Raw genomic sequence first — 144,179 nt, 5'->3', positions numbered from 1 at the left:
CAGTGTCTTTGTAGCTCCAGCGCTGCTGTGATCAGCCACATGCTGTCTTGAAGCATAGCTGTATCATATATCAGTGTGCTGCAGTGGTGGCGTTATGAGTCCTAAAGCCCCAGAGGCCAGGCCCGCCCTCCTCGCTCCTCCTGCTCAGTGACAGGGGCCAACAGGGCGGGGAGCAGATGGTGATGACCCAGGAGCCAGGGCGTCTGCTCGGTCAATAACACATTATGTCACACAGTCCCTGTCTGCGTTGTGTGTGTTTGCAAGCATCATCTGGACTGTCCTGCAGACAGGAGAGCAGCATTAGAGCCGGGCTTTTCCACAGCTCTGCGTGAAGAAACTGTGACGTTTATAGCTGCTGCACAATTAATTACCCGGTCTCTCTCACACACACAGACACACATAAAGCGCAGGTGCACCAACTTCCTTTTTTCTCTCTGTTTCTCTCTCAGCTCACAGTTTTCTACAGCTTTTTAATCTGGCGCTCGCCAACTGCTGCAGGCCTGCCACTCTCTCTCTCTGTTTTTAACACACACACACACACACACTAACAGTTCACCGTCTGCTATGCACATTTAAATAAGCTTGAATAACTCTCTGTCTCTCTGCAGGACTCTTGAGATCTAGTTACTCTCCCTGCGATCAATACTGCTATGAGCAGGACGTCTCACATGCTGTTTTTCTCTGATTCTCTCTCTCTCCCACACACACACACACACACACACACACACACATGCAGGGCATCATCTTGTCACCTAGCTGCACCATAACAATAACCATAACGATAATTTGTTTCCTTCCCTGTAATTTCCCTCTGGATATGATACAGTAGTGTTTGTTTTTAGCAATCCACATCACCCAGTGTGGCGTTCAGCTGCTGAAAAACAAGAAGAATTGAACATTCCACGTGACTCCACAGACGCCCCTCTGCTTATCAGAGCTGTAGCTGCCGCACAATCAATTACAGAGTCACACACACAGCTGTGCTTTGTAGGTGGGGTCAGCTGTTTCAGTGGAGACGCTGGCTGACGTGAGAGCCCGTCCATCGGGGTCGAAGTGGAGCGCATTCCCAGGAAAGTCGGAGCTGAAGAGCCGTTTGTAACAGCGTGTTTACATTTTCAAGCCCCCCCCCCCTCCTGGGCTGTTTCGCACCATTTCACATGAATCGCTCTCTCTCTTGACTCTTGCATTTCTTATCTTGAATCTTCACTGAATCATCAGCAGTGATGACATTAAGATAGTTTTTGATGAGATTTTAAGGGACTAATCAACGGATGACGCAGTATAATGAAGTAAGAGTACTCAAGGGATTTCAGTTTTCAGCTGAGATTAAATTTCATTGTCTTTTTCCCCAGGAAGTTAGGATAACGATGATCACTGTATCATTGTATCAAATGCTGCAATAACCAACCAACCAACAAAGCCTCACGGCTACATGTAAAATAACTTTTTGTGTTTGTTTTGCATCTGCTCCTTTTTTTGCCATGTCATTCTGCACATTTGATTTGGTTTAGCTGACAACATTGCCTAATACATAACTTAACACATTGGCCTTTAGACTCTAATTAAACTATAAACTATAAAAATGAGCCAAATAGAGCAGCTCCAATGGGCTTTGCTAGTCATCAGTATTTATCTAACAATTCCTGTAAAGGCTTTGAGGTGGCCGACAGTATGTGCTCATGAGGAAGCTGATTTTAATCAGCGTGGAACTCGTACATCTGATGTATCAGATTTACATGGTGATAATTCACCGTGCTTTTGTGCTGACCATAAACACACTCGCTTCCATTTCCATTGAGGTGTGCCTAAACCGTCAGCCCACGCTGTAAACTGATCCCGGCTCGAAACTGCACCTGTGGTTTGTGCATTTTGACCTAAAATACAGACAATGTAAGGCAGTTATTGTCTTTATTGTCTAAGAAGATTGTATCTAATTCACAGAGATGGGAATTGTGTAGTAGTCTGATCTCAAGAATTCTGTACAAAAGCCTCAAGCCACCCCTCATCTGATTACATTTTGCTTTTTAGGAGCCAGACTTTTTAAAAAAAATGTTTTAATGTGATCTTGAGTAGCAGTTCTCGGCTGCTTTTTTACTCACTTTCAGTCTGGTCCGTGTTTCATTTTCAGAGGTATGTTTTTAACACTGAGCATCAAAAACAGAACCTAACTCAAAGGACAAACCAGTGTCACGCCTACACAGGACACTTAGCAAAGAACCAATTTTAAATGGCATCTTTAGGCAGTTTGTTGCTAGCAGCCTGGAGGAGGTCAGGAGAGCGGCACAACAGTGAGCGTCTGCGGCCATCTGTGAAACACGGTGGAGGCTCCGTCATGATGTGGTGTTTGGGATCTTGTCGAAACTGATGGAATTGTGAAAACAAAAAAGCACAGTGAGATTTTGATTTAACATAAAATACCAACTAAACTGTATCTAAAACATATCTGAAGCATGGCACTGATCCCAAACACACTGACCATGCGGTAAAACACAAAATCGGTCACGATCTAAAGTCTGAACCTCAACATTACTGAAGCAGTGTGAGGAACTAAAAATCCCCCCAAAAAGCAAAAGAAACACTGAGGATTAAAACAACAGACCGTGTATCAACACAAAGATCATGACAACATGTCTTTCTCAGATTTAGTTGCATTGCTCTGTTTTTTTTCCTGTGCTGAATCTCCTGTGACTCAGTTTTGCTCACTTATCCATTAATTAAGTTGTGTACAGCCCACATGAGGCTACACCAGTGGAGGAAGTGTGACACTGTTACATCATGTGCTCTATTGTGTTTAAAGTGCATGGACAGAAATTGAAAGATTTTCATGATCTGTGTGTGCAGCATGTGTGGAGTGAGAGCGAGGACTGCCTTCCCTTCCTCCAGCTGGCCCAGGACTACATCTCCTCCTGTGGGAAGAAGACTCTGTTGGAGGTGCTGGAGAAAGTCTTCACATCCTTCAGGCCTGTAAGGAACAGAAGCAGGGATGTTCCCGGGGTCGCGTTTCACTTTTTGTTTTTGTACCCAACACACTGCATCAGTCACGGCTCTGTTTGCTGCGTCTTTTGCAGTCCTGAAAAATTCTGTTCTCTCTCAAAAACATCACAACACGTACTCTTAGAAATCAGACATTTCACTGTTGGCTTGTTTATCACTTGAGGATTTTGTGCATTTGTGCAATTTTCTTGTCTCTCAGGAATAAGAGAAATGATCTTTATTTCCCAAAATGTAAATCTGACGCAGTTTTTTGGTAAATAATACCTTTAAAAGGTGTAACAAGCAGTAATCAGTTTTTAAAAATCATTCAGTAAAAGGACTAGATGTTGTAGTCTCTAATAATGCATTGCTTTAAATGGTGAGAATCTTGAGGGATGGCTGTTATGAGGAAAGGCAGCCCAGAAACTTTACCAGCAGCAAACATTGTTGTGTGCCTCAACTTTGGGTCTTTTACCCAAGCTAACCTGGCATTTTTTTTGGGGGGGGGGGATTAGAGATCTGATCTAGGTTATCATATTAAGATTTGGGACACGTCGTCAGTAGTGGACCTTGGATTCATCAGGTGTTTCGGCCATTATCACTAGACACCCTCATCCAAGGAGGCCCTGCCAGGGTTGATCAGGCCCCGGAGTGTGTCACTGGTTTATGTTAAATTGTTATTTGTCTTATTCTTTCTTCTTTTTAGTTTCCTACAGTTTATTTTTTCCTATCTATTCACTGCACCTGAGAAATAATACTTAACTCTTTAGCATTTATGGAGCCTAACTTCTTCAAAGGGATAGAAAAGGTGATAGAGAGAAGTAAGACAAGAGGGACAAGATAGGGGAGCCGGAAGGGGGGCGCCCGATCTGGCTTCCCACACGTCCCCGCCGGATTGGGCTGTTACTGCTTGGAGGTTATCATCACAAAAACAAAAATCCATTTATCTATTTACTTAAGTATTGCAAGTTGCACTACTCTTAACGACAGCGCTTCTTTGCCATCACAAATGTGAAGCAATAATTTTGTGTAAAATGAATCTGAAATATATCAAATCAAAGATTTATTCAAATAATTAATCATGAAAGAAAATACATTTGGATTAAACTGAGTGTATATCAATCAGGTGAATTTCATTTGAACAGCTGTCGCTAAATTTAACGCTTTACACCGTACTTACACAGTAAAAAAATCTGTAAAGGTACAGTACAATGTACCGTTTTAATTTTTTACGGACATTTTCACGTATTTTATTCCACACATTGAATTTAACATTTACCATTTATGGAAGCCTGCGTAAAAAAAATGGATAATGTACTAGCAGAAAATTACCAGGACACTTTTTGCCTTTTTTTTTTACAGTGTATGTAAAAAAAACTGCATGAAAATGTTTAATTTTATATTATTTTAATCAATGTTAATAAATAAATATGCAAACCTGAAACTGGTGAGGCTTGGAGACACATTTAGATGATAGTAAGTTACACAAGAGAAAAAGGCGTTTTGTACCAAGTCAAAACTGGAGAAAAAGTCAAAGAAACGAAAAATGTTTAGTTTCCAAAAAAAAAGCTTTACATAATGTGTTACTTGTTTCGAGGTAGAGTTGGCTGTTCCTGCTGTTTCCAGTCTTTATGCTAAACTGAGCTCACTGCCTTCTGGCTGTAACTGCACAGACGTGATAGGGGTATCATATTATATAACGCTCCCACTGCAAGGTGTGTTTTTCAGCAGTGAATCAAGGAATAACTGAGCAGAATTGGAAGGATTGTTTATTTAGTGGAAGAGAGAGAAACTAGACCGCTGACATAAAGGCTCCTTCTGAAAGACACTGAGTTTGTTTGCTTTGTGAAACTGTCTTCATGTTAGTTAGCAAAAAAGAGAGCGAGACAACGTAAACACACTTCATGGTCTAACACTGCATTCTCTCTCTCTTCCTCCCTGTCTCTGTTAGCTGCTGGGTCTCCCAGACTTAGAGGACGACAGTTTTGAGCATTACCACGCTGACGTGGAGGGGGAACCCGGGCCCGACCACCAGCAGATGGGGGTCAGCCAGCAGTGATAATGCCCAAGGAGAAGCCCGGGCCTCAACACATTAAGCCCAATCACTTAATGACACACATTCGTACATATTTAAAGTGAACTTGCTTTAAAAAAAAACAAAACAAAACAAAACAAAAAAAAATTGCACCGCCATGTTCTTGAATGTCTCAGTGGCTTTGCTTCCCAAAGAGTGCACGCTGCGGCACTTTTTTTCAGCCCCCTCCCCTTTGCCTCTCAAAATAAAATGAACACACTTACACAAAAATTTGGAGGCTACGTGAGCAGTAGCCATGTACAAAGCAAGTATCTTAATCATTCACCATCTGGTTAGTTAAAGTTCCACAGCACAGCAATATTACATCAGCCTCAGCTGTTTCTTATGCAGGAATACAGTCAGATGTTACCGCAATACCCACTCCCCCCCACCACCAACCCCCTCTCAAACGGGGAGATGAATGTTGCAGATAGCCTGCTTTCTTTACCTGACATACGAAGGGGTGAAAACTAACGGTTTGTGGCAACGTGAGGCAATCGGCGCTCTAGCAAAGTTCATTTTCCACCTCGTGGAGGGAAAGAGGGAGGGAACTGAAAAACGGCTCTCAGACCCTTCCCTGTTTTAAACACACGCTTAGAGAAGTCATATAGGAAACCGTTTTAAAGACGTTTTACAGTCGCTCCTCGCGTGGAAATCAAAGTGTGCAGCTTTACAGTAGCATGGAACCTTTTTTTCCCCCCACCCCCATCCCCAAGGTGTGTTTGTGTTAATGTTTCCAAATGCAGCACACCTCAAAAGACTTTCAAGTCACTTTATGAGGATGTTTTAATCATGTAATTATGGTATGACCGTCACAGCTATGACCCATGATGCAGCTTGATAAGCCCTTACCCAGACTGGGTGTCCTAGACTGCCCCCTTCCAAGTTCTTGTATCCAGTAGTCTTCCTGGTTGTTGGTGGTTCACACTTTGCCCTCTTTTCTCGGCAGCATCTGAGGAGATACCTTCTTTAAAGCTTGTACATCATCATAAATGTAATAAGGGCACACACCCAGACCCCTGAGTGGTATCACAGGGAAGGGGGAACATATTTGTTGTTAGCCACCCTCAGCTTAGCCTTGTTACTTTCTAACCTCAGTATTGTAGTGTCACACCTGATGCACTGCAACGCTTCAGGCCACCCACGCCCACCCACAGCTGCCTTCAACCACTAGATCTACATGCAAGACTCTTTCAGACCTTTTACCCATTTACTTTTTTTGGCTTGTACAGTTTTGTCTTCTTTGTTGCCTGGGCGTTCCTCATTCAGTGTATCTTTTGTTTGTCCTCATGTGTGTGAAACTGGTCAATAAACAGTGTGAACAGAGTGTCCCGACAGCTGTTTTTTTCTTTAATCTCAAACACCACGAGTTAATGAAAGACAAAGCTCCAAATATGGAGGGCATTTAATATCAGAGTGGACTGGTGACCTGCTGCTGTGCCAAAGGCCTGCTGGTGTTACTGGGGTTGACGTCACGCAGACACTCAGGGCCGAGTTAAGCTTCGGACTGAAAAAGGAATCGTTGACAGGAAGTAGTGGTTTAGTATTCAAATTAAAAGCACAAAAGTCATTGCAAAGGTGCCTTTTTCTCTGTCTTGTCACCACGTGAACATTTATAGGATACATTTAAGTATTTGTAACAGTTATAGAGGCAGGTTTGTGTATTTTCCTGGTTAAGATTTCACATAGGAGGAAAATATGATGAGCTTACCCACAAAAACTGCTCAACAGTGAATGAAATTGTTTAAAATCTAACACCAGCTGGACAAACTATGGCAGTAAAGTTGTGTGCTCAGTTGTGTGCCACGCTTTGCAGCAGCAAAGTCACTGAACTTCATGTAATAAATTAAGCTGCTGCAAAGCGTGGCACACAACTTGTGTACAACTTTCATAGAGTAAATAATAAAAGGAATTACTATCAGTCAAATTGAACAATTGGATGCTTTTACTTTGAAAGAAAACGTACTGTATTCGGTGGAGTTGATTATGGCTGACAGCGCTGACTTACCGGAAGAGGAGGGCAATCCCTGCTTATATTTTTCTTTCCAGACGCCACAGTTCAACACAAAAACAAACTTGAAACCAGACGGGCTTTGGGGTCAACACTTGTGCGTGTGTTCTCGGCTAAAGCGGAGAAACACAAATCTTGTTACTAAAGAGATTTTCTCTTTTTTTTAATACATCTGTTGTTGGAACAAAGAGGAAGGACTGTGAAACGAAGAAGAAAAAGAAAAAAAGAACCTTTGGAAAGGAAGTTTTGCGTCAGTGAGTGCGCACTTTACGCACAGTGCGCACTGTGAAACTTTGACATGTTGAATAACCTCGGCTGTATCGCTGCACACTTGTTTGGCTACATTTCCTTTGTTGTTTTCGACTCTCCGGGGCTCGCTGTGATCATGTGTCGTGGCTAAAAAAACTTCTTTAAGAAAGAAAAACGCACTGACAAACAAAACCCCTAAAACCTGCGGCAGTATGGGGGCCAAGCAGAGCAGCCCTGTGTTTGACAGCAGAACTCGAGCTTATTCCAGCTCCGATCTTCCATCTGGAAATTCCAGCAGAGGAGAAAGGTTTGCGGGGTTCAGGTACACAAATGGACCCGATGGCCCAAGAATCCGGTTCACGAGTGGAGGGCCAACAAATTCTGGGCTCAACATACCGGCCGGCGGCAACCAGAGCCTCGACGGCACAGATGGTGACGATGAGGGCCAGCTGCCCCCAGAGGGACACAGGCTGCTTATAGGGTCCCTGCCGGCCGAACTGTCCTCACGCCTGCTCGGGGGTAAGGCGCAAATTTATAAAAGTACACCTGGAGAGCCCAGGCCCATTATTGCTCAGTGCACACTTAGATTTTTAATGCACTGATTTCTTCTTTGTACTCGAGGTGCACTTCCGCAGTGTCAGTACAGCTTTAATACCGTTTTATGCAGTGCATTTCGCCTTCTCTGATATTACCACAGATGTGATGCCACGATTCTAATTAACATTTAAAATCCTGCAGCACACAACTGCCCACACTGCATATCCGAGCTACTTTATTATGACTTAAATTTCTATTTAATGTAAGGTACCCTATCATTATTTCTCAGTTTCATCTCCAAAGTTGTATGTGTAATTTTGGTGTCAGAGTTACTTAGTAATTTTCCATTTGACATGCGATACCTGGCATATGGTTAAGGCCGTCTGATGACTGAGCCCTTTGTTTTGCACTTCTGCACTTTTATTCTAGCCACAGGTGGCTCTGCTGCATCACGCTTTCTTTTTTTCCCCTTTTTTTTGGTGGGGGGGCGCTTTCTTCTTCTACTGCTTCTTTGTTTTGCAACACCAGCCTGTTTTGTCACTCTGGCTATGAGAGGGAAGAGTAGTGCACTATGTAGGTCAGCAGATAAGAGCTTCCTGCTGGTTACATATTGCCTGACAGAAACACACACTTGCACACATGCACAACAAACTTCCTGAATCCGCAGGTCTTGCTGTTTCTCAACTGAAGGGGTGTCTCACTGGGCCCAACCTGCAACAAAAGCGGGAGTCAAACTAACATAACATAACATTCAGAGAGCCTTTAAACACCAGTGTTGCTGAGAGCTCAAAAGCTGTTTAAGCACAGGTTGAATTGAGTTTTCTAGGTTTTTTGTTAGAGGCCTAAAAAGTTGTGACATGATCTCCATATCCAGCTGTGTTCCTGCCCTCTTCTCTTCCTTTTTCCTTAGCGGCATATAATTCCCCCGATGAGGAAATGTAATCATTAATCGCACCATCAATAATCTTCACTCAAGAGAACCACATGACTGGAACTCTGCAGGTCTGAGACTTTATCTCAGGCCTGGAGGTGAGCTTATCTAACGTCGAGCGGTTCTTGGCCTATTAATCTTTGTACAGCTGTGCAGATACAGGGGGTCAGAAGGAAGCAAGCGATCGGCCAATCACATGTTTTATAGATGCTTTTGCAGTAAACATCACATCTGTGTTTAAGTGTGCACTTGCAGTAAGTTTGCAGCGCTGCAGTGACATCTGCAAACTGTGTGAGGTAAGCAGATTGTTAGTTTATGGGAGATTTGAGTTCGTGCAGGCAAAAGGTCCCGTAGGTCATAAGATTAAGCACAAGCCAACAGTCCCACGTCCTGCCATGTGTACATATCAATATGAGGTTATGAGCGGTGCACTGCCACATCAGGGTCCCTTAATGTTTTCTCTTTGCGTTTTTCCCCTCCAGGCTTCCACTGTCCCGTTTGCTCCAAGTTCATGGCGTCGGATGAAATCGAGAAGCACCTGCTCATGTGTTTCAGCAAGACGCGCCTCACCTACAACAGTAAGGCTGAGGGGGAGGGGCAATTCTACATTGTAATAAAATGCTGTAGTCGTTTAAGGTCTCAACCTGCTGCACTGATGTACAGCCGTTCTAAAGGTTACTGTAACGACCCTGGCTTCTGCGGTTACAGCTAACTGATATTTACGGTGGAAACCATACAGCGTATGGTCGCCTAATCGCCCACTGAGCTAAACCAGTGCCCCTGTTTTTACCTTTTTAAAATAAATCTTTTTATACTTAAAAAATATAAGTGCTAGAGCCTGACTGATAAGACTGTCAGACCAATGCCGATATTTGGTGATTTAAAATCCCGATAAATAGGCACACAAAAGGATTTCCATAATATTTGTTGTTTCTTTTGTTTTGAGTTCTTACGAAGACAAAATGACAATGCAATTTAAAAATAATCTTGCTTTATTTTTACAAGTCGCCAATTACTTGTTTTCCCTTGCCGAATGCCTCTTGGATGATTGTCCCGTTTCAAGTATTAGAGTGCCCCCTGGTGGACAACCTATGCCATGCCAACATTTGTAACATGGTTGAATGGTGTTTCTCCCACGTTGTCTTTAGTTTTTTTTCAGTTTCATTTCACGACAATTATAAATGCTGAGATAATCCTAATGATAGATCGACAAATAGCTAGAATCAAAATATCAATTTTCCTCGAATAAATGTCAAAATATTTTTCAATTTTAGAAATTTAATCATCATGTGATGTCTAAGCTTTATCTTGTTCATCGTATTTTTCGTCATTTTTAATTCTGACGTTAGAAACCACTAAAATATAATTATTATAATGGTCATTACTGTGTAAGTAGCAATTTATTGGTGCAAAAAGCTGTAATGTACTGGTGTTTAGTTTGAATTAGTGTATTTATTTTATCCTCACAGCTTTTCTGAGTAGAATATTAATGTCTAAATTATGATAAATAATTATGTAGAATATCCAGTGTACACACACTGTAGTAAAATCTTAATCTCTAAATTATAATATAAAAATATATATTTTGTAAAATAATTCAAAGCTTACTCATAAAAATAGAATCCTCAGAAAATCTGTATTATATAATTATACATGTGTTATATGTAACTTTATGTTACGAGTTCATACATCGACACCAGTGCACCTGCAATAAAATGCTTAACCTGAAACATCAAAGCAAAAGCGGCCGTACAGCTACACGTCTACTCGTCTGCATGGAGATTTTGTTTGTGTGTGCACCTGCATAGTGCAAATATGCACAGCAACACCTGTGTAATGTACACACAGGAATGGCAAACACATATTTTCTGTCAAAAACAATCATAAACAAAGAGTTTGGCAGAGCACACCCTTCGTGCTAGAGACTCCCCAGGCCTGTTCCATTTAAATAAACAAATGTACCTAACACTAGGTTCTTCTTCACCGTTAACTCTTGCCAGACACACACACACACACACATTTGCCATGGTGGAGTTTATCAATGGAAAAGCTGTAAAAGTTCCGAATCTGTGCGCTGTCAAAAGGGCTGGACTGAAGACTTTGCTGGGCCAATTATGGCCCCTGGGCCTCATGTTTAATCCCCCTGCTGTACACTGTTTATTAACTCATCACAGACACTCAGATTTCTATTTTTTTTTTGTGTTTGACTGCAAACTTTACATACAGACAATACTCTCTCCTTAGCCTCAGGCATGGGCACAAGAGGGTGTTACAGCTAATTATGCAGGCTGTTACGCAACGCAAAATAATCATCATCCATCTCAGCTTAATCTGAGGCTCGGTTTTTCTCCTCCATTATTAAACTACACCTTCACATTTTCATACAGAGGAACTGGAGAATAAAAAGTGAAATTACATTCAGCCCAGTCAGCAGCACATTTCCGCACAGATGAGAGCAGGTATTCTGGTATCAAAGGTTAAACAGATGGTTGTGCGGGATTCGGTGAAGTGAAGATTCGATACAAGGTTTGGTGTGCGAGGCAGCTTTTTGCTCATTTGGTCTGTGTTTGTATTGTCTTTCTCAGAGGACATCCTGTCCAGAGACTCTGGGGAATGTGCCATCTGTTTAGACGAGCTGGAGCAAGGAGACACCATTGCCAGACTGCCTTGCCTCTGCATCTACCATAAAGGGTAGCTAATGTGCACAAACACACACAGATAAACAGAATCAGCTGGAAATACTTTGACTAATGCATACAGTTAATTTAAAACCTGTAGTACGTATATGCACAACATAAATAAACATTCCAATTAATGCTCAAAAGGCCATTTGTTGTTGTTGTTGTTGTTAGATGGGAAGATAATAAAGCACTCATGTTTAAACCTATAGACTACATTAATGTAAAGCCAGCTTAGAAAAAAAAATACAGAAAGCAGTTTAAAAACAGGCTGTGAAACTTTACTGCATCCTGTAAAATACTGCACCTCTTATTGTCTATGCATTTTCAAAAAGCTAAGACATAAGTAGTTACGTAATAGTGGCTAGCAGCCAGTCTAGCAATTTCACACTACTTCGAATCTTTAAGCTAAGATAGTGTAATCTTAATTTTTCTTTCTTTCTAGCTTTTACCATTATCTGGTCTATTTGATTATATAGCACCGACAAGTTTGAACCTGTCAGATTAAAAGAAAAAGATCCTGTAAATGGAAAGCATTCTTAGCTTTCTCGCAGAAATCATAAAATTATGAAACTATTACTTGCAGCTAGTCTGGTGATATGTAAGGTGCGTTCCTGCACCTATAGTTCGTTCGATCTGATCCAAATCAGTTGATAAGTTTGGAAACTTGTAGCTTTTTCCTGTGGTTTGGTTTGTTTTCACACAGAAAAACTCAAAGCAAACTCTGAACTAAAATACTCACAACAAAAAGGTCTGGAGCAAGAATAGTAAATACTGGAAGAAGGCGCTGTGTTGTGGTCTTGTGGATAACATGAAGAATTTAATTAATTTCACAGCTAGTTGCTAACCCAAACCCCGCGTTTGTGTATTTTGGACATTTATGGTACCTTGCAGCATCCCAGAATGCAAAACCTACCTGGCTACAAGAAAGCATTTAGCTCAAACTTGCAGCATACACCTTGTAGTTTGCTGGGATTACGTTCACACCATAAACTAACCGCTGTGGAGTTTGTTTGGAGGTGGACCTCCACGGGTCTCAGTGCGGTTGTTTTGGTGTGCGTTGTGTGTGTTCTTTTGTTAGGTTGAACTAAAACCAGGGTAGCTGTTTTTCACTTTTCGAACAAAATGATGCTAACTTGCCACCAACTGTAGCAGAATATCCCTCACCAATCAGTCTGCTTTGGTGGTTTTATAAGCATTTAATGCATTAAAGCATTCAAAAAGCAGATGCTACAAGGAAACACTATACAAAAAGTGTTTTCACTATTTCATATTGACATTTCCTAACAACAGGCTCTTTTCTTTTTAATCTGCATTTTAGCACTTTTTTTTAGATGGACACCTATCATCAGCTGTAGAGCTATGTATGTCCCACAGTTAGCATGTAAAGGCTGTAATATGTACAGAGAGATCCTGCTGTTCCCTTTGTTGGTGCAGGTGCTCAGATCAGATCTGGGCTCAAACGTGTACAGAAGGTCGTGAGAAAGCCCCATTCCCAATCAGGAATGGGAATTTAGTTAGTAGTGCTACAGTTTTGTTTAGGAACCTTTAAGTCAGCGAGAGGAATAAACAGTGCCAACAGCGACTGGGTGCTGTCCCCTCTGCAGGCTTTCAGAAGGTGACCAATCGGGAAAACGTTTAGTGAAGTGGGGCCTGAAGGAAGCCTGGGGATAGCATGAGCTGTTCCATGCAGAGGCTGGACTAAGGGGCCGCATAACAATCTGAGATAAAGTCAAGTGTTTTGACTGGGAGCAATGCCAAGATACACTAGAGGAGTCCCAGAATAAAAATGTGGAGTTGAAACAAGCATAATATTTACATTAACCTCATTGGTTCTAAGAGCAAGAATTACAGCTTTTCCATATAGATCCTAAAAAAAAAAATAATAATCAGTGAGAGGAACAAAACGATACACAAGCACATTGGCATAAGTGAATAAGTTCTTCATAATTGTTGTGATAATATTTTATTTTCCATTTTTAACTTAAAAAATATACAAATTAAAATATAAATAAAAATATTTTGTTTTTTTTTTACTTCGAGCTGGTTCCATTTGTTGTGTTCACAAACACTAAATATGTTTCCAGCTCCGTTTGAATCAAGCCTCCTTGTTACTGTTGCAGGTGTATAGACGCGTGGTTTGAGGTGAATCGCTCCTGCCCGGAACATCCCAGCGACTAGGAGCTGCAAATGTCCACTACCACAGTACATCACTGGGATCGACTGTGTGCCCTGACCTCATCCCAACACTGTCTTTTCCAGTCACGCATCAGCGCTCCTCAGGGATTATAAGACATTATTGTGTGCAGAGTTTTCACATTGCCTCATGGACTTTGGATATGCCTCCTTAGGTGAAGTGAAATGTTCAAGGAGCTGCAACGGTGGAGTCATTTCAAAATATGTGACATCCCTCGTGTCACCTACTGGCCTAAAGAAGATTCATGCAACCTAGAAAATGAGCTGGGCTGGTTTTTTTTTTGTGTGTTTTTTTTTGTGTTTTTTTTTGTTGAGCTGGGTGTGGTTTTTATAGGAGAGGACTTCTAAGACCGACATCTCTCTTCAGGAGGGACTGAGGCCAACAGACTGTGGAGAGAGACGATGAGAGGGCTGATGTTGTGCAATATGAAAAGCAGCCACAGGGACTGGGAAGGAAAAAAAAATGTCTTTATCAGCTTTAAGGGATGATTGCAGTGTTGACGTAAGGAAGCAGATCTCAATGTTATTGCAAAATAGGCTGTCGATATTGTTTGGTAAACAATCATGTGTCATAGACCAAGCAGTCTAACGTGAAATAGTTGGACGATTACCACTTGGCCATTTAGAACCACATTACTGTGATTGCGTAGTTTAGTTGTGGGTTTTTTGTTTTTTTTAAAAAGTTGGGTTGTAACATATCTACTGGTGATTCATTCTCTCTCTCTCTCTCTCTCTCTCTCTCTCTCTCTCTCTCTCTCTCTCTCTCTCTCTCTCTCTCTCTCTAAAGAGTGCCATAATATGCTGCTATGTGATAGACTGGAAAGTTTTTCTATAACCTTTGAACCTTTTCGGTCAATGTTCTTTCTGTTTGTACTGTGATGAGTTGCACAACAATAAATATTTTGTCTTTGTGTCTTTTTCCTGCATGAGAACTGTTAATGTACATTTATGTGTCTTTACACTCGTCCTCCAATTAAAAAGTCAGTTAAAGTGTGAAGTTTGCATTCTTTCCAACCGACAGCTGTGCTTACTTACAATCACGCAAAGGTATTACATAACATCTGCAGTTTATTCTGCAAACATTATTTTGTTGTTTTAATTGTCGAGAAAAATTAAAATCTTAATGGCACCATTACTTTTGACAGTAAGTACTAAAACTACCAGCTACAAAAATGCAGGGATGATGTGTGATACCTGTTTAGAAGTCAGTGAGCAGAGGCATGAAGAGCCAGGAGTTATTTGTTTGTCTGAGGACTTGCAATCTTTTCATTGGTTACAGAGTGTTTGGTAATGTATGCGTGCCAGAGAAGGTATTTTCATATGAGGGAAACTGTCCTCTGGCAAAGGACAACAAATTAAAATATGACAATACTTCCTGATGATAGTAGTTTACCTCCACCAAGATTAGACAGCTTTAAAACAAACTTCTAGGAATCCTGGAAGTCTCCTTACATGAGTTCAAAAAACAAATCCACATACTACTGTATGCATGTATACCTCTATCTATCGATCGATCTAAGTTCACTCAAACACATTCGGTGAGTTAATGGTTTATACTTGTGTGACAATCAACTTTTGGATACATTTTCAAGGAGGAGCATTTGATATGATGTTATAAAGTAGATAAAATGCAGCTGTGCCTTAGTCACATTAAACAGTAACCAAATGTAAAGTTACTATAATAAAAAAAATTAAATCTAATAAAATGTTATCAACTATGAAACATAAACACCTTTTCACAGCCCATGTGTAAAATGAAAGGACCGAAATAGATCCCAAAGGTTGATTCTGTTCATCTGGACGTAGAGTTTTCAGTGGGAGAAACATTTCGTCACTCATCCAAGTGACTTCTTCAGTCTCAGCTCAGCTCTCTATCAACTCTCTACTCATGGCCAGTGATCAGTGGTCTTTGATCAGTAGTTGTTGATCAATGGTCATGAGAATTTGCATATTAATGATCAAAGAACTGACCTCCCACCCATTGTCCCTTCAGTGGTGCTAGTTTCAGTCATTATACAATGAACTGTTTATAAGACTGGGGAATCCTGCAGTCAGCTGAGATTGAAGAAGTCATTGGATGAGTGATGAAATCTTTCTCCCACTGAAAACGCTACGTCCAGATACACAGAATCAGCCTTTGGGATTTACTTACCCGGATGATTGAGCATGCATCAAGATATCAAGATAAGACCAAAATAGATGGGACCAAGTTTCAGTAATTAGCCCACAGTACTTTGTCTATGTCATTCTCAAACCTTTAGAGAAATGTTTCACTGGGTAAATCACCTTAAATGAAGCTCTTCTGAACCTTATTTGTCTGAAAGTACTTTTGTGCAGGGACCTGTAACTGTGTAATGTTTTTCAGTGTAACCACAGTATAAACCTGTCTTCTACAATCACTGGTAAAGACCAAAAGTTCTTCCACATGGGGCGGGGCTAAAGGGGTTGTTCTGACTTATCTGAAATTTGTTTGCTCCTCTTCTTCACACACATTCATCACTTAAGTAGAAATACAGATAGTTGTATTTAGAAATGCTCTAGTAAATATTAACATACTCATTCAATGTCCTTACTCAAAAGTTTAAAAAAAAGTACAGGCTCTGAAATGTACTCTATCCAAAAATAAAAAGTAGCTCTTTGTATTTTTTGACAACTAATTAAAACTCATGTTATATTATTATTATTTTAAAAAACATCTTAACAAAGGCAGTAAAAAATGTGGCTGTATTTGCTGTTGTCTAAATTGTAGATGGGTGACTTTGCCTCCACACCTAAATAGAAAAACGACTATAGGGCTACATCGAGATTTGGCAGGTGTGGGAACCCTAAAATTACCTGAAAAGAAAGACGCAGAAACAAGTGACAAGTTGTTTCGGATTGGATTTTCTGAATTCCTATGACTCCCAACCCCCTGTGCCACCCCATTAAAAAAAGAATCCCGGAAATGCCCCTGCTTCCAGTTAATATTAAGAAAATTCTTCCATGTTGCAGCTGGAAAGAATGCCGTGTTTTCATGAAATCTGATTTTGGAAGGCATTTTTCTCGTAAATGAAAATCAGAGGTTACCTAAAGTAGATTGCATAGGGTCAGGACGTCTTACAGTATAATTCACTAAGGAAAAACTTAAAATCTGGCTGCATCTGACTAAAACGTACACACGGACGTGACGTAAACACGTCTGGCGCTGGATTGATGACGTCACGCGTCTAGAAACGAACCTTTTGCGACAAAGTACACAGCGGCAGGAGCTGTAGCAGAGGTATTATTCAACAAAGTTTCTCTTTCTTGGAGTTGCGAATTGCGTTTTTACCACATACGTGGCCTAATAACACGGATTTATTTACATTTTTAGGTAAGTGTTTCCGAATTTTGTTCACTCTTTTTTATGCAGGGCTCACTATTTCTCCTTCCAGATTTTTCCTTGCTAACCTCAACCCAGAGTGCCCCGTTAGCAGCAGGCTTACTGCCTATTATGACTAACACAAACGAACGCAGAGGTTTTATTGGATGTAATTTATAATGTAATTTACACATTGGCTACTGTTATAATGAAACGTATTTATTTGCAGCTTAGGAATCAACAACTTTGGATCAACATGTCGTACATGCTACCACATCTCCACAACGGCTGGCAGGTCGACCAAGCCATCTTGTCTGAGGAGGACCGAGTCCTGGTTATCCGCTTCGGACACGATTGGGACCCGACATGTATGAAGATGGACGAAGTTCTTTACAGCATCGCGGAAAAGGTCTGAGTAGTTTATAAACGGCGACTGTTTGCTAGCTTATATTTCTTATCTGAACTCCTGTAGAGGGCGCTGTTTGTGGGGGATTAACCGGATGCATGTAATATTTTACCTGAGTGTTAAGCTGATAAAATTCAATATAGAGGTAATTTTAGTACTTTAAGGTCAATACGTGGACTATTTTACCATTTATTGTAACATTTAAATAAGACTTAAAAGCTTACAAATTGAAAATATATGCTCAGCATCACTGGTGGGGTCTTATTCTGGGATGTAATGATTTTTCTATCCTGCAAATAATCTTTCTAAACGCAAGTCTTTCTCTTACTGTTAATTTCAACTTAAGAGGTGAAAGTTTGTAGAGCCTATAACTTGTACAAATGTAATGCTGGCACTTTTCCCTCTCCTGAGTCGTCTTTGTTTTGGTCATTTTGTTTGTTTTCATGGTTCAGGTTTTTCCCAAGTCTTTGAGTTTCAGCAAGCTACCTCCAGTAATTTGCTGACATATGTTAGTCCTTATATTGTGTAGTCCTTAACAGTTTTTATTCTTTCACTGGTAAACTGAAACCTGGTGGGAAAAGTAGCCATAAAAGACAGTATCGCTTTATTAATTACTCAGTTCAGAGAGCCAACTTCACCCATGTTTCTGGGTCACTCCTTGAGAGCAGTGTTATCGATTCAGCAAATCAAGAAGAGGGGAAAAAAAGTGCACTTGCCTACATTTTCACTATGATAATGTAATGTCAGTGCAGTTTGATTCAATATTACTGAATTCTTGAATAGATCCAATTTAGTTTAGTTTAGTTTTTTTTGGCCTTTTAGCCTTTAATGGATAGAGACAGCATTTATTTATTTATTTAAACCCAGATTTTTTTTCTTTGAGACTTTTTAATGCCTCTTAAAGGGGCCTGGAGGCTTGGTACTACATTGACTGGTCATGGAAGATTATTGCTGATTTTACAGCCAAGGCTTTTGCTAGAGGATTTGGCTCTGAGGTAGCAATTTGTTGATGATTTCCCAGATGTAACCTTGCTACCCAGAGCTGTTAAAGTTAAAAAGAAACCTGGCGTTGTGTAATTTTTAAAAGATAAAATTGACTTGATCTCCAGGAAAACGTTTTGCTAAGAGCAGCACTTTTCTTCATTTTTTTGTGTGTGTCTGTATTTACTTTGTTTTTCCTGAACTCACAGTTTTTATATCTGTGCCTTGACAGGTTAAGAATTTTGCAGTCATTTACCTGGTGGACATCACAGAAGTACCAGATTTCAACAAGATGTACGAGTTGTACGACCCCTGCACTGTCATGTTCTTCTTCAGGTGAGGCTGTCAGTGTCAGCCCTGCATTCTGTCACTGTTGTTGTTATTTAGTAGACTGGCATTGCTGGAATGCACTCAGGTTATTAATTATTAAAGCTAATCAGATTAACAAAACTGCAAAATCTTTTTTTCTTGACAAGTGAGTGCAATTATCCTTACATAAATGAAGTGTACAATCCAGTTCTTTCAACACTAAAAGTGCTCAGCTGTGCTCTTCTGGACTCTGCTTCACATCAAACTCACAACACATTAAATAAACAGAGCAGAAGACTGTACTAGAAAGGTATGAGGGTGCGGGAAAACACCAGATACTGATATTTTAATAAAGGAGTTAACATAGTCTGGGAATACTTTGAACAAGAGGACACATGTCATGCATGACCATCCCGAGAAAACTTAATCGAAACACTGGGCACGCTTATCTTAACGCAGCTGCCCCCCCAGAGCAAGCAATCACTTTTTGATTGTAAGGCGATTACACAAGGTACCTGATGGGAGGCAACCTTTATGCAAACAGTTGCTGTTCGACTTGAATGAGCAGTCATGCTCTGAGAGATTGCTGAAGGTTTGTAAATACGTGCTGTCTAATTTGTAAATGCAGACAGGTTGCCAGCATGTTGCCATTAGTTTGAATGAGTCTTTGTCAAAAGCTGAAGGCAAGTCGACTCACCTGGCTGCCAGCTGGTTGTACTGTGGTTATATTCCAATAGAGCAGGAAGGTTGATCAGTTTATGCTCTGATCATCATCAGGAGCATCATCTATCAGCAGTCTTCCTCATGATTATGATTGGCTGTATCAAACTAGACAGATACATAATTATAAAAATTAAAAGAAGAACACTTGAAATAATTCACATTATGTCACTGAAATTTCCAAAAAAAAAAACCCAAAAAAAACACAACTTCAATTTTTAGTTTTAATCTATTTTCCACATTAGAACACAGATAGAAACCCAGTTTTTGGTATTTAAATGTGATTTAAAGGAACTTGACATCAAACTTCATTTCATCCCATTTTCAGGAACAAACACATCATGATTGATTTGGGCACCGGTAACAACAACAAGATCAACTGGACAATGGAGGACAAGCAGGAGATGATAGACATTATTGAAACTGTGTATCGAGGAGCAAGAAAAGGCCGAGGTCTGGTAGTGTCTCCCAAGGATTACTCTACAAAATACAGATATTGATTCTTCGTTTACTTCTCTTCTTCTTTTTGTTGGAGTTCTTTTTTTCCATCCCTGCTGTTTTGGACAGAGACTACAAATTTCAGAAGTCGAGGATTTTCTTTTCCAGTATTTTCATTTTGCCAGTGAAAGAGGACGATATTGTTATTATTGGTTGTGTATTTGTTACTTTGTGGCATTTGGGGTTTTTGTGTGTAGGTATCAGTTTAACTCAGTTCCTTAATGAGCTGTTAATTTTGCTTTTTTTTTTTTTTTTTTTTTCTTGTGTGAAATGAGCTGAACAGATCACACACAGTGTACACGGCCCTTATATTTAAAAGTTGTAATAAACCTGGATTTTTACTGAGATTTTTTTCCTGAGTAAAGTTTCTGTGGTTGGTAAAATTTGTTTATTTATTTATTTATTGCTTTTTTTCTTCCTGTAAGGAAGACCACAGCAACACAGTGGCTGCAAGATGGGTAGAGACAAATGAGACTTCTTAGTAATGCGTCGATAGCTTGTTGGATAGCTTTGAGTTAGATTTTGTCTAATTAAGAGTTTTAGCTCTGATGAACACGCTAGACGGAGAACAGGAATTTAAAAAATGCCTAGGGAGCTTGGAGCTTTTCTTTCCAAGCTCCTTACACTACGATGACCTGGATGACTGAGAACCTTCACAGACAAAAAAACTAAATTTTTCTGTGTCCTCATGTTGAAATCTAATCTCAGTATTTCCTGACCTATTTGGGTCCACAGGCAATAAACACATAAATAAATAGTTGAATATCTGTACACCACCACAGACTATTTTAATTCAAACAATTAAAATATAAAGTGCAGATTTTCAATTTTAACCCAGTGGTTGACAGATAATGTGGTGTTTTGGGCCTGAAATGAAGATCCAACCTATAGACCCAAAATACAATTCCCTGACATCTCCACTAGATGGAGCCAGAGCTATTTGGAAGAAGACAGCGTCATTATAACATTACAGGTTCCAGCCTTACTGCTGAACATTGGTCAAGTGTGCTGTCACAATGACCTAATTGCAATTGTCCCCTGCACACTCTCATTCAGTAACTAGTGTAACTCCGTGTGGATGCCCACTTGGAGCTGCAGAAGTGCCTCGTTTAAGGGATAAGGGTTTAAATGCAAGCTCTGGGACACCTTTGTCCTCACACAGGAACAGGTGCTTCCACTCAGCATCTGCAGCTAATTCTACTGCTGTCAGATGGATGTGTTAACATAGTCCTTCATCTGCTGCACTTCACTTTCATTCATCATTTACAAAAAGCTGACTTGTCTTTAATCTTTCCTCTTTCTTGTTATTAGTATTTATAACAACAATAAAACAAATAAGAGATGAAATTTTAAGCACCATACCAAGTATTCCTCTTATTACTGAAATGGATCATTTGAAATAATCATAACTCAAACTGTAGTGTGCCGAGTTTACAGAGCATGCATTTTACTGTTACATTTTTCATGCAAACAGTAAGAATGTGTAAGAATGGAATGGGGCCAACATCCAGGCATACAAACTTAAATAAAAGATAAGACTTTTTCCTCACTTTCACAGTTTAAATGATTAAAATTTAACTACGCAACTAAAATATTACCAGACAGCAGCACGACAAACAAGTGCTCCGTGTGTACACGAGGATAAAAACACTAAATTGTGCATATTTTACAAACACTAAACAGGATAAATCAAATTATCAAGCCACATGTAAAAATACATAAAAAATAAACACTATTGCTTACACGAGTTAAAAAGATTACAATATACAGGAAATCTCTGTAGTTTCTGTCAGTTTGATCACATTTTTTCCATTTTGCTTCACATCTCTAGAAAAGTTGGTTTGATGTAATAAAATGTGAATAAAAACAATATAATTTCAAATCCCATAAACTTGTTTTATTCACATTAGAACACAGGAAACATGCAACATGTTTAAACTGAGAAAACTTGCCACTCTAAGTAAACGATTAAAGTCATTTTTCATTTGATGGCAGAAACAAGTCTTTGTAAAGTTTGTACTGGGCCACGTTTACCACGAGGTGTAGCGTCCTCTGTCCCTGCGCACAGAGATTTCTCCACAATCTTTTGATGATGTTATTTACTGCAGTTAACGAGGTATTCAAAGTCTCTAAGGTTGAAGCACATTATTTTTTTTACGATCTTTGACACAAATTTTATTTTTTTATTTATTTTTTGCAGATTTGTGAACTTTGCCCATCTTTACTCATGTTACTCACCTGTTGCCAGTTAACCTGATTAGTTGCAAATTGTTTCTCCAGCTGTTTCCTTTTAGTACTGCTTACTTTTCCACAAATTACTATGATGATTAGAACAACTAAAAGTAAAACTAATACAAACTGAAGTGAAACTAAACTGAGCAAAAATTCAAAATGAAGTAAAATCTAATATAAAACAAAGAGACGAAACTATAATAACCCTGGGACATGTTCACACACTGAACTGTTTATGAGTGTGATGTCCTGTGGGAAGAAGCATTTCTTGTGTCAGCCTGTTTCGGAGCTCTTTAGCGCCTGCCAGACGGGAGAAATTCACATAAGTTCTGGACAGAGTGTGAAGTGTCTGGGATGGAAAAATAACCCTCAGAGGAGTCCTGGTTACTGCTATATCTCCGCATTTACATTTTAAACCAAAGTATATACATTTTAGCACGCTTAAAGCGTAGATGGATAATACTTCTGTTAGAAAAAACAACACTTATGGGTCTTCATAGTTGCAAACTCCCGAAACATCAAGGGTAAGAAAGTGAAACCAGGGTTTGAATCTTCCACAGTCTTTGGTTTTAATCTCTATGCAGCATTTAAAGAAAAGGGGGAAAAGAGAGCGGTGAGGAGTTTGAGAATAAGAGAATCTCAGTATCCTTCAGCTGTCAGCTCCATGTTTTACAGCTCCTTCCGGTTGGACACCGCACACCAAACGGGAGTCCAATTTGCCGAGTGACAGACGAGGTGAAAGGAGACAAACTCCGTCTCTCTCAGTCTGTTTCGTTTTATGCGAGCGTGTTTGGACCGGAGACACAAAGAAGAATCCAGAGAAAATAGCCTGACCTCTTCACCTCTAATCTCACAATCAGGGTGTGTGTTCGCTTCCAGTTCACTGCACTGTATATTTCTGCCCAGTGTGCTGGGCACAGAGCTGGCCACTGAAAGGAGACGAGCGAGGACCGAAAAGGGCCAATAACTGCTTTGTTTGCTGCCAAAACCAAACACTCTGACCACACTGACATAACATGTGAAATATCTGTTTTTCAGGAAACAGAAAAATGCAGTGTTTTTAAAGCTGCTGTTGATTTTTTAGGTTAACATTATGAAAGCTAAAGCCAAGAAATAACCTCACTGCCCTAATTTGTGTACAGTGGCAGGCCTGAGCATATTTGCAGTTCAAAATAAACTAATATCCTCATACTAGTCTGTGTTTATAGACCATGTTGGGAATCTATACACACACCCTTAAGGCCTTGCATGTTCTTTCCACTTAGATTAGCCTGGCATGGCTTTGTCTTTGTCTGGCCTGTCCCTGCAGGGCGCGCGCACACTGTTACTGTGCCACTGTCCTCATATGGAGCACGGGGCCAAAGGCCAACTCCATCGGTCCATTATAATTCACATTATCATGCGTTGTGTTGTTCCCCGTAACTGTTAATCAGCTCAGCCTCGGGGGAAAGTGGAGGGAAACTCCAGTCTAGACGCACACAGTGAAGAGCATGTAGTGGAGTCGTTGCTCTTATGCACTATAGAGGGAATGTGCACGCACTAAAGCTGCATTAATCCAGGATCTGTTTTCAGCTGATAGTGTTTAAAGTGGATCTGCACAAAGAGGGGTGCAGCATGCAGACCACGAGGATCATCTGGGTGCCAAGGGGGAAGACACGCTGGCATCTCTCCATCCCTTTCTCTGCTCCCTTTCTCGTCTGACACTAACCATGTGGATGGCGAGGAGGGGGGCAATTGCCAATTTCTGGGACACCCCATCCCCCCAGCCCTACAGCTTCCCCTGTTGGCACTGATTCAGATGCACACTCATACACAAATATTGTATTTACCCATTTCTCTTACCCGGTGACAGTTTGGTCACAGCCTAACCCAAATGTGTGCCACATGACGATCTGAGCCACTGCTCTCAAAGTTAGCATCAGCTGTCATCCTGGGTAAAGCACTGCTGACCCCTAAAGCTAAACAAAGATCTCTTAACAATTTGGTCCACAGAATGAGTCAACATGGCCTTTTCAACCAGATTCAGACTCAGAAGATTTTACAAGCCTAAATTAGATTCTTTCTCCATAAATTTAAAGTGAATAAGAGGGTCAGACTTTTGCTTTACTTTTGAATTATCTGTTGTATTATTTCACGTTAGCTATGTTTGCTGTGCACACTCACAGTTATGGCAGTTTTGTTTTCACCATACAATAACTCAAAAAATTGTACATAACCTTAAAATCACTGAATTTCCCGGAGGAACCCACCAGAGGGATTAATAAAGTTTTATCTAATCTATCTAATCTAATCTAATCTAAAATCAAAATCAACACCTCTACTATGCTGCTAGGTAAAGAGCCAAGCTAGCTAATGAGACAGGCTAGCGGCAAACAGTTCAGAAGAATTTTAAACAGATGAGATTGGCAAATTACAAAAATTAGTTTTTGTTTTGTCCCCCACCCCCACCCACAACAAACAAAAACAAATTAAAAAAAAAGCTAAAATATGTTATCAACAAGCTAACGTTTTAGCTAACATCTTAGCTTAACTAGAGCTTAGCTTAGCTTAGCTTAAATAGAGTGTTATAAAATGCACACACTTATAAACCAGAAAAAGGTAGAAAATGGTAGAAGTATTATTTGATTTTCTACTTTCCACAAGGTTGTGAACCCCTTAATTTTTTTTATTAGCTTTAACTGGAATGATTTAATCAGGAAGGAAGAAGGAAATACAATAAATCCAGATTGCATTTGAAAAGATGTGAATTTAATCCTATAGCTGCAACATTAAAACCATTGAATCTTAAAGTGGACATTGTAGACCCAGTATACTGGTTCCTGTTATTCATGTATGTGTTTTGACATACGCCACCGACCCAAATGTGGTTGCAGACCAAATCAATCCATGTATGGAAAGTTAATTAGCCATACACTTTTTGTTTATGGCTATTAAGACACATGGAAGATATCCATCCATGGTATATCAAATAAAGTTATTTAAAACTATTATATATATATATATGTATATATATATATATATATATATATATATATATATATATATATATATATATATATATATATATATATGAACCATATTAAATAAATAAATAGTATTTGTGGAACTCCACTTCTTTTTGGTCCATATTTTCAATTTTTTTCTTGCTTTTTGTTTGTCAGTTCTCCTCTGAACTATGTTCTTAATTACAAATATTTTGCGACTGTGCTGCTGCTGCCACTCGCAGTCTGTGTTTATATATCTGTACATAATCATCCTGTCATCAAGCCTCCATCACTGCAAACTCGCGACCTCGTTCTTGCTTGTCCTTCAGTTCATTCTCTCCCCGATCTCCACCTCACCTCTTGGGTTAGATCACGGGCTCTTTTTACATAACTGACACAGCAGGGAGAGTTATCAAGTCTCATCTCCTCCTCGATAGCTTTAGTTCTCTGATTTCTTCAAGGGAAATGTCAATTCAGAGACCCGATGGAGAGATAGGACTGTTAGATTTTCTGAGAGAAGAGATGATGAGCACTGGCTTATCTCCAAACTCTGAATCAAGATACTGTTTATTCATCTGATATTTTCTCCTCTTCTAAGATCGACTTATTTGTGTGGGCTTTAGGGTGGGTTTGATTTTTGGCCCCATTGGGGAATTACTCAGAGTGAATGAACCATTGCCCACAGGTTGCAATAGATTAGCAAGCGGCGATCAGTCATACTGATTATACCCCTAAAGAAACACAAACCTTACGCCATCAGCCAGCTCCCCGCCCGCCTCAGTTCATAAACGCTGACACACTTAGCAGCCGACTGTTGTGTTGGTTTAATTCCTTCCCCCTCCTCACGTCTGCCTTTTCCTCCACTTAGGGACCTGTGACTAAATGGATTTGCATCTCTTTTTCTGCATCATTCCCAAAGGGGTGCCATCCCTCCATGCAGGAGGGTTTATTTAACTCAAGTGAAACAGATACCAGTGTGTATGGGAGAGGAGGTGTGTTTATGCAGTCTGTCGCAATGCTGACACACCTGATGTACTGTACACATGCTGACCCCCCATCACCCCGGACTTAATGCACTCACTCCATTCATGGCAGCCACTTCCATTCAGAAGCTTCAGAGCCAATTAGCACCTGCACAGTCCTCGCAGGAAGACCAGGCCTCCTGCTACATGGGAAGTGCGATGTTGCGAAATGCCCCAGCTGAACCAACAAAACCAATGCACGTGCTGGTACTCATGCACAAACGCCCCAACGCACTTGCACAAGAGTGGAAAAACTCAATTTTCCCCCATTTTAAGAAGTGGCTCGTGGGTAATGTGTGCAGCAGGATTTGACAAGCAAGAAGCAATCCAGTGATTTTACACATTAAGCTGTGCTCAGGTGTCACTGCTCAGCCTGTAAAATGTTTGTGGCAGCAAGGGAGGAGCTTTGAGAGGTGTCAGGAATTAGTGATGTTGTAGGGGTTAATGTAGCTTTCTAATTTTTATTTATTTTTGTGAACATCTCATCGTGGATTATGTGAAAAAAAATTTTTTTTGCACTGTCCCATAAAAAGGATTACATAATTGTGGAGGAAATAAACTAAACTAAAATACATGTCTGAATATAATGTTTTACATACAAAATTACACTGTTCATAAGTGCTCAGCGTGTCCCGCTTTGGACACACGGTATATGTCTCCATACTTTTATGAGCATGTCAGGAGTGACTGCAGTCACGGCTGCTGTTATGCTACCTACCAGCAAACACGTGAAACTCATGAATTCACTCTTTCTAACAGTACACGTTTGAGGGTCCTAGAGTCGTAGAGGGAGCTACAGTCATGCATCCTTTCAGGCTTCAGACAATCCATCCATCCATCTTCTGCTTATCCAATTTAGGCTCGAAGGGCAAAATGTGCGGTACACCCTGGAGTATTTACCAGCCTTATATTCTAAGGTAGAAACAGTTTGACTGAACAAAGTACGACATGGTGTTACATGTGACCTGAATATGACGTGCAATCAAGCTGTTAACATGACTGGGCCAAGGAGATAATTAGCACAGAACAAAATAGTGGAGGAATTGTAGCCTGTGGTAGTAACATCATACTATCATACTTCACCACACAGTCTGTAAATCCTTTCTTCCTATCTTCAAATTCCAGTGATTTTTATTCTAATGGTGAGATAAGTAAGATCTGAGTGGGTTACATATATGAGGACACATACACATGCACTCATAGCTGACGTTCAAGTGTTTTTATCAGCAACTCAGACACACAAGTATAACTTTTCCTCATTTACAAGAAATGAATAAAGTGATCAGACATAGTAAGAACGTGGGAGGAAAGGGATGTTGATTATTAAATGCTGATGACTTGTTAAAGTTCCTAAACAGTGGGTCTGATTACAAGCTCATAAAAGTTTCTGTTGTAGCCCTGTGGGGATAATAAATTACTTCCACTGAAAGGATGTTATCTTGTAGGGTACACATATTTCATGAGCTATGGTAAAATATGAAAGTTTGGAATTAAAGACTCGTATTCACACAATATGGCTGTTTTGTCACGCACTCAGATTAAGTGTCCCTACAGGTACATGCTACACCTAGGGATAAATACAGAACTGGAAGGCAATTATGTGTACTCTTTCAAGTATAAAAACTTAAATTCTAGGAGCGAAAAACTATTTCTAGTTTAAAATTTCTTTTTGTATTTGGGTATCTCCTGGTAGGGTGGCTTGGTGGAACAGTGGTTTTCACTGTCGCCTCAATTCTTCCTGTGCCTGTGTGGGTTCTCTCTCAGTTCTCCACAGACATGCACGTTAGCTATTAGCTTTACAAATTTGCAAATGCAATTTACATCACTAGTGACAGTTAGGATTAACCAAGAATTTGGCTTAATACTCAGACAACAGCACTGGCCAGCTCACGATGATTACATCATCATCTTTAAATCTAATGGAAAAATACAATTATATACATTTCACTCTTGCTGGGAAACATGTACCTTTTTTTAATAATTATTTGTCACTACAATACACAAAACTGCAGTAACAGGGTACAATAAGATGAATAAAGAGTGGACAGTAATGTGTAGGGCCGCCTCCAGTAATTCACACATGTAAAGCAAATATTAGCATACTGTAAATGTTCCACTGTTTTAGTACATTAATGGTTTATTTAACTGATACTGTGATGTTGGAAACACAATGATGAGTAGAGGTATTAAAGGAGTCTTTGGGTAAATGTTTGCATTGGCAGTTTTTCAGAAGCTGCTTTTAGAAATCTAAAGGCAGGCTAATATAGAAATATTTAATTCTGAGGAACTATTAGCTATTAGCCATCTTCAGTGAGTCAGTTGTAATAGATCGTGTCTAAACTGTGATGTTTTTTCCTGTTGCGCAGTGGGACAAAGGCAGAAAAACCTGCACGAGCCTGAAAATTGATTGACAGCTATACCCTCCTTTTAAAAATGCTGCTGTTTGCTTTCAAAAGCTCTGAAAGCTTTGGGTTAAGCCCTGTTCTTATCACACAATCACCCGTCACCCTTGTTCTCTGGCCATCTTCATCACTCCTTCTCCTTGTTCACTGTTTCCTAATCTCTGCTTCTCTGCCTTTACATCATCTCTCTCTCTCTCTCTGCCTCTTTTTTTTCTCTCTTTTCCTCCGTTTGAGCCGCTGTCCCCCTATCTGCCAGCCTGCGCTGGTACATCCCCTTCTCTCTGCCTTTGTCAATGTATTTTGCCCTTATAAGGAGAGAGCACAGGCAGACTGTACTAACCGCGTGAGCTTAGCGGGGGTGTTGCAGGGGCAGGAGGACCATGGCAACTGTAACGGCAGGGTGAGATGGGAGGAGGATGGAGGAGAATGGATGGATGGCTGGGGACGGGGGGGTGAAGCCACCACACTTCTGTCAATGACCACCCCTTCACCCCCACCCACCCCCCAAGTAAGATGACAGAAATAGGCACAAGAGAGGAGGAGGAAGGATGAGAAAGAAGAGGATAGAGGCTGTAGAGAGATGATGGTGAGGAAAGGCAGGTGAACGAATGTGGGAGTGGGGAGGCTTGCACGTCAGGTCGAGGCTTTAAGAGGCAAAGAGCTTCCCAACATCGTTTACCTCTCATTTTAAAAGCCAAAAGTTGGTCCACGCTGATTATATACGTTCACAAAGCTTCCATTTTCTGCTCTAAGCAGTATCTGCATGATGCCAGCTCACCAGCTGCCCACATACTCATCGATACAGAAGTCTAAAATTCAGCTGGTGAGAGTCATGGAGGGAGAGTGTGGGCTTCAGTGTGGTGTATGTCGGTATGGTGCAACGTGACTGGTCCAGGACTCAGATGTTCCCGGTTTTGATGAGAGGAATAAGGCGCCCTTTGACTGGGTGAACCTGATCACACAACACAATTGAGTATGATTACATAACCTCGTTATTCAATCTCACCCCAAATGAAGGCAATATATTACAGGCCGTCATATGTAAAATGTAAATGAACAGCATTTTAAACAGCTTTCCTGTTACTGCTGTATTTAATTTTAGTTGGGTTTTTTTGTAAGCACTGATATTTCTTCTTCCTCTTGCAAGTGATTAGAAATAAAGTAAACCCTTCCTTAATTCAGTGCTTACAGTCTTTGTTGGTAAACCTGTCCTATTCTCGTATGACCAGAAGTTTGTGGTGGCTTAAATTAGTGTTGTTATTGCTGTGTCATTGATCTTGCTGAGGGACTTCTTTGGGGTTAACAGCTCATTTTTTTTCTACTTAAAGTGGACATGAAACACTACATGTACAAAAGCTAATTTACAGTACGGAGCCCTGCTCTCAAAAAACATTTTTCCTGGTGTTGCCTCTCTACCATAGGGATGAGGAGGGATATGAATAATATGGTCATCTCAGCCATCTCAGGTCTGGCTACAAGCATAACAGCCTCCCCCACCTTGGTAAAAGGTAAAAACAGTACATTTCCCAACACTGCACAGCTATCACTTCTCATTGCAGATGTAGCAAAGAGGCTACTCTTTGGAAGCACCAACCACTGCTTTTACCACCAAAGGGTTGTGCAGAATTCATCCGTCCATCAGTCTGTCTGTCCTCTTAACTACTTTTCTAGTTTATTTTAATTTAAAATGAACCTAAATAAAATAATAGTGTAGGGCAGCATGGTGGTGCAGTGATTAGCCTTCCGTGACCACAAGAAGGTCCGGACTTCAACTCCACCATCTGGCCGGGGCTTTTCTGTGTGGAGTTTGCATGTTCTCCCCATGTTTGCATGGGTTATTTCCGGGTACTCTGGCTTCCTCCCTTTTTTGAGTTGGATAAGGCATTCAGCTATGTCCCTTGAATTGGGGTTTGAATTGGGAGTATGGGGTGTCCGGTTCCTGTAAAACCGTTCCAGGGGCTTTGTCCGCAATGCCAGCAAAAAGTTGGACTTTTTTCCTGGTGGGTATCGGACTCTGCCAGGGCTGCCCTTTTTCATCTATTCTGTTCATAGGGTCTATGGACAAAATTTCTGGGTGTAGCCAGGTGATGAAAGGCTTCCACTTTGGTGGTCTCAGAATCTCATCTCTGCTTTTTGCAGATGATATGATGCTGTTGGCTTCATCAGGTGGTGGCCTCCAGCTGCCCCTGGGGCGGTTTGAAGCTGAGAATCAGGACCTCCAAATCTGGGGCCAAATCATGGTTCTTAGTGAAGTGGAGTGCCCACTCAGAGTCAGGTATGAGTTAATGCTCAAGTGGGGGTGTTTAAGTATCTCGTGGTATCGTTCATGACTGAAGGGAGAGAGGAGCTGGAAATGGACAGATGGATTGGGGTCACAGTTGCAGTGATGTGGATGTTGGATTGGTCTGAGAGCTGAGAATAAAAATTAAGCTCTTGATCCACATCCCTACCTTCACCTGAGGTCACGAGCTCTATGTAGTGACCAAAACAATGAGTCACAAATACAACTTGGAGAAATTAGCTTTTTCCGAAGGATGGCTGGTTTCTCCCTTTGAGATAAGATTAGGAGTTCAGACCTCTGAGAGAGGCTCAGAGAAGAGTTGCTGCTCCTCCACATCAAAAGGAGCCAGTTGAGGTAGTTCAGGCATCTGACTAGGATACCTCCTGGGTGTCTCCACGGTGAGGTGTTCCAGATGTAGAACAAATTAGAGCTAGATCCCTCCTCATAGGCTCCTTCATTTCAATTCAATTCAGTTTTATTTATTTAGTGCCAAGTCACAACAACAGTTGCCTCAAGGTGCTTAAAAAGAATTTAAACAACTCAACCTTTCTGGTGAAATGTGTGCATGTTGTGACATTTTTGTATTAAAGTCTCCTCAGCTCATATTTCCTCACCACAAGCATCACCCCACGTTTTACACCTAATGTGAGTTGTGCACTTTACATCTCCTTATAATTCATGAAGCAAGCCTTTATGGACACTTAGCTCAGACACCACAGGCAGTCTGTGTCATTCATGCAGTGGCAAGCAAGACAGGTCGACTGACCTAAAAAAAAAAAAATCAGACACTGTATAAATAATCCAAGCTGTTCCACCTTGTGTCGGTTGGCAATTATGCTAAGGTATAAATATTTCACCTCCATATCTTTCTCTGTGCATCGTGGACTGGTCTTAAAAGGACAGCTTGCCCTTTTTTTGCCTTCCAATCAATGGAGGAAAACAGACTGTGAAGGCTTTCGATTCCACGGATGAACTGAAAGGAGTTAAACATGGTGATTACCAGATGCAGAGCTTCAAATACCTCTGGGCAGCTTAGCAAACTAAGAGACTGTATACAGTAGGTATCTTTGGAAGCAAACTTTCCCCAGAAGCTTATGCAAATTGACTTACTCATCATCCTCCCTCAGTATCCTTGGATACGAGTTATTTATTCATTTCGGTCTCCTTCACTGCAGAGCCGCTGCCTCTTGGAGCAACGCACGCAGATCAGGTGAAGATCATGTGTCTCAGCCGGGGTCTACACTCTCTGCTGTTCAATCTGACACACACACACACACACACACACACACACACACACAAAGACACTGATCTGAGTGGGCCCTTTTTCACAGTGTGCTGAGATTTGATTTTATCTTTTAGCCGGAGAGTTCAGCTGGTCGTGAGGGATCAGTAGGAGGCCTCCCATCAAAGACAATGTTTATTAACAGACAACAGGCAAAACTGACTCTCCAATTCTCTCTGGTTTCAAAGAGAACATCTGCTCCTGTGCATATTTGAGTCATTAGGCCAGAGGGTGATGGTGGTCGGGCTTGTTACAACTGTGAAACTGGAGTGTTTCACTGTTTGAAAGCCTTCCAGATCCTGTTAATGAATGATCAGAGTCTTTTCTGAGAGGAGAAATTAAAAGCGGTGGTGCTGGTTGTAATAAGGGAAGAAGAAAATTCAGAAAAACCAGTGTCATCTCACTGACACTGCTACACACCGCCATCAACAGATGCTATTTTTGAAGCTTCATTTTCGAGTGTAATTCCCGAGGATACTTAGGTTTTTGCATTTGGGTCTTTTATTGCGATGCTGGGTTGAATTTACTGCACAGCTCATTAACATTGGAGTAAATTTCATTTACCTGAGTAAGGAGGGGAAGCCTAATTCCCGTTCAGAGAACCAGACACTGTCACTAAATAAATCATAACTGACCAAGGTGCGTCATCATAATAAGTCTCACACCAGGTTTATAATAACCTCCCACTCAATGAGCTCGAGTGACTCATGAAATCTCTCTGACGTTGATTCTTTTTTCTTAAGCCTCACAGGAGACAAACTCTCCTACCAGCATTGTGCTGTCAAGCTGAAGAACTTGCTCACTACTGATGAAAAAAATGGTGATGGAGATGGTTCTTCAGCTAACAGGAAGCACTGCAGCCCGTCGTCCATGATGTGCTTTTTACTCTGTGGTGGACAACACGTGGCACAGGTGTATCCTGATATATGCACTTCTGCCATGACTTTCTTTGGGTGTCTGCCTGGAGACTTTAATGCTCATAGTCAATACGCTTTAGATTTTCACATAAACCGATGAGCAAAAACATGTTGAAAAGTCAACTAAATAAGTTTCACGATGATGTAAAAGATGTTTCACGTCTTTTCAGATCATTTAAGGGGACAATACATCTAAACTGTCTAAAGTTTGTGCAAATAAATGATCTTGCAACGCACACTGAGACATATATAGATGATATAAATGTCTTTTTTACAGTATTGTCCAAAAATCCTGCAACACACCTCATTGCTTTATATTTTGCTTGGAAAAAAAGGAGAAATGGGTGCAAACATACATGGAAATACAGTATACAAGACAAAAATGACAGCCACTCTTCCACTGAGACCTTTCTGGTGAGGCCTTGGTGAGCAGTAGATGACAAACTGAAGGACCAGATGCATCTTTCAAATCCTTTGTCAGGTCTTTGCTTTTTTCCCCTTCTTGTTTCTTACAGACACGACTTTCTGACACTGTTCATTGTTCTGCTGTAGTTTCAGGCCTGTCACATTTGGCTTCCCCTTGTCCAGTTTAATCAAATCTTTGAGGACACACTGCACACCATGTTGAAATATTCCACATTTTAAGCTAAGAGCTCTTTGAGAATCACTTTGTTGATACACTTTCAGATTGGTTCAACAATGATACAACAATGACTCATCCATTGAGTTATGACCCCTTTTTTTGCTTGAATGAAATGGGTCAGTGTTAAATGACCTATTTCCTCACCCCCCAAAAACCCCAAAAAACCAAAAACATTTTTCTAAAATTGGTCAGATAGAAAGATGAAGCTAATGGCTAAAAACTGCTGCTCAAGCCCTGTTTGAAAAATATACTAGAAAGTCTGGCTAGTGTACTTCTGTTACTGGTCCCAAGCCCCGATCAATGGAACAGCTGCACCAGGAAAGGCAACTGGGAATTGTAAAACCAGTATCAAACAGCAGATCTATTTAATGTGGCTTTCTCATGGGAAATAACGAAGGAGCTGAAAGTACCTCGTGTATACTGTTAAGATGTATTTTAGCTCTACAATAAAGAGAAAATTCACCAGAAATTATTTTATTTTTGAAATTAGGTTGAGCTCAAGCCAGCGTTAATGTGATTATGGCGTTAATGTCATTGTAACGAGATTAACGCTGACAGCACTAATATACACACACACACACACACACATATATATCTATCTATCTATCTATCTATCTACACTGTTAAAAAAACACATCTTAAAAAAACGGTAATATTCCAGCAGCTGGGGCGCCAAAATACTACCGTAAAATAACAGAAAATAACTTCCTCATAAAAATACGGTTATTTTCAGTAATGACAATACAGTTTGTTGCGCTAATTTTACATGGGATTTTGCCTTTTCCAAGTGCTTTTAGACATTAAATTAGAAACATTTTAACGTGATCAAACAATGAAATTACCTATAAACAAGGTCAATGAATGTGGCAATATGAATCATAATACGTAAATTTACAGAAATATACAGTCAACAGTTGGTTTAAATAATAATGGATTGCATGCCCTGGGACAGACTGACAGAGGCGAGGCTGCCATATCGCACCATCGGCCCCTCTGGCCATCACCAGTAGGCGAAGCGTCTTGACCACGGACACAACGACCGAGAGTGTCCGAGCCGGGGCTCGAACCGGCAACCTTCTGATCACAAGGCAAACTGCCAACTCTTGAGCCACGATCGCCCTAACTAGCAATGATAATAATACTTATGTGATGTAACACAAGCTTATAGGAATCATGTTATATATTTTTCCATAGCATTACATTTGAATTCAACAGTTCAATCTTTCAAATAACGGACAGATATTTGTGAAATCATGATACATTTGTGAATGTATTTTAACAATCTAAATATGCATATGTACAGACAGATACATTTAATAATCATGAAAATTATGTTTTATTACATTACAGTGATTTAACGTTAATTGACATTTGAAATGTGAAGTCAGTCTATTTACGTAACTTTAATGATATTCTAGAAGAACAGAACAAAACTGTAAAATGCACAGTAAAATACTTTTATATTAGGATTTTTTCCTACAGTGCAGCCATACTCGCGACCTTGTGGTTGTTAGTTCACATTCATTGGCCGATACTTAGCGTCATGTTATTATGTGTCCCAACATCCAATGGCATGTCACATTGTTTTCATGGCCACACCCTCACCCCAGGTGCAGAGGCCTATTTCTGTTCAGGAATGTTGTGAATACTTTGAGATTTATATTAATTGCAATTCCTACCTCTACATTTATTTTTTAAAATATATAATTAGCACAGCGTGGCCGTGCAATGTTTTATATGTTTTTTTTAGTTTTTATTCCTATTAATTATATTTTCACTTGTTACCTCTGAATTATTGAATCAGACCTAGATGACATGAAATTTTCAGCAAAATTATAATTCAAATACTCCTTTAATTATTGATTATTCTCATAAATTTTTGATCATTTTATATATTTTTCCATAGTATTACACTTGAATTTAACAGATCATTCTCTCACATAACAGACAAATATTTGTGAAATTATGATACATTTCTGAATGTATTTTTACAATCTAAATATGCATATGTACAAAAAAATATATTTAAAAAACAAGTAAATTGTGTTTTACTATATTTACAGTGATGTTATGTTATTTTACCTTTGACATGTAAAATCACAGTCTACTTATGTAAATTTAATGATATTCTAGAACAAAACTGTAAGAGAAGGTGTGCAAGCTGCAAGCTGCCAGCTCTGAAGTGTGTTTAAGTAATGATGGAGAATATTTGCAAATGTGAAAGTAGAAGAAAGAAGAAGGCCTTCTCAGGCAGAACCACACAACCGGAAGACCCCCTGTGTACTTGTTAGAGGTTCAACTCTGGTTTACATTTAGGCATGCAGAGGTGTGAGGAGTACAGCTTTGGTGTATCTTTACTGGACTGACTCACAAAGATCCTTTCCTATCAATAATGTACAAAACATTAAAGGTTTGAAAATGTGCAGAAAGACAGTGCTCATTTACTATGTTATTTGCTGCTCTCTTTGCTATGCTAGAAGATGGTATTATTAGCTACTACAATGCTAGCATGCTACTTAAGATGAAAGAAATGATCACACAGATAGTGGTGCTGCGTAGACCTCCATCAGAAATGAGTGAGGCAAGTTTTTTTTTTTATAGTTACCTCAAATGTCAAATGCTATTTTGACACCTTCCGTCTGATTGGCCAAGTCAAAGTTTGGCTCACATTTATAGGGTTTCGCGTCAACGTTTGCTTTAACCTCTTCCACACTTGGGGCACCTGCAACAGATACAATGCATGCAGTCCCATTTTTTTAAGGTTGCCAATTCTGTACTATTGGTCACCTACAATACCGGTAAGGTCTATTTTTAATACCGACACAACAACACAGTGTAAAACTGTCATCAAGGTTCAAGTGGTCTACATAAGTTACACATCACAAAAACAAGTTAACAGCATCAATATTATTAGCCCCCTGAAAAATTGATCTTTTTATTGAGCCATAGCACAAACCACTGCTGTGTAGTGATGTGCTTTAATTTTGTAATGCTCAAAACTTTTAAAAGTTAAAAGCAAGGGTTATCTTCCAATTTACACACAGTACAAAACTTCAGCACGGGTTTGAGCTGTCACTTGAGAAAGCATCATGTCAGAAACAAAATAAATCAGTTTAGACTTGAGAAAAAGAATAATTGATGCTTACAAAGCAGGAGATGGATATAAGAAAGTTATCTAAGTATTTCCAAGTGTCAACAACTGGAGTGAAAATATCATCAAGAAATCAAACAGAGCCACGCTGTGGAGAACACGCCTGGCAGAGGAAGGAACTGGAAGGTTTAATAGACCCAGTAAAGAAAACTAGTTAGAGATGTGCCTAAAAACCTCAGAACAACTGCCAAGACAGTATAAAAACAACCTGACCAAGTCAGTAGTCTCAAAGAAGTGAATCACTGGAACCCTACACAAGAATGGACTGTGAGGTTGCAGAACAAGGAAAACCCCACTTTTACAGAAGAGACACCTTCAAGTCAGACTGAAGTATGCTAAAGACAACCTGGAGAATGATTATGCAATACTGGAATACACTTGAAGTGCGTCGTTTGATCAGATGACTTCAGAGCCACAGAGTGCTGCTTATGTTTGGAGAAAGAAGGCGGGCAACCCAAAGAACACCATCCCCACAGTGAAACATGGTGGTGGGAGTATTATGTTGTGGGGACGCTTCAGAGTTTCTGAAAAGGGAATCTCGTGGAAAGAAGGATATGTGAAGATTTCCAAAGGAAACATCAAGCAGTCTGCAGCAAAACTGGTTCAGGGTCGTTACTTTGTCTTCCAACGTGATGACCCAAAACATACATCGCTTTTCCAACACCAAAGAGAACATTATTGACTGGCCTGCACAAAGTCCATGACTTGAATCATTAAAAATCTGCAGGATGAACTGAAGACTAAGGTCAATTCCAGAAGACCATCTTATCTGGAGGAGCTTGAGATATTCGCCAAAGAAGAATGGGCTGGGATTTTGAGACTTGTTAAAAACTACAACAAACAACTTCAGGACGTTATCCAGCTAAAAGGATGCACAACTGACTGTTAGCATCAGGGCGGCTAATAATTCTGACCCTGGTAGTTTCAGTTTATTTGAGACATTATTTTGCTTCTGTGTGAAAAAATCCCCAGGATGTTTGGAAAAGGTGTGTTAAAAATTACTTGTTCTGTTTAAAGGGTCTTGGAAAATCCATGGGGAGGCTAATAATTATGTCCTCATCTGTACATACTAGGGCCTAAAATTGTTTCATGATTTTCAAAAGGGCTGCCAAATGTTCATGACCAGTCCAGCGTGTACTTCGCCACTCGCTGGCATAGACTTCAGTTCCCCTGTGACCCTGAATTGGATAAGCAGAAGAAAATGGATGGATGGATGGATGGATGGGTGGGCTTTCAAAAGGAGTGAATAAACTCATTATGAAGCACTTTTGTAGTCCGATAGTATGCGAGTGTAAGCTTCTCATTCTCAGAGAACAAGTGTCCTTATATGACCCATGAGGCTTTTAACTGCAGCCATGGTCAGAACATCAATAATGGCCACTGGTCAAGTCGGATTCCCTCACATAACCTGACTGTAAGAGGGCAGCAGGTCATTGTAGCCTCACTCTGCATCGCAGCATTATGCCTTTAAATTTTTGTACAGAAAAAACTGAATAAAACAAACAAAAAAAAGGGGGATGCCACAAGCACTGATCTGGGTACAAGACCACCAGATAATAGGCATTCTCTTCCCTCTCACACACACACCCACACTGACAAACACACTGAGTGACAATTTAGCCACGGCTCATTTAACCTCGCCCTTTCATACAGGCTGTGACCCCGAAGTAAGGGTCCCTACTGGGAGTTTTCACCAGGCCAAATTCTTGCTGAAGGACGAGAGCACAGAGGAAAGTGACGACGCACACAGTCAACCACATAGTTCGTAGGCGTTCTAGCGAAAGAGGTGCCCATGATGCTCAAAGTTTCATAAATAGGAGCTCATTCTGTTCACACTTAAACTGTACACTTCGGCCTAGCTGTAAATAAATACACCCTCGTGCTCCCGCTACCCATAACCACAAATAATGCGAATTTCCTTCCCTTTCTGCAACACTGCAGCGAGTGATGCTCAGCAGTCACCCACACAGTTTGCAAAAAATACCCCCGATGCACATCCCTGCTCATCGCGGTGCATTTTCTCACTGTGCGGACAGAAAAAGTCACTCTGCCACTAGAACAATGTCAAACACAATGCAACTCTGCACTCTCTGTGTCTCACACACACACACACACACACACACACACACACACACACACAGCAGTGCCCCCTCGTCTTGTTGCCAGCAGGCTAGTGGGAGATGTTAGTCAAAGGGGGAGGGGGTGTTGTGAGGATATGCTGAGTGTGAGTGTGGTGGGGGTCTTTGTGAGCGACAGAGGTAGGAGGAGAAGGGCAGAGGGAGGGGGACATAGCGTTCTATTTCTCATAGACCAGCAGCTGCTGTCTATAGTGGAGAGAGGGAGAGAGAGAGAGAGAGAGAGAGAGGAAGAGGGAGGGCTGTGTGGCGTGAGGCAGTGCGTGTGCTCAGTGTTTAGGTGAATCCACAACCCTCTGGCTCACGAGGATAAAGGATCCACACACAGAAAACGAGAGAGAGAGAGAGAGAGAGAGAGAGAGAGGGAGAGAAAAGCAGCGCGGGGACTTTGTCTTCTTCTTCCTCTTCTGGCATCCTCTGCGCTCTTTCTCCTAGCTTCATTTTCCCGCAAGCCGACAGCGGCTGTTTTTGCTTCTTTTCTCCCTCCCTCCTCATCCTTCCCTTTTGTTCTCTGCATCCATCTCCGTTTCACCTCGGTCCAGCAGAGGAGGCAGGAAGAGCATAGTCAGAGGCATCATCCTCCCTCCTGCACGCCGAGCCGGTAAGCTGAGCTCTTTTTTCCCCCCCTCTCCCTTCGTTTCACCTCTCACCAACGTTCTGTCCACTCAGCACTGACAGCAGGAAGGGGATCGGATAGTCCCACCCTTCACCTTAAAGAGAGGCTGGAGAAGGAGGATGGAGGAGGCATGTGGGTCAGGTTTTGGAGTGAGGCTGGTGGGTGACTTGGGTGGTTAGTTTTAGCAGGGTAGATGGACCGGATGGGAAAGACTAGCCTGGGTCAGAACCCCCCTGTGGAGTAAGGCGGGAGGAAGGGAGCATGTGGGGCTGGTCAACTGGGACTTGTCCTCTTTCACTGCAGTGCTTAGCCAGAGCGCCACAGTCACTGCCACAGTCATATACACATCTCTACACACACACACACACCATCAAGGATCTGCTCTGCATGTTGGAAACCATCAGGAGAGCTCATGTGTGCAAATTTCCAGTGAAGGTTGGTGGCTCGGTCATAGGACATATGTGACCTAGAACCATTGCAGCACATGCATCGTATATTACACTGATACTGTGGGAACAATGTGGATAAATTGCATGCCAGGCATGGCCTCTCGCACATTGAGATCCATTCACCGCACACGCGTTATATCATCTAATTGTCAATGCGTACAAAAGGCGCCTGGCTTTATGCAGCGAGATGAGGTGTTTGAGGTTCAAGCTCAGGCCGGTCATTTCTGCAAAAAGACCTGCTAAAAACAATAGCCCCAGAATTGCAACGCTGATCAGAAGGGGTGGGTGCATGCGACTGGAGTGGATAACAGGGAGGAGGGAAGGAAAGGATGGATGGAGGGAAAAAAAACTGAATGGAAAGATGAATGAATGAGGGCTAAGGATGTTTGGACTTTCCAAATGTAGGAAAACAACTGGTGGATGAGAAAGGCGTGCATTTGGAGCAGAAAGAGTGAAGCTACCATGTGACTCTGCAGGTCTTCTTTTTGTGTGTGTGTGTGTGTGTGTGTGTGTGTGTGTGTGTGTGTGTGGGAGGGGTGATGTGTGGATGGACAGATGCATTTGAAGCAAGGTAGAAAGAGAAAGCATGTGTGTAAGAGTGGACTGAGATGAAAGGTGTGTAATTCCAAGTATGAGGCTGAATCCATGCCTGCTGCAGTCGCTAGGAATGTGGTTATGATTATGATAATGAATGACTCACTGTAATTTAAGTTTGCGTGCATAAATTGGTTTGCATACCAATGTATGTATACCAATCATACAAATGACACACATGAATGCGTATGTGTGCATGGCCAGTGTTCTATAATATATCTATATGTAGACCTTTATTATACTGTACAGGTGCATGCATACATATTTGAAAGTATGACATGTACAATATGTGATATATTTATTAACAATTATTATATTTATCACTGTAGCACATGTAGTGACTGAGGTAAAACTGCATAAACAAATATATTTAACTAAAACATGTCTTTAACATTAGACAAAAACTGCTCAATGCGAATCAGTTTATTTATATCTATATATAAAGCATACCAATGTGTTAATCAAATTGTGTGTGTGTGTGTGTGTGTGTCTGCGTGCATGCAGGATTTTTCAGTCTGAGGTGGAATGGTGGCTGCTATGGTATTTACTCCGCTGTTGCTAGGACACTCCCTTTGAACATTTTAACAGAGCCTTTTCATTGGCTCGCCGCGATGATGCAAGAATCCCTCACCCCAAATCTTTCCTGAGCGCCCATAGAAACATGCCCGTCTGCATTTCCCCCCTGTTCTCCTCTCGCTCCTTCTCTGTCACTCTTTTGTCTCACCCCCCCCACTTTCCCCCATCTCTCTCCCCCCTTCTCTCCCATATCTTTTTCTCTTTGTCTTCTTCTCTCTTCTTCATTATTGCTTCATTTATTAATTCCTTGCTCTCAGTAAGTCACTCCTCCCATCAGTCTTCATCAGCTCGCCACTTTCTGTCACTTCCTTCTCTCTCATCCAGTCAAAATGCTCGCTGCAAAATGGTGTTGACAGTGTGCGGTGGTGGCTTCCAGCGCTGCACGATCACTCTCTCCTGCTGTCTTGCGGAGGATTAGCACCGTGTGTGTGTGTGTGTGTGTGTGTGTGTCTCACACTGTCCTGTTTCGTCTCTCCATGCGAGGTGAGGCATCATCAGGCTGTTTTCCATGTGTCAGGATTATCAGCCTCGACAAGGCAGAAGACAGGAATAGGGGCTTGGGTGTCACGGCGGAGGAGGTTCTCGTAATAGACATCACCTTATCTATTTTTGTCCTTTCTCCTCCACAATATGTGCAGTTATTGGTGTTCACCTTATTTTATTACTGTAATAGCCCCAAGTTCACAGCCATACATTATTTCCTGTCATGTATTTCACTCTGTGGAGTCGTGCAACCTTAACAGCTCCAGTCTGTTGGTTAGCACATGTTAAGGGAGTGGGGGTAGAAGATTAGGGTATTTAAGGTTAGGAGGAAGGAAAAAGGGGAAAGTACGAGTAATTGTAGTCTTGTTTTCTGATCTTCTCACTTTTGTAAAGTGTGAACAGAGTTTCCTCCTGAAAGAGTGTTTTGTCAAAACATTTCAGCACAGAATAGTGGCTAGTTAGCGAGAAGTAGCCTAGCCTAAAACAAGTGAAAGTCAGGGAAGTTAGTGATTACATCTCAAACATGCACTCTCTTATTTTGTTGTAAGGTGTCTTCTCACAAACATTCGTTTTATTTGTAGCTGTAAACTTTGATAACTCAATGCTAGTATAGCTAGTTAGCTAGCAAGCTTACCAGAGACCAAGCAGCTCTCATAATAAATCATCTAAGGGAGCAGTATTAAAAAAGTTTTGTCCAGTGTTGATAGTTTTCTACTTCATAACAACTGTACTGGCTGAAACTGGAGGCTCACCACTCTGATTGACAGGTTTATGACATAGGCTACTATAGCATATAATTAAAATAGCTTAACTGGACCTTGCTGCTGTCTATGTGTGTTGGAGCCTTTTTAATGAAATTATCAGACAAATGATAAGGCCTGCAATGAAGTACACATTCGTACCCAAATGTTGCACTAAAATCCCTATTTTAGTCACCGTGTTTGTCCAAATATACTTCTGCTTTGGAAAAGCTAACATGGTGGCAGTCAAAATGCTAATGTTGGGGCTTAAAAATGCCATTGACATATGGCTACGTCTAACTTCTGGCTGACATCTTCTGTATGTTTGTGGCATTGTTGGAGTTTGTGCATATTAGTGTTGTCTTCAGTGTAGTATTAGTTGTGGCTGCAAAATGCAGCAGCTAGCATTTCAGTGACAGTCAAACTCTGAAACTGTCACTTCCAATAAGTGGACCAGTTTGACTACAGGACTCTGTTGAACTTCATGCAGTATGAAAGGAAGTACATGATATACATATTGTACTACATGTAAGTTTATTAAGAGAGCTATCCAAATCAAGTCACTGTGAATTTTCTGCTCATCCTCTCATGATGCTTTGAAATGGTGGAAATGGTTCTTGTCGAAGCCCAAATTGAAGCCCAGAATTAAACACTTGCCCCACCAGTGCCTTTGGAAAGTACAGCAGTGTTCAAGTATATTTTGGCTTTCTTTTTGTTTTAAAGCATAGCCTTCTACAACCTCACAAACACGCGAAAGTACAATCATTCTCAGTCAATCCTTTTACTAAAGTACACCATCATCCATATGTTTGCCCATGTGGCCACAGAAGCTTTCTCAAAATGTGTGACAGCCCACACTTTATCTCACCACTTCTAATCTATTTGACTTCCCCGCCCATCTGTCCAACAGCAACATCTGTCACTTCAGCATCTGTCACTTCAACATCTGTCACTTGAGCTCTCACGCTTGCGTTTGAGGTCTTCTTTTGTTATCATTTGAGTTCAGAGGTCAGGCCAGACTGGTGTCATAGACAGAGCTGAAATAATTGAGGAATTTGAGATTTGAGCTGTCCTCTAGCCGCTAATCTTGTAGTATTTAATCCAGTATTGTCAGGAATTATGGATTACTTCCTGCGAGCAGAGATGATCCTGTTAAATGGGCATTGGGTGGAGGAACAGAGGGTGTGGGACGAGAGGGTAGGCGCAGGCGTAGGATGCTGGAGGGCAGTATGAAAGAAGAGCGTTTACTAAATCCAGCATTAGTCAGAAAACTCTTGTGAGATAAAAGACAAAATGTAAATACCACCATTATTAATTCAGTCTTAAAGTCTTAGGACTCTTAAAAAGTAGCTTGACAAAATGGAACATATGCATAGTTTCCTTTCTTGCTGAGAGTAATTTGTAAAGATAGACAACACTTTTATGTTCGTAGAGTAAAGTCAGATTCAGGGTCTTGGTCTGGATTCACGCCTAAGACAGGGATTATGTGAATTTAAACAATAGACAGGCTACACTTTGACACCGTCCTACAAAAAGTCAGCATAGATTATGCTTAGGTTGAATTCGTCCAAAAGTGAGCACGAACAGGAAAGAGAGCCACAGCAAACATCACCACAAAGAGAAACAAGTGAAAAAAACAAACCAACCCCAAAGCCCATCAAAGATTTAAAAAAGCACGAGAAATACAAACAGTGGCTGCTGTGGGCAGTTATAAATGTTTTCAACACTCCACTGCAAAGATGTTTTTGTCTATCATGATTTCTAGCTTCTCTGTGGCTAAGCTAGTAGACCACCAACAGCACAAACATCAACACAAGCAGCCGTTGGGCCTGCAAAGCTCCATGTAGCACCTACAGACTATCAAGACACAAGAGACATATAGCTTTGTATTAGCAATGAAAACTGGTGGAAACACTAACATGTGTTTCCACCACATATAACAAAAACTCCTTACCACTCTCTCTTAAGGTTTCGAATGAATAGGCCTACTAATTAGTTGATTTCATTCGTATTGGTAGTTCTCAGTCATATTCTGCAAAGTCGTTTCCAGAACAGGAAAAAAGATACAGTTTGGGTTTTTGAAATCAAAGTCAACTCCAAAGCATCAGCAAACTAATGCTTATTTTTCCGATAACGTTCATATTCAGTAAACTTAGTTTCGCTCCATATATTGCTCATGGTCGTCCATGAAAACCACCAAGCCTAAAAAAACGTGTCCTCAAAGGACTTGCTAAAGATATCTAACAAGATAAGAAATTTTGTTAGTTAAACGAAACCAACACGTTCAACTTGTTTTAGAGTAATTCAGGTGTTCTTCAGGAATTTTCTCACGACATTTTGAAATGAACAGGAAAAATTATAAGAACTATAAGGCTTATTAGAGGGTAAAAAATCTCGACTAACAAGTTATCAAAAGGACTAATGTAACACGTCCTGAATTCATCCGCTGAATCAGTAAAAAACTAGATTCAGGAGCCAGTGAGATTTAATTCTTTGTGACTAGGGAGCCGGGATCTGATAAGTCATCAATATTGCTTTATTCTCAATGCTGGATTGCACTTGTGAAAACTGCTGAGAAGTCTTATTAAACTCTGTTATCATCCTTGTTATGGGTGTTCTGCTGAAACTCTTTGAAATGTGTGCTGTTAAATCCGGGAAGACACAGAGACGAGCCACAGTGAATCCTCTCCAGCTTCTAACTTCGACATGACTTGGCTTGTCAAACTCGTTTTCTTCTGTGGTAGTGAAAGATGATGTAATCAGATTACTTTAGTTACGCTCACCTTGGGTTTACAATAACACCGTGGCCTGTTGTCTGTCGATGAGAACAATAAGCCTCCACTAACACCAACGAAAAGTCCAATTGCTCACCCTCTGGTCATATTTAAGGTCAATAAATGAAAGGTGAAATCAATTTATGCTGGTGGGAGGCTAAAGAGAGCAGAGCGAGGGGAGAGGAAGCAATACCGTGTTGCAATTAGTGTGTAATTGCAATGGCTCTAACTTCCTTTATAAGGTCTGCTATAAGGCTATATCCTAATGTTTGGTTAGAGGCTAAAGGTAAATATACTTACTGTCGAGTGGAACACTTTCCCTGTGAGAGAAGAATGACTCAGTGATTGTGTATTTACTTTAGCAGCCATTATGTGCAGCGTAATCAAGCATGTCTTTGATCGTTGCTTAAACCTCATCCCTTCGTTTACGCTTTCTTAATTGTTAGCATGTAGCCTACAGCTAGAAAGCAAATGGTGCTACTTCCAAAACCAAAAGACCTTTTCAGTAACAAACTACATTGTTCTGTAAGGGTACACGTTATGGTAAAAAGTATTTACCTACAGTTTGGGAATCCTTAGTGAAACTACATTGGAATTTAGGCTAACTTTAGGAGCTCTTTCCTGGGAAGGTTTACACTTCAGCAATGAGACAAGACACCATTACATTGCCACATCCGGCAATTACTTATTGTCAAAGACTTACAATTTATAACATTAAAAATAATATAATTTTAAAAATACAACAACATTAAAACTTGCCCAATATTGCACCGGTTTACCTTGTACTGCCAAAACAACTTTAGATCCATCTAGGCATGGATGTGGGGCCTCTGGGATGTACTAGGATGTAGGCAGCTGGACCTGAAGGTGGTACTGGAATTTGGGGGCCCGGTGAGTGTCCTGGACTCTCTGTTGTGTTCCTCAGGCCATAGGATAGTGTTTGCATTGTGGTGTAGAGCATTCGAAAGGCTGTGCCATGACAGGGTCAATGGGTGGAGTTTGACCTAGTCCCAACAAAGCTTTTAATCCAGCTGCACTCAAGGTTCAAACCCCCATGGGAGAGTTTGGACTTCATTAGTTTTTTCCAGAAAAAAGAAAGCACTTCCAAACCACGATTAACATTCTGAAAACTTTAACCCAACACATGACCGATCCCTAAACTGAGTACTACTATTTCATAAAACCACTGAAAACTGAAGATGAAGAAGAAAAAAAATCCAGCTAAGTCTTGAAATACACAGGACTTGAATTCCAGTCCCCTGGGTGAGTGTCCATAACTTTTGCTGCTACCTCACCTGAGATTCAGAATCTGGCATTATGTCATGAAAGTAGACTTGTCCCCTGGGTGAAACATGCCACTCATGATGAAAAACAATGTTGAATGTTAAGTAAATATTAGCCATGCCAAAAATTCACGCAAAGGTTTTGCATATCAACAACATTATTTTCTATTAATAAGTGAGTGTTTACACCTCAGTGCTGGGCGGTGGACCTGCTAGAAGATTGGGGTGGTATGCTTGGTGGCCCAACACACAAGGCAAGATACAGCTTTGATTAGCAGGCGGCATGAGCTAAGCTGGCTGTGACTACTTTTGGTTATGTACAGCATATTTCTGTTTCTTTTAATGCAGTTTTCACTCAGTTGATGATACTGTGTAGCCTCTGTTATCACTGTAAAGCTGGACAGGTGGGCAACAGTAACTATGGCAGATCTTAGTAAATGTCACAGCTCCTTGTGTGTGTGTGTGCATGCTCTTCCATGGGCAAACTAAGATGCTGGCAGCCATACTTTTATACTGTGTTTGATCAGGCTTGTGAGATTGTACACAGAAACTCCCCCCCCCCCCCCCCCCCCCCCCGCCAGTATGCACATAGACACTGAGATATCCTCACTAATTAGTTTAGCAAGGATTTGTACGACTGTATATATCACTCTTTTTTTAAATACATCAAACAGCACTGAAAGAAGCTTTTAAGTCCAAAATAAATCACCGGACAGAAATAAACCAGGAAAACAGCCAAGAGCTCAAACTTTCACACCAGGGATCCACCGACATGTCCCAAATGTGCTTTCTTTTTTGTCTGTTCTTATCCTCTTCCATCAGTTTCTCTTTTTTTCATTCTTTGTGTCAGCTTGAGCCCATACCTCAGACTGCAGCCAGTCTCCTACATTTGAGAGCCTCTGCCCCTCCCAGTGGGACGGGGAACGGTGAAACACCGCATCCTCTGCCATGTGAGACACACCGCAGCACGGTGTGCACAGCAGAGGTGTCAAGGTCTGCTGGCAGACTTTGGTGCTAAATATAGATTGGCTCTGTGTATATAAAGGTCAAATTGGGGTTAGAGGTCACCTTGTTCATTTATTCTCTGTGGTCATGTTCCAATGGAGTGAGACACATAATATCTCCCAATTCCAAGCATCACTATTACTGTCAGTTTACCATCAGCACGAGCTCTGGCCTCTTCTCACTCTCCTTCTTGGTCTCTGCATTATGCAGTCTGATATCAAGGTGCATTCATGTTAGCTGTTTTTTAGCAATAAGTGATGCATTTGCTACACTAATGTCATTTTCCGTTAACTTATATTTATAGAGAATTTATATCCAGATTTAAAGCCTGCTTAAGGGCTCTGAGTAGTTTAGATTGGAGTTTAAGGAGCTTTTATTTGTAAAGTTTCACTTTCAGGTATGTGCACTGCTCCTTTCACCCGCTTCATGTTTGCTGCCATTTGTAGCAATTTTTCTTTCACTATTTTTATGCACTTGCACAGGAGGATGACGTTTCCATTTTTAGGCACCTCTAATGGGCTCAGTCGCTTTTGCAAACGCAGCACAACTGCCAGTAGACACCAGATCTGCTGGAATCTGCTTTGCTGTTTTGTGCAAAGGAAAAATTGGGCAAGATGTGCATCCGTGGAAATCACTTGCCCGGAACTAAGCATCAAAGATGACGCTGAACTCTTCTCTAATTTCCTCTACTTAAGCAAACTGTGCAAAATTGTGCAATCAGAAGCATTTTATCAGGCATGCAGACTTCATGAAATTTACTGTACTGTCAATTTCTCAGAATTTATTTGTTAATAGGGCATCCTGCTGTCCATGCCATAGCTTTTGTTTGATGACGGTGAATAAGACAATAGATACTGCTTATATACTGGAGCTGGATCACAACTAGAGAGTTTGGAGTTTGAGACTCAAGATAAGGAAGAGTTTTGGTGCTCGAATGCTACGCGAAAACAATTATTGTTAAAGAACAGAACAGTGGCTAGTGGGTGCAGGCAAAGAGGGAAGTGGACTAAAATATACAGCCAGACGTGGAATGAGTGGAATGAAAGAGTGAAGGAGAGTTGAAGGGGAGGGGAGTATCACAAGACAGCGAGACTCCAGGGACTTGACTTCAAACTGCCTTTACGTACCGTTTTATAGTAGTCCTCGTCCTTGTGACATTCACTCTCTGTGTTTTACACACACTGTGTCTCTCGCTGCCTCTCTCACTTAAATCCCCTCACTTGACTACACAAGTCAACAATGATAAAGAAATTATACAAAAACAAAAGAAATATTTAAAAAGAGAAAAAGTTATTTAAGGTATTAAGTGGAGAAGATAGTGACACGAATTTTTTGTGTTAAAAAAGGAAGCTCTGTTAAAAGCTTTGACCAAATCACATTTATGCCCATAAGCAAAGACAGTTTTTGTTTGGCAGGATTTTTGTCTATAGCCAGTCTTATGCATCAGTATTATGGGATATATCATTTTAATATTATACACAAAATCTCTGTGTGTTTGTTTCTTTGTCTACAAACTCCTGCTTGACCACCAGGAGTCCAGTAAGCAAACTTTGCACACAGATACAGCTTAGGCCCCAAAAGGTTCTCATCTACATCACGCATTAGGATGTTATTATGCTGCCTAGCAACCACCTAGTAACAGGTTAAAATAACCCATTTTTAGCATATAAAGAACATCTACTGCTTGTATTTTTTAATTTTTGTCAGTGAGGCTTAGTATTCTCAGTTTGCCAACAGCACAAACAGGCCTAACAATGTGTTAGCATGGGCATGCAACACCAACATACGACAATTCACTGAAAAAAGTGCATTTTGGATACATTTTTAAGAGTCATATTAGAATATTGTATTGATGACTTACAAAAACAGGTTGAAGCATGTGATGATCTCCTTTTTAACTACATTTTAAAACCATGCTCATCTTCTACCCGTGCTTCCTTACTGGTCAAAACTATTTTCAAATAGAGTCATATTTTAGCACTCGTGAAGGTATTGTAAACAGCTGAAATATCTAATCTAGTTATAACAATGCAATGAATGATAAAGCACGCCTCATTTGGTCCAGATAAGTGGACAGAGGTTAGCTGAACAGGTAAAACAAAGCATTTGACTGGTTCTTACAACCAAAATTTTAGGTCCATAAGATACATTATTACTCAGTGTAATTAAAGTCCATCCTGACTGATGTAGATGATGTTGATTCAGCCAAATGCACGCTCACTGCATGTGAAGGCATCTGCTTTAATGCTCACGCTGTTCACGTCTATCCTTGCAGTTATCGTCACATGTAAAAACACAAACATACACACTCTCCTCTGACCTATATAAAACACAGTGCAAGCAGTCCATCAAGAACAAAGAGCGCCAGCATGCATGCACGCATATTCTGTCTGTCTTTGTTTACAGGTAGTGGGTGGTGGGGAGTTCTAGAAAAGGGGGTGCAATGGGGGAGGGGGACCACAATAACTAAGTACCACACACACACACACACACACACACACACACACACACACACACACACACACACGAGCCCCCCTGCGAGTGCATGTAGAACCCTAAAAGCCTATCCTGTTCTCTTTGATGGCAGCTAATTGGCATCCCGCAACACAAATACAGATAACAAGAGCTCGCAGATACATTCCTTTATGTCCTCTGACAGCAGAAGCACAGAGACAAAACCGCTATTAAAACTGATATATAAAGCTGTAATTTTTCCAGATCTGCTTTGCCAAGTTTGAAAATGCCCCGGAGCCAAGGCACGGTATTCAAATTTTAATGACCGCATTAAATATAAGGCATATATTAATCTGTGCTGAGAAAGAAAAGAGAAAGAAACTACAGAGGAGAACTCAATTATAATTCCCAAGAATTTCCCGTGTTCAACGCTTCAGCAAAACGAGCTGCCGCAGCAAAGGCAAATAGACATCAGGTGTTTTTTTTATCCACCTCTGAACAAATAAGCTATGAAATCCCCCAGTCGCTGCCCCACTTCTTTATTTCACTTGAGAAAAGATCACACTGAAGGATGTTCCACTGTAGAAACGGATTCAAGTGCAACTTAAACGAGCCGCACATCTGCCTGCCTGCCATTTTTTTCTGCCTCTCATTATATCCTCTTTTCTTTGTCAGCAGCACAGACTCACAATGCTCATTTGCAATCGGCCTTTCACGAGGCACCGTGCTCTCCTCCGGACTGGTGTGTGTGTGTGAAAGAGAGCGAGAGAAGGGGGAGGGGTAGCGGTGGAGAATCGTAACCTCCTCCTTTGATTTCCATCCCTCCTTTGCACTCCATCTTTTGCTCTCACACTCAGCCTCTCTCTTCTTTTCATTCTCCATCCCACCTCACTTCAAGGAGGGACAGCGGTATCTATTATTGTATATGAATGTGGATGGGGAGGGCCTGAGGCAAATTGGCTGTAACATTCCTTCAGTGGTCAATCTTTGGTGATGGTCTGGCCTTGTCTGATGCTGCCACCTCCCATTCTGCTCTTGGAAAAGCCTCTTTGTCTCCTCTCGTGTCCTCACACACTGCTTGGGCTCTCAGCAGGGTTCAGCGGCCATAGCCAGAGCTGTACCTGTTTCTCTCCAAACCTTAACTTTGAAGTGTTAATAGATCTTTAAAGCTTCATCCAAACACACTGCCTGACTGTTAAACACACACCTCACTTGTGCACTTGAATGCAAAGTGTTTCCTAACTGAGGTGTGTAAGTTATTTTGAAAGAATTCAAGCACACAGCATCAACTATTCGGCCATTTTTGCCCTTCCTTCCTGCTTCTAGGTGCATGGTGATTTTCTGTGGGCTGTATGAGAAGTTGACATGCCACGCAGTGGTCAAAGTTCAACCAATCTGACAGTGTGAGAGAGCTCCCAGAGCACTTCAACATACAAGAGCTCCACGAGGATGATGCAAGCCCAGCATCACTCTGGTCCTCTCAGTAAAATAGCCAGCGGTATTTTTTTGACAGGCTTTTTGGATTCTTGGAGAAAACAGGCGTTTTACTGAGAAAGATAATCTACATGAAGTGACGCCACTTTTGATCTTCAAAGCTTGAATGCAATCAGCACTGAGACTAACGAACTACTTGAGCGTCATCGCCGCTAAGCTGCTGTGCTCACTGTCACAGCGTTTAATATCGCTTGCGGTCATGTTTAGCCACTTGTTAGCAAACTCCTTTCTGGGACACATAACGCCTTTGAAATTTACAGGTCAATTATTTACCTACATATTTAATGTTGTAGCGCAAAGCTTAAAAAAGTCAAAGGTTTGAGTTCTTCTCTTTTCTAGATGAAGAGAACTGGAAGTACAAAATGCCAAATTTCTTGGTTTTAGAATTTTGAGCCGCATGCTGCGTTACTTTTTGCTCAAGATAGAAATCAGCAACCATGATCATTGTAGAGACTACTTACAATTAATGTTAGTATAAAAAAACAGCTGTATCCTGTGATACCACACTTATCTGCATCTGGCAAGAAAGGACAAACGAGAAAGTGAACAAGTCAAAATTGCAGGTGGTGAGAAGTGAATGATCGGCTGCATAAAAAAGAAGGTTGGAGAAAAAGTGGAAGAGAAAAAGGATGAGAAAAGTCACGGGTGGGACCTGCTGAAAGAGCAGAATCAAAATGGACTGATGTGTCTCTGCAATGACTTCTGATCTGTGTCGTCTTCTGCCCCACCTATAATCCTGTAGTCTGAGTCTCTAAATACATATCAGCTGTCAGGTTGCTGAAAAAAGCAGCTAGAGTGCATTTAAACACTGTCCCCTCCAGCTGGCTCGTCTAACAGTGTCTGCCATCTGGAGACTGCAGAGTAGTCTGATATTTGATTAACATGACACTGATTCACGATGAGGCTCATGAGGGCGAAAAGAAGAGTATTCATCGATTTGTTTTGACTGTTTCCCCATTTCCAAATGAGGACGGAATGATTAGCACTTCATGAAAATTTGTTCCCAAATTGTGTTAAACAGAAACACAATTTTTTAAAATACCTTTTCCTAACCTCGTTTTTGGGGGATGCTTACATTATTTTACTTTGAACACAGAAACTAAATTATTTCACAAAAACCAAAATCTACCAGGGTCAAAATTATTAGCTTATTGCTAACATACAGTTGTGTATCCTTTTTGCTGGATAACATCCTGCAGTTGTTTGTTGTAGTTTTTAAACAAGTCTCACAAATGTTTCTGAGCAATCCCAGCCCAATCTTCTTTGGTGAATCTCTCAGGCTCCTCCAGATGTGCTGGTCTTCTGGCGTGACCTTGGTCTTCAGTTCACCCCACAGATTTTTAATGATTCAAGTCCGGGACTTTTTGCAGGCCAGTCCAGAACATTTACTTTAACCTGCTGCAGGTAGTTTTTCACCAATAGCATGTTTTGGGTCATTATCGTGCTGGAAGGCAAAGTGATGACCCAGAGCCAGTTTTGCTGCTGACTGCTTGAGGATTTCTTTTAAAATCTTCACGTCCTTTGACGAGATGTCTAGTTACAGAAATCCTAAAGCGTCCCCACAGCATGATACTGCCACCACCGTGTTTCATTGCAGGGATGCTGCTCTTTAGCTTGTACACCTCCCCCTTCTTTCTCTAAACATAAGCAGCACCTCAGTGGCAAAAAAAGCTTGATGAGCATCAACAGTTCTTTTTCAAGCTTTCTCAAGCTTCAGCCCAAACCCTTGCTGAAGTTTTTATACTGTGTGTAAATAGTAGACAACGCTCAATTTGACCTTGATTTCACGAGCTTTGAGCATTACAAAGTTAAAGCACATCATTGCACATGCTATTGCTCAATAAAAAGATCCGTTTTTCAGGTGGCTAATTATAATGACCCTGGTAGTTTTTGTTTCTGTGTCCAAATATAAACAAGTTATGCTTTCTAAAGAAAACTAGTACGATTAGAAAACAAATGCGGCCAATAATTTTGTCCTCTGTATATATATTAACACTGTAATAACACAGATCAGATTTGTGTAAGTAAATTCATCCATAAAGTTAATCATATGAATTATTTGCTCAAATCTTGAGCCAGTTTTACGAAATTTTGGGGGTGACACGCTAGATAGCATCCTCATCTTACTGAGTCCCTTCATGACCATTTTTCCTTTTTTTTTACTCATCTGTATAAAAAAAGAAACTAAATGTATTTACTTAAATGTTAATCAAGCACATTAGTCATGAAGACCATTTTTACGCCTCCTGCAACACTGCAGTATTACTCACTTAGTGGTGATTGGATTTTGCTGTTGAAATGAAAAGCTGTGCACTATAAAAGTGGATGCATCTTAAACCCTCGAGCTGTAAATATAAACATGTATGCTGGAAGTAGAGATGAAAACTGAAGTTTATGCATGGTGAGAAAGCAAACAAGTGGCATGTAGCTTTAATGGAAAAGTGGACCATTTGATTAGCAATTAGCAGATTTTAAAAAATAGTTCTCCATCAAAGTGTGTAGTCGAGGCCCTGAAGCAGGGGTAAAATTAGATATCTATTCTCGTCTGGTAAAGGCTCAAATAGTTACAGCTGCAACAAAAAGGGCTTGTGTGAGAGCTCCAAAGTTAGGAGCAAGAATAAAGTTCACCATAAGTCTGCAAACTTAACCTGCGCTTGTTAAGTGGGTAAGTGGGTAAAGGCTACTCACTGAGTTTTCTGTCTGCACCGAGCTGCAAACTCACCAGATGTGACTTTGCATATTAAATTCTTCTACAGTAAAGACGACAGTTTAACACAGATGAACGCTAAACACTGTCACAACACATTTAATCTGTGGTTTTTACATATAGCGCCTGCTGCTACCTAGCTAGCTAGCATGTCGATTAGCAACCACCTTACAGCTGCAAATGCAAGAAGTGACAAATCAATCTTTTATGTGAATTGGACTTTAGTCTCTTCGGTTTAGTCTCCTTTGAAAGGCTTGACCTTTGCCCTTCCACTGACAGAATAAACATTAGACTCCTGAATCAGTCCACGACTCCCCGATAAGGCAGAGGACGTGATTCCACGATTGCACAGCACTTTACCACTGCTCCAGGAAAGTAAATGCTTTGGCGTCCCCTTGCGCTCCAGATATTGAGCGAAGTCCATCTATCCATCCCACCTCATTGATAACACCAAACTGTGCGTTGCCATGAGAATAAGAGGCTGTGTTTCCCTGGCAACTATTCTGCAAATATCCTGCCTTCCTCCTGTCTGCACTCTCCCCTGATTCAATTCAATTCAATTCAGTTTTATTTATATAGCGCCAAATCACAACAACAGTCACCTCAAGGCGCTTTATATTGTACAGTAGATCGTACAATAATAGATACAGAGGAAAACCCAACAATCATATGACCCCCTATGAATAAAGCACTTTGGCGACAGTGGGAAGGAAAAACTCCCTTTTAACAGGAAGAAACCTCCGGCAGAGCCAGGCTCAGGGAGGGGCGGCCATCTGCTGTGACCAGTTGGGGTGAGAGAAAGAAAACAGGATAAAGACATGCTGTGGAAGAGAGACAGAGATTAATAACAGATATGATTCAATGCAGAGAGGTCTATTAACATATAGTGAGTGAGAAAGGTGACTGGAAAGGAAAAACTCAATAATAATAATAATAATAATCAATAATAATGAATTGCAGTTGTCCAGCCTGGAAGTAATAAATGCATGAACTAGTTTTTCAGCATCACTCTGAGACAGGATATTTCTAACTTTAGAGATGTTGCACAAATGGAAGAAAGCGGTCTTACATATTTGTTTAATATGTGCATTGAAGGACATGTCCTGGTCAAAAATGACTCCAAGGTTCCTCACAGTGTTACTGGAGGCCAAGGTAATGCCATCCAGAGTAAAAATCTGGTTAGATACCATATTTCTAAGATTTTCAGGGCCGAGTAAAATAACCTCAGTTTTATCTGAATTAAGAAGCAGAAAGTTAGCGGCCATCCAGGTCTTTATGTCTTTAAGACATTCCTGCAGTTTAACTAATTGGTGTGTGTTATCTGGCTTCATGGATAGATAGAGCTGGGTGTCATCTGCATAGCACTGCAAATGTATGCTATGTCTTCTAATGATACTGCCTATGGGAAGCATGTATAATGTAAACAGAATTGGTCCTAGCACTGAACCCTGTGGAACACCATAATTGACCTTAGTGTGTGAAGAGGACTCTCCATTTACATGTACAAATTGGAGTCTATTAGATAGATATGATACAAACCACTGCAGCACAGTACCTGTAATACCAAGCACACCATTGTTTTTCTTGTGACATTACCAATAAGTTTGATGTGTCACATGGCCCTCTTCCTATTGAAAAAACAAAAGTTGTATCCAAGATGGCCGACTTCTAAATGGCCACCATGGTCACCACCCATCTTGAGGAGTTTGCCCCCTCACATATACTAATGTGCCACAAACAGGACTTTAATATCACCAATCATTCCCATTTTATTACGGTGTATCCATATAAATGACCCACCCTGTAGAATATTATGGTCAACAGCAAGGGCGTAGATTTGGTTTTGGCATTGGTGGGGACGGATGATTCAACCACCGAACCCTGCCCTGTTTCTTTTTTTTTTCCTTTTTGTCTTTGCTTCTTGATTAAAAAAAAGGAGAAATATACTTGCCTACATATGCTATTCTACATGCTTTTAAACCATTTAAAATTACAATTCATAGTTTTATATGTGAATTATATAATGTTAAATTACTATTAAACAAATGTATTTTAGACTTTAGTTTACTTCAGCCATATTCCATATAAATCAGGTATCATAGTAAAATAAAAATAGCTTCAAATACAGTCATGACAATAAAAGAATATGACTTTAAGGACTTAACAACATTACTTCAGTTATAGTACACCAACGTCTCTGATACATTAGCACTAAGGGAACACTGAATGACCTGGTGGTTTTTGTCCATAAAACTACTCATCTAAGATGACCACAAAGTAAAAGATCTCTCAGCAGAATTATGCAACATTTCAGGCACACTATACAAACATTACTGTTGAGTCACTCATTAGTAATGTTTGTAGGGTGAGTGCATTTTAAATTACAATTTTTAAAACAATTTGTGCAAACTGCACTACAAGGTGGAATATTTGCAAAATCATGACTACCTCATGATATTTTGTCTCAAAAATTAATCCTATGAATATGTCAGTACCATAAGGATGAAATTTTAACGTTAGACATATAATTCTAACAGCCTCTGTAAACTAATATCCTGGCTTGCTCGAGGCTGCCGTTTTCTCTGACAGTTTCAATCAACATTAGAAATGCTGCTCTGAGACTGAGATAACTAATAGTGCTGCCTGTTGTGCAGTTAGTTCCAAAACACCTTATTCATGGTTACATAAAATTTTAGACTGATGTGGGCCAAAGCCTAGCATAGCCTGTAACGTTATTATGACGGACACATTTTATGAGTGAACTTGGCTTTAAGTGACTTACAGGTTTCTTTGAAAAATACTTTCTTATATCCAGGTTCTTCCTTTGTGCTGCCATCCTCCTCTCCTCCTTGCAGGTCCTTGCAGCGCAGGCTTGCCGCTGCTAAAACTAAACAGCCATATTTGTCACATGAGGTAGGACTCCAGTAGAGAACGTGATTTAACTCTTTCTGCACCGCTGGGTGAATGAGAGGTTGACAGATCGTTTTTTTCTTTCTCTCGGGTTTGTTTTTCTTTACTCGCAGAGATCAAATTATTGGTGGGGACAATTCAATAATCGCTGGATATTGGTGGGGACATGTCCCTTCCGTCCATGCCAAATCTACGTCCTTGGTCAACAGTATCGAACGCTGGATTAAGGTCTAGCACTACAAGCACAGAGATGAGTCCACTGTCAGAGGCCATAAGAAGATCATTAGTAACCTTCACTAAAGCTGTTTCTGTGCTCTGATGAGCTCTGAAACCTGACTGAAACTTTTCAAATAAGCCATTCCTCTGCAGATGATCTGTTAGCTGTTTGACAACTACTCTTTCAAGAATTTTTGAAATGAAAGGAAGGTTGGAGATTGGCCTATAATTAGCTAAGACTGCTGGGTCTAGAGATGGCTTTTTAAGTAAAGGTTTAACTGCTGCCATCTTGAAAGCCTGTGGTACAAATCTCTGATGAGATTCGATGATGCAATGGCAGCAGCAGCAGTGTTAATAGTTACACCAGTCAGCGGGTAAGAGTGCTGGAGGTGTGCGAGACACTCAGTCAGTAAGATGAGCTTAACAAGCTTAAATGAAGACATAAAAATGGAAAGAAGAAAGCAAGAAGCACCATTCACGGGCTCCCAGACTGAACAGATTGTTAAGCTTCTGTATCTTAAATGGTATTACTCCATCAAAACCACCCTGGGACATAGAAAACGTCTATTATCCACAACTGTGTGTGGATTACAGCTACTTTTAGTGTATGGTCTAAATATGTGAATTAAATAGATATAATGCAGTGCAGTTACTTAGGGTAAAAAGAATTGTTACGCGACTCTGCAGATGCTTATTAAGGCAGCTGGATTGGATTGTCTACCAGTCAGAAGGTTGGTGGTTTGACTCCTCCATGTCTGAATATCCTGAACCCCAAGTTGCCCCTGATGCATCTGTTGGAGTGTGAATGTTAGATTAGATGCTTAGAAAAAAAAGCACCTGTATGAATATGTGTTTGGGTAAAAACCTAGTAAAAAGTGCTGTGAGTGCTCAGTTAGTGTAGAAAAGAAATATACAAGGCCATCTATTTAGTCTGCCTTAGCCTGCCAACAGCGCTACGCTCTGCAAGCCATTTTGCAACCCACCCCTAACCGAGCTCCATGTTAATGCTTTATCTGACTCACTTAGGCAGTTTAAATAAATGCAGATTAAATTAACAATCCTCTTTGACTGTCGTGATCTTGACTGACCTGTTTTCAGTTTCTGGTCAAACCAAGGTAGCCTTTATCAGTTAAAAATATCTAGCAGATACAAAGTTACTGGCTATCTAAAGAAACAAGCATGGTTAAGAGAAAGAACAGAGCTGAAGGAGAGTGAGTGTGGGGCCAAAAATCTGTTATTTGTAGGTTTAAACAAAGGCTTAAACGTTTTTTGGATGACGTCACATGTTCAGTCTGGCCAATTATAATCATATCACAGTCATATTTGTTCCTAATTTGTTGCCGTTACCAACTCTTAACATCTTGATATCCAAATAAACAACACACTACATTCCTGTTTTTCCCCACATTGTCTCCACATGTAACTGAAATTTACGTCGACTCCCCTCCCTTGGCTTTTGTTTCCCTTCTTCTTACCCTTCTTAATCTGTTTCTCTGTCTTTGTCAGGTTGTGGGTGCTGATGCTGTAACCACTGTTTGGAGCTGACAAGCCCTGGTTGATGCAGTGAAGTGTTCCAGTGGGATAAACACAAGCGAAGGTAGGAATGCAAGCAGATAACTCGGAGAAAGAAAAACAGAAGTATACAAAACACCATTTGGGGGAAGAGGAGAAGCAGATTTTCTGAATAAAGATTGGTGAAGATGAGAGCTGAACGAGTGCAGTCGCTGCATCCGTTGCATACAGTACAGCTGCTAAAGGGTTTGATTCACAGGCCACTGAATACTCAGTTAGTGACAGAAAGATTGTGGTTAGAGGCAGAGAGGATGAAAGACAGAATAGAAAGGGAAGGCGGATGGTATTATTGGTGAGTTAATAGAGGTTAGGCTTGGCAGTGCCATTCCTGTGCTCACTACATCCACACTGATGAAGCTCCTGGGCTGTAACAGGAGGAATCTTTCAGTGAGAGCTGAAAGGAGGCTGGGAGGCTTAGCGCTGACGCTTGGCTTCCAGTCTGGACCAGATTTGCTTTTCAGGCCCATGTGGGAGCCGGGCTGTGTCTTTATTAAGGCTCGAGGAGCCCCTCGCTTTGGTGTCTCTTGCCGGACTACAGATGAGAGCTGTGTGTGCTGTGCGGTTGCATAAGAGAGGCACTTTCATCCACTCAAACGCCGGCAGACTGCAAACACTGTGCGTGTGAGAGGAGCTGCAACCGGTGGCCACCAAAGACACACTTCCTAATTCCACAGAGTGCCGCGTCTCAGCGCCCAGAGAGTCCATCTGCGATGCATCCAGTGGCTTCGTGGAAAGTTTTAATAGCAAACGTGTGTTTGCGCTACCCTATCGCCATTTCCATTCTGCCACTTGGATTTGTTTGCGCCCGAGGGCCACCAGTGAGGACGAACGGCACCTTGACAGAGATGTACTGCGACAAGACAAGGCCAAAGAAGCTGGGAGAGTGCTGCTGAGTGGTGAAATAGGGAAGTGAAGCAGAAAGGAGAGCTGAAGGGGATATTTTTGAGGAACCCATTCTGACGTCAGAAATAAAAAAAGAGAGAAGAGACTTTTCTCTATTTGAGTAGAAATGATATAAACGCACACACAAAAAAAGAGAGAGAGAGACATCTTATGTTCTTTAGACTCACAAGCTTACAACAGCAAAAACAAAACAAAAAAAAGCCCATAGAGCGAATAGAAAAGGGAAAAAAACCCACAGGCCTTTAAATAGACATCTAAAAAATAGAGAAGTGTGAAGTGGACAGACTGAGGGAGAAAGAGCGAGAGCAGAAGTTTACATCAGTCTCTAAGAAAAGCCGAGAGTGGGAACCGGTGGAAACCATTGTGGGACTCGAGTTGTCACTCTGGGATTTACTGACAGGAGGCGAGGACGTGCAAGAAGAAGCTGAGGACCAAAGACAAACGAAAAGGCCACACACTCATAGGAAAGCAGGGTAAGAGGAGAGAGGCTGGCTTTAAAGCTTAATGAATCGCGTTTACCATCCGTGCCACGAAATGAAGACCAATCTCATGAGTAGTAACAAGTGAAGCATTGGATCGATGTTGTGAGCGACTGACCCGGTGTGCGAGTGAGCTGGATGCTGGTTTTTTTTTTTCCTTTTTTCTCCTTCATCTTCAGCTGAGAAGATATTACCAGGCCAACAGTATCCTGGCAACCACCAGCCCAGCTCTGCTCTTGGCACGGACCACATGCTGCTCCAGACTCAGTGTGCGTTAATGTGTGCGTGTGTGGCTGTTGTGAGGCTGACATGCACCAACACTTCAGAGAAATCTTTCTTTGCTTTATGCGAGGTCGTGACGTGGATCTCAGCTTGACTTCGCCTTTGTAGTCACCTTGTCAGGCCGAAGATGAGGATCGGTTATTCATATATTCACGATGTCGGCTCGGTTTGCATCTCTCGGAGCAGGTGGTGGAAAAGTTAGGTCGGAGACGAGGTGCGTTTTGGGCCGACGCTCACAGGTTACAGCCGTGACTCAGCACACAGCCGCGTTTAAGCGATTTACCTGCAGATGGAGCAGACACAGAGTACGTCAGGTAGCTGCAGTCCTCGTGTGAAACTGTCTCAGCGACCGGACAGTGTAATCCCATCCCTTCCTCTGTGCTGCATTGCAACACCCGTTCTTGCTGAGTAACAGGGAAAAGACTGTTGATACATTTAATTTATTTTCTGCAAGATGGCATCTCGAGAACATGCAAATGCCGCCTGTAACTTATTCTTGAAGCCGGAAACTGATAGACCTCAGCTGTGAGCTAACACAGCACATGCACAAACACAAAGGGCACGGCAGAGGAAGTGAAACTTGGCAGCCGCTTACCTTCTGCTACCAAAGTGAGCGAGAAGCAGGGAGACGATTAAAGGCGACCTGTTATGCTCATTTCCAGCTCCGTGCTTTTGCTGTAAGAGCAGATGCATGAGTTAAAAATAATCGTTATTTATCTTATATTGGTTATGAGGACAGATGTCTTCTGATTGGATGCCTCCAAGTTAAGGTTTGAACTGGGAGGGGCATCCAATGCTGACATATAAAGGATATCTACTCTCACTCTCAAAGTACTCTCTCATGCATTTGGCTAAGTTATGTTTCTTATCAACATTTATAATTTTTAAACCACTCAAAAAAATTAAAGGAACACTTTAAAAAAGTGTTGGAATTAAGCTTGTGGGATATTGATCTGCTCAGTTTAGTAGCAGAGGGGTTTTAATCAGTTTCAGCTGCTTTGGTGTTGATGAATTTAACAACAAATGCACTCAAGGGGCAACAATGAGACAAACCCCAAAACCATTCCTGCTTTGGGGGTTGTTGGTAGCTACTTGTAGCATGAGGCATGATTGGCATCAACATAATACTCCAACTCCTCCAGGATGGCACATCAATACGTGCCATTGCCAAAAGGTTTGTGGTTCCTCCCAGCACAGTCTCAATCAGACCTGATCTGACTAAACAATCATGAGGATGGCCCCTGAAGCCAGGTTTGCATTTGCCATAGAATACCAGGATTAGCAGGTCCATCACTGGCGCTCTGTGATTTTCACAGAGAAGAGCAGGTTCACCCTGAGCACATGTAATAGACATGAAAGGATGTGGAGAAGCTGTGGAGAACATAATGCTGCCTTTAACATCATTCAGCATGACCGATTAAGTGGTGGGTCAGTGATGGCCTGGGAAAGCATAGCCATGGAAGAACACACAGACCTCTACAGGTTAAGTACTCCCATTAGGTATCAGGATGAAACCCTTAGTTCCATTCCCAGACTTTATACTGGTGCAATGGGTCCTGGGCTCCTCCTGGTGAATGACAATGTCCAACTTCATGTGGCAAGAGTATGGAGGCAGTTCTTGGAGAATGAAGCAACTGACACCACTGACTGCCCCCCTTTCCGTTTTAGGCAAAATGGACTAATCTGCTCTATAATTTACTTTGATTATTTACTTTAATTTTCAGTGTGTCTTTGAATTCAGCTCTCTGCAGGATGATCATTTTCATTTCCATCAAACAATGTGGGATCCTTTCATGCCTAACACACTACAGAGTCAACATCAGCATAGATATCCAAAGATCTGACGTGTTTTTTAAGTGTTCACTTAATTTTCTTGAGCGGTGTATATACAAAAATAAGGAGCTTCCTTAACGGCATAACAGGTCCCCTTTAAGGAGGATGACTTTTTTGGTGTGTTTTGCTCTAAACTTCCCGTTTAAGCAGTTTTAACATTTTTAAAATCATCTTGTTCCACAGTATGACATGCTTTATGCATGAGCGTGTTACTGAAGCTGTGTGTGATTCAGTCAAAGGTAAATCAGCAGCATCATTTCAGACACAGAAATATGCTTAATGCACCTGTACTTACTGATAGTTTGGGCCAGAACAGTAAAGCCATTAAACACCTTGATAATATTTGTTTTTAATTCTATGTAATCATTCTGAAAACCTCTGTATTTCATGGAGAAATAAGCTGAAAAGCCCGAGACTTTATAACGTACCTTTCTGACCACAGATTTTATCTCTTGAGCTTGGATCCTTGGGTTCACGCTCTGGCATCTGGCCCTGTGGTCTGAAGAAGTATCTATAGACTGCTGTACATAAAGAGCATTAGAGGGGAGCAGTCTGCACATGGCAGGCTTTTATTGGGTTACTATAGTAATGTAAATGGATTAAAACCACCGCTCAGCTCGAGCGACTCCCAATGAGTGAGCTAAATGATTCACGGCTGGATTTGGGCCGTGCTGTAATTGAATACAGCATATGCGTATCGGACACAAACTGCGATCGGTGTCATCTGTGACTGGACGTCCGGCTTCGCTCTGGACATATTGCTTAGACAGAAGGATGCAGAGGAGAAAATTAGACAAGTGCAGATGGGTAAGAAACTAAAGCGCGTCTGCTGAGTCCTCCATGTGCCTGTTGTGTATTTTGATGCAGGTTGCCAGATCCTGGGTACTGTATGCATTTTATTGTTTCCTCCCGTCCAGGTCGCCAGCCATGGGGAACCTCATTAAGGTCCTTGGCAAGGATTTAGAGAACTGTCCACATTTTTTCCTGGACTTTGAAAGTAAGTGGGCGCCTGGGTTGTGTGCGTGTGTCCGTGTGGTTGAATTGTGAGCGTGTGGAGTGGAAGTGTGCGGCAGGGAGGGGGTGGGGCCAGGAGAGGAATGACTGGATGTGAGCTGCTGAGCTGGTGGTGATTTGATGGAGTGTTGTTGAGGGTGTGGTTTGTCATTAACAGACACTCTTTAGTCCCACTCTCCACACGAGGAAACCTGTTTGTTTTATGAACTTGTCAGCCGTCCACAGAAATCAGATATTATAAGAAGCCAATAAACAGAAACGAACCAAACCAACAACCTCAGAGGCTTGACCGTAAAATAGAGAACAGTGACCACAGGTAATTGAAAGCAGCACGTGGGGTTTTTGTCTCATAGAAACTCACCTTTTAAAAATAAATCTGTTTCACTGCTCCAGTTTTGAGTCACATATCTGACACGCAGCTTTCATAAAGCGGATGCAAACACTCCGAGCTGCACCAGTGCTACGCAACAAGCTGTACTTTGCATCAAATTATACCAAACTAGAAACAATCTGTTTTTATTACACAGTAAACAAACGCAGTCATATCCTAATTACACCGCAGTTATGGGCTAATTAGAACCTGTGCATAATGTTTCTGGATCCAGAAGTATTAAACCTAATTAGATCAGGTTTGGCCTTTATTACAGTGGGATGAAACACAGAGCTAGACTTTATTCTTTCACTTCATTTTACCGCACGGTTCTCTTGTAATGTGTTTCATTCACACTCTGGATGGATCCAGCGTTCAGACAACAGAGTTATGATAGTTTGGCATTTAAAAAAATGTTGTTTCATTTTGAATTTTCCTTTTTGTATCAGTTTAGTTTTAGTTAGTTTCCAGAGTGGGCAGGGGGAACATTTGTTTTAACACTTTACAAAGGCCCTCGCAGTACTGCAGATATCACAGGCTCAACAAAGCCTCATCAGGCAAACTGTTAGTGGTTTATCAATGAGTGTATCCCTGTTTTACAGTTTATTTGTATTTTAAAATAACTGTTTTTTTTAATCACCTAGTTTTAGCTTTTAGTTTAGTTTTAGTTAACTATAATAACATTGCCTGACTAGTTTTAGGCCAGTGTTAGGCTGTTGGAGGTAATCCTGTAACACCAAGGGCAGCATATTTTATACACGAATGTTTGAGATCAATAAATTGCACATAAAGGCAGAATCCAGGAAAAATTATACGAGCTCACAAACTCAACAGGACTTGAACGCATCAAGATGCATGTGAAGTAGTTATAATGAGCAACAAAAGGCCTTGTAATAAAGTAAAAACATTGTCAATAAAGGCCCAGTAAATGGCCTCTGAGTGCAGTGTTTTCAGTGTGAACAGTACACAGAGTAGAACTGGATACTCTGGATCTGACAGTATATGGAGTTTCTAACTAGATCATAATTAAGGTATTGTGTCTAATCAGAACATATTATTCCTAGTGTTTGTCTAATTTGATAAAAAGGAAGCACAACTGATTAAGTGTTATTAATGCAACAAAAAATAAAGTGCAGCCCTGCAGTATTTTAAGTCGTTATCTTTATATTTCATGACTTTATTGCAACTTTTAATTTAAATTTTCTGCACCAGATTCAGGTAGTTTCTTGTATTTGAGTCTTAATGAGTTTCCTGTCTTCCAAAATAAATAAATTCAAACTGTTCTTGCGACAAACTGTCTTGAGATTGAGGCTAGTAGCGCATTCCTGCGACCTTTGACCTTTAAGTTTGATTGCTTTTGGAGTTGGCGCCTCCAAATGAAGGACTATTTTATCTCAGAGGAAACAGTGAGAGTGGGATTAAAGACGTTCTGCGTCCACGTTGTCACGCTCCACCCAGGACATACTCCCATCATGCCATTCCAACAACGTCCTCTCATCCACCTCGACACCCTCACCTCTCGCACAACGCACACCCACCTACACCTCACACGCACGCACACGCGCGCACAACCCCTCCCGACACCCATCCCCTCATCACCCACAGACTTCTCCCCTCTCTCTGTTCCAGGGGGCTCATGGGAAACCTCCTGAAAGTGCTGGCTTGCGCCGAACTTGAGCATGGCCCAATAGTTTTCCTTGACTTTGAACGTGAGACCATCCGCTTCTTATTTTTTTCAGTTATCCCTTTCTCTCTGTTGCTTCCCCCCCTCCTCCCTTTTATTTTTTGGTCATATCATCCATCTTAGCTGACCATTGTGTCATCTTTAGGTTACACTTTATTTCCTCCTCAGCTCTCCCCCTCCTCACCCCTCCTCCTTTTCTTTATCTTTTTGATTTCTGCTCCGGGGACCGGCATTTTAAAGGCATCTGGCTTCTTTCTGAAGGGTCTTACTCACGCACGCTGCATCCTATTAGACGCAGACAGATGCACAATAGCAGGGTGGCACTGCAGCAAAAAGAAAATAAATTCATTAATGTTAAAAACTGACAACAATAACACTTTGCTCTCCAAAGCTACAAAGAGCTGAGGAGAAACAAACAGAGAATGCCAGTCCTGTGTGGGTTTCTGTTGCTCGGGGATGACGATGGCTAACAAAAAGTCTATCGTCATCCCTCCACCTCCTCATCTCCTCATCCCCTATTGTGCGTCTAATCTATTTGTGAGTGTGTGTGTGTGTTAGGAGAGCGGGACTGATAAAGAGAAGCTGAAGTATGACTGCGAAGAAAGGCTAATGATTTCACCTCTGTCCCCTCTTTTCTAATTTACCCAGTCAGTGAAGTCTGAACTTTGCAAAGCATCCATCCTAACAAATCTTTTTTTTACTTCATTACTCAGTGTTAAAATCTTTTTGTAGTTCATGTCAATTTATAATTTACTTTGTTAGCAGGCTCGGCATTTAACACAAAGTTCAGTAAGCGAGCTGACATGTTTAGAGGTTTTCTTGAATTGTTGGGTTTCTTTGAGATTCAGATTATTTTGTTCCTGTTTTGATGAGTTTAAAAAACCGTGAAAAAACATCTCCAGCGAAGATCTTAACACTGATTATGAATTTTTAAGATGTAGATGTTTTGCACTGTATCCCCAACATGTTCTGCACCTCCTCAAACATCCCCTTCTCCCTTTTAACAGCTGCCTTCCTCCCCCCTCTTTCTTTACCCGCTGTTACAGTGGGAGTGGGAGAGCTCACTGCTGGCGAGAGACGTCAGCCGTCAAATAGGTTGAATTTCCCCTTCGTGTGTCGGGCCTGTGATTCACTTTACTTCAAAAGCGAATTGGGATGAGTCAGACTCGGGAATGGCAGCTTTGGGAGCGTCCCTCCCCCTCCTCACCCACCCCCCTGTGCCATCTGTGAGCTCTCCTTCTCCACCTGGAGACACACACTCACCTCTGTCACACAGCTTCAAGTTTGGTTTCTCGTTAAACTATTTATAGCTCAGCACTGATCGCACCTCCCTAACACCCTTTGAAGGATAAGATGCAATTCTGACCACTGACAAAAAGATTATCAGGATGGATGTCTGGACTGAGCTGCTGTCTGTGAAAATCATCAGTCAGCTTGAAGTCATCCTCAGACTGAATTATAGCAACCTCTGTGTCTTAAAACATCTGAGGGAAATGGTTTGAGAATCAGGGAAGATACTGCTCTCACGCTGAAGCTGTAATCAGCCAACTTGCACACATTGTAAAAATCCCCCTGGGAGCACGACTAAATACAAAAATCAACAAGTGAAGCTTGAGGTTTATCAAAGTTGTGTAATACTGTGATAATTATGGCCAGATTTCCCATATCCATAATGAGACTTCTGTCACAAACAGTGTGTGCGAATCACTCACTGCACTGTGTATTATAGTTAGGGTCGTCCATTTTATTCAATTATCTAAATTTTGAGAGTGTCATTAAATTTATATCCACGACTGCCCGCAGTAATTCCATCCACTGCATGAACTTTATACATGCAAAATAATAAAATTAAGTAATTCAGCTCAATTCATTTTAATTTTTATGTTGCTAAATTACCACAACGAACGAACCATAAAAGTGAAGTCGAAACCTTGGACCCTATCCCTGGCTTTCTTCGTTACACTAGCGCATGCTAATGCATTCTCTGCTCCGGGTTCATATCATTAACTGTATATTAAAAATGGACATCACAGCTGTATTGCAACCAATTGGTTTCTGGACAATGATTTTTTTAACGCCTCTAATTTGGTATTTTGGCCGTCACCATCTCTGCCGATTAGCTAATACTGACTGCTAGCTAGCTAGCTTAGCTAATGACGTGCATCTGTTATTTACTTAGCCATACTTGAGATGCTAATTTGGCTAATTTGGCTAGCAAAAGACAGGGTTAAAACAAAATGTAGAAAACTACACAGCAATGCCTTTTAGTACAACCAAAAGTGCGGGCTGGATATGAATGAGGAAACTGTATGATCACAATGTAGCCTTGCCTGAAGTATACTGTGCTGTATTGTTTGAACTACAGCTTCTATTTCTTTATTAAGGAAGACTTTAAATTTGCAACTCAGATCATAAATAGTTCTTTAGCTAATACATCAAATTAGCAGCAGGATAATTGTCTGTAAAGATCTATAATTGATTAATTTTTTCCAACCAGGAGGGAGTCCCCCCCCCCTGCTGGCCAGTATAAAGAATGCAGGTTTAAGGCAGTTCCAGACTGATACCTGAATATGTCCATCTTTTATATACAGCTAATTTAGCTTACAAATATGAGGGCGTTATCAATCACCAGATCTTGGCATGATAAGTGGATTTAATACAAAGCAATTATGCTATACTTAATTAATACCTAGTAAACATAATGTGTTGTTTACCAGAATAATGAAGGAGGGCATTAGAGAGAAGTCACTAACGTTGCACTGCTTGCTGTGCTTATAATGGCAGCTGGTGTGCACGTAGGACAGCAAATATACCTTGATTACTATTTCTCCGCAGGGAAGCAGCGCCTCGGGGTGCAAAAATAATCAGCAGAGCTACCGCATGTAGAGAGCTGCCTGGGCACACTCCCACTCTTTATACCTGAGTCAGAGGCAAGAAAAACCAAACACAGCGCTGACTCAAGAGGACCCCTCCTAAATTGTGTCCCTGTAAGCACTTCATCTGTCCTGCGTGCATACATGAACGAAGCAAAAACTGTGACTGTAAAAAAAAACTGAGATAAAAACTGAGCATGCCCAGAGGTCTCCCTCTCTGCTGCTTATTTTTCTCACAATTAAACTTAACAGTCATTAGAAAAAATAATTCCACAGACGTGTAAAGGGAAAAGGAGAGCGAGAAAAATCTATAAGACTATTACATCAGTCTGATTCTGCTGTTACACCTACCCAGGCTTTGATACATTTATGCTGAATGGGCAGTGGACATGAATGGTTGCTTTTACAGCGACTGCAGCCCATCAAAATGCAAAACTCTGTTCCCTGACACAAAGCCGACTTGTTATATGAGTAACCACAAACCTCACTGTGTGACAGAGCGTGCTCTACGAGTCTCCTGTTATTGTTCTACCTGTAGGTTGTTTATTGGCCAGATTTTAACCTTAGATATTTACACATGCAATGATTACTCTTTGTCTTTCTAATTCTTTGCTAATCTCAGGTTTCTATCTGGCCTTCTAGGACATCATCATCTAAGCTCCTCACTAATACCCGCTCTCCCTTTCCTCTCTCCTCTCTGTATCCCATCACCTCTGCTCTTGATATTTTCATCCCGTCATGACACTTTCACTTCCCACTCCCCGTCCTTCTTCCCTCCCTGCCCTCACAGATGCCCAGCCCACGGAGGCAGAGACGGCCGTGTGGAACCAGGTCAGCGCCGTGCTGGAGGAGGCTCACGGGATCTTGGCCGAGCTGCAGTCCTACAACGGAGCGGGCCAGGAGATACGAGAAGTGAGCATGAAGCAATAGAGCCCCCACTGCAGCATGGGGAAACTAGCGCTCATGTGTGATGCCGGGGTTGGAATTCTGACATGCAGCGTGCCGTGCAGCAGGCACCGAATCTAAATCCAAGCAGAAACACCAGAAACATTTCATGCAATATGTCGTTTCCATAAATATAATCAGCTACAAAGCTGGTACACTGGTCCTGATGATCACATGGCACACAATAAACTGTCTTCAGACACGTTAATGAGAACCACTGCTGATAGCTTAGCTGTCAGGATAACTACATTTATAAGTGCTGAATCATTTCCTCTCTTTGCATCCTAACTCTGAGGACACAGATACTGTATGCCGGTGGCTATAGAGAAGATTTATGTATTATTAATTCCACAGAGGAGAGAAACTGAGGAGAGTATTATTACCAAACCTGAGTAAAGATAACTAGAAATATATCTTTAGTGATAACATGCAACCAACAGATATCCCCATCAGCATTTTTTTTACACTGAGCCATTTGTGAAATATTAATCCTGAGTAAATATGTGTCAGTTTGCACACTTTTCCAGGACAGAAATGGGAACATTTAGATGATCCGGGTTCAAAAAGTCTTCTTTCATATTGTTGGCAAATTGGAGTAAAAGGTTTTTTTTGCAGGAGGGATTTTGGAAATCTGTGTTTATTACTCCATAACAGCCATTAAAAAGTCAATTTTCACTGTGTTTTAGCAATAAAAGGGTCTATAAATCAGGCTTTGAAGGGCTATATGAACAGCTGATGGTGTAAAAACTATCAGGATATAGACAGAACAGTAAAAGTGAGAAGTTTGGTGGATTTAAGAGCTGTTCGAGTGGAGCTTTTTGGCTCAGAGAATTAGAAAAACTCATAGTTCTTTCTTTTTTAAAAAAAATTGGGGATATCTGCTGGCAAAAGAACATGCTGTCACAATAGGATTATATGTCTTATATATTCAATAGCATAATTTACAGGAAAACAAATAATGACAGCCATAAGGGCTTATTATGGAGCTGATATGTATTGATTTGCTGCTGAAAATAGCTCTGAGCAAATGCACCAATTTCCTCTTGTTTAAACAGCTTTAAGCACTGAGTTAGCCTCTGCAAAATGTTTCTGTGCCCTATTTACACCAAAAGTAGGCTCAAAACGAATACATATATCCACACAATGCTGACTTTGAAAAATTTGATTGTAAATTTTACCTCTAAATTTTTTATAGGAGTACAACATAGAAGGCACATTGTCTTTAATGAAACTCGAGGAAAGACTAATTAAAAGTGAATAATAATTTGAAGAAATAAATGCTTGATTTTATACATTTCAGTTACATTTTACCCAAAATAACTATTTAATGTTTATGAGGGCAAATAATCGTTGTTGTTTTCTTTCAGTGTAAAGAAATTGAGAGTGGGGATTAACATGTTTTGATTTGATTTATTTATTGATTGTTATTTGTTGATGCAAAGAAATATAAAACCTTTTCACTTTTTCTCATCATATTGATAAGGTGAGATTCTTTGAGGCCTATTTGAGTGTGTGATACTGTGTGTGAGATCACTGGTCAGAGGAAAGGACAGGGAACAAAAAAGATGGCAAGGTTTTTAAAAGTAACATCTGTCTGTGTTACCGGGCTGCAGGCCATCCAGAACCCGGGCGACCTTGCTCTTCAGGAGAAGGCCTGGAACGCAGTGTGCCCCCTGGTGGCCAAGCTGAAGCGGTTCTACGAGTTCTCCCTCCGACTGGGTGAGTGTGGCCGTTGCAGTCTATGAAGGCATTTCAGAGAGTGATGTAACCCCATCTCTGGTGGCCATGTTGGAGCTGAAAGCATCTGTAACATGAACCTAAAATCTAAAGAGACGGCATTTGCTGTCAGCTGCTCATTTATGAGAGACGCAGGGTTGTCAGCTGAGTGGATGTGCTGCAGTTTAGTAGGTGTAAAAATGCTGCATGGAGCCAGAAGAAGGCAGGAAAATGAGTGGAGATGAGGTGATGGGTGCACACCTGAGATTCACGTCTGTTTAGTGAGACAAATCACGAAGAGCTTCTCTCGCTAATGTCGTTCTCTGTCCTCTGTTTATCTCAGTTTGAAACAGCTGTTTTGTTATTTAGCATCTGCGCTTCATTTGAGTGCACAGGCTAGAGCTGATCGTGTCAGCATTTGCTATTATACTGCTTTTTCTTTTGTTGTTTTTTTAAATTGGCATCTTTTCAGCAGCTTCAGGATGTGATAAATCCTGTTAAGACTGACTGATGAATGCAGTCAAAAGTGTCCACACTGCATATGTTTCCTTAAACAGGAAGGAGGTCCGTTTAAAGTGATAAAAACGGGCCTCGGCATTGCTGAGAGCTCCATCAGCATTGTGCCACTCCAGGTTTGACAGCATTCCTCAACAAACACACACACACTCACATTCATACTCCATGATGTCCTCTCAGCCATCTCTGCAGCATCCTGACCCAGCAGCAGCCAGGCAGCCGTTGCTACGGAAACAGTGGTCCACAGTGGTCCAGCGCGGAGAGAAAGAGAGAGAGTAGAGAGAGGAGTATGAGCAGAGAAATAGAGTTCAGCTGCCGCCTCTGCGCTGCCTTCCAATAATACTTTCAGTCTCAGGGACATTGTGTTCTCAGATTACCATACAATGGAAGCTGGCCAATAATTGATGATAATGTCTGGCGGCTAATGTAGCTATGAGATTCAGTACAATAGAGATCGCATACTTCCATCGTGCTGAAGAGAAAGGGTGGCAGTATGTCCCAGCACCACCTTTTGCTTTATAGTTATTTGATCAAAGGGGGCAGTAAGGGGTGGAGAGGTCCAGTTTAACATTAACAGCTGCTGCATCTCTATAAGCTGTCAGTGGATGGAGACCGTGCACTATGTGCTCTCGGCAGGAGCGAGACTGGGATATCTGCCCAGGGCCTCAGATGAAACAATTCCATGTTGTATTTATAGAAGGCACTCGTGCATTTTTAATGCAGAGGAAGGGATGGAGCCCCAGGAGCTTTTGCTTCTGAGGCATCAACACCACTGTACATACAGCCTCTGGAGTCCAGCTGTGGAGTGTGATTTGTTGCAGACTTAGTTTAACATCATGGATGACACGGGTGGGATAACCATGGCCACTGCCACTGCAGTCACAGGCACAGGCTGTATGAGCAGCTGCAGTTTGATCTGTGAACATGCAAAATGCAGTCTGTGTTTTAGCAAGGAGCGCTCTGTTAAGCCTGTGGTCACTGAGGGCAAATAAAATCCTGCTGAGCTGCGGAGCCTTAATGAAAGTGAAACTAACAAGACAATAGCAAGGAGAGCGTGCAAGTGGGTATTTTGGATTTCATGCTAAGCAGAAAAACATTAATCATGTTCACCATCACGCCTGATGTCTGTTTACAAGTTCAGGGAGGTACCACTGCATTTGCTTCCAAAAAAATAAATACATAAAATGTTGGACTGATCTGCCTCTACTCATCTCACTCACGACCTACAAACTGAAACTGCTCCCCGAGAGCTCTGCCTCGAAGTGTAGCTAAATATGCAACATTAAAAATGCAACAGACATGCTGTTTCAAATCCCGTGGCTCCACTGACTGTATATAAAAGATGGAAATTGCCACTGTGACGAAACCTGTTGGTTTGTTGAATTCATTTTTGGAACTTTATGCAAAGAGTAAAAATATGGAACATAAAACTTATTGGATGTCCTCTTAGGTCACGAGACTGCAAATAGTATAGATCTGTCAAATAGTGTATAGCATATAGTGTTTGTGGGAGCTGCCAGCCACAAGTGGCCTGTCTGCCGAACCGCAGTCTTCAAACGTTCTTTCTGCTGTGATGAAGCCATTTTGATGTTTATACCGTGATAAACTTGACCCCTCGTCCCAGGTGCCCACGCTGAGCTGTTGCATAAAGAAATAAATAAAGAAATCCTTTCCTTTGCTGTCAAAAACGATTTCAGTGTAGAGGCAGCAGTCATTTACTAAATTTACACCTTTGTGCATCCTAACGGGACACACATCAGAGAAAGACTTTTAAGGCTCATGTAAAATGTAGAAGACACGCTGGTAATGATTTCCTTTTAGGAAAGCAGCTTTTCACTTTCACTTCCTCTGAAGCTTTATTTCTCAGACCAACTGTTTGGCTCCAATTCTAAATTTCGGGACACCTGAAAATGTTCAAATTCAGCCAAAAGAGGCCGGCTGGGGGACCCAAGGAGGTCTGCAGGCCCTATGCACAAATCTGTTTTCAAGGTCATCAGTTATCCTGCAAAATAAGAAAAAAACTTGAGCAAAATTGATTTAATTTGTTTACACCAACTGCTGCTGCTTCCTTTAGTGTTTAATTAAGTTCAACCCAGTTTTCCTTATATAGCACCAAATCCCAACAACAGCTGCCTCAAGGCACTTTATATTGTAAGGTAAAGACCCTACAATGATACAGAGAAAACATCCAACAATCAAACAAACCCCCCTTTGAGCAGGCACTTGGCAAAAGTGGGACGGAAAAACTCCCTTTTAACAGGAAGAAACCTCTGGCAAAACCAGGCTCAGGGAGGGGCGGCCATGTGGTGTGACTGGTTGGGGTTGAGGGGAGGTAGATAAGACAAAAGACACGCTGTGGAAGAGAGCCAGAGATTGATAACAACCATGATTAAATGTATGTATTTTAGAGAAAGAAAAAAAGAAACACTCAGATCCTGGCTAGATTAGAGAGGATTACACAAGTCTGACCAAACTAAGATAAAACAGGCAGGTCCTAGCTGGACTGGATGAATTTCTGACTTGGATCCATTTGCAGAGAACGCCTTGCGCAGCCTGCTGGAGGCGCTGACGAGCCCGCCGTATGCTCCCATGCAGCACCTGGAGAGAGAGCAGGCCTTGGCCAAGCAGTTTGCAGAGATCCTCCATTTCACCCTCAGCTTCGATGAACTAAAGGTGAAGGAAATCTTTGTTGTTGTTGTTGTTGTTCTAATTACAGCCCTCAGACGCTGACCTTTACTGTACTGAAAAATCAATACGGTCGTTGAGCAGCCTTTGTGAAACTAAATGCCACCTTCTCTCTCACCGTGCAGATGACAAATCCAGCCATTCAGAATGACTTCAGCTACTACAGGAGGACCATAAGTAGGAACAGGCTGAACAACCAGCAGGTGAGGCAGGCCTGGCTGCGGCTGTTTGCGCTGCATACATGATCAAATGGTTCAGCGCGGCTTCAGTTCCCCTCTTTAATCATTAATGAATGAAGTGGGGGTGTCCGTTTCCTCCCAACGACGCAAAGACGTGTACAATCAATATTTCATCTAACTTTCGAGTTATACAAATTAACACCAGGGTGGCCTCCATCATTACACTCTCCTTTTACCAGCTGCGTGACATGATTATCGGATCGGTGCGTCTGAAGACAAACGTTTGTTTTAAGTGTGACATCTGTTTTGTTTCGGCGCGCAGCTGGAAGCGGAGAACGAGGTTAACAACGAGATGGCAAACAGGATGTCGCTGTTCTACGCCGAAGCAACACCAATGCTGAAGACTCTGAGTAACGCCACCACCAAGTTTGTCTCAGAGGTACACGTCATCCACTCACTGCTTACATGTGTTTATGGCTTAGTCCACATTCCCCAAAACAACATTCCGATCAATAATAATGAATAAAGTAGTGGTGACACAATACATCCTCAACAATGAGTAAAAGACCAAAAGTATTCAATGCAGACAAGGTTTCTGGTAGTATTACCCCATTTTTTGGATAAAAGTAAAATGTAGCTCTTTGGAGGATAATTCTACCAGCTGTCTTTGAGCAAAGGAAACTGAACCTCGTGTCATGTTACTAATAATAATAAAATGAGTACGAGTGCAAACATAAGTGTAATTCAGTGAGTGAATCTGATCAGCTTCATCCCTTTAAATTTAACTCGATGTCTTTAATGTAACCTAACACTGACCAGGAACACCACAGCTGCTCTGCACCAGTCAACCATGTCAGCACAGCACTGTAGACCAGGGGTGGGCAACTCCAGGCCTCAAGTGCCGGTGTCCTGCAGATTTTAGATGACTCCTTGATCGAACACAGCTGATTTAAATGGCTAAATTACCTCCTCAACATGTCTTGAAGTTCTCCAGAGGCCTGGTAATGAACTAATCATTTGATTCAGGTGTGTTGACCCAGGGTGACATCTAAAACCTGCAGGACACTGGCACTCGAGGCCTGGAGTTGCCCACCCCTGCCGTAGACTAACCACTTTAGCAAGTTTCTTGAATTCTACTGTATTAATTTGCAGTGAAACGTCCATATATGACAGTAAGCAGGCCCCAGCTGATGGGGGATAGAGCTGCTCCAAGTGTGGGACGACCAAGCAAAAAAACACAAAATAAAATAATGATTTTTATTTAGAGAAATTAAAGAAACAAGAGTACTAGATGTCTCCTGCTAACCTGAGAGCAAATGAAAGGACTGGGTTGTTAACTGCTTTTGGGTTCTGAAGAGGGGCTAACCCAAGCTACAACGACCAGTATAAAAGGGAGTCCCGTTTCCCTCACTGTAGGGGTCTTAGTCGTAGACGTGGTCATTGTCAAGACATCTGGGTGTAACTAAGTAAAGTAGAGTCTGTCAGCACAGAAGTGAAGCTCAATAAAGCGAATAGAAGAACAGAGCCCTCTATAGAGATTAGATCCGGATTACTGTGTGTCTCTATGTACACACTGTTTTTTCTGTGCTTGTAAGAAAAAAAAACAAAACCATATCCTTCCATGGTACACTCGAGTCTTCACCTCAGGCGGCCATGTTGAACTGCTGTGTGAAACATCCGCCTTCTCCTGTCAAAACACAGTTTTACGGGCAAGGCAGCAGCCTTTTGCTTACATTACACCTCGATGCATCCTGATGGGCCGCACGCCACACGGAGAAAGACTTCAGAGGTTCGTGCGAAATGTAGAGGGCACGCTGGTGATGAACGCCTTCCAGCATAGCAGCTGCACAGTCCTCATGCTTTTTACCCTGCTTTGTCGCCACCTTGTGGCAGAACATTTTGGCGCAGGCAGTGCATTAAAGTGTAGAGGACTTTTTCACATTGTCTGCTCATCCAAATGGAAGCCATTTTTACATCTTCTTGCGTTTCCCTTTTGTCTTTATCAGAATAAGACCTTGCCCATAGAGGACACCACAGACTGCCTGAGCACCATGGCCTGCGTGTGTCGCGTCATGCTGGAGACTCCGTAAGTGCTTCTCGTCTCCCCATCATCCTTTGCTCAGTCCATCTCCTTGAATGTCAGAATCCTAAATTCGAATTAACAGGCTCTTTCACTGTGCCGTCTAATATGTCAGTAATTCAATAGGTCGAAGCTCAGAGTCCTTCATGCTAAATATAAAATGTTTAATCTTTATTCTGTGTGTCTTTGTGTGAAGAAACTCTCATCTATAATTGTTCACTGGTATTTGGTGGACACCCCCAACCCCCGCCGTGCCCTCTGTTAAACAGAGCAAATATTAACTCCTGTTTTTGTCCCAGGGAGTACCGCTGTCGGTTCACCAACACAGACACCATGCTGTTCTGCATGAGGGTGATGGTGGGCGTCATCATCCTGTATGACCACGTTCACCCCGTCGGGGCTTTCGCCAAGACCTCCAAAATTGATGTGAGTACAGCAAATACTTGCATACTTTGAAAATAATGGCCCTCTGTTGCTTGTGTAAAGCAAAGGTTAATCTAGTGTACCTGAGGGGTCCTGCTAAGCCAACAGTTTGGTTAGGCTGGTCATCAATCACAAAGCTTTAGTTGACCAGTTGCGTTCATTTGAATCTCCATATTTTTATTATTGAGAAGATCTGCACGACTCAAAGCTCAGAATAATCTTTTCATCTTATAACAGCTCAGCGTATCTGCTCTCTGGAGCACGTTTGTAAAGAAGTGTGATGAGTGAAATGAAAATATTTAAATTTTGCATAAGATGGATGGAGATGTTAATAGCTGGGTATTGTGAGCATGAATGTAATCTGGGCTTTGTTGTGACTGATGCAAATCCATTAGCTTCAAATCCCCAAGTTTCATACCAAGATGAATGCCTCTCTTAAATGTTTTGTCTTTTTCTTTTTTCTGTGAAATACTGAATATGTGAGTATTCGGAGGTTGTAGATTGAAAAAAACAAAACAATCTGAAGAGCAAAGAAATCAAATTAGATAAAAATCAGAATTAGAGAGAAGACTGGGCAAAGCTGGGCAGAAAGAAGAAGTCGACTCCGGGAGGACAAGCTATCCATTTATTACCAGGACAAACTGATAATAAGGAATTACAAATAGACAAGCACAGAACTGATACACGCTGTCCTTTATCAGTGACCCACATCTTCAGCTTCAGTTTATTGATGTTGGTGGGCATCTGTTCTTGCACAGCTCTCTTTAACTCCTGTTGCACTTTGATTGCAGCACATTTTCTTTTTCAGCCCTTTTGTTGTAGAGTTGCTGCTGTGCTTGGGATCCAGCTGTTTGACAGATGGCCTCACATTTGACTGTAGAGTACTTCAATATACAGAGGAGCTCATGGTTGACTTAATGACAGCAAGGTGTCATTAAAGGCTGCAAAACAAGCCCAAGTCATCACCCCTCCACCACTGTTCTTGACAGTTGGTTATGGGGTGTTTGTAGTGATATGCAACGTTTGGTTTCCTCCTTTTTGCGCATTACGTAGTGCTCTCCACCAAAGTAGAGATATCAAACATCTCCACTTTGGCCCTGTCTGTCCAAAGGGCATTGTTCCAGAAGTCTTGTGGTTTATTTGGATGCAACTTTGCAAACACAAGACATGCTGAGAGAAGAAGCTTTCTCATGGCAAACCTACCAGTCAAGTCGTACATGTTTAATCTTTTTCTAACTGTACTGAATTTTAATGAATGTTAAAATTTAACATTCTAGCCGAGACCTGTAGAGTCTGAGGTGTCAGTTTCAGTTTCATTTATTTGCTGAATTTCATTATAGTTCATCTGAGTGTGTTTACAGTAGATAAAAAAAAAACACGAAATCCTGTGTAGGTTTAAGATAAAAATAAAAGCTAACACACACACAGAGTTATTATCTGCAAGCCTGCGAGAACTTAGTCTGTTTTTAAATGCATGCACGGATTTGACTGACCTCAGATCAGCAGGACAAGATGTTCTGGGGAGCTAAAAGGTTCATGAAATGAGAAGGAATTCAAAGGTAATTCTGTATTCAACTGGGAACCCAGGAAGTGACTTTAATACTGGGATAACATGTTCACATTTCTATGTACATGTTAGGAGTCCAGACAAGTTAAAGTTGTCCTACTGATGATTCGGATAATCCTGGTAGTCGAACCTGCTCGATATGAAAGCATGGATCAGTTTCCCAGAGTTGGTTTGAGAATTTTTAACTTCCGATATATTAAGTTCCTGAATATGATACAAAAAGCTGTGATCACTGTCCAAAAACGATGCCATGGTTCATGGTTCCTGACCTGCTCACCGAGTTTCAGAGAAAGGGATGATGCATTAAGACGTAGCTCTTGGGTTTCTGTGCAGTTTCTCTGGGCACAGGGTGGTCTGAGCTGGGGTGAATTTTGCTTTTATAGAGGTGCTCACACTTCCTGTTGATCAGTTAGTCAAGTGCATTTGATTGGCGGCGCCTGGCTGCTACTTGCCCTCGTAACTCCTATGAAAGCAGTGAGGGTGTACTGAGACAGGGGGCTCTTGACAACATTTCATAAATATGTGCACGTGAGTTTTTTTTTTTTTTTACTGCAGCAGCAGGACATGATGTGATGTGAGCCTGCTGACCTTTCTCTAATGCCCTGTGTTGTCTTTGTGGTGGGCAGATGAAGGGCTGCATCAAGGTGCTGAAAGAGCAACCGTCTAACAGTGTGGAGGGACTCCTGAATGCACTTAGGTGAGTACGAATGTAGAAGAGTAAAAAGGCACAAATCTCCTTCTCCTTCCTCGCTCTGAATGAATGTGAATGTGACATGAATGTGCTTCTGCTTCTTCAGATACACGACACGGCATCTACACGATGACAGCACCTCCAAACAAATCAGGGCCCTCCTGCAATGAAACAAAGAAGAAAAAGAAGCGACCAGGAGAGGAGGAGGAGGGGAAACGAAGGAGCGCACTTGAAGGAGGAGGAAACAAACGCTGATAAACCTGTTTGTTTACAACGAACAAAGAGAAAAATCATCTCCGGGGTTAAGTGCGACCTGATGACAATAAGAAGAGGAAAATAATTATATATATTGTCAGCTGTCCATCATTCTGTCTCTCATTTTGTAAAGTAAGAAAAGAAGAAAAAAAAAAAGAAGCCAGAAAAGAAGATATAGATATATATTAAGAAAAGTGAAACACTGAGCAGCAGGTGAAGAATAGGTAGGATTTAAAAGGAAGCTATATTGGAAGATTTAAGGTCAGAACCAACTGAAAGTGTACGAAACAAAAAAAGGAAGAAAAAAAAAAGAGGGTTAATGTTCCAGAAGTAGTCTGACGAGTATTTTTGCACACACTTTGAAAACATCTCCTTCCCCAATGAAATCTGATCCCAAACTGGTTCCCATTGCTTGAACTGGAGGGGCTCTCCTTCAGCTGCACTGGTCTCCACCGACGGGTGAATCGTAAAGCAATGTGATGGATACACTCCGGAGATTTGCTTTTACCCGTTTCACTTTCTTTCTGGTGCAGCTGGAGGAAAGCAGTCAGGCGGAGACGGGACGCCTCTGTTTTCGCCCCGATTTCTTCCTCATCATCCATCTATCAAGTATATGCTTTTTTTCCCTTTAAATTTCTCCTCATCACCAACAAAAATGTAAAAAAATAAATAAATAAATAAAGATCCGCCCGTGTCGTGTGCCCCGATGCCGTTTATGTTCCTGCACACAAAAACCATCTTGCCAGTTGTCTGGCTTTACTTGAACTACGTCCTTCACTCTCTCCATGGTGCTAATGTGGTTTATCGCAGCTTCTTATCTGATATCGTTTGGCTGTGATGTGGGACATACAGTGATTTTGTCATCCTCTTCTTTTGTGCACAAGTTAGCCACGATGGCGAGTCAGCCTTCAGCATCTCGGTGCGTAAAAAAAGGGGGTCAAACCTGAGAGGGCATTTTTGGGGAAACCGCAGCACACTTTTACTTCTTCACCCAGTGCCAAAGCTTATTCTGTTATTACATCGCACGTGAGTCAGGCTCGAGGGTTTGATGGCATTATTATATCACTCATCTTTCTTTTCTTTTTGTAAAAGAGGATTAAAAAGCCGAGACACACGTGAAAAACAAGTGGGAAGGTGGTCCGATTTACATACATTTTAAGGGAGATCCGAGTGTTCCGGTGTAAATACGTGAAGCTTTTCACAGTGGGCATCCACACGTTCCCCGTCGGGGAATATGAAAAAACCACCATCACAAACTCACACATGAAAACTCGAGTGCTTTCTTTTAGCACGAGGTTTAAAAAGTCCATCAATAAGTGGGAAATAAAAATGAAACTAAAAATGATCCAAAAGGAGATTCAAAAGAAGTGCTGTACTTTGGATGTCTAGAGCCCTTAGTCTTATTTAATTTGATCTTATAATATATTTTCTATACAGGGGTATGTGCGCAAGCATATTCTGTATAAATACATAGATGGCATGTTGCAAAAGTTCTGACAGAAATGTGTAAATAAGGTGTTTTTATTCATTTTTAATCGTTCAGTGACGCTGAAATTGGGTATGTGTTGTCTCTCAGAATTACCATGCGTTTGGCTTGGACCATCGGACTTGCCGTAGTCATAGGTTTCAGAAATTCAGCTTCATTAATGGCGAATGAACCGGAGGGAGGGGAGGGACGCTAAGTGGGGAGGGGGCCGGGGCTATCCATTTGCTTGTTATTTTGTATATTTTGTGCAACAATAAACTTGTCATTTATTACATTCAACAACGGCCGTCCTGTGTCTGTTCAGTCATGTGTAGGAGTAATGGTGCTGGGGGTGTGATGTCAAAAACTGCAGGTGAAAATCACATTTTCCTAAAACAGGGCTGTCAAACATAAGGCTCGCGGGCCAGAATCGGTCCGGCAAAAACGCCAATCTGACCCATTAAACAGAAGATTGGAAAATGTAAAGAAGGACGTAAATTTGAGAATTTTTACTGTATTTTTAAGTTTTATGTATTTTCCACTTCCCCCTTGGCTATTCATACTGCATCACACCAAAGTAAATAAGTAAAAGATAAACAATGAAATGGCAGAAAGTTCCTGTTTTTTCACCACTATAGAAATGTAGGATTTTTATCATGAGCTTGCTGTAAAAACAAACAAAAGAATAAGAGGACATCATGTCAATTAACAAAAAATGTCCAATTTATAATTTAGGTACATTCTGTATGATGAATTAACAGAACTTTCTTGTCATTTTAAACCTTTATTTCTTACAATTTAATCCCAAAGCAGCATTTCTTTCACATGTAGAAAAACTGAGATATGTTGCTGAAATTGCACTTCTTTTTTTTTTATATTAAAATTGTGTAGTTAGACTTCTTCACACTGACAGGAAGAGAAGCTTCACTGCTCCAGTCCACTTAAGATCAAAGCGGCCTGTACTCCGCCCACAATGTAAAATAAATGCGACGTCTCTGCTCTAAGGTAAACTCTCAGAGTAACAGTGGTGTAGTCTGAAAATATGCAGCTTCAAATTACAGGAAATATTTGACTGGAAAGCAATTAAATGATTATATTCAAAGTCATTACAAATTTGGAATAAATCATAAAGTGTTAGTTACTTTTCAGTGTTTCCTTTGGTTTAAATCAATCCAATGAAGACACGTAGTTACACGTGTGAGTGTGTAATGTAAAGAAACAGTAGTTTCACAGTGTGTAATGTTGCGTAGGTCACAGTGGTTTTGCAATAGTACCCACAGTGGGAGGACAGGTGACTTTAATGGTGCAGGAATTGGTCTGTAACTGCAGGATGTAAACTCCAAATTTTGCAAAAGAATGTAAAACATAAAAAAAAATGAATTAGAATTATTTGCCATCAATCCCCATAAATCTGTTAAAAAAAACTCTCAGAGTCAAGCTACTGCTCCTCCCAGTTGAAAGGAGTTGGGTGAGGTGGTTCAGGCATGTCCTACGCCCAGGAGGCACTGGGCCAGACCCAGGACACCCTGGAGGATACATCTCTTGGTTGGCTTGGAAAAGCCTCGGTGTATCCCTGGAAGAGCTGGAGGACCAGAAACTGGATGGACTGATAAAGAACACAATCCACTGCATAAATAATATAACAATGTTAAAACTGGATTTAAAAATTTTAAATAAACCAATAAAATGTTTATTTTCATGACTAAAACAATCCACTGTTGCAGACTGCAAGAATACATATGGAAAAATCTAAAGTTTTAAACTTTAATGAAGAACTTCAAATAAAAATAAAATATAATTTACTCGATATGCTGACCAAACCACGGTGCATCCTGAATTTGAAAAAAACAAAAAAACAAACAAGGCAAAGTAATGGAGGCTAAAATGTAACATTTAGACTCAATTCATACACTTAGTCCAACACAACACAATGCCAACGAGGCAAGAAGGTAACTGATGTAATGTTGGATTATGCAAAATCTTCAATCGGCACAGCTTGTCAGAAGGAGACACACCTGTCCTGAATTAATGATTTGTATTAAGTGTTCATTAATGAACATGACTGTGTTGTAGCATATCAGTCTCCCCACCGAGAGCTACTGCAGGATGTATTCCAGTCACTCACCACAAGGGGGCAGCAAACGATCATTTTATGAAAGACTACAAACTAACTCAAACTTGTGCGCCTGCTCTGCTTTTTCACATCAAAACGGCAGAAATGTAATTCACCTCAGCATAAGAGCCCTACCACTTTGGCAGCGTGATGAACATAAAACAGTTCACGAGGTAATTCATGCGCTGCTCCAAATAAGCAGTGCTGTCGAGCAATTAAACTTCAGGTGTGGTGCGGCACCTGTTATCGGGCTCTGAGGTCAAAATGATGAATAAGCTGCAGGAGCATTCAGCTGAGAGGTCAGTCTGACTGAGCTGTGCTGTAAGGTGTGATTGTTGGAGGGTGTAAAGTAGGGCAAGAGATAGGAGAGCTTGTCAGAAGTTATATGGAAATGAGAGCAGCGGGCTGCAGACACTGAACCATGTTATGGGATCAAATTCAACAACAGCTTGAACAGAAAAGAAAGTAGCTGTAAGAAAATATTATAGGCTGTAAATATCAAAGTGGGCTTATCAGCTCATCCTACTGTTTTCTAGATCGCACTTTTTGAAGCCTCGGCGTGAGTCGACTGAGTTATAAGAAAAACTCCACAAAGACCAAAACCCACTTTGTGTACTGAACTGTAAACGTGATTATTTCATGGCTGAAGTTGAGCACTTTATCACAGGAGTCTGCAGGGATTTACTCAGTCGTGGAGCATACTTGCCAACCTTGAGACCTCAGAATTAGGGAGACATTCAAAAGGGCTGTGGGGGAGGGGTGGTATACATATACATATATATACAAAAAACTTGAATTTTACAATGTTGTTTTTATCGGCTAAAATAAGTTAAATGTCGCCGTTATTATTGTCTGGCCGGAAACAGCGGGGGTGTCCAAATTCAGAGGCTGCGTCCACCTGAGGACCTTGCCTTTAAGTGACTTATATATTTAACCTGAGTAGTGAAAGACCGCGGGGGTTTGAAAACGATGTGCCGGGAGTTTGCTGTTCTCGTCGGCTCAGATATTTGAAGTTTACACAGCTACATTCTCGCTTGAAAATATGATAAGTTTATTTTGCAACCCAGAAAGAGTAATAAGAATACTATTAAAACTAAGTAGCTGCAGTAGTAGTAGTAGCCATTGTTGGAAACTGGAATTGGCTGGGCCAATCTGGGATATGGTTTTTCAATTTTGTTATCCGGGTAGAAAATCGGGAGAAATCCGGGAGAATGGTGGCTCCGGGAGATTTTCGGGAGGGGCACGGAAAAATCGGGAGGGTTGGCATGTATGCTCGTGGAGTCAGCCTCAAGTGGACATTTCAGGAACTGCAGAATTACAGTTTGTTTAATTTTTCAGCTCTGGCAGCTGCTGCTTAAGAAATACAGACAAAACGATGGAAATGTGTCTCATGCATAGCCATGCATTTCCCTGAGTAAATTCAACAAATTCTAGGCAGAAATTATTAAACGTCAGATACAAAGTTTTCTTTATTTCTGGTAAATGTTGTACTTTTCTGCTCTAATATACGATGGAAATATCAAAACACAAAAATCAGGAACCAAATATACTGGTGGTTCCCAAAAAGTTAAACCCTTTGCTTCTTTCATAGTAGGGGAAATACATTTCTGATCCCCTGCTGAACTCACAAGTTTGCTCACTTACTAAGAAATTGAACAGTCTCTCATTTTTATGGATGTTTCATTGTCAATGGAGAGTGACAGAATATCAACCAAAAATCTAGAAAAAAAGAACAAAAAACACAGTACTGGGGAAAATGTTGCTCTTCTTCTACCCTGAAATCTACACCTGTGACCTCACAGTTTGAAGAGAAATTCTGTGTGTGTGTGCGTGTGTGTGTGTGTGCGTGTGCGTGTGTACTTGTATCCATGGGTCTGGCTTTGGCTTCGTGCCCTAACTGCCATGTAATAAATAAAGAACCAGTGTCTCAGTTTACTTCCCTAATGTGAAATGTATTCAAATTTAGAGGTTAATGAATCCTTCGCAGCTACTTACCGTCTTTCAACAGACCATGCAAATAACAACAATTTAAGAGAAAGTCACATCAGATACTTGAGTGAGCACCAAACTGTAGTTGTATGTTAATTAATTGCTGTTAGTAGTCTGGGATACACTGGATTCATCCATAAACACATCTTTGATAACACAATTTATAATAAAACAAATTATTAAAACGTGTAAATAAATACTTTTCTGGGTTTTTTGCTTATTTATTTAAACAATGTCTCCGTTTGACATAAACCAGCAGAGCTTACAGGGTCATCTCAGATATGGAAATGTCCTTTTCAGTTAGATTCTTTAAACAAAGTTATCTCAGATAACTCAAAAAGTTCCCCTGAAATGTTTTGCAAATTCCCCTATTAATTTGTTGTTCTTGCTCTCTTCCCTTCCGCACGACGGCCCGGCCCCCGCCAGATCAAGTACTAACCGTTAACTGTCCTCAAGGCGAGAGCACCTTATCAGCATAAATGAGCGCGATACACGTTCAACAGTGGTTTCCCTCCTCTGGGTTCACACGCGGCCTTTCACTGAACTTGGACTCGCACACACGCACGCACACACGCACGCACACACACACACACACCAGTAAGCATTTTTCCCGCCCACTCTGTCGTTCCCTCTCTAACCAGTCCTGGCATGGCTTACTTCATATCAGCAGACAGTCATTGTCCTCGCGGGCCACAATGTAAATCAGCCTGAGCGGCGTCGGAGTGGTTAGCAACTGCTCTGTTGTACAAATGTGCTGACCAACTGTGCTGAGCAACAGTTCTCTCTGCTCTTTAACAAGCCCGTACATGCCTGAATGTGCGAGCGCGACATGAGGACAACCGTTCTGTGGCAACTTAACATAAAAGATTCAGCGATAATTTAATGCATTCATACTTCAAATTTGCAGCTTTTAGTAAAGCAGGACAAATACATTTAACACAATGTTTGCCCTGCACATGGCAGCCTATAATCACACAATATCCTTTTGAAGAGGAAGTTAAAACTCCTTTCAAACTTCACTGTACATGTTTAAGCTTGTGATCTTAGTGCAATCTGTAAGAGTAGCTTTGCATTATTCAAAATTACTACTACTACTTATACTACTAATGAATCTTATACGTGGCCTTCTGTCTGAAACAACCCATTTAAGCGCTCTTCCATCTCTCCTCAAGCCAGCTTTGTAAAAAACGCTCAGTAAAAGTAGAAAAGCATTACTTGACACCAGTTTACTTTGTTCTGATTGGCTGTCCCTTGTAAATACAAAGTGGGAGGGGCTATGTACCTAAAATGACTATATTTGGGATATCCACTCTCACTGATGTCATACAGAACCAACACTTGAAAAAAACTAAATGAAGTGATTAAAGCGGTCTGCTTTTTTCTAGATTACTTTTACATTCACTGACATCATTATTTGCACTGAACAATTGCACCAGTGTACCAAATATAAGATCTAAATAAGGAAAAGTTTAATAGCCTTTTTAAAGAAAACAGAGCTGTGACAGAGCTCACTGCTGTGCATGTGTGGAGCTGAGCTGAGCTGCAGTATCCCCATCATCTGGTCTGTATCGACACAAATGCGTGTCTATAGCTAACAGTGCTCACATGATTAAAAGACATTTGAGCACCGAGTATGAAACCACATGAAAATCTTATACTGCAGAAGAAACAACCCAACAGTGTTCCAAAGTGACCGAGATGTCATTTCGACCCAGCGACAGGGTAACGGGCTGCCGAGGATCACTGATGCACAAGGGGAGCAAAGGCTGGCAGCGGTGGTCCCATCCAACATTTTCAACTGTAGCTGAAATTTTAAAAAAGACATTTATGCTGGTCCTGATAGAAAGATGTCAGAATACACAGAGCGTCACAGTTTGTTGCAAATGGGGCTGCATAGCTGCAGAGCAGTCAGGGTACCCATTCTGATCCCTGCTGAAACGGTTAAAAGCTCCAACAATGGGCACGTGAGCATCAGAACTGGACCTTGGAGCAAAGGAAGAAGGTGGTCTGCTTTGATGAATCAGTGTTTTCTTTTACATTATGTGGATGGCCATCAGAGGCAGCGTGATGGTTTGGACAATATTCTGCTAGGATCTTGGGTTCTGCCATCCATGTGGACGTTACTTTGACATGTACCACCTACCTAAACAGTATTGCAGACCAAGTACACCTTTTCATGGAAACAGTATTGCCTGAATGCTTGGGCCTCTTTCAGCAGGATAGCACGTCCTCCTACAAAGTAAACATGATTTAGGGAAGGTTTGAGGAGCACCACAACGTGTTTGAAGTGTTGACTTGGCCTCAACACCTCAAACTCAGCTGATTGGTGTAAAACAGAAATATGCATTCTAAATTTATACACATGGCACATAGAAAACGTTGTAACTGAATCCATGAGGTACAAAAACTAATGCACAACTGTACTTGTGTATAATCAGCAGGGCACACTGCACAACTTCTCTTCCTTGGATCAAATATCACACATTACTGTGTCTACTGTCCTCCGAGTACACAAATATTTCTCAAGCAACAGGCTGACAAATTGCACAACACCAATATCAAAGTCTAATGGGAAGAACAAATAAACATCTAAATATTTGTGCCTGGGTATGCAGGGGGTTCTGTTAGGCTGTCCACTGGAGGAAAAGGTCACTAGAAACCAATACAGAGGTGCTTCAAGTCATCACCTTTATCCTTTAATGAAGGACTCATCTCCTGAGGGGACTGATGTCTGTCAGGATAACACTGTCCCCATCTAAATGTAGAGTCTGCAAACTTTGACCCAGATAGGAGATTTTGGACCAATGTGTAAGTCGGTGCTCTCCACCACTGTCATCAAAAACCTAGAATCAGAGAAAATCTTTAGGAGACTGACCTCTGGAAAACATGCACGTCTTTGCAGAGTGCCGAATCGTACCAAGAGCAGCTCAGAAGCAGTATGCTGAATCTGCACAGGGTCTTTTATTTTGAAAATGCTGCCCTCGTGTCTGATTTCCCACCCTTCCCGTCTGCTCTGTGCAAAGCACACCTTCCAGGGATGCTTTTAAAAATGCGCCGTGGTGCATTTGGTGGAACCGAAAGCAGCTGTAGTGACTGCATCAGGACCAGAATGCAATGCAGCTACGTTCATTGTATTCCTAGACTGATGTTTCATCCTGCCAAGAGACATCCAAAAACTCGGACAATCAATGCCAGGAGACATTTTTAAGCTGCGCTGGCCATGCACAGTCGCCCCGGACCTTACTAGGACTACAGGCTGTATATACGAGTTACACATAGTGGGATGTAAAAGAGAAGTCAATGTTGAGTTGCATTAATGCTCAACTCTGTCTAACAGGCAGTAGGGGGAATCTAGAGAACTCTATGGGTAAAACACCCCTCTGCTTCGTGCCCCCTGTAAACACTGACCCGATGACTTTATGATGTAAAAAAAAAAAAAAAGCTAGATTCAAGTCCCAGTGATTTGTATCGCGCTAAGAAGATCATTTTGCAAATTATGGCTCTCATTAGAGTTAGTAGAGGTATTAGAATATCTGCTTATTGATACAGGTTGTAATGCAGAAACTGATGTTTCAATATACTGAAACAAAATATTTTGGAGTTGTGAAGTATGTGTGTGTTGTGCTTAATATGTTTAACGTCTTCATATAATAAGGCGCTTTGATAGGAACTGCATGAAGAGGCGTGTGAAGGAGCGCACGTGTGTGCGTGTGTGTGTATGTGTACAACAGCTGCTATTGGCATACACGCCATGTAATGTTACACTGGGTTTTATAACACACTTACATAAAAGAGCCATGTGCTGTTACACACACGCACACACAGACATACAATAGCACAGTTTTACAACACTTGTAAATTAATACTAGAGTTCCAACTCTTTAACTTACAATTAGCGCAGGTTTAAAAGTTTATATATTATTATTTGTATTTTAAATTTGCACCAATTTCAGATCAACAGCTACATGTTTATCTTTGTGGCCATGAGTGAATATGATCTCACCACTCTGACCACTTCACTGGTAAATCCGAAAGCGTGCCGATGTCAATAAAATCAAAAATAAATCCCTTCACAAAAGGATTCACACGGGAGTAAGTTGAGTAAATTAAGTCATATTTACAAATGAACACAGAACACAAATCTTTAAATAAAGTTGCAAAATCAGAGATTAGACTTTCCAAACTCTAAGATCAACAAGCTTTAGCTGATGCTCCTTTTTGGAAGAGAGAACAATTGGCCTTGAATCCCCAAAAGCTTGGACTACACTGCGTGTCTGCTCATTGATGGTCAAGCTGTGCACGGTTGCAGTTATGCACAACACAGATGTACAATTAATGCTGTGTTTATGTCCTCCTAATGAACAACCAGGAAAGTCCACAAAGTCCAATAAAGGGGAAAGTTGAGTATATATAAAGCCAGACAATATTCCAGCACAGAGACCTTTGATCACAATGGGTTAAATAACTTGTTGTATAGTATTCAGACTAAAAGTAAAGACTGTTCATTTAAGATAGTAGGTGCAGCCCTATGCTGTCACAGAGTCCTGGTGAGCAGAGTAAGGACGATTTAATACAATGCACCGACTGACCTTCACCCTGGCAGTGAAAGCGTTAAGCTCTGCATTAGGGGAGGCTCCCAGCTCCGCCCACCTCACATCTATTTGCATATCAGGCGGGAAGCGGAGGCTCTTTGTTGCTGCTGAGCGCAGCCAAAACCCCTCCCACAAAACACCGCACTGGCGGGAAAAAGCCGGCTACAGCGCTTAACTCACTGACAATGGCAATGTGCACACACACACACCCTTTGTCTCACACTCTGTACACTGCAGAGAGTACATTGCTCCCAGTGCACACATACGTCCAATGAAAATAAGCACACAAACACGCATGCTTACACATAACTGAGAGTTAGGCTGCTTTGATAGTCCTTTATGAGCCAGCACACCCATTTCCTGCCTAAGAGCAAAGGTGAAAAGCAAGTGGACAGACACACAAAAGAGAGGAAAGATGGACAGCAGTGTGGAGAAGAGTGAGAGACACACACACACAGACCCAAGAAGTGTGAGGACGGAGACATTTATGCGTCCAGCCAGACACAATACATCAAGTGCAAACAGCTTTATCTAAAATAAGAGCACCATGCAGACAATACGTAACAATAGAAAATGGGCAAGCACTGCCCTGGGAAAAAAAGAAAAGAGTTCACTGGGTTGCTGGAAAAACAGGAAGGCATGTCATGCTCTGCACTGGGGAGGGTAGAAGAAAAAGGAGAAGGAAAAAAGTACAGAGCAGCCCCCGCGTTACATAACCAAGGCAGGAAATATGCAGCAGAGAGCGAGAGAGGACAGACAGAGAGACTATAGGGAGCCATGCATAAGCTGCACCTATGACACTTTCCTTAAAGGCTTTTCACATCTTATAACATCTCCTCCTCTCCCTTTCCTTCTGTCACTCTTTCGTGTATGGCGACCACTACAGGAACCAGACAGTGTGACACAGAGACGGAGAGAGAGGAGAGAGAGAGAGCTGCATGAACTCAGTGAACCTAGTTCCTCCCTATAGACACACACACACACACACACACACACATAAATAAATGATGGTCTGCACTTGGCTCTGGATGCATACATCACATTGAAATGTTATAAAACAGCATCTCAGGATTAGGCTGCAACAACACTCATCCCTCACTGAGTAGCTCTGGCCATGTGTGTGCAATTCATAATGCATACAGGTGCAAACACGCAATTATTACACCTATACTGCAGGAGCTACAAACACATGCAGTCGCCACAGAGGTAAGAAGTGACTGCCTTGCATTTTGTTGTGGTACTTGTAATAGAAAACAAGACTAACACATTCGTGCACGCGCACACGCACAGAACAACACAATACGCTTTTATCTTATCGAGTCACACCTTGCAGTGTTGTGTTTCTCACAGGTTTGTGAAACTCCCTTTGTCCTCATCCTTATATGCATGGAAACAGTGTGGCCCCAGCTCGCAAGCAGGGATTCACAAACAAGCACACACTGATCTTTATAGAGAAAAAAGATGTCAAAGGCTACAAATGTGAGCTCCTAGCATCTTCTCTGCTCGCACACTGAGCGGCTCACCGCCTGATAGTTGACCTTTTGCTGGTTTTAACCGTCTGCGTCTATAGTGTCAACAAAAGAGATACACATTCTCAGACGAGTCCTTCACACGCCACAAAACGAGATTAAAAAGCCTGTGTGGTATCTATTATTTTGCCCCCCGGCAAAGACTCGGCCTTCTCTGGTATCTCCAAGAATTCTCCGCACAAGCAGAACTGATATTTCTCTTCATTTCAACAGTGACTTTGGCTACCACCTATCTGATTAGATGCTTGCATGTCTGCCTGTGTAGATACGTGCAAGCATTTTTTTTTCGTCTCGCCAGAGCCAGATGGCAGAGAATGTTTAGTCAAACGGGATTAGAGATTAGGATTAGGTGGACTTCAAATTACCTAGATGCACAGTCACTGGGTGACACACTACTACAAGCAGAGCTCTGAGAAGCCCACAAAGCTCAAATACAGACGTCCATTGAGCTCAATTAGAGGACAAACTAGGAAAATTAATGAGGAGAATGATCAAAAATAAAGGTCTGACTGGTTAAAAAGACAGTATCACAGTTACTTTACAAGAAATCATCAAAGGAAAGTTTACTCAATTTCTTTTATTAGGAAGTTCCTTGAGAATAGTCACATAGCTGTCTTTATGCTATGCTAATAAAACAGCTACTGCCTGGAGCTAATCTTAGCATAAAGACTGAAAACAGGCAGCTTCTGTTCATAGGTGAAAATCTGAAAAGCACCAACAGAAAGTGCTGCAGGAATGAGCTGGGAAACCAGTCTAACTCCAGTTGACCCACTGTTGGTCCTAAGCACTGGGCATTAGGCTAATTAGGTACCTTAGCTAAACACTTTTAGCTCTAAAAGCTTTTAGCTACGGTACCTAATTAGCCTAATGCCCAATTTCGCCTAGCAACAACCAGCGACCACTCTCAACAGTTAGAGAATACTCATTTTTACCTTGTGACTGGAGGTTGCCAGGGGGTCGTGACTAGTCTCTAGGCTTGTGCAAGTGAAGCCTTGATGTTAGCAGTTCATCTACCACCATGTTGGTTTTGTAGAGCTATATTTTGACGTGAGGACCAGTGCTAAGTTATCGGCTAATGCTAGCAAACTTGATTAACATCTGCATCCAGAAAGTACTGCAAAACACAGACACCTGCTCATTACTGCTAACAGCCTAATGAAGTACAACATTTTCAGTCATCAAATCTGAAGCAGAATCCTTCTGCCTGTGGCGCTGATAAAGCCGGGTTATTTGTCAGATAATTCCAGTAATAATGCTCTAAAAGGCACTAGCAGCAAAAACACGGTTGAGAAGTCCAGTTCAATGACTTCAATTAGTGGAGAGAGGCCTTGAAGAAAGCCAAACATTGTATTTAAAGTTTCCTAGCCTTGTCTTTCCCTCACTTCTTTAAATTGTCAGCAGCCTCCTTTCAGTGTCTTAACAGTACAGATGGAGTGCACCTTAATCGAAGAGTTTGGTTGGTCTAGAAACTGAAATTAACAGTACCTCAGCGGTAAAAATGCACTTACTGCTTGAAAGAAAAATAGAGCAATCAAAATGTTTTCATGGGTATTATTCGAGGTGGCCAATTGCGGGTGCTTATGAACAACTAGCACGGAAACATACTTAGCCTCCACCTTTGGTAAACTGTTTAGAATCTCTTTCTGTTGAGCTGTCAGGCAGGCTAATATCAGCTCTGCTCTGGAGAGTCAAGGTACCAATGCGTGAGGTTGTGTGAAGTCTGGTTTATACCGTTGATTTACAGCCCACGCAGGAGGCAGTATATGGAGTACTAAAGGCCAAGGCCCCAAGGTGAACAGGCCAGACCAATGGACATCTTTAGGCTACCGCATGTACAGTTCCCCTATACTGGGCCTCATGTATGGGGCGGTATGTGCTCAGAGCATTTAAAATTACTGACTGGCTATGGTGAGGACTGGACAGAGAGAGGGAGAAGCAGAAAAGTGCTGAAACTGGGAGAATCATTGTATGGCTCACTAACTGATGCAGCTATGCATGCAAACACAAACACATGCACACGCACATACATAGGGCAGATTTAGAGGAGGGGTGGCAGCTATAGCTGCAGTACAACCCCCCCAGCCTGTTTCAAAGCTTTATTCATTCAGTGCGTGCATCGATGACACGTTGCTTCACAGTGTGCACATCGCTAATTAGCCTTGTGACTGTGGATACTGGCATTCCAGTCAAGGTGCTTTATGTCACCGAATTGCGCAAGCTTAGCTCTTAAATGTGAGGTGATTCAGCGGTGCTTGGAGGTGCCAAGCCAGACTCGCTGAGCCACTCAAGATAACCACACACCATGTGTAAAATTACTAAAGAAAATGCGAGGCATTTAACAGCACGTTGGATGCCTGACAGTAATGCTTTTTCCTCATTCAAAGATCCCTCTCGTTGGTTTTTTTTGTCATTACAGAGATCACCAAGATGAAAAAAGTGCTGCAGTGGAAAAAATAGAGCCGTAGCTGATTCGAAATGGACAACAGAAGGAAAGAAAAACAAACCATCCAAACAGAGGAGTGGTTATAAAAACCAGACACGAGCCGTACAGTGACCTTTGCTATCACTGTGACTCCCGTACTGTATGGTAATACCCCAGTAAGCTGGAGGCCTGACCCAGTTTGGAAAGAGAGAGAATGTGGGACACAACTCACGCAGACAGACGCACACTTCCAGCTATTATGCTGCTGGAAATATTTTTAGCCATGTGGATGAGGTCAACTTCTGGGAGCCTGTGAACTAAACTCTGTAATTCCTCAGACTGTAAGACCGCAACTGAAAACTTAAAGACAGAGAGCGTTAACGCAGGAGCAAGGTGAGGAGACGGAAAAGCACCGCCAAAGAAAGCCTCTGGAGCGATGCCAGGTATTGTGGCTTTACAGCGGGGGGAAGACACGCCTCGGGTTGAAAGCGGTACGGCACGCTGCCGGATAAACAAAGACCTGCAATCACCGCTGTGAAAACACACTCCTCTCACAGCCTGACCTGCTGGTGGTTTACATCACCGTCAGGGCTGAAATGAGCTCGGCTGGGCTCCACTCAGGAGATAAACCACGCCAATCAGGTGACTAGTGAACAAAAGACCAGAAACAACATATTTCATGAGTAGAAAATGAGGTGGCAGCCGGCAAACAAAGGACCAAGCTCAGTGCTGTGTCAGCAGGTCAATGAGAGCTCAATGAGACCAAGGTTAAACTGCTGCTGTCGCATCGAGAGACCCCTGAAATCCAATTTTGTGCTTTCTACTTCTCGCTTGAGTGGCATAAAAGCACCGTCACTTGGATAAATACAATTTAGACTTCCTAGGATTATGAAAACGACATAATTGGGATCCAAATGCTTCTTTCCTAAAAGTCCAAACTCGAGCCAAGATGAGAGAAGGAGAGCATCCGATCACCTAAAGAAGTTATCGTCAGGTAAACCTGGGGAAGGACTCGTTATGTCATCGAGGGTCTCTCACCTGACCACATGGGGTGACGTGTGACTGAGGGGTTGGTTGGCAGTCCATCAGGGTCTCTGCATGGCTGCAGTCTCCTAAAAGACCCGAGTCTGCTGCAACTTGGCTCTGTCTTCCACAGTGGGTGGAGGCTGGAGGTCCACAGCTGTCTTTACTGTCAATGCTATAGCGTTAAGTCCGTGTCCTCCCGATTTCTCCCCCTAAACGTGTATGTAATCGGTTCTGTTTGTCTGTAACGGTCTAGCATCCACAGTTTTCAAGATATCATCTTCAAGTTTTGCGTGATGGTAGACCCCAAAACCAGCTCGAGCCGTTCAGCAAATCAGCAAAAACTTCATATTACCCACAATTTTTTTTATGGATCATTTACCAACTTCACAACAATATACTAGGCCTCAGCAGACAACAGTATCTATGTTAGCTAAGTGTTTGACCTTGACCTTCATTGTTAGTGCGCGCTCTGAGTGCTCATTTCATTTGAATTCTCTATAAAGTTTTGGGAAATTCCAGAAAGAGACATTTTTTTTTCTGTTTAATAAAAATATGTTTAATAATAAAATATTTTATGTCACAAGATTACAGGTTCGGAGCATGAGCTGAGAAAACTTTGGGAGTTTATTTGAAATAAAGGTGACCGGGCCTAATACTAACAATCTGTCCTGAAGCCTGAAATGCTGACAAACTAGAGAGTCCATAGCAGTGGTATATACAGCACAGTCTTAAAAAATAGAAAAATAAACCTCTCTCTTAAAATTTACATTAGATTTTCAGGCAGTGGTAAAAAATAAATTATGATTTGTTTTTTTTATTCTTTGCCTGCACACGCCATAAATCATGTACTTTATTCGCTTCGGTCTGTGTTGCTACTGGAAAGAAAAAGAAAAAAAAAGGCTGCAAGAACCTGAAGCTCGAGGGCTTCAGCATCTATGAAGGAGGGTTTTTTGTTGGAATTCAGGAATTAATAAATAAATTCGATCCGATGGAAACCAGGAATTAATCATATAAGGACTGGATGGAGACCTGAGTCAGTGCAGGCTTTTTAAAGAGTCACTGGTACTTCCTTGTGTGTCGTCCCAGAAGAGTCCTGAGAGGTCTGATCACCGCTGCCCGGAGCAACAGTATCACAAGAGTCTTTTGAAAGAGTCTCTGCTGCAGAGTCGGAAGGTGCGCTGGTCCTCTGCGACTGGTCACAGGATGGATCGCACTTCCTCTTCTTCCTCACATGATAGTGATGCTTCTTAGATTTCAGGTGAGCTGCGGGTACAGAGGATAAAAGACACGCCTTGGATATATTTAGCAAGAGAGACAGAGAAAAAGACCAAGTCACCAAGAGGCCAAGTCACAAGACTTGGTGCAACAGGGCCCAGAGGTGATCAGGTGAGCATGTAGAGAAAAGAAATCTGTTTTTGGCACTGGGCATGAATCTCCACAGGAATCTTAAGGCACCGCTAAACAGTCAAATACATAACATGGTACGACTACTTCTCAGTTTGCTTGTCCTCGGTGCTTTGATGAACATGTTAGTATCGTTAGCAAACGTCTATATTCACATTCAGCTTCCCCCCCCCCCCCCCCTCACGATTATGCCTCACCTGTCCACTCCAGGTCACCGATGATCACTTTGTCACACAGGTCACACGTGTGGTGGCTCCGCTTGTTTCTCTGCTCCGCCCCCTGCGCTCTGACTGGTGCAATAGCTGGCTCCTCATGCTGAGAAGTGGAGCGAAAAAAGTCTGGGTTTTTTTAGGTTTTAAATCTGAAAAAAATATTTATGATGTGCTAAAACAAACTTTTAGGGAACAAAAAAAGGGAACGAAGCAGAACATGGGATAGGCAGCAGAGTAAAGGCAAGGCAAGGCAAGTTTATTTATATAGCACAATTCAACAACAAGGTGATTCAAAGTGCTTTACAGAGACATTAAAAACAAAAACAAATAAAAAGCATGATTTGAAATTGATTAAGACAAGCAAACAAACACAAACAAACAAACAAAACAGTATATAAAATCAAAAATCAAAACAGTAGATAAAATCTGTAGTTAAAATGTAAGTTTTGAAATTTAAGCTTAAAAGTGTGGATTTGGTGCTTTATTCAAAAGCAGCTGAGAACAGGTGAGTCTTCAACCTGGATTTAAATAAACTGAGTGTTTCAGCTGATCTGAGGCTTTCTGGGAGTTTGTTCCAGATATAAGGAGCATAAAAGCTGAATGCAGCTTCTCCGTGTCTGGTTCTGACTCTGGGAACTGATAAAAAACCGGATCCAGATGACCTGAGGGATCTGGAAGGTTCATACTGGGTCAGGAGGTCATGATTTATTATGATAAAGCATGATTTATGGTCCCATAAATGTGCCTGACTGTGTGATCCTCCGAGATCTTGTAATGGAGAGACGTATGAGTCTACGGAATGCTGAATGGTTGACAAGTGGAGTTCACCAGGAATGGGTGAACCGTGGAAAAACAAGCAGTTTGGTAATGCTAAATATCACAAGCAAACCAATACAAGTAACCTAAATTCGGCTACCGGCAAACATGTGTTGCAGAAGACAATTTATACAAACAAAGGCCTTTTTTCCTTTTTCAACCAAAGCCCAAACTCGACTTTGACATCGAGGTCACTGAGATTCAAACATTTTTAATAGTTTCATCCGTGATGTCAGTTTTAAAATTCTATGTTGCCTCGTTCTCAAATTATATTATTCCCAAACTCGGGTGTCCACGCCATCGCCCTTTGACAACTGAAGGACAAAAAAGAATTAGGAAATCGCAGAAAGGAAAAATAAAAAGAAGAAAAATTAATAAAAATGGGACAAAAAAAGCCCAAATAAGGCAAATCCAAGGAAGAAGGGCATATCCTCAAAAGGAGGAATAAATAAGAACAAACAAGGAGAGGAACACACTAATGGCAAAAGGATGAAAGGAAGTAAATGTAAAACCACAAAGTACGCAATGAAAAGATACAGAATGATAAAGAGCAGCGAAAGGAACTGAAGTAAAAGAGAAAGATCCCACAGCACCAGATGAAAGCAGCCAACAGGAAGCTGCCACTTTGGACTGCCGAGGCCCCACCTTACTGAGGCTGTCCAGTATCTGCAGTGCAGGGTCCAGCACCGTCTCCTCCCACCGTGACACGTCCGTCACATCCAGGCCATACACTGCAGGTATGTTGTCCCCTGGTCCTGTACACACATACACACAGAAAGGTCAAAAACACACACTTATACATTTGACAAGGACAACGAGGACTTGATTTGATATTGGATTCAGTGTTTCCAACGATTTATTTTTAATAAACAGGTGGAGGGGAAAAAAAGCCTTGAACAAAAACTTTCAGACCTCTGACAGTGACAGTGCTCATTGTACACAAATAAATAAATAAATATATAAATAAAACAATGAAGCTCCGGAGGGTCTGTCTGCAAACTGCAACGGCTGAGACAGGCCAGTTCAAACTGGGTAACGCACAGGAGCGGCGATGTGCTGGAGCCGCACCCTGAAGCTCCATCAACCTGCTGACTCACACTGGCTCGATAATGTCTCCCCCCTCCTTCCTCCCACCCTCGTGTCTTGTGCGCCGTCTCTCTTTCTCTCCCGCCATCAGTCTCGCTTCAGCTTTCACTCACTGTCTCTCCCTCGAACTCTTCCACCCCCGTGTTTCTATTTTGCATCAGTCAGCAGTCTCCGGGCCAGGCCTCGGGAACGCAACGGCAGCACCAGACCTTGCCCCGCTCGTCTCTCTGTCTATCCCAGCACTCGCCTGCATCCAGAGCTGCTGCCCTTCAAGGCGTACCGTGGAAATTTAGATCGGTGCAACTTGCAGAGAGTGACTTCTAACAGATGCAACTTTTTAATGATTAAATAAATTAGCAGGAAAACAGAAAAAAAAGAGTCTGAGCCCCACTTTTTGACTCTTTTGTGTCAGTGCACACTACGACACATTGTCACACAAGTTGTCTTCACTTTCTCCTTTTATTGTACTAAAGAGTTTTTCCTCCAGATGGTTAGAAAATACAAACAGACAGGGTTTAAATGACATTCAAAGCTAGCTAGATGGTTATCTTTTCAAGGAATCAAGGTTATGACTGCAGTCTGAATGCACGCGAGAGGCGCAAACTCTGAGACTGTACTCAGACACGACGCACCTAAAAGAAACCAACCCGACTCCAGACGAGACAGCAGCAACCATGACTGAACAAACGTGCACGTGCAGGTGAGGCAGAACCTTATTTCAAACCTTCTTCATGCTAAAAACTGGAGCCTACATTACCCAGAATACAACTCGACAGCTTACAGCTCGGGGATTTGGTTGTGCTTTTGCGCCTTCATGTTCGATTCGGTTGGCTAAATGGGAAAATTTGCGAAAACGCCCGGAACGACAAGTCGGAAAACTGGAGAACATTTTTATTTATAAGTTGCCAAGCTTACAGAAAAACATGGTGGATGACGGTAAATGTTAATGAATGGGTCAAATGTACATTACCGTGCAAAATCCTTCCATTTAAAAAAAAAAATTAAATAAAAATAAAAATCCGCTTCCAAGGAGCCAGACATTCGTGTAATTGTTTAAAGTGGTTTCGAGGAAATGGTCCTCCAGGCTTTCTGGAGCTCTCTCAACACTTCTTTGGACAATGTCTGCTTTTCACCTCAACCACTGGCAACCTCTGATTTTGCCTCATATACTGCATTACCCTGCATGTTTGCAGGTCACAGTCACTGCAGCCGTTTCCCTTTTATCCATCAAAATACAACAAAACCACATTGCATACTTCTGCATGGAATGCATATAATTTTTACATTGAATGCAGTTTTTAAAAAATAAACGCTAGACTATCAACACCTTAAACACAAAGGAATAATATATAACACATCATCTCTGTAGCCACTCCATTATGTTCCCAGTTAGTTAGAGGTTAGAAAAACTCATTCTAAACTAGGCAAACTGGATAATCTACAGAACGTGTGAATCTGGGGTTGTTCTGGTTTTCCAACTTTGGTAACTCAAAGGAGATTTAAATTGGCACCGTCTGATTAGAATATATGTGTGTTAAGCTCACACTCTCAGGTAAACGAATCCCATTAACCTATAAAGCGCTGTTTGCCAACTCAATTATGTCTTAATCCTTTCTACACAAAGTCAACTGTGGATTTGAGGGCAGCAGACATCCTATAGACTGAACTCCACTGGGAGCCGTCTGGGCCTCCATTATCACAGAGAGACACAGAGTCCTGACTGTATGACTGTATAACTAACAGTGTTGACTTTGTCAGAGGACTGACTGCGGCTGTGTGTGTGTGTGTGTGGCTGTGTGTGTGTGTGTGTGTGTGTGTGGGAACAATGAGTCCCCACACAGCCACACCCGGCAGCTCTACACTTACATTTCACTCTTGGTACAAACTGCAGTTCAACTGCCACTGGGTGAAATTTGCATATTGTAGGCTTAATCTGCAGTCAGCCATTTAAACACGTGACATATTTTATTCTTTCATGCTGAGACCAGCTGTGCTTAAATTAATCTGACACAAGGTTCAAATGCAAAAACAAACAAAAGGCTCCTTAATAGCAGAATCTCACCTTGCACCTGCATCATTTGGCTTCACAGCATGTGTTTTTCCCCCTCCTCTTATCTGTGTGCACCACTTATCCTCAAAACTTTGTCCTCAACTCAGTCGGGCTTGTCTGTGTGTTGTCAAACAGCAGTTACTGTTAATCAAAGCCTCTGATTCCATTTGCATGGTTCCTGCGTGTGAGTGTGGAGGTAAGTCTTTTGTGTTGGCGGCACAATACCAGGCAGGTGGCGGCGGCAGCAAGTGTCACCTGGCGTACCCGCACCAGATGCAGAGTTGGCGATCTCGCCTTCAGGTTCTCTAATATTTACTTCACCTCAGCAGTGGGCATTCTGTGCCCTCCTGTTGACACTATCTGTTTCCTTACTTTGTGTTTTTATCTCTCTCAGCACCCTCCTACAATTCCCTTCTGCAGTCACTAACCTCCCCCCTGGGCAGAGTGGAGCGGTGGTAAATAAAAGGGGAGATACTGTACGGTGGGTTGCCAGATGCTCCACAACAATTCTCGTTTGGGATCTGGTGAAATTTAACCCCTCTAATCCGCAACATCTCGAATGAGAGTTGATAAGAAATGCCGAAGGGACAAAGGACGGGGTGGTCGGCGTGGGCGCGCGCACGCACACTCGGAGAAAACACAAAGCGTGAGCGCTGCCTTTCGAGTGCACAGGGGAGATGGCCTTGCCAACAATAAGGAGCAGAATCTGTCGCTGGGCAGCTGCCTGCCAGCGCCGGGTGTGTGCGCGCGTGTTGAAACAGTCGTCCACCTGTTGCAACAAGCGGGCGAGAAGTCATTTGCTGTGTTGTCCTTGTGTTTGCTGAGTGAGGATGTGCGGCTGTGTGTGCTTTGCTATAAAAGCTCCGCTACCAGCCTCAGCGCGATGTCCCCTGGCCCAGCTGTGCTTCTTTGGCTGCCATCCACACTGGAACACCGCAGCTGCCGCTATTGACTCAACAGCCTCCTTCCCCTTTCCTAAAGTTCCTCTTCCACTTCTCGTCTCACTCACCTCCGTCGTTTAACTGTTGTTTGTGATCGAATTTCTGAAGCAGGTTGAGTACGGCTGGTTCAAGTTTCCTTTGGGAGGTAAGGATCTGTAAAAAGTGGACTTTGTTTCTGGGGATTTTTTGTGGAATGAGGGAATCTAAAATCTAAGCTCTCTATACATTAAGCTGCACCCTCACACAGGGAGGATTCACAGTGACATGATAACCTCAGATCACAGAAAGTAGGAGCAGAACATAATCTATTAATGATGAAAAGCTTGCAGATTGTGAGAAAAACTTTTTCTCAGCCTCAAGGTGAGCAGTTGAAACAGCTACCAATGAGAGCGCAGTATACTGGTGATTAATACAGCTTATTTGATCCCTTGCACACTCTTAAAGAGATAAACATTCTCTAAAGAAGTATTAGATCCCCACATTTCCGGCTACCACAGACTGACTACAATCATATCGATCAATCAGTTACAGATGATCATGAGAAACATGGTGGATCAGCCCAACACTACACGGGAGAAGCTTGTTAATGATCTGCAGGCAGTTGGGACCACAGTCACCAAAAACACCAAATACTGAGTCGTGTTTTGCTTGGGGATTTTTTCCACTCAGTGACACACAAATCAATTTATAACTTTTACGTAATGTGTTTTTTTTTTTGGATTTTTGGTTGATATTCTGGCTGTAACTACCATAAGAATTAAAGCCTGCAGCAGGATGAACACGTCATGTAGATTCACAAAGCTGAAACTGATCATCAAACTACACCGACTCATTCAGGCCGTTCACCAACACTGGACACACCTCCGAGTCAAAGTGTAAAGTACAGTAGTGCGTTTCAAAGAGAAGAGAGGAGAAGCGTGACAAGCCAATCTGTAAATGCAGTTAGATCTTCCTAGAAGATCTTTGACACATCGCTCAACAGCAAACAGCAGCCTCACACTCCACAGAAATTAAAGTGTGCAAGAGAAGCTGCCGCATTAAACGAAAAGTGCAGCGGAAGTCGCTTTGCTTTAATTAGCTGTGAAGTGTGAAGATAAGCTAAGAGTGCAGGCTAGCAGTTCCTGGACTTTGCATAAACAAGAGATCAACTTCTCGTAAGTGGAAAAAAACAACAAGTGGCACCAATTGTTTATATGGAGGACTTTAGCATCCTTCACCTACTTATTTTTTTTTAATGGGCAAACTATTTTGGGTCAGCATTACTGCTCTCACAGTTCATAGACCAGGAGTGGGGAAGTCCAAGCCTCAAGAGCTGGTTACCTGCAGGTTTTAGATATCACCCTGGGTCAGCACACCTGAATCAAATGATCAGTTCATTACCAGGCCTCTGGAGAACTTCAGGACATGTTGAGGAGGTCATTTAGCCATTTAAACCAGCTGTGTTGGATCAAGGACACATGTAAAACCTGCAGGACACCGACCCTTGAGGCCTGGAGCTGGACAGCCCAGACATAGACAGTGAACTGCCCACATAGTTTTGAGGCTCAGAAAATGGGACTGTGAATAAAAATGGACGGAATTCATAAACCATTAAATCCCATAAAGGAGGCAAAATTACAAAAAACCCCCCCAAAAACCTGTCAATGTCCAAATACTTACAGACACAACTGTAAGTCACTCTGTGTTTTTCACAATGGCAGATGTGTTTTGTAATGAATGACTGTCTCTCCTGATTCACATGTACCCTGTGGCATTTTTATGAGCCACTGCGGCGATAAAGATGACGCGTAGCGGTTGAATACTCTATGACAAGCCAGCTATATTTGTTCTGAGGAGTAGAGAGTCTTTTTCTTAATACACCATCTCTTCCCCACCTCACCTCAGCAAAATAAGATTTTAGATTTCTCATCAGCGTTTGACGTTTCCGCCTAAACATATCCTGCCCGTCTGCTGAGCGGAGGTCACAGAGAGGTCTCTTTGGCAACAACAACACCGTCTTGTTTTTATCCATGGTATGAGATTGCATTTATTTATGTGTGTGTGTGTGTGTGTGTGTGTGTGTGTGTGCGTGTGCGTGTGTGAGAGAGAGAGAAAGAGTTCATGAGGGTTTCACACTTGCTAGTGGACAAGGGTGTAAACTCACCCCACACCTGTTGCCTCAGCTGGATCAAATTACTCTCCCTTCTTTAACCAACCCAGCCGTCCATGTGCCATTCCTCTCAGTCGCCCTCCATCCATCCTTCACTCACTCATTTACTCCTGGGACTGAAAGACACCTATCCCCCTGTTACTTAACGCTCACGAGGCCTCGGTCAAACTACACCTGCGTAACCTGGTTACAGGTGCTGTTTGCACTTGTATGCCTGCCTTATGGGAGTTTTACTAAACAGAGGGAGCTGCCTCATCTGCATTAGATTCAGCACCAGATAAAATGAATATAACCTCAGATTACTATGTAGTTTAAGGGTAATTAAATCGACTAATTAAGTCCACCCCCCTCGCCACGCACACACTATAGGTGTACACCCACACACAGCCCCAAATAAAGGCAAGTCAAATTAAGCTTGATTTCTTCTAAGCTGGCTGACCTGGTGCTTAAATCCTCACAGCAACCAGAGCTGAGTCCATCAACAACCACGTATCCTGCTGAGAAGTATTTAAAGCACTGAACGCCCACCAACTCTCGCTCTGACATTTGCTACTAAACGTGAACCGTAAAACTGGGTTAAACTTGTGCCTTCGAGGCTTGTGATTCAGCCTCTCTGTCTGTATATCTACATATAAAGTCAGCATTCAGATTATGTTCTAGCTTCTTTAATCTACTTCATTGTTAGCCTGACTGAGGCTCTGTCGTTTTCAATTTGTCTTTCCCTTTGACCCACTAGTTTCTGCATGCCTGGGTTGGTCTGCGTGGACCCCGGCGACCCTGTTGCCCGCGTTTGTGTGGTCGGGGCACATTCCCAGCAGCTCTGTAACGCTTCAAGAGATTAGCCTGCTCAGCTGAGGCCTGCCGGCATCTGTGCGGGCATGTGTGGGACTCGGGTGAAAGAGAAAAGGAGGTCAGCAGTCAGAGCAAGACAGAGAGGTCAACGGAGATGATGCAGAACAGAAAGGTGGATGAGAGCAAAACCTTGGTTAAGGGCATCCCTCAACCAGGGGTAGGCATTACAGGGCTGTCCTTGGGCAAATCTTTAATGAATCTAACATGTGTGTTTTTACTATCTGAGCAGATGTGACTAACTCAGACCTTCCCCAACTCTCCTGGTTGGCTCCAACAGCCTGTAGATTGATTTATTTTCAAAGTAAACTGGGTCAGATTTTGCAATAAACGCCCCGCTGCCCTACAGCCAACAGTATTCTGCTAGTTACTGACACTGAGAATTGACTGGATCCCAATGATACAAAAACTCCAGCTATAAACAAAAGCTGATGCACTTTAACTTTGTAATGCTCTAAGTGTGTAAAATCAAGTTAAAACTAAGAGTTATTTTACAATTTAAACAGTCTAAAAACTTCAGCATGTCTTTGAACTGTCACTTGAGAAAGCATCGTGCCAAAAATAGACTTTTTGGCATTTTTGGACTTTAGAAAAAGAAGAAGTGATGCACATCCTTTGGTCAGATGAGACGAAACTAGAACTCTCTGGCCACAGAGACGCTGCTTATGTTTAGAGAAAGAAGGCATTCAACCTGAAGAACACCGTCCCCCTTAGTGAAACACGGTGGTGGGAGTATTATGCAGTGGGGACGCTTCAGTGCATCTGGAACTGTAAATCTCGCCAAAGTGGAAGGAATCATGAAGGAAGAAGGATATATGAAGATTCTGAAAGAAAACCTCAAGCAGTCAGGAACAAAATTGGATCTGGGTCGTCACTTTGTCTTCCGACACTTCACGCTCCTGGTGAAGAACTACTTCTAGAAGACCACAGCAAACAGATTGACCCGCACAAAGCCCTTACGTGAATCCCATTAAGAATCTGGGATGAACTGATGACCAAGGTCCATGCCAGAAGACCATAAAATCTGGTCTTCATGAAAGATTGGGCTGGGATTGGATATTGGAAAAGTTTTTCTAAAAATGTCTTGCTCTGTTTAAATAGGTCTGGGTTTAACAAGACACGTTATTAAAGCTAATAATTCTGTCCTGATCTGTAACCATGAAACACTTTACCCACCATCTCTGCACAGACACTGACAAAAACAACGTCAATGGAGTCAACAGCAAGAACAACATGTTTCCAGAACCACACAAACAGACAAGGTCATCCGGCAACACAGTTCCTCGTGACTCAGCTTTTGCAGCAAAGCCACCCTACAAGGCTGGTGCATTGGGTAATTAAATATGAGCTTGTACATTCTTATCTAGTAACATGAAGGCCTTCTTCAAGCCATTTATCTGGTGCCTGTCAAAAAAAGCTGTCCTTCAAATTCTTCCTTGTGATAACTTAACTGTGCAGTGTTTTGGTATTCGCAGCAAAAATCCTTCAAATGACTGATGTGTTTCTTCAAACGGACTTCCTGGTAAATGTGTTTGTGTGGCTATTACCAGAAGAAACAGGACGCCAGGGATGGTTTATCCTCATAACAAAGATACTTTCTTAGTATATCTGTTTGTCTAGTCACTCTTAAAATTGAGACCAATATCTTTATACTTTAAAAACTTTAGAAAGTTCTTGCTATCTGCTGTAACCTGTACACTCAACTCTTTGAAACAAAAACAATAAATAAATAAAGCAAGCAAAAATGCAGGTCTCAGTAAATCCCTGGAGCTGCTACAGTAGACTACTGCTGCACATATTTCCAAGGGACTACTTTTTATAGCTACTCTTGGTCTGACTCAAAGAGATGTTTGCCTGATTGACGCCGTTCTCGCTCTGGTTTATATTTCTCTAATCTGGTGAGTAAAAACGACCATGGTCCATAAATTTAAAAAAAAAATACTAACAAAGTTCTGATCATAACATCCACAAATCTAACAAAACAGAACGCCACATTAAGTATTTCCTCTGAGACTTCATTGGATGGGAGGTTGAGGTCTTTGAGGAGAGCTAATCTCATCTGCTGCCACCTGCACTTTCAGGCCTGATGCAGCAGACAGAGCACAGTCTAAGCAGGGTCTTCTGTGTGTGTGTGTGTGTGTGTGTGTGTGTGTGTGTGTGTGTGTGTAAGGGGGGGCAGTGTTATATGGATTGTCTAAAGGCAGGACACACTTAAAAGCACACGCGTGCACACAAGTAGACAATCTTAGACAGATTACTGCATGTTTCTATGATTATAGCAGCAACACAGACAGACGCGCGCACACATGTGATGTAGTCCATATGGCGTGTGCAGCGGGTAGGCAGGCGCTCAGAAAGAGGGGTATTGAGGTTTAGGGCCTGGCGTGGCCTTAAGCCACTTGGGCCTAACAGGATTAGGAGGCAGGGTTACTGCAGGGCATGCTGCCGGTGGGACCAGGTTTCCTTTTCAAGGGAAGAGAAACGCACTACACACTCTGCTCTTACGCACTCTCTACACTTTAAACTGACTCACGGTGGCAAATCACCACTTTCAAATCGCAGGTTGATTTTGGCTGCGGTGGGCAGTCTTGTCCGTTCTGCAGTGGCAGCTGCTCTAGCAGGTAACCAAACACTGGAGTTCATTTCTATGCATTTGGAAGCACGGGGGGGTTGAAGCTTTCACAGGTCTTAGCTGCAGGTGTGTGCTGGGGATGGATCTTGAAACATTATCCAATGTACTACGTCACAGTAGTGCGCACATGCTGCATAAAATCAAATCTAACTTTGTACCAGTGATTAAATGAATGCGGTGGTTTTCCCTGCTGAGCTACATGGGATGTTTTCAAACCGTAAAATCATTTTGCAAAAATAAAACTTGGATTTAGATTTTCACCAAATAAGGAAACTGAAACCACAGTTTATGGTTTCCATCGAGGCTTTTGTTTTTTAAAACAGAACACAGTGAGTTGATTAGTTATGCTTACATGTGATTTATTTGTGAAAGACGTCAGAGTGGTGTCAGCCTTTCTACAGCTGTTTGAAAGAAACCACAAAACAGCTCCTTGGGGAGGGAAGACTGGGATGAGCATTAACATTAATTTTGCCTTTTTCCATTAAAATTGTTATGAATATACCAGCATATCAGTCGAATATCCCAATCAGGCAACAACGGCAATTGAGGTGGAATTAATTAACATTTACTGAAGTTTCTCTGCTGTGTCCCATAAATTTTCAGCTTACTAAACGTTCAAAAACTGTATGACGAGGAGCCGAAAGACTTTAAAACAGGTCGCAAACATGTCTCTGTTTGCCTGGAAGGGCCAATAACAATAACTGAAACAAAAGCTTTAAAAAGGTGGCGCGCGCACACACCATCTCTGTACCCAGGAACACAGTACGGTGGGCTGAGAGGCTTACTGTGTCTCTAATAGAGTGCACGAACCTCATCTTGTTACAGAGTGCTGATTGCTAAGGATCTGTCTGCAGCACCAATACACCCCCCACACCCGACTCACACACTCACTGCATGGGTGAATGGTACTCACGTCTGAGGAAGCGGTTGCGGACCCATTTATTCTGTTTGCGGGCGTAACGCCTTGTAGCAATCTTCAAAGCTTCTATACCTGAGTGAGTGAAAAACAAACTGGTCGTTAGATGAAGCACAAAATGAAGGGAGGACTAAAAAAAAAACAAAAAACCCTGATTGTTGTGGTTGATCAGCAGTCCACCAGCCAGTGCATCCAACTCCATCTGAGTGACTTTGATCAGGTGTTTCTCTAACCTTTGTCTCGTAGCGAGTCTTTCTCCTGCTGGGTGCTGCTTTCCGGAGCAGTCAGGTAGTCGTGAAACTCCTTAAAACCGATCGACTGGAAAATCCCATGTTGATAGTCTTGACTGAGAGGAGAGGAGAGGAGAGGAGGAAACATTATCCATCAACATAAAACCTTTCCGCCTTCAACTTGACATTTATACACTAGCTGGTGACTCATTTCATCCTTTCCTCCTCCATCTCTCTGTCCCTTCCTAAACTCTTAGCGAGCAGATGTGAAGCCCTTCAAGAGAGAAAGTGACAGAATGACACGAGCAGACGGAGGGACCCACGGCTACTAAAAATCCAGTATGGTGACCATGGCTGACACAAGGCTGGGGCAGAATCCCTCTGGTGAACTTGTCAGACGGAGCATTTTAGTAAATGTCAGAGCACATCACCCCAATTTGAGCACTGCAGGCAGTTCAAGGATAAATCAGGCTTTTCCAGGTGCTAGCAATAGCAGAATAACTGCTGTGATAATATCTGCGTTGTGTAAAATACTCACAAATTCTCATCTGATTATTTTCCAGTTTTCCTTTATTTAGACAAGGCAGCCTGAAACTGACCGGAAATACTTTAGCTTTTGTATAGCAGTACAAAATAGGCCGCCTTCCACAGGTTGTTGTCTTCAGGCTGCTTGTTTGTAAACAAACGCTACAATCTAACTTCTTGTGACTGCAGTCAGCATTAGAAATCGTTCCTCTTTGAGCCCGATTCTTGTTAAAAGGGCGTTCTTCATTCCCACCATCGCCAAGTGCTACTAATGTGTGAGGGGATGAATTTGTGCCTGCTATCTGAACAAAACAGTGACGTGTCAAACTTTTATGACCTTGTTTTTGTGATAATCAGAAATCCTATAGAAAATAGAAAACATTCCCTGAGACATCCCTCCAGCTTCAATACATGATCAAGAGGTGCAAACAATATCACTAGTGGAGCTTTATGCTTCACTGCAGGATAAATTCTTGATACGAAGTGATGACGGAGTTACCAAGTATGAAACAAATGTATTTTCACCTTCACTAGCTGATGTCTGAAGATGTAAGAAGTGCTTAACTGAGTATCCTCCCATATTTGTATCACATTAGGTCAGATAAGACATCAGAGCTAATAACTGAATAATAACATTTTGCACTTTGTGTCCTTTTTACTTGTTATTTTGCAGGTCAGATTTCTACATTGAAATGCAAATAAGATATCGTTATAATAAAACGCACACACACACAAACACAATTGCTTTTATCTAATTCTCTTTCTCAAATACACTGCACAGCAAATATTAGAATAAAAAGGATTATTTCAGGTCCCTAATTTCTAGGCTTGTAAGAGAAACAACGAGAGGAAATAACAAAAATAAATCTGGCTAGACGGGCAGAGACAGAAATTTGAGAATAGCGTCTGAGCACAGGAAATGTAGAGTCAATGGAGGGAGGAAAAGAAAGACAGAGGAAGAGAGGGAGGCAGGGAAGGGGGTGGAGATCTGACCTTGATGTCTGGCCACAGCAGCCAGCTGGGGATGGAGACATGAGGGCAAAGCAGAGAAAGACAGACAGACAGAGAGAGGGGGGGGGAGTAAAGTGCATGGATGATCAGATTGCTGAGAGGGCAATAGTGGCAGAGATGGAGGGACAGGGAGGAGGACGAGGGAGGTGAGATAGGGTGATGAAATAAACGAAAGGGAGGGGAACCGGAAGGTTCCTGGGCAACGTTCCACCAGTGCATCAACTCCCTGCAGCCACACCCCATCATACACTATCAATATCGACTACCAACAGAGACACACAGCAGTGTTCACATCTCTCTTTCTTTTTGGTCTTCATATTTCATGTCATACACAGGACATAAAAAGACAAAGTTAACAAAAATGTAATGTAGTGATGTAGATACAAAATAAAGACAACGAATGTTAAATCTCAGAATAGTATGAATCGTTTTTTACCTGCCTACTTGGAAACAATATATAAAAAATCTGAATACCATATGGAAACTGAATACAATAAATAAAATGCAGGTTATCTTGTGTATTGCAGCATATGGTGAGTAGGTAGCTGCTAGAGCTAAATCTAAAAATGTCCTGGTAGAGATAGAGGGGAATAGTTGCTGCCAAACAAAGTGTTTCTGAACGTAAAAATAAACCCTGAAGAATCTGTCTTGTCAATTAAGCAAGGTTAGTGATTTTACCTGTGAACACTAAAAGGCAAAAAAAAAAAAAAAACAACAACCCAAAAAACAGAAGCACAACCCCAAAGAACAAAATAAAGCCAAATGTCAAAAACTGCTGTTCTTAAAATTTGATGTTTTTATAACTTGGCCAACTTTAGTATGCTAATTTTCTATTAGCTCTGACTTATAGCCTGGGGCTAGCCCGTAGCTAGCCGTGAGCTACCTAGCTAATACTACTCTTAGCTGATAATGCACAAGCTGTACTGGTCTAAACAAAATGGTGAAAACCATGAAAGGCTTAAAAAAATGACAACTCTTAATTTTCAGTTTCATATTTTATTTCCCTTTTTTCCCTCCTAGCCAAAATTAACATCTTAATTGATTTAACAGTGCTAGCTGTAAGCTAACTTTTAACTTACAGTATACTGTAAACTAGCAACCCCTTGTAGTGTTGACTCCCATGCTCTACCATTTTACCGTCTTGTCCAAATATGGTAACATATTTTGTTTTCTACCTCCCAACAAGCCTCAGCTAAAGTTAGCATCAAATTAGTTTACATTGAAACCTAGCTAACCTGCGCTAATATTAACAGATCGCTCCAGAATTTTACTGTCTAGTCCACATGAATTTTTGTGTATCAGATGGAAAATATCTTCAGCATGCCTTAATTTATTCAAGGTTAACTTGGCATTGTTTCTGACAAAGAGAATGTTGTTTTAACCTAATTTCAAGAAAACATATTTTTATATGGGGCCAGCTGAGTTTAACTTATTGAAGATGGTTATTGAATTATGATGTCAATGAGAGCGGATATCATTAATATAGTCATCTCAGGATTATGGACATCTGTAGCACTAGCCGTGGGAACAGAAGCCCCACCAATCTGTAACTTTCTGTTTGTGAGGGGTAGCCAATCACAAAAGAGGAAAAAGGGGGCAAGTGAGAAAGGAACCAATCCAAAGCCTGCATAAAAAAGGATTATTTTAAGCTGTTAATCATCAAAATTGTTCTAGTACAATCCAAGAATACAATTATAGAGTTATCTTCAGCATGGAATTAAAATTCTTGAGGCACTAAAGTAATTAGCACAAAATACTAGACTCCCCTAGTAGCGTCAGATATAAATAGGCTTATCCCTTATTATTAATAATTACTGGACATCTTAGAGTAATATTAGTCCCACATGAACAGAAGTCTAAACACTGTGGGCTTTATCTAGAATAGTTCTAGCATAGTTCTTTGACATGACAAAAAAAACAAATAACCTAAAAAAAAACCATCAGGATGAACAGGATCTTATTTCCTTACCTGTTGTCCTGGATTTTCTGTCGATTGTATCGGATATGGAAGTCTCTAAGCTCCTGTATCACTCCTGCAGACAACATATCATCTACACGAGCATCCAGCCGCTTGTCTAGAGCTGAAGGACACAGAAAAAAAAAGTAGATATGACAAATGTAGCGTGAAAATAAAGACACATTCCACATTTCAAAGCTTGTTTTATTCCCCCACACAAAGAGCACATCTACAAATCTCCCTCCTTACCCTCCATGTCAGCATGCAGCCAGAAGATGCAGGGGTCTTTGTACCTTAGCGGCCCCCCAAGACCATCACCGCCTTCCTGCCCCCTCTGCTCCTCCAGCAAGCGGCTATGTGGAATCCCCGTCTCGTTGTGGATTTGCAGACTCCTGTGTAAGTTTTAAGTTCAAATCAAACACTTGAAATCCATGTGTACTATGAAGTTTTATTGAACTCCTTGTTCATAAGGCCTGGGAGGGTAAACTGAAATTACATAACAATCCGGTCAAATGAAGAGTACAATTTAAAAGTGGTGAGAATGTTCATTATTGCTGCACCAGGGGCATATCCTTCAGAAAAATGAAGACATAAAGCAAGAAAAAATACAAATAATTATGAAGAACAAACAATCTCTCAATCCTTTTCTCACCAAGATACTTTCAAAGTGAGCTTTAAAAACAAACACACCAAAACTCTCAACCTGTTGAGATTTAAATCGAAACCAAACTTGTGGCTGTGCGCTGAAGTTAAGAGGAAAAGATCATCCTTACCAGCTCATATTAAAGAACTGGGTAACTTAACCTGAGACCAGAGTGCATGCTACACATCAAGGAGCACAACACATGCCCCAAAACTACATCCACATCACTAAAACTGACAGATTACCCTTCACCAGCTGTATCACCTGGCTATCTTGCGCTTGTCATTTGGGTGCAACATGGCAGCCATATCGGGGTCCACCTCAGCCAGTCGTTTATGCAACTCAGCTCCTCCCAGTTTCTCGAGCTCGAGCTTCCTGTTCGGAGACCCATCCCCTCCGTCCCCCGGCTCCTCGTTCTCCTGCTGCGAGACAAGTTGTATTTGCAAAAGCTGCCCTCGAACACTGCCATTAAGCTCCTGCTTCCAAATCTTTAACACATTACAAGGTCCGTTTAGAGCGGTGCCTAGGGTCAGAAGTAATGTGCAATGAAAACAGAGATTAAGATGAGAAAAAGCACCCGTGGCAGTTTTATTAACAGTAAATGACTATGCAGCATGAAGAAATGAAACTAAAGTAAAATATTACATTATCTTCAAGCTGTGAAAGCTTAAGCACTCTGGCTTAATGTTGTTATCACAAGTAAAATGGGTAAAGATAATAAGACATTTATACATTTAAGAGATTAACAGTACAAAAGACAGAAAGGACAGAGAGCGGTGTATTCAAGTTGAGCATCTATGACACTTACACCGGTGTCCAACAGGACTTTCCACAGCAGAGACTCAATGTAATAGTTTGTTCCTCCAACAATGATTGGCAGTTTGTTCCTCTTGTGCATGCCATCTATGTTGGAACATGTCAAGGAAGAAGTTTATCCCAGCGTATTTTGCATGGCTTAACAATTCCAGGACATTGTTGTGCATTCATGTACAATCTAAAGCAATTAAAAATATCATTATTGTTTAATTGAGGTAGAAAGAGTGAATACATCATATTCCTAATGGAAAACTTTAAGACCTGTGATGACTACATTATGATCCAGTATTTCAGGAATTCTGGGTTTTCCCTTTATGCTACTGTTGAAGTTAACAGCATCAGTAGTATTTCAAAACACTCAAATATTATTGGACTTAATGGATGGATACGTAAATTCGTTTGTATTTTTATTTGTACTGCCAAATATTAAGGTGTTATCACAGATTACGGCATCATCACGATTAACGTGATAAAAAAAAATTTTTTAACGCAATTAACGCATCTGGAGTGCAGAATGACTCAAAATTTGTTCAAGTAGAGTTACCTTCGCACATGTGCAAATGGGCAGTTGATCTGGTAGTGACGGGCAGCTGAACCAATCAGCTCAATATGGAAGATGATAAACGCAGATTGGCCCCCTCGATGGGAAATTTGAGTATTAAAAGACTAACAAGACGGAACAGTCGACCGACATAAAGTATTATGCACATTGTGCAAGAAGGAATTTTCTTTTCACCGAAGCACTTCCAGCTTAAAATATCACATTGACGCGAAGCACACGTTAGTCGGGGATGCTGCTAGCACTTTGGCTAACGTGTCACCCAGCTTGCGACAAACCACTCACGGAGCATCGGGGCCTCAGTAAGTCTACCTCGGACATATTGACTGACACAATTACCAAGTGGATTGCAACAAACTGCAGACCTGTTAATGTAGTTGAGAACACGAGCTTTACATAGATTTGGTTCCTCGTTTCAAGGACATGAAGTGCCTCCCCAAGAGTGACAGAGAGAGAGGATAAATGTTTACAGAGTTTTTTGTTAACATGTTTATTGAACATCTTGAACATTCATGTTAAGTGCGTATATTTTCCCTTTTTCTCGAGTCTGTTTGCTCATGCAAAATGAAATGCGATTAATGTAGACTAAAAATGAATGATATTTAATCGTGATTAATCAAAATTAATCCACAGTAACCCTTTGATGAATCTGATTAAACATTCTAATTGTTTGAGAGCACTAATATATATTATATATTAGTGAATACTTAAACTTTCTAAAAAGTTGTATTTCACAGGAGAGAACCTGTGCTAAAAGATTGAAGAATACTATTCAAATTCTCTTTGAATTTAAGTACACATCCTGTTTTTTCTGCATTTACTTCATTATATTGCATAAACGTCAGTTACAAGCTTAAATATAAAGTTGAAAAAATGTAATTGCAGCCAGGCTATTGATCAAGTAATTGCGATTAATTACAGAAAATTGTGCGATAAGTAGTTAATTTTTTTAATCTATTGACAGCACAAATTTTTATGGTTAAAATTGACAACAAATCTGAATAAAAATCTGACTTGTATCCATGTTGCTATTTTGACTCTGAACATTTGTAGCCATTACTCAGAGGAGGTTTATGTGAGAATCAAACAATCTGGTGTCTTAGCTCAACACAAAATACTCTTAAATCAGTCAGCTCCTGAGTACAAAGGTCGTGCCCAATTTGATGTCCAGTTGCCCCCATGCAGGAACAGTGCAGGTAATAGTCCAGTAAATTCAGAGAGAGCAAATGGGCTCATGTTTCCCGTCTCTCCTGCACGCTCCAGGCCTGGACGATTCTCCTGACATCTGGAGTGTGAAATTTGGTTATGTCAGCTTTAAACTACTTGTACTGTGTCATTTGAATAAATGTCCTCAGCCTAAAGACGTGGAGCTTTCCAATAAGGAAAAAAAAAAGCAAAAACTATGGTTATGTCTAGAAAAGAATTTAAAATCTGTGTTGCAGAACTTTGATTCTGGTCTTTCTTACCCCAGTAGGCCTCTCATGACCCATTACACCTCCTGACCCCAGGCTTAAGGATTCGGCAGACTATTTATGGTCTGCTGAATGTATTTCGGAGTGTTGTGGAGAAAATATAAGCAATAAAAATTCTTCCACCTGGGCAACCTGAAACTTTTTAAAGACCAAAAAGTAGACTGCTTTGAAACAAATGTCAGAAGCTGTGATGAGTTGTAAACTTAATATTAGCAATTTAGTTCAGCTTAATCAGAATTATAGTGTCTCCTTTAATTTCCACCATTTTAACTTGGGCAACAAAAGGCTGGAGGAATATTTTGGAACGTATGAGTTTAATTGGCAACAGGTCCGTAATATGATTAGGTGTAAAACGACTGTTTTAGAGAGGCGGAAGTAACGAGATCATTTACAAATTGTGGAATAATTCCAGAATAATAATCCTCAATGTAAAATTGTGACATTGTATATCTCATTTACCATTCATAAAATCATCAAAACATTATGAGAATCTGGAGAAGTCTCTGTGAGCAAGGGTCAAGGCCAAACTAAATAAATAAAATACATTGGATGCCTGTGATCTACAGGCTTTCAGGTGATACTGCGTTAAAAATCGGCATGAATCTGTCCTGGAAATCACTGCATAGGCTCAGTGACTCACTGTCACTGTGAACACAGCTCACTGTGCTATCCACAACTGCAGGTTAAAGCTCCATCGTGCAAAGAAGAAACCACATGTTAACATGATCCTGAAACACCATCATCATCTTCTCTGGGCAAAGCTCGTTTAAAATGGACTGAGGCGAAGAGGATCATTGCATTCTGTTTTTATTTAAATTCGTCCCACCTCTTTTGTAATTGTAATTGTAAAACAGAAAAGCATAACAGGTCCCCTTTCAAAAATACCTGCAGGTCACACAGACAGAGCCTGTGTGCCACACCTTATTCCTTCTCCCTCTTTTTCTGTCGCATCTTCTCTCATCTTGCACCTTGCCTTCTCTCCCCTCCTCCCTCCCTCTGGTCGCCTACTTTCTCCACTCTGGGATGATTAAATAAATACCCGACCAAACAAGATAAAGGCCCATCAGCCATCGTCACTCATCACTTGCAGAGGAGTGAGGGCGACTGCCGGCAAACAGCGAGGAAAATTAAGGGAGGAGAAAACAGAAAGAGGGATGGAAAACTGAGAGCAAACAGAGGCACAGAGGAGGAGGTCCAGAAGGAGAGAGTTTATGTGAATGGCATGTAGAGAGAAGGCTTGATGGCTGATGAAGAGTCATTACACCCATTAGGCGTCTTAACTATCTTGCACACTCCTTCCTCTTTTTCCTGATTTTCAGTTAAAATCCTCCAGCTCTACTAATCTGTATTCATCTCTTCCCGTTTCTCCCTCTTTCCCACCAGCAGGCTCGCGGTGCACTGAGCCTATTCTTGGAGCTACCGCATCCCCTCGCTGCGCTGGTGAGGGTGAGAGAGAGAGAGAGAAAAGCGAGTGTCTGTGTGTGCGTGTGCACCCCATCCTGATCTATTAATACCCTCTCTCTAGTTATCGCCTCCTCTCTCCACATCTGTGTGACGGCCAGTGTCTGCAGGAGGGCGTGACTGCCCAGACTGTGTGTAGATTTACCACAGAGACTCCTCTATAAATACAGTCTCTAGAGATCTCTCGCTTTTCATCTTCACTGCAACATCTGCAGCAAGACACAATGACAAAACAAGGATGCGTACACACTTACAAAAATCAATTACTAAGAGTGAAGTCAGTTCTTTCTCTGCAGTTACTACTTGATAATTGGGGTGGGGCATTGTTGTAACATGTGGTAAGAGGTGTTATGGAAAACACTGCTCCCATGCTTTCACATGGCTCCAAAAAGGATATCAGTGCCACCGCTTTGTTCCTGAAGTCTACCACCGTGTAGGTGCTCACTAATGGGTCCACAAAGCCGATCATGTGATGTGTGCATTGGTTGCGCTCCTCAGCTGTCACCTTATTAGTGACAATGTCCAGGCCCTGGTACACCTGAAGGGACACAAAGAAAGGAATCAACTGGCAGGAAAAACGACCACATAAAATAAAAATAAATAGAAACCATTACAGGAGGTATTACAGGATAATTCAAAGGGTGAAGTTAAAATTCCTGGAAGGTAATTAGTATTGCAGCATTATTAGCATTATTGAGGTTTCTTGTTTAGCGTCATGTGCACATTGCTCATGCACATACAACCACCGGTCTTGAGGGAAAAATGTGTGTTCCCTGACCAGTTGGCTAGTGGTTGCTGGAGGTTCTTAAGTGAAATGGGTTGTACCAAAAACCTCCTTGCAATAGCTTTGGTTACTATCAGTGCTGTATACCACTTTGCGACCAAGTTTACTTTCATTGTTGGAGACAATGACTGTATAAAAAGACAAATTTTTCTACATTCGTTAGATGGAAAACATAATTTTGTTCTCCATGAAGGTACCCATTTCAGATACTTGCTGTCTAGCTAAGTTACAGCTAGCCAGCTGACAGCATCCTTGTTGAGCAATAAATATAACTCAGATTTTATATCTGACCTAGTACAAAAAAAAGACATTTGAGGGTAGCTTGGGGTGAAAGACAATTTTTGAATATGGTCAAATAGTTTCACGTAATTACTGAGTAGTATTCTGTTTAAAATCCCTAGGTAATAACTTCTAATGCTAAGAAATTGCTTGATAACCAATGCAGCAACTAGCTGGCTAACTTTAGCCTGCTTGTCCGCTAACATAATTAGCAAAATACTACATGACGCATAAGTGTTTGGGGGGGGTGTCTTCTCCTAATTTGGAGTTTGTGTTATGGTCTGCATTGGGTACCAGTTGGCAATTAGTGGACTCCATTTCAAAGCTAACATTTGCTAGCATTGGTCACAGCTGACTTAAGGAGCAGGAGAAAGGCAATGAGGCAAAGCACTGAAAATACCACATTCAGCCCAAGTGTCTCCCACAGAAATTAGTCCACAGTGTTTCAGAAGTCACTGTGAGAGTCTGGAAAGGTTTCTTTTTCTTTTTTTCTTTTTTTTAAGTTACTTTACAATCTATTCAGACATTTACAATAAAAGGGTGTGTTATGTAAAAACAAAGTTACATAGAGCATGCTGAAAACAGCATTTCAGGCTATATTAATGTTCTGTAAGAACGCAAGTTTATTGAATGTTCTCAATCTGAGAAATTATAAAACCCAGGGCAACACAGTAAAAATAGCTTCTATAAAACAAATAGGGTAGGGGATTGAAATCTGGGCTAGTATGAGACTGTGCGTGTCTTTCAATGTCAGAAGCTGGTCACAGGGCTATTAAGGAAAAGGAAGGATGAGTGCTGTCCGTCTTCCATGTCAAATTGCTCTGGCCATCCCTGCAAATTATGACACGCATCTCCCGTCAGCTTTACATCACACAGCGATGGAGCTCCCTCTTGGAATGTGACAGCTGGGTGTCACACAGTTGTCCGTCATGATTTTCACACTCGAACAGAGTTGAGAGTTTTAGAAAGGGATATCTTGGGATACAGAGCACATTTCTTGCTAGGCTTCTCTCGTTAGAAGCCGTGTTCAGCCTTTTAAACTTCAAAGTCGTTTTCTCCAGCATTAAAATGTCTGAGATGATCACACACATCAAAAGCTGATGCGCTTCCTTTCGGTGTTCATGTGCACTCCATCTGCAGTTACTTTTTACATGAACTGAGATGTTTTTAATTTGCACTGAATATGTTCACCTTCACATTTGTTTGTACAAACCAATTTTTTCCCCCATTTGCAATTACAGTTCAGTTACAGAAGTCATTTGATGACATAATATCTAATATTTTCTGGATCATAGAATAGGGAAAAAAAGAAACTTGAATTCATCCATTGCACAAGTGGGAGGGAAATTGAAGCGTATCAATAAGCTCGGTAATAATTAGACACAAAAAAGAGACAAAAGATCAAGAGATGATTACAAGCGGATCAAGTCATAAAATGACCTGAAAGAAAGGTGACTCATGATATTTATCGTTCAGCAGAGTTAGAGCTCCTGAACGATGCAGTTTGGTTTGTTGTTCCTTAGAGAGTTGTCAGGTCTAATAGTATTTAACATTTTAAAGTTTTCTTGGGGAATTACTTCAAGTGAAGGAAATTTGTCCTGTCCTGGCTGACTGTGCTGCAAGCCCAGACACGGTTAAAAATGACATTTTAATGGGTTTCCAATTGAGCTAATGTCTGTTTAGGTTCTCAGTCATCTAGGTCATGGTAGTCTGAGTCCTTGAAAAGAGAGCAACCTTCAGGTTAGAGAAGATGTTTAACCTCTTATTATCCAAGGAGTTTCTTGAGCTCCAAAACAACTGACATAACCTGAAGTCCCAGGTACTTAACCCCTAGTGTGGTTGTCTCCTTGGAGGTCGTCTTGAGGGCCAAGGTGTTAAACGCTAACGCTGCCCAGTTTTTGCTTTTCATTTTTGATCTTTGACGATTTTTTGGAATTTTGGACGACTACACGGGAGCACGTTTGTGGAGGGTGAAAACCCCTCTCTGCATGCTGTCTCAACAAAAACCTGAACGCAGATGGACCACAAATTGCATTCAGGAGTGCTTGGTGGGACAAACAGTACTCTTTGACTGCCACTGGAAGGTAAACTTGGGGTGATCAGGGCAGATATTCCCTCTAAAGCAGAGGGGAAAGAGAAGAAAAAGGAATAAAGAATGCATAGGCTAGTGTATGGATGATTGATGAACTCTTGAAAGATACGTTGACTTTTCACATAAGTATCAGATAAACTATATATACTATATGTCTTTGTATACAAATAAATTCATCCATAGCTCTGACTTTCTTATAAGACAGAAAAGGAGAAAAATAAAATGTAAAAATGTTACAAAATAATGACCCAAACCCAAATAAAGGACACTGACATATGAGATTTATAAAAAAAAAATGACCAATCAAATAATTTGCCATTGAAGTGATTATATCTGTTACCTATTTCCTATACTTCTGAGCTGTCTCGTCTTTTCGTACTACCCAGTCTATCACCTCCCGATTCGCTGAATAAACATTCTACTCATAAAACGTCCGACACTCGTTCAACAGCGAATCTTTTGTCTTGTAACGTTCATCATTTTTCATGGCAGGAAAAAACTGCTCCCAAGTGAACGTAAAGAGTGACTTTATCCATTTGTCCATTCATGCTAAACAAATAACACTTGTGTGTCCATTTGGTAGGGTGCTTTAGTCTTAATAGCTGGCTGTCTGCTTTGATTAAAGGCTGCATTTTCCTATGCTGAAATACTGAATAATAGTGTGTTTCACCAAGATTTTATTTATATATATTTTTTGAACTCAGACTTCTGGTTTTATGTGGACAGGATTTAGGTCTACTGGTAATTTTTGACTTGAAAGGGTTTCACAAAGTTTTCCTGGCATCTTCAGGGGGATTCACTTTCTGAGCCACAATCACATACTCTGAACGGATGACAGTAGACTACACACAGATGCTGTGCAGAAGACATGGCCTCAGGGCTGTATTTATATGATAAAGTGGTGGTAGTGTGTGGGAGGAATGATATTAGCCACCACTGCTTCTGTCTTACGTGAAAGCTTGTTTGCCATATATGTACTGTTTATCATTAGCAGACATATACACCACTACTAGTATACCAACGTGTGGCAACGTAAAGGCAAAGCCAACTCTGAGTATCTGAACATCTGCAATGTGTGTTAGGCAACCACATCTTAAAGTCTTTGGAAATCTGCTATGGGGTTGGAATACCATTTTTCCCAAAGCTATTCCTTCACTTGATAGTTGAGAGTGTTTTCTAACATGTTGGTCCAAAACTTGGTAACCACTCCAATTTATTGGTGAGACAATATTAGCTGTTTTCTGATGTATCAGTGTCTGCATTTATAACAATCGATAAACCAAAATTTAAAAAGTAAAGAAGAGATGGGAGAAACACCCCCAATTCAAATTTTGAGTGTTGGCAAGCCACAGTTTGCACACCAGAGGGAACCAAGCAAGAATCAGGCAAAGTGTAAACAAGTTAAAAAAAAAACCCTACACATTACAAATGTTCTCGAGTTCTTGTAACTGGACACACTCATTAAATAAGGTAGAAATAAGGAAGTGAAACAACTACGTTCTAACTTCCTTACCTTTGCAATTTTTAGAGTTTTGGGGCTGTTTTTGTTTCCATTTAACTGCATCTGTAAGATGTATTCATGAGCGTGTCTCAATAACTAGCTTATTGCACGGTGATGCTTCCAATCGTTTTGCATTAATTTGGGGTAAAATATTCCAAATCTACTCGTCTTATATTGTGATTTTCACCCAGTCAGATTAAGCTCAGAATGATTAAGTCAGCACAAACCAAAGATTGCTGTTTTGTAATATCTCAAAGTTGTTTTTCTTTTTAGGAAGTATTTTGTGGTGCACGCCTTGCCCACATCCTCTTGAAACCTGCCTGACATTGCTACTAAGCATCTTTTTGTATTCCTGTAGCATTCAAAGTCAGCAACAAAATACAACTGTTTATAACTTGACATATACTACACGTGTTAATCAATAGAGCTGTGCAGGCTATTGATCAAATCCTCTGTCAGAGCCTGTGTGGATTGCGTGTACCTCTCAAAATGTTCTTCATCCAAAAGAGGGGAGCAGTGCAGGGCAGAACAACCAAGGCAGATAAATTATTTACGGCTTCTCTGCACGACACCACCCTCAGCCAAGCGAGAGTTGGATACAAGAACGGATGGAAGGATGGATGGATAGATGGATGAAGGATATGAAGAGCGAATCAAGGAGGATGAAGATTTAAAGGGGTTTCTCTTTTTTTGGAAGGACAACTGCTTTAGAGAGATGAAAGGAGATGAACGAGCAGAAGAGGAGACAGAACAGTGCTGTGTACTTGTTACAGAGAACAGGATGCTCCCTGACAAATTTGCACACATTATCTACCAGCAGCCCTCCTGCTCTGTCTCTGACAAACACACTCACACAGATTGTACCGAGAGGAGACAGGATGATGGTTAGAAGGATGGCAGCATGAATGGTGAAAGAAAGACAGATAGATGCTCAGAGAGACAGCTGGTATTTCTCTGTGTGTATAGTAGATAGAATTATAGAGAAAGACATACAGGGATGGCTGTGTGTCTCATTTTGAGCCGCCCCACCTAGCATATTAACACAACTTTGTTAGTCACATGGTGAAAAAACCAAATACAACTTTGAAACAGCTCTGTATGGTCTATTTAGCATCCCCCCCTGCTTTCACTAACATCACAGGCTCTCTATCATATATATGAAGTGAGTTTCTGCCATCCATCCATTCAAAAAAATCTGATTATTCTAATTTTGCTTTAAGGAGGACAAAGAGACCCAGAGAGCAAGAGCCGGCAGACGTGTAGAAGTGTAAACGAGAAAAAAGAACCGCTTGAATGGAAGATATGAAGAGAGGGAAAACAATTCGAGGGGGAGCTGCAAATGAGAGGAAATAAAATCAGAAATAAATTAAGACTTCCAGTTGGGGCGGTGGAAATGAGCTACAAATTGGAGCGATGCTCAAGCTCAGAGTCATAAAGGAATCAAAGATAAAAATCAACACGCCTAATCGTGTTTACACGTCTTCTGGAGGAAACTGGAAGAAGATGTCACAATAAAATTGAGATTGGGTGACTAGCACAATCGGGCGTCTTCTTTAAGTAAGCATCTGAAATGATGGGGGAGAAAAAAATTCCTCTATCAGCTGGCTTGGAGAGAGAAAAGGAGAGGCCGCTGTTAGAGAGACAAAAGGCTGACGAAAGGTAAAGTAAAATATAGATTCGAGGTGAGCAAATTGTTTGCCTACAGCTAATGCTGGTCACATCTCCCACCAGCTGAAGACCACACCAGAAAATCCTCTTTGCAGTTTTATACTCAAGTCCAGCATCTTCATAGAAACGCCCACATGCACACTTTACAGCTACTTATAAAGAGATCTCTGTGATTTTTACTCCAAACCGTCCCAGTCTAAACGTGTTAGATCACCCCGCATCACACACACACAAACGTGCACACACTGTAAAGGGCATTTTCTGAGAAGTTGCTGATGAAATGCTTCACATATTGCACTCCTCACTTTCAGCTTTTTCCAATTTCAGATGTCATAATTTACGCTGATGCACTTCAATGGAAACCCAGCTAATGTGGGTTCAGCTGCCTACTCCTTCCTGCCTCACTTTTAAATGGATGTGAGCATGTGGCTTGTGTGTGAGTAGGACAGGGGAGTGTGTGTGCGAGCTTGTATGTGAGACAATGAGCTCAGTGTTCGAGCTCTGCGGAGCCTGCAGCCGGACTGCCTGGCCAACCTTATGCCCTGCACGAGACAGCTGTTCCTCTGCCACATAAAGGCAAAGGGGAGGCGCACGGGCAAATGAAAGAGGGCAAAAAGAAGACAGAGAAGGGTGAAGAAAGAATAAAGAAACACACACAATTACTCGGTGAGACACAAAATAAGACTCAAAGAGCAAGAAAAGGGTCAAGGGAAATGAAACAGGCCTTTCAAACTACTGTTGGACCGATGTAATGACTTTAAAGTATTGGCATTTCAATAATGTGTTCTCAGAATTTCACTCTGTAATGATAGCTGCCGGAAAAATGAAAATATAGACATTTTCCAAATTTCCCAGGAACACACCACTCCGATCCACTGAATTTGTTTCTGTGGCAGGAATTAATCTAAATTAGATGAGTCCATTTAGGAGCAAATGATGGATAAAGCCCATGTTGGTAGTTAAAAAGTCTCATTTTCACTGTGCGGCATGGCTCGACTCCGCTCACTTTTTTTTTTTTTTGAAGCACCTCACTTGAAGTTTGAGGCAAGCATAAAACAACACTAAAAGCTTACATGAAAACACTCCAGACTGCTGACTGGCAAGTGAGAGCAATCAAAAAGCAATGTGCAGCACTGGACATCAAACCCTGCTTCTGTAATTACTCATAAATATAAAGAATTGATCCATTTAAATACTCAGGAGTGAGCCCCAGTTTGTGGAAGCCGTCATGTTGCCTGCCTTATTGAATACAGTGGGCAAGATGGACATCACTGTTCCACCAATCGTGTTTTATGTAGAGAGTGGCCACATACAAAGTATGTCACACAAGGCATGACATACTATGTATGACATACTATGTACCACCATGGTACAAATTTGTATCTGCAGCTTCACATTCAGTTTATGAAAGATCATAGCTATGTTTTATCATCTTTCACCAAAGAAGTGAAAACCTGAGAGAGCACAACCAGCATCTGGATAAAACGTCATCCTCTTCCTCCTCATCTCAAACCTCATCTCCTGAAATGAAGTTAAGGCTCTAACAAATGGGCACGAACATGAAGATAATGTTGCACTTACATATTGTCAGCACATTAAACATGTGACCCTCCCATCTCCTAACAGCTGAATAAACAACAACAGCAGAGGATCATAAGCTAACATTATGCCAGCTAATGTTAGGCTTGACCTGTGGCATTCCATCAGGAGAAGCTAAATACAGACATAAGTTAATGTACCAAAGTAAATCGGTCTCTCTCCTTTCCTTCTTGTGGCCACAATCTGATTTGTTGCTGAAAGCTACGCTTACTTTTTGCTTATAGGATACTGTAGCTGTCTCTGTTATAAAGGCATGTCCATCTCCCATTAACAATGACTGGAGCTGCGCAAGTTGAGAGACCCGCGGCTTTTATCTGGTGAATGCGAGCCACAGATACAGAAAATGTATACTCCACAAAGCAAAAGCATATCAAGCGCACCCTAAATTACTATCTGATGATGTGCCAATCACAGCTGTTCCATACAACGCGCTGCTTAAAATTTCCCGGATGTAGTCTGAATGTGAAAAATTCCTTTAAAAGCCAGACATACCAGAGATAACAGACCATAAAATTCAAAAGCCTGACGCAGTAGAGGGCAAAGAGCTCGTCCCTCAAATCATCATCATCCCCTGTCTGGATGTGCTTTGGATTTATGGTAAATGCTGTTAATCGACAGCGCCATATGTGTGTGTCTATGCCGCAAAGCAACACAACTAAACTACCGAACTGCCTGAAAGACACCAATAATGCAATTTGTATGTTTTCATATCCAGTCCTAGTTGTGAGATGACACAAGTAGTTTTTAACCATTGCACTGTTTCTGCAACAATTTGCTGCCCGGTTCCAAATTTTCTGAACTATGTTGCTGCCACTGAATTCAAAGCAAGTGCATATTTTTCAAACAGCAGTCAAATTTCTCAGTTTAAACTTTTAATCTGTTATTTTCATCCCGTTTTCAATTAAACAGAAGCTTTAAGTAAAGGAAGATGTATTTTATTCTGCACCTGGCTCCAAAACAAAGTAAAGTCCAGTCCAAAAAAACATGTCCAAGAACGGCTGGAGGAATATGACCAACATACCCCACCCCACAACCCACAGGGTACTACCATGAGTCCAGATCTCTTCTAGGCACATTAAGGGGACCTGTACTACTGTGCAAGGTAGGCGTGGATTTTAATGTTGTGGCTGATTGGTGTAATCTCATAATCCTTAGGCTATAATTAAAGTTTGCAAAAGTCTAAATGAGATTTAAGTGACACACGTTCATGCTCATAGTCCCAGTGAGAGGCTTGTAAATGTGACATTTTACAAAAAAAGAAAATGATAACTCGTCACATCAATACCATTTGTTGCTAAAAAAAAAAAAAAAACTATTGGAAACTGTCAGATCAACACATGTTATTTAGTAACACACGAGTGTTTTTGCAAATCAAACGCAGATCTAATCTGTGTTTGTGCTGCAGTTTGTATTTCATGAGCTCCGATTTCAGCGAGCCCGCGATGATGATTTAAATCACACTGCAGCGTTCAAACAGCAAAGCGACAGCGCGCTAAACATTTAATACTAAAATACCGAAAGCTTTGATCAAAAACCAACAGTGGGGTCAGAGGGAAGCTGTCGATAACGGCACGATTCAGCCTCCTCGAGGCCGCGGCACATGCTCCGGCACATAGACTGTAAGCTCTGTCTCCAGGAATCCTTTCCTCGGTTACGCTCACAAATGAATACTGCCCATTCTCTTTCTACCCCTTCTTTCCTTCCTTCCCCTCAAGGCACCATCCTTCAACAATTTATCCCTCCATCTTCCTCTCCTCTGTCTCTCTGTGGGGAATGGCCCAGTAATGCCAGACTAATAAATCATTCATGGCGTAGCCCCACCACCCCCTCTCTTCCTCTTCCTCCTCTTCTTCCATCCTGCTATCCTCCTCTCCCATGCTGCCTGACTGTGCCTGACCGCATCACCACACCCGCAGACTGCAATTCACTTACACACACACAGAGACACACAAAATAGGAGTTTGTCAGTTTTGTGTTGTTTTTCTAGAGCTCTGCTACACTGGCTTAGATTACTTCTAAAGGTACATAATAAACTGGATGTGGGAGGAAGCATTGCCTAAGTTCCAATGCACACCGATCCGTCAAAGCCCAGACAGGTCACAGGCTCGGCAGACACACAGAGAGAGACACGCACAATGAGAGCGAAGGAGGGGGAGGAAGGGATGACTGCTTAAGAATTAGAGGGATATAAGAGTGTAGGATGTGTCTGATGTGTAGACAAGCACCATGCCTCTGTGTGTAGCATGCATGTGTAGCGTGTGTGTAACAAGCTCTGGCCGGTAATAAGCGTAGCCTGTGAACGAGTAAGCCGCCTCACAGGAGTGAAATCACAGCGACACAACCATCACGTTCTAAATTTACAACTTAAAAAGGCAAATCAGCCCTTTGGTGTTTTTTACTACAAAAGACACCCCCCCCCCCACCTTCTCTCCACTTTCATAGGAGTATAAGAGCCACGATGACACAAGGCAGCTTTCCCGCTGCTCGGGCCCATTTTTTGCATTCAGCAGCAGATGAGTAAGCCTGACAAATCATCCACCCATTCGCCACTCATGCAGTCCTTAAGAGAAACACAGCGGCACCTTCTTTCAGACGCGAATAAAGCGAAGAGTCACGAGATATATGGCGCGCATGTGCACGACCTGTTGTAAATCGACCCCATCCCCACCCCTGCGAGGCACGCCTTTCGCACAGTCCAGCGCTGTGATCTTTTATGCCGTGCCTGGTTGACGAATATGTTGTTAGTAAATCCATCCAACGTGCGACTGTGAGTAAGCGAGAAAAATCTGTTCACGCACACACACACACACAAAAAAAACCCCAATCTGATCTAATCTGAGCGGATGCAACCGCTGCTGACTGATCTTCATATTTACCCGTGTGCAGGGCTTGGCATTTAACTGTTGCGTCATCTGTTCCATTCTGCTAGCGTGTGACGAAGAGGCGAAAGCCTTTCAAACAGGTCGGTCATTATAACTTTTGTTTTGTTTTTTTTTCAATTGAGAGGAGTTCTTGGTCTCCTTGGCACAAAAAAGTGGGAAATAAACAAAAGCATGAGAAAATATCGCAACATGTGCACAAACTTTGAATTTGAAGTATTAACAAAACTGTATTGCTGGTTTTGCATGTTTGTACTTAGGTGGTCTTCTTCTACTACTACTACCAATACTTATGACAACAACGAACTGCTCTACCTGCCACCAGTCTTTTGAAACTGTCTTGGCCTGTTTCCCTACTATCTGCATGTGTCAGCAAAAACAACAGGCTCATACGTTTCTTAGTTTGGATCCTTGTTGGGTCTTTACAGACACGCTCATCCACAATTTTCCACTAAGGGTTCATTAAATGTCACGGCCGCCTCTCATAATGTCTCAGATGTCTCTTAAAATTTGCTGATGTCCTGAAATTTTCCTGGGAAAACAAAATATCCCATGTGTTTGTTGTACAAGAAGCCCAAACTATCAGATATCACAAACCTGAATCACAACTGAAAATATGGGCAGCGGCAAATAAAGCGAGGGATCCACACAGTACCTTTCACACAGGCCGCACAAGTTAATATTTCATATGAACCTCAGTCTGCCTCCTTGCTGTCACTAACCATATCAACAGTTTGTTATTAACAATAATGTCTTGCAAAGCGCTGTCAGTAAGTAAGCGATGCCCTGACAAATCATCCTCTCTCTTGAGGTGATGCTTGATTAACAAATGTCCGTCTGTCGCAGCTCATCAAAAGCTCGTCTGAGCCAACCGAATTCTGCATCATGTCCAATCAGCGCGACAGCAGTGCGTGAACACATCTCTCCTCTCTAGAGGGAAACTTCTGCACGCTCTGCCTTTTCACAATCTCATTCATACACTGAAGACTAGAGCAACATTATTACCTAAACTCTTACTCAGAGCACGCCGCTGCCTAGATGTGTATTCGAAGGAATCGAGGGCAGTTGGCGACAATCTGCTACTCAACCGTCTGTGGGCGCCACTATTTACAAGGAGGCTGCTGTTAAGTTGGAACCAGTCAACCCCACAAAGGAACAAAGGCTTTCGGTTCCATCCCCTTAAACACCTGTACACACAACATCCACAAATCACCAAAAAAGTAAACACACAAAACAATGAGATTCGAAAAACCTTGACAAAACATCAAACTGCAGGGTGCCTTTTTCAACTCAAACTGATGCCAGCTGAGTCCAAAAATTCTCAATGAAATCTGAGTTCAGGACTTAAATCTGGTCAAACGGTGCTTCAGATTTATTTGGGAGTCATCCCTCCCTCTCAGAGGATCTTTGTGTGACACTTTTCCACCATGACCACCTCCGTTAAGTCGCATCCTTCAGCAGCCTCCCAGGAATGTACAACTGATCAAAGATTTGCCGTTTGTGTCACCAGTAACAGCAGCCCGAGTGGATCTGTCACTTTGGCTGCTCATTTATGCATTTTTATTTTCCATTTTCCCCCAGTCAGAGAGAAGGACGACATTCGTGACAAATTTACTAGTGAACAATCCGCTGGCTCTTCATCAAAGAGTGTATCGTCTCAATGTGGGACGGTTTCCAGCTCCACTGCTTTGTACTGCAGCTACTGACGACTTCAGTTCTGGAGACTTGCTCCAACTGGAGGACATGCAAGTGGAACCAGACATAACATCAGCTGGGGAACTGGTTCATGTGTGGCTGAACAAAAGCTCACCTGGCGCTGCAGAGAAGAATAAAGACTACCAGCCAGGACTGCATCACCATTTATTTATCACAAATTACCAGATAAATAAAGAATTTGCAAATAAAGGTTCTGTTATAAAGGGCTTTTTTTTTTTCAAATTTAATTTAGGAAAGCATGTGTGCACACATACACATCCCCTTGCCACAGTGGATCAATGATCAAATTAAAACAGCCAAACTTAAGTCCCCCCAAAGACCTTTTTAATTGAACCTTTACTTGAATCAAAGGTCAATGAAACCTGTAAATTGGAGAGAAAAGGAGAAAAATGGTACAATCTAATCTCTGCAACCAGTACAAGAAAAAGAATATAAGAAAATTAAACGCAAAAGGGCATCAAGTCCAGTTAAATTTAGCTAAATATATGCTGTAATGCAACTACTAACCCAGTTCCGGAATAATCTAATAGTGAACATGTGCACCTGAGGTTCTCTCTCTGTGCAACATCAGGAGCTTTAAATAACTGCCTATTTAACACAGCTCAGACTTGCAGACACCCGGTGCGATGACAGGAACAATGAAGGCTGTGAAACTTAAAATCAGTTGTTTCAATTCCAAATGCTCTTACTGAAGGACCTCTGCTGGTCCCTGGACCCCACTTTGGGAACCGAGGGTTTATGCTGCTCGTCAGAGCCTCATTCAGTGACCGTACAGCGAGCCACTTGTGCGTTTGCCATGGATAGCATGTTCATTTAATGAGTGAATAATATCCCCCTGCATGTCCAATGAACTGTGGGCTGGGGGCCGGGGCTGTGGTCGGGAGGGAAGGAGAGGGGGGGTGAAGGAACACAATAGGAGTGTTAGGGAGTGTGGGAACCGATTCTCCACGGGACAATAGGCACTTCCCAGTGGCCACAGCGTGCCCATTCACTCTCAGCTGCCGGGCCCGGCGTAGCACGGCGCTGAATATGCACCAGCTCAGCACAATGCAGCTTTCTCCCAAACAAGCCCAGACTGTTTCCTATCCCAAAGACAACACAGGCCAGCTCTAGCCTATACACAGCCCCATTCTCACATAAGCAGCCACTTTCTCACTCGCTCCGTGTCTGCGTGTCTCTCCGGCTTTCTCTCGCTGTCACACACACTGACAGGAGGCAACAAGGCCAGATACTGTGTGGAGGCTGTGGACGGGGCTGCCGTGCTGTAACTAGGCCACAGTTTCTCTCCAACCAGGGCCGCTGGTTGCCGAGATATTCTGGGCTGAAATGTTATTAGTGTAACCCAGTTTGCCCAATACCAGGTGACTGCTGGAAGAGGCAACTCCCCACAGGGACAGACGCTCTCAAGGACAATGCACATCAAGAAGCAGGTAGACGGGGGTTGGGGAAGGAAGGTGATGGAAGATGTGATTAGTTACCAAATAAGAGAAAGCCCCGCAGGACACCAGCATCTGTGGATAGCTGGATTTTTTTCCCCCCTCTGTGCATTTCTGTTCTATAACATGACCCAGACTCAAACCAGCACCCAGCTTTCTCTCTTTAAGTGAATGTGCCTTTCTGGTTGCTGTGGTAACGGAGCCTGGGAACCAAACGGCAGGGTGGGGCTGAGAGAGAGGTGAGGGGATGACACGAGTGTGAGAGATTTTAAATGTCACTGCTCTGACACAGAGACGCGCACAAAGAGGCGTGCCTCCATCGCTGCAGAGAACATTGAACTCATTTACATTCATTTCCCTAAAACTGACACCAGCCTCTAATCGCCATAACCTCTACCTAACCCCTACCTCCACCAAACCTTTACTCGGCTTGAAGTTTAACAACTCGAGTGAACAGGTATGTCTGTGTAGTATACAATGCTGTGATACTGACTGTATTAACCATGAAAGACACCAACAGAACAACAGTCTTAAAGCCACGTTGGAGAAAGGCTGGCAAACTCATGAGAATCACACCAGCACTGCAACAGACTAGTGACCTTTCCAGGGAGTGCCTCGCCTCTCGCCCTATGACAGCTGGGATAGGGTCCAGCCCCCTCCTTCCCTACGACCCTGATAAGCAATTAAGAAAATGGATGGATGACTAACTGAATCAGAGGTCGGCATATAACAACTTTCTGACACGCTTCAATTTTCCTGAAAATGCAAATCCGGCTCAGTCTACTCACGTACAATGCAGTCCACATAAAGGTTGAAGCAGTCAGCAAAAATAGCTGCTTTTCCACGACGCCACCAAGTCAATAAAATGCATGCAATGCGATTACAGTTCTGCAAGTAGGCTGCCACCTGGACACCTCACAACACCCTGTTTATAAGCCCGAACATGACAGCCGCTCATAGTGTGTGTGGAGCGTTTCCTGATGTAAAAGCATAACAGTCACTCTTTAATTGTGTCCTTGCACTCATTTCTACAAATCTCCATTCAACCTTAAGATTAAACAAACTTCAAAGTCACTAGAATATAATAAACTTGCAATATCACCACTGTAAGATTCTGGAGAGGCATAATTTTTTTCCTTTATTGGTGCTTATGGGTATGTGGATGTTTTGCGATTTACTTTTTATGCAACATTTTTGTGACGGGTACAATGATTCTAATAGCAACATTTATGTTAATGTTGCACATGGTCCCTTTACAAATAAAACCAATTAAAGTTTAAAAAAAATGTCTGTGGGCCCAATCATGACAAGAAGTCAAAAAATAACTTCTATCAGGGACTGTCCATTTACAATACAGCCTAGCTTTATGCCATGAAATAAACTTTACAGTTTCACTCATTAGCCTTATGGCTCCACTTTAATTTGAAATATGATCTCTGGTTGCTACATGACTCTTTCCAGTCCCTCAAGTTTCTGAAGCATCTTTTGCTGCCTGTCCATGACTGCTTAGGGATATCACCACACCAGAGATATAGATGTCCTTGCCAATTCCAGTAGAATTAGCGTATTTTCCGCACTATAAGGTGCACTTAAAATCCTTTAATTTTCTCAAAAATCGACAGTGCGCCTTATAATCTGGTGCACTAGATTATATGGCGAATTCGAATTCTGGTTGTGTTTACTGACCTCAAACCGATTTTATGTGTAACACGGCGCTCAAAAATCTGTCAAAATTTTTTCAGTACGACTTGGGTGAGCTACGAAGCTGCACCGCTTGATGGTTTGTCGGAGCATTATGGCTACCGTAGTCTGGAGCCTCGCAAAGTAATGTGGGTCCAAAACTCTGTCCGCTTCAGGTCCCAAAGTCAAACGAACACTGCGGCATCACTGAGAGTTAAAAACTGTCTTAATTCTTTCATCTTTAATAAAATGATCAGCGTTGCTGCTTTACCAGGTGTAACAAAAAAGTTTAACATCCAGGCATCCATGAAAACAGAATTTATTAAATTTAACGGAGTTAGCAGGAAGTTAGCTCGCTAGTTTCCACCTAAACATGATATAGCATGTTCTGACTGAGAGATTTCTGAAAAAATTAACGAGTAGAGCTCTGCTATCACTTCCAACATAAATGAAGACAGAAAACTAAACAGGAGTGACGTTTGTAGGGTTACTGAAGTTGGACTAGCTGGTACATAATGATGTGCTACGTGATCGCTAGCGAGACGGCTATGTTAGCATAACATAAACACAGTGAAGCTGGAAGATGAATGCTAACTTTTTTCCACTCAATCAAAGTTAACGTGAGGGTTCCCGAGGGTTAGGGACAAATGCAATCGCATGGCAGGATGCTGTAAACAGACCAAACTTCAGTCAGGAGAACAACTGAGATAATCCATCCACAATACGAGGTTAGCTATAAATATACTGCAACCACACGGGAATAGAGCAGCTGCAAGAGAATTCAACATTAATGAATCAATGGTACGGAAGTGGAGGAAGCAAGAAGAATGAGTTGAGTAAATTTTGACTTATCTGACTGTTATGTTTTGCTTAATGCGCCTTATAATCCGGTGCACCTTATGATCCGAAGAATACAGTACCAGATTGCTGAGACCCAATTTGATATGAAAACAAAATGAATAGTTGCCTGCTAACGTTTCTACTATGAGTTAAAATGTTTGTTACTTTACAGCTACTTTTCAGCTTAAGCATTTATGTAATGTTCACCACTCCAAACATTGCAGCCTACTAGCAAACCACCACACTTGCTTTGTGTTAGGGTCAATAAACTGTCAGGAAAATGATAATTGCTATTATAAATAATATTTGTTTTTACTTTTTTTAGTTATAATGATGCAACATTGATTAGTCTATACTGAGGTCACATCAGATTAAAATAAATTCAATAAATAACCGGATGATATTTAAGTGTTACCTTAACCTATCGTCTCCACTTCAAATTACACACATTGTACAAGTTCCGCTTTAAAGCACTCCTTAGCTACACCAATATATCCTCAGTAACTATTTATGAATGCTGGTGTGTATTCCAAATAATGAAACAAACTACTCTGTCTCCCAACTCTCTTAAGGTTGACTGCCTCCATTAGCATTTTTCATTTTTGGTGTTACCCTCTGATAGCTAGCTTGTTAGCTTGAAGGTGCAGTAAAGTTGCTGCTGCAGCAAGGAGGGACAAAACTTTCTGGTGCCTGGTTAGAAATTTGGCCAGATTTGGCTTGCAGGTGTGACTCATCTATATTCATGCTTACGCTGTGCAACACTGCACAGGTTCCAACCAAAGATATCATTCTGACAAGTCCTTCTCTACCACAGTCTTCACTGCTACACAAGATATCTCCAAGTATGATTTTTACTTTTACTCATTTATTGCAAATAAATGAGTAAAAATGAACACCTCACTAAAAATTATGATAGTTGAGTGAACTCCTGACATCTATTAAGCACTTCCTATATGTATTTTTCATGCTTGATAATACAGAGATCCATATGTATATGTATTTTATGTTACTGAAGGATACCATCCAACAACCAAGAGGTAACCTCAGAAAACTACAGTTCCTCTAATGATCTAAAGTTGGCTCCAAAACCAACTCATTCTCAAATTCAGCTACAAAATTGTGACAGTGGTTATGAAGAAACTTTTGGTTTCTCTGTAGACAATCTCAACTTTCAGAGCAACGTCAGAAGAGGTATGTGAGGCAAAAAAGAACTGACAGATTTGCACCTAGCTTTGGTGAAATGCTACTACCTGCTAATAAGCTCGAATTAGCAGGTTTTTGTGTTTGCGCCTGCACAGTTTATGCTAACTACGCTTGCTAGCTTTAGCTGATGACATTGCACTTCAGCCTCTAGAAGAATAAATACGGTCACTTTTGCCTCCAAAAAGGGCCAAAGTACCAACACTGATGTTTTAAAATGCAACCAGAAACGAACGTCAAGGTGGTTGCGTCCATCTTTTATATACAGCCTATGGGTGCTACAAACCAAAGCTAAAGCAGATCAGACACATTTTGAAACACTCACCCCTCCGCTGCTCAAAGAGGTCTAAGGTAAGCGTTACATCTGTTAAACTACGCTATAATGACCGTCTTATGACGACGAAGTTTCATATTTTACGTCTTGACGTTTTATTTTCCTACTGTCTGCTATCTGGCGCACTGATATCTGGCCTTCTACGTCTTCTCTATTAGTCAGCACCACCTTACATGACATGCTGCTTCTCTGAATTCGGATCTACCTTATTTATTTATTTATTTTCACGTTTTGCTCTCCCTTTCTCCAAATATTTCAACAACCGGAGGGTCATGTAAAGCATAATGGCTGCCATGTCAAGGACTCCCTGCGCATTCCCTCGTGTTCCTACCTGCATGGAGTCGGCGCTGATTATTTCCCCCTGAAGCCGTTTTCCGATCTCGATCGCTAGCTTAGACTTGCCGGTGCCGGTAGCTCCCAAAATCACCACCAAAGATGGGACCATCGCTCTCCGCAGAGCACCCTGCACGCTCAGAGTGGAAGCCGCCATGATGCTGCCTCATCGGCGCCCAGCTGACGACCGCGCGCATGCGCTGCGAGCACAGGAGACAGGAGGAGGGTTCTGTTGCCGAGCAACGGGGAGCCGTTACTGCCGTAACATTATTATTATTATTATTATTATTATTATTATTATTATTACACCGGTTCAGTCTTGTCGCTGGTATAAATTAAACTGACTGGATTAAACGGTTTTACTGGCAGTAACCGGTTCCGTCCAGTTCCGCAAATTAACCAGCAACCAAGTTGTCATAACGGTAGATGGCTTTGATGCTGTATTTTTGCACCAATCAGATCGCTCGTTGCTACATTCAGGGTACCCGTGCAATGCTTTTTGCAGATACATTTAACCGCACAGTTGGCACTGTTTCTATGGAAACTGCCAGAGCTCTGCAGTAGTGAGCAAAGATGCTTATTGCCATGGTGAAGATGCTACCAAGCGTTACCCTGGAGACCGCGTAGAACAAACACTGGATGAGGAGTGGGGGAATTGTGTTCACTCATACAGGTGGTTTGATGGAAAACAGTGTGTGTGTAATAGAATTGGATGCTGCACATGTCGAGCTCATATTGTGGGTTCACAAATTACCCCAGGATCTTTTATCTCTGCTTAAGTGCAAATCTGCACTTTGATTGAATGATTGAATCGTTGTTTCATTTTAAGTCTGTTGTGGTGGTGTAGAAGACCAACATTATGAAAACTGCAATGCTGTTTGTACCTAACAAAAGGAAAAGCTTTTCCAAAGTTTTACAGCTTTGTCCCCAAAATAAGACTTTAAAGAAAGGGTGTCAAATATGAGGCCTGAAAATGTGAAGGATGTCATAAATTTTGGACTTTTAATTCTATTTTTCTCAAATTTTGCAGCTTTTCCTGTTGATAAGACCTCCCCATGGCCATTCACAGGTTTTTGTTTTTCTTTCCAGCTGACTATGTTGTGAAGCGCTACTGCGTGCGCATAAGTCAGTGCAATAACACTGACTGGCTAATAGGTTTCCCGTTTCTGCTGTTGATTGTCTGAATTCTGTGCTATTCTCAAGAAAGAGAGACAAATGATTGATTTATGAAGTCAAACCATGGAATTTATTAACTTTTCTGACTTACTCTTCATACACTGAGGCTTATGAGGTACAGGAAAAAGAAAAGTGCTGAGACAAGGTTCAAAAAAGAAAAAAAAAAAAAAGAAAAGAATTCACTGCTACTATGACTGTGCTACAGCAGAAACCAGTGACCATCACACATGGGGGGGAACAAACAAAAAAAACAACAACAATGTAAACCACTGTCATGGGTGTACCCTGCTGGGGGAAAAACCTGACTGGGTTTACTGGTGGTTTGTGCTGAATTAATGAGCATTAAGGAGGAAGCGGGGGAAACGCACCATTCATCAACCAAATCCATCCATCTCCTGCTCTTACAGCTCACTTTCTCCCATCTGTGGTGGCTCCTGAGGTTATTACAAACAGCATAATAACAGGTTACCCCCCCCCCCCCCCCCCCCTTCCAAAAGCACAGTCTACAGCCCTGATACAAAAGCTGCAGACTACATGGATTTTCCTGAGAGCGGGCGAAGCTGGACATGCTACTCATCGTTTACAGTACTCGATCCGGGGCTACAGTGTCCTATTGCATGGCTTACAGGACAACAGGCAGCACCAGGCTTGCACAAAAACAGGAAAACAAAAAAAGAAAAAGCAGAAAGCATCGACATCAAGGCTACACACAGCCGAAAGTTTCATCAGTAGATCCTCTTAAGTCCACACACACCATCCATAACACCTGCACTAGATCTAAGAGCGTTACAGCTATAGTGATTGAATTGTTTGTGGTGGGGTATCCAATCAAGATACACAACTTTCAGCACATAAACCACCAATAAAGCCCAGTCCACTGCGATTAACCAAAAAACAGTCATTAGCTCACACTGAAACACAACTTGGTAGGAAAATATAGTATAAAAACTTCTGCCTGGTCTGATTTATTCTTTAAACAAATGAAGAAACCCCAGAAACACACAAGTATGAAAACAAGGAGGCTCTGAAAACAATAACAAATGAAAAACATTGTGACAAAGTGACTAGTGTGATCAACGTTCAAAGTGTTTTATTTTGACTTTTTTTTTTCCTTTTAATAATCATTTTATTAACAAAAATAGAAGCTTTGAGTTGTCTCTGAAAAGCCAGCAAGCTTGAGCCAAAAAACAAAAAACCAACTAGGGCGAGTATAGTAGACAGCTCTGGTTTTGGTTTGGAAGGGACTGTACAGGAAGTGTACTATATACATAACATCCAACTGGACAGTCTACATACACTGAAAGGCTTCTAAAGGCATTACATCAATGCAAAAAACAGGAAAAAAAAAAAAACTTCATGAGACAGCAAGATGAAAAACATACAGCTGACCCTCAGTGGGCTTCATCTACAGGCATTTTTTTGAGGGGGGGGGACAAAGATTTCAAATCAGGTCCTTCTAAAAGTTTCTCTTAGTTAACTAAGGGATGCTGACATTCATCTTCTGGCTGCTCTCCATGGCACAATAAGAAAAGACAGGGGGGAACATTCTTGGGATTTTTGCTAAATTTCTATGTTCTCCAAATAACGCTACGAAATAGAAGGGCAAAGCCGATGCTTTTGAAACGTCTGACGATTGAGGGGGTAAGATACCGAAAGCTGCAATCTGGAACCTGCAGGCAGAGGAGTCGGGACTTCATCTGCTCGAGATGCGCACGATAACACTGCATCATTAACTGCTCCGCATCTCTGGCTGGCCAGAGGTTAGAAAGGGGGTAGGGGATGGAAGTAGTGTGACGAAAACAAGAAAGGGAAAGAGATTTGAGGACAATGACAGATAAAAAGAAAAACAAAGGGTCAACATGTTGGATATCAAGAACTTGGGGGCCATGTGATGGAAAGTACACAAAGACATCGCAGGGAGATGTCGCAGCTGTGCAAGCGCGACAAGAGTCTGTCACAATCGAGGAGGCGGTGCAGCAGTTAACGACACAGTCGCGGCAGTTTCGTCAAACAAACGCGGCAGGCCGTAACGAGCGACAGTGTGGACAATATTTCATGATGGGGGGGGGGGCTGGACAAACCTAAAACTGAAAGCCCACGCATACACCGATCCACGGATGCCCCCGTGCGATCATCAGTCCCTAAGCTTGCTGTCATGACGGCTTGTGGCCTCGTCAGTCACTCAGAAGCTAATGTGCAAACCACAAAACAAACAAAAACAAGAAAAACAAAAGAAAAGGAAAAAAATGAAATCCACCCGCACTATTCCAAGTGAACATTAGTGTTTTTTCATCCTCACAGAGTCCCGTTCAGTCCTGTGAGTGTACGTGTGAGGTGCCGGGTCAGATTCAGGAGCGCTTAAGCTGCGCCAGCCTCTGCAGCAGCTGCAGCTGCCGGGCTTTCAGCTGCTTCCTCTCCTGAGCCTTCTGTCGGTCGCTGGCGTGCAGCTGCTGCAGGTACTCGGTGGCTCGGGTCAGGATGGCCACCTTGGGAGTCTTGGGGCAGTCCGCCAAGCCCGGGATCTCGTCCCGCAGCGACAGGAAACGCGAGCGCAGGTCGTTCCGCCGCTTGCGCTCAAGAAAGTTGTGCGCCTTGCGCTTGTCGGTGTCCTCGCAGTCGGACGACTGCGGGCTAGAGAGGTGCAAGAAGGAGGGGGGCTTTGAAGGGGAGCTCTGGGGGTGGGATGAGGAGGAGGAGGAAGGAGATGACGGCGAGGCGGAGGAGGTAGGAGAGGAGGCGCTGAGGTTAGGTGACTCCGACCTGGCCACGGTCACGTGAGGCTTTCTGCTGTCCAAGTTCAGCGGGGCGTGGCCAGGCCGGGGCTGGTGGGAACTAGAGTTCTGGGCAGGCGGCGGCGTCGCCTGAGCCGATGCGTTCTCCTGCCGAACCCTCTTCCGCGGCGGCTCGGGCGCTGTCGGCAGAGTGTCCGGGGAGGGGGCGGCGTAGTTGTGCTGCTGTTGGTGGATGGAGATGTGGAAACGCTTCATGCCGGGGTCGAAGGGGTCAGCTCGCACCGTGATGGTCACTGGCTTGCGGGTGTTGACCAGTCGGCGAGGTTTACGCTGCTGCTTGTGCTCCACCGTGACCACATCAATCTCCTCTTCATCCTCATCTTTGTCGTCATCATCATCTGAAGGGGAAAATAAAAAGGTAAGAAACTGGATAAATGTGTGTCCAAAGAGAAGCAAAGACACAGAGTGAAGTGTTTAAGACTTAAAATGCCAGCTGAGGTGAGCAGCCTGACTGACACGCTCGCTCTAGCCTCCCGCCTCCTCAGGCCAATTAAATGCTTCTGCGAAAAAGATATTCACAGAGCCTCGCAAAACCTGCATGATCTCCCTCACTCACACACTCTCACCAAGGCTCTGAATCATCGCTGCATTAGGTCAGCTCCCTGAGTGGAAATTCCCCCTCTTCATTCATGTGCACAGAGTGAGCATGAGAGGGAGAGACAGGTTAGGCTGCGAAGCACTCAGGTGCTTCTTCAACTTGTTAAAATGAGCCGACTAATATCCAGCGCTGCGAAACCCATTTGTTCCTCTATTTACTGGAGTGGAAACAGGGTTTAAAATAAATAAATAAATAAAATAAATCTTTTTGACTCCATTCCCGCAAATCGAGTAGACTCCCAGGAGACTTTCAGCACTCTTATAGATTAAAACACACTCTTAAGTAACTAACATCACAGCAAGACGAGGGGACAGACACAAAGCTGGGAGTAAGGCGACCCCAGCTATTATCCTCAGCAGCACTCATGTGAAAAGCAAGTCTCATATTACAAAAGCATACAGGACGGATTCTCCAGAGTAACCCTATAATAGCTCTTTACTGAAGCTTAAACACACATCTGTTTCCCGGGCTGGCTCATTCTCCTCCTCTCAGAGCTCCCGTCTCTCCCTGAAATGCTGAACCCTCCTGAACGGGCTAATCCCCCACCGCTCCTATTCACAGCCCAAATACACCCCCCAACACAATTGGCGCCGGAGCCTGTTGAGCGGAGGAATGCAGCAACAAGTTCCCTTTGTGGCATTCCACACACCATTATGCACGCTCCGAGCTCGACATCACATGGCAGCCTACATACCAGACTCGATCATATGGGTTCGGGGGAGTGGGAGTGGGAGAGGAAAAAAAAAAAAATACAAAATTGGGAAAAAGTAGGTCTTGTCTCAGGGAAAATTTAGGCGAGACAGAATAACTGGGGGGGGGGGGGGGGGGGGGGGCTTCTCGATCCCCTCCCAGTTACATAAAGTTCCAATAATAAGTGTTCTTTATTGAATTCATATCAAATCTGAGTTCAGGGAGAGCCGGCAGAGAGGATATTGTTATCATAAGTCAGACTGGAGGAGAGGAGCAGGGAGAGGTAGCAGCTGGTCTGCTGGAGCCCTGCCAAGCAGCAGATGTTTGGATGGGTGTGTCGCTCTCTGGGCTTCAAGCATGTGTTGCATGCACCAAAGGTAACGCAATGCAGTCATCATCATGTGCCATGCCAGCCATTACTGCCAAGATGGCTGACCAAAGCAAAAAAAAAATTTAATAAAAATGACTAAGTTAAAAAACAAAATACCTAAAAGTCACTGATCCAAGCAAACAAATAAAGGAGACTTAAATAAAACATGACTGGGCGGGTCTGGAAGTTCCAGTGTGTTAAGTACTCTCTCTCTCTCTCTGTGTGTGTGTGTGTGTGTGTGTGTGTGTGTGTGTGTGTGTGTGTGTGTGTGTGTGTGTGTGTGTGTGTGTGTGAGTGAGACAGGGATGTGGTGGAAACAGAACAGGTAACTATATGGAAGGTTTATTATGGCCACTGAACTACCTGTTCAACCTAGTACCTAGTTCAAGAGCTACCGTTCACGCTGTACATGAGTGCGCTTCACCTGTTACTGACCTGAAGAGTCGCTCTGTGACTCGGAACCAGAAGACACTTGTTTCTTGCATCCGCCTGTTATGGGGAACGTGAGAACCGCGGCGGGGTCCACGCAGTCCGCAGCCAAGCCGCCGAGGGCAACAGTGTCACCGGGGCCACTCTGCACCCTCCCGGGGGAGGTGAGTGCGGACCCGGCTGCGACTTTAGCGGCCACTCCGGTCCCGGGACAGGCAGAGTACCGCTCCCCTACAACTCTCTCCAGCTGCTGTCCGGCCGAGAAGCCGCTCCACATGCAGTCCTGGATGATGATGGAGCTTAGGTTCCCGAACGAATCGCCGGTCGTAGCCAGCTTGCACGGCACATCCTGCTGATGCTGCTGCTGCTCATCCTCCTGCCCCAAGAACTGGGACACCCACTCCAGCTTGTCTCCGAGAGACGGGTAGAGCAGTCCGACCCTGCCCGACCCTTCCACCGCCCGGATAGGGGACATGGGCGGGGTCGGCACCAGCTCGAATTTCTTCCATATGTCCTCGCTGGGCGCAGTGGACTTGAAGAAATCCTCGTCCGGGTCGTGGTCGTCGTAGAAATAATGTTGGTAGTGGTCGAGGTGGTCCATGTCCCGGTTTTCATAACGAGGAGCGGTGGAGCTAATGCCCGGCATGGGTGGCTGGAGGCAGCGGGGTGAATCACTCCCTGTTCCCGCTGTCTGCTGAGACACACACACACACACACACACACACACACACACACACACACACACACACACACAGAGAGAGAGAGAGAGTCGACAGCTGGATCAGAACTGAGCCTTATTCTCATCATAAATAATAACACCGCTATGCGTATATTGTTTTTAATCATTTATTTATTTATTTGGGGGGGGGGGGGGGGGGGGGGGTCGACCCTGTGGTAAATGCATAATGCAGCTATTTTCATGCATCGCTGCCTATTAGATAATGATGCAGTTTATCCTCGTAAACAGCGACCTGCCTTTCAGGAAATAAACCTCTACCTTTAAAAAAGGTGTAACAGATGACTTGACTCACTAGAACCTTGTTTGCAAATCGGTAAAGACTTCATAAGGTGACAGTATTTGGAGAGAGTGGTAGTGGGGGTGAAGACACTGACTTTCAGGCATAAAGATTCTCCGCTCACACACCGTAAGGTTTAAACAACAAAAACAAACCAAAACCAGAACACCAGTCTTGCTGCAGCTGTTGAGAAGTTCAAAGTTTCGCAACTGTTTCATTACATAACACTGTTTTAGTAGTAGGGTACTGAAGCGAGGGGGGCGGGGGTGTTCCGCTGACTGCTCAGCAGAAAACAGGGCGATTAAAATGGGACTGAAAATAGATTAATTGGACAGACAGGTAGCAGGTAGCAGCCCCGGTGCTGCCGGTGAGGCTGCTCAAACCGGAGAGCCGCGCGTAAAGCACTTTATTTGGCTCCTCCTCGGCTCGACTCCTTATCAAGCTCAAGGAATTCAGCTGCGGCTAAAAAGCCGATCAGTTAATTAAGCAGCGGGCGCGCTGGAGATGCGGCTTTTCCATTCGTCAAATCCCCAGTACACACCCCTCTCCGAATAAAATTCAAATAAAAAACTTTAAGCGGTTCACTTATTATCTAAACCATCCACGTGTGCGTTTGGGTGTCAGCTGTGAGGAGTTTTTTACCTGGTGCCCAGAGTGAAAAACCTGTCTGCGTCTTCATGGATCCGCTGTGCGCAATTACCCCACTAAGAAAAAAAAACACAGAAAAAGCAGCCACAGTGATTCCTTCACAAGCAATCTGCTCCCAAAGCGAGCGTCCCTCCCTCCCTCTGCTGCTGCGCTCGGTGTCTCTCTCAGGTGGTAAACAGTCACCGGGGGTGAACGAGTCCGTTTGGTCGCGGTCCCACCGCTCAGAGGGCTGGATAGGCTTCGGCTGTGGTCACTTTCTTTGCAGACTGCTGCACTATATGATCCGGGGGAAGGACTCTTGGCTATTCTGCATAAGAGGCGGGTCGTAGTAGGAGAGCCACGCCCGCCGTTTAAAGGTGCAGCACACTGAAAAATAGCCCGGAGCGCAAAAGCGAGAGTGCGAGCTGAGTGTTATGACACAGATTTCGTAAGGTGACAGCGCGCTGCTTTTGCAATAATTACGCACGCGTAATAAGAGCATGTTTGTGTGTGTCCGTGCACATGCATAAGCATCTGGATGAGCGTGGGAAGGAGAGCTTTAAGGGTTGATTTTCTGCATCATGTGTAAAAGAAAACATAAAAAAAACCCATATGCTGGAGTCTAGTGCAGTGAGGCTCTCACGCATTTTGCATAGCTTTAGAATTTTTAAATGCTATTGCCTGCTGAGTGAACACACACACACAAGCACGATTTAGGCTGCTGTTTCCTCCTCTTTTGTTTGCTTGGCTCATACATGAAAGTCGGAGTCGAACAGGCCGACGGTCCTTTGCTAAGGTGTCTGTTTCTCTTTGGAAGTAACAAGTGGCAGCTGATCATGTGGTTTATTGCAGTTAATAAACAGCTGTGTAATTGTTTGTTTGGCCAGGGTGTTCCCCACCTTTTGCCCTATATGACAGCTGGGATAGGCTCCAGCTGTTGGATGGGGGGTGGATTTGTAACACCCACCCCCCAGCTCTTAGTGTTTCACTGAGCTTATGTTCAAAGCTTTCTGCACGTTCAAATCTGTGATGATTTCAAGGACTCATGTATATTTCAGTGTTCTTTTTATGTCTGACTGATAACCTGACGGTCAGTAACACTTCCTATGACTGACAATCAAATTAGCAACAACACTGCTTGAAAGATTTGGCTGATAATGCACTTTGTGTTAATCCTTTTCCTCATTCTTCTCCATGGTTATAGAACTGAGGGGTGAAGGAGATACTGTGTGTGTTTGCTTTCGTGAACCTCAAATCATTCAGTGGTGTATCAACTCATAATTCATCATCATATTTTGGGAGTCACTGTCTGTGGTTTTGTTGCCTCACTGAATAATGTTACAGCAGCTTTGAGTTGTTGTTTTTTTACCCCCCTAACTAATACCTCTGTTTCTAAATGTTTTTTGTTGTTGTGCATTTATGCATTTGTTCTAAATTCTGGGGGTCAGATTTAAACCAAGTAAACACATCCATCCATCCATCCAATTCAGTCTTGCTAATAAATGAAAATGTAAATAGTACAGAAGAGAGAAAGGAAACACCCTTCAATGTTATGAGTGTTGAAGTTGCATAGTTTGTCCACCAGAGGGCACTCTGCAACTTCCTGCTGGTCGCACAACCAGCTGCTCTGAACAGAATTGGCAGAATTGTACATAAACGTACATAAATAACTAAACATAATAAATGTTAGCGAAATCGGTTTGTGTATTATATGTCTGAAATGAACAAAAAACATAACATATTGGAATATTGTTTTTAAAAAAACAAATATCATATCAGTCATAGAGTTTATATAATCTTAGTATATCTAGCATTAGACATGAAAGTGCATTTAAGTTAATTTAACTTTAAATTAAGCATTTTCATTACTTTGGTACTGTGGAAAAACAAAAAAGCTAGCATAATTTTGCTCTCCGATTTTGATGTTACTGTTTTCAAGGTAAAAGCAGTTTGTC

General features: G+C 41.9%; 6 protein-coding genes across 12 annotated transcripts in view; 4 read left to right on the top strand and 2 right to left on the bottom strand.

The window, feature by feature from the left end:
• mturn (maturin, neural progenitor differentiation regulator homolog (Xenopus)) overlaps positions 1-6,374 on the top strand; it is an 8,142-nt gene extending 1,768 nt beyond the window's left edge. Inside the window, exons 2-3 of the mRNA XM_065471206.1 lie at positions 2,842-2,964; positions 4,925-6,374. Of these exons, the coding sequence (XP_065327278.1) occupies positions 2,842-2,964; positions 4,925-5,032 (231 nt within the window). The 3' untranslated portion in view covers positions 5,033-6,374. The remainder of the gene's footprint in view (positions 1-2,841; positions 2,965-4,924) is intronic.
• Positions 6,375-7,084: 710 nt separating this feature from the next.
• LOC135932401 (E3 ubiquitin-protein ligase znrf2-like) lies at positions 7,085-14,628 on the top strand. Its single transcript, XM_065469877.1, has 4 exons — positions 7,085-7,826; positions 9,258-9,353; positions 11,361-11,466; positions 13,577-14,628. Exons 1-4 carry the CDS (start codon positions 7,520-7,522, stop codon positions 13,632-13,634), a joined length of 567 nt encoding a protein of 188 aa, XP_065325949.1. The 5' UTR covers positions 7,085-7,519; the 3' UTR covers positions 13,635-14,628.
• A 2,228-nt stretch (positions 14,629-16,856) lies between these two features.
• txnl4a (thioredoxin-like 4A) lies at positions 16,857-20,250 on the top strand. The gene is made up of 4 exons (XM_065469876.1): positions 16,857-17,001; positions 17,219-17,398; positions 18,609-18,712; positions 19,734-20,250. Exons 2-4 carry the CDS (start codon positions 17,246-17,248, stop codon positions 19,903-19,905), a joined length of 429 nt encoding a protein of 142 aa, XP_065325948.1. The 5' UTR covers positions 16,857-17,001; positions 17,219-17,245; the 3' UTR covers positions 19,906-20,250.
• An 18,953-nt stretch (positions 20,251-39,203) lies between these two features.
• On the top strand, positions 39,204-81,002 carry fam49al (family with sequence similarity 49 member A, like). Of its 6 annotated transcripts, XM_065471200.1 has the most exons (13): positions 39,204-39,553; positions 58,760-58,850; positions 63,240-63,319; positions 65,336-65,415; positions 69,054-69,175; positions 70,822-70,927; positions 73,977-74,113; positions 74,251-74,328; positions 74,627-74,743; positions 76,311-76,390; positions 76,684-76,810; positions 79,001-79,071; positions 79,172-81,002. In XM_065471200.1, the coding sequence occupies exons 4-13, from the start codon at positions 65,343-65,345 to the stop codon at positions 79,233-79,235; spliced, it is 975 nt and encodes a 324-aa protein (XP_065327272.1). In that variant the 5' UTR covers positions 39,204-39,553; positions 58,760-58,850; positions 63,240-63,319; positions 65,336-65,342; the 3' UTR covers positions 79,236-81,002. The 6 variants fall into 6 exon arrangements, with proteins under 6 accessions (XP_065327272.1, XP_065327273.1, XP_065327275.1 ...); XM_065471201.1 differs by lacking the exon at positions 63,240-63,319; XM_065471203.1 differs by lacking the exon at positions 65,336-65,415.
• A 14,025-nt stretch (positions 81,003-95,027) lies between these two features.
• Positions 95,028-134,699, bottom strand: trit1 (tRNA isopentenyltransferase 1). Its single transcript, XM_065469868.1, has 11 exons — positions 134,525-134,699; positions 116,583-116,723; positions 112,686-112,784; positions 112,142-112,299; positions 111,484-111,626; positions 111,247-111,358; positions 107,745-107,857; positions 107,509-107,586; positions 97,534-97,643; positions 96,058-96,175; positions 95,028-95,719 (listed from the first exon to the last, which is right to left on the bottom strand). Exons 1-11 carry the CDS (start codon positions 134,681-134,683, stop codon positions 95,505-95,507), a joined length of 1,446 nt encoding a protein of 481 aa, XP_065325940.1. The 5' UTR covers positions 134,684-134,699; the 3' UTR covers positions 95,028-95,504.
• Positions 134,700-136,177: 1,478 nt separating this feature from the next.
• myclb (MYCL proto-oncogene, bHLH transcription factor b) lies at positions 136,178-142,503 on the bottom strand. 2 transcript variants are annotated; one of them, XM_063468261.2, is made up of 3 exons: positions 142,240-142,503; positions 140,588-141,275; positions 136,178-138,832 (listed from the first exon to the last, which is right to left on the bottom strand). In XM_063468261.2, exons 2-3 carry the CDS (start codon positions 141,225-141,227, stop codon positions 138,051-138,053), a joined length of 1,422 nt encoding a protein of 473 aa, XP_063324331.1. In that variant the 5' UTR covers positions 141,228-141,275; positions 142,240-142,503; the 3' UTR covers positions 136,178-138,050. The 2 variants fall into 2 exon arrangements, with proteins under 2 accessions (XP_063324331.1, XP_063324330.1); XM_063468260.2 differs by having other exon boundaries at positions 140,588-141,272.
• Between the last annotated feature and the right edge of the window lie 1,676 nt (positions 142,504-144,179).

This window comes from Pelmatolapia mariae, linkage group LG22 (assembly GCF_036321145.2).
Source record: "Pelmatolapia mariae isolate MD_Pm_ZW linkage group LG22, Pm_UMD_F_2, whole genome shotgun sequence".
Taxonomy (NCBI): domain Eukaryota; kingdom Metazoa; phylum Chordata; class Actinopteri; order Cichliformes; family Cichlidae; genus Pelmatolapia; species Pelmatolapia mariae.
The sequence above is the reverse complement of the archived record's forward strand: the minus strand, read 5'-3'. Positions and strand labels throughout refer to the sequence as shown.

Coding starts and splice junctions, on each gene's coding strand:
- LOC135932401 (XM_065469877.1), top strand. CDS start 7,520: ATGGGGGCCAAGCAGAGCAGCCCTGTGTTTGACAGCAGAACTCGAGCT. Junction 9,354..11,360: donor GACGCGCCTCACCTACAACA/GTAAGGCTGAGG, acceptor TGTCTTTCTCAG/AGGACATCCTGTCCAGAGAC. Junction 11,467..13,576: donor CTCTGCATCTACCATAAAGG/GTAGCTAATGTG, acceptor TTACTGTTGCAG/GTGTATAGACGCGTGGTTTG.
- txnl4a (XM_065469876.1), top strand. CDS start 17,246: ATGTCGTACATGCTACCACATCTCCACAACGGCTGGCAGGTCGACCAA. Junction 17,399..18,608: donor TTTACAGCATCGCGGAAAAG/GTCTGAGTAGTT, acceptor GTGCCTTGACAG/GTTAAGAATTTTGCAGTCAT. Junction 18,713..19,733: donor ACTGTCATGTTCTTCTTCAG/GTGAGGCTGTCA, acceptor TCCCATTTTCAG/GAACAAACACATCATGATTG.
- fam49al (XM_065471201.1), top strand. CDS start 65,343: ATGGGAAACCTCCTGAAAGTGCTGGCTTGCGCCGAACTTGAGCATGGC. Junction 74,114..74,250: donor TCAGCTTCGATGAACTAAAG/GTGAAGGAAATC, acceptor CTCACCGTGCAG/ATGACAAATCCAGCCATTCA. Junction 76,811..79,000: donor CCAAGACCTCCAAAATTGAT/GTGAGTACAGCA, acceptor TGTGGTGGGCAG/ATGAAGGGCTGCATCAAGGT.
- trit1 (XM_065469868.1), bottom strand. CDS start 134,683: ATGGCGGCTTCCACTCTGAGCGTGCAGGGTGCTCTGCGGAGAGCGATG. Junction 111,627..112,141: donor GACAAGCGCAAGATAGCCAG/GTGATACAGCTG, acceptor AAACTTACACAG/GAGTCTGCAAATCCACAACG. Junction 96,176..97,533: donor TACTGGACAGCCTCAGTAAG/GTGGGGCCTCGG, acceptor TCCACTTCTCAG/CATGAGGAGCCAGCTATTGC.
- myclb (XM_063468261.2), bottom strand. CDS start 141,227: ATGCCGGGCATTAGCTCCACCGCTCCTCGTTATGAAAACCGGGACATG. Junction 138,833..140,587: donor GTCACAGAGCGACTCTTCAG/GTCAGTAACAGG, acceptor TTTCCCCTTCAG/ATGATGATGACGACAAAGAT.